A 144179-nucleotide genomic window follows, 5' to 3' on the forward strand; every position below is an offset into this window, starting at 1 on the left:
AAAAGTCTGGGTTTGTGAAAGGGAATGTAATTATCTACGCAGACGGGAGGGACTGACGAATGTGAGCCACCAGAGCTTGCCACCAGGCCGCTCGGTCCGCTCCCTCCGGTGGCGCGAGCCAGTCTTGGAGCCAGTCAGGAGGTGAAAGGGATTTGAGATTAGGTGAGAGTGATGGTTGCGAAGCAGAAAAGTCCCATAGAACATGCGGCGTGCTGGGAAAGCCATAACAGTTAGAGCACCGTGCAGGGCTGCGATGGCCTTCTAATCCACGGAGCATGTGTGGGGTTGGAAGGCTGTCCGTGTGCGCTTGCCGGGTAAGACAAGCATTTGCCCGGGGTAAGAGGTGAGATGGAGACGGTAGAGTCTGCCTATTGCTGACTAACTCGTGCACAGTCTGGCGTCGATGTAGACGGGCTTGTCGCGCCTAGAAATGATCATGTAGAACTCCACATTTTGAGGTTCCAAGACCATGTGTCACCTCGTTACCACCCCTGCGATCCCCGATGTGTCCCGGCGTGCAGATTACCCTAGCGTCCACGTCATTCTTCTGTTTGTGCTTTAGTGTCTGACAGATGCGTTGAGCAGTGGCGTCCTCTGTTTCTGGGTCCTCAATGCTACTTAGTGCCCCAAATGAGTCTGTATACATGAGGGAAGGCCCGTGTTGCCCATTAAAGCTGTCCGGATAGCCAAAAGCTCTGCTTGTGCCAGTGGTGCATGGTTCAAAGTGCAGACATAACGCCTCGCTTCTCTGGTCGATGGTATGTACCAGGCAAAGGCCGGACGATATCCATCGAAACCGGCGTCAGTAAATACTGCATTGGCGTTTCGCTGATTTTGGTTATGAGAGAGGTGCTCCCTGGTGGAAGTGGCACCATTTTCGGTGGGCGTGGAAATCTTGGAGGGGTGCAGGGTAAGGAAACTCAAGGTGGTTGTTTCACCTGGAGTGAACCGGGCTTCTGTACCGACTCGTCGGTTATCCCAAAGCAACTTGTCAAAGGCGCTGTGTTGTGATGTGCAGTCGGTTGTCCAATGATGACTGAGCGCTTCTGAGGGTGTCCTCGATTGGCGTAGGGGTGAAAGGTCCCGACGTTTCTGCAGATCGGTGAACTTGGGAAGGCCCGTGATAGTCCGAAGTATGTGTCGGTGGAGAACGTGCAATATCCTTTCAGTTGTTTTTAACAGGGCTACGATTGCACCCCCGTAGGTGATTTTACCAATTTCATTAATTCTCAAAAGAATAGTGCAGGCTGTCTGTCGTGTTCCGCCGAACTTGTTGGAAGCGCGTTTCATTGTGGGTAGTACCGCGGACCATTTCTTTTTAGCTCTGACGCTACTCAGACGATGTGATGCGCCGTTGTTGAGGGTTCCGACAAAATTATTTACCACCTGGGGATCTTTACCATGTGCTGAAATATTGAACACACGGACGTTTTCGCTTTCCCCTTCCATAAGAAAAGCAGCTACCATGGTCTGAAGCCAACCCACATCCTTCAGCTCAGCAGTCGACACGGTGGAAACTCAACTCGGTAACCGCCTGCGGAAGGGCAGCTGCAAGGCCCTTTCACCTCTAGGAAAAGGAGTGTTGCAGATGGCCGGAGCGCCATGCCAGAGAGACTAGACTCATGGGCCCTCGAAAAATAGGCCGCTTTCACGGCGTGAATCCCTTTAGAAGTTTCTGCATTCAGCCAGAGACACCCGTAATCATTCAGGACAGCTCCCACTGCGACTGCTCTCGCCACGTGACTGCAGTCGTAAAGGCCGGCGCTACTCCCGCTTGTCTTCTTTTTTGTCTTCTCTCTTTCATGCTGTTTTGAGATGTGTCACAGCTCCAGCAATCAACTAGTCCACATTTATACACTGGCCGAGTAAGGAACAACTGGGTGCCCGAAGGTACCCCGATTTTTTTTTTTCTCGCTGGATATCATGAACTCCGTGCATTGATGAAGGGTGCAGTTCATTCTGCCGAACTTCAAAAGTTGCACGCGCAGCACCCTCTGTTTTATTAGAGGATCCGAATGCTACCGGGTACTGTCATAGAACCACAGGATACTAGGGAAGCTATAATAAAGAAGGTGCACCGTACTCATAAATGCCCCTGGGGCACAAACAACATTTCCTCACCAAACAAAGATATCAGGCTAAAAAGTACTTTGTCTTCATGGGTACAACGGCAAACCATGTACGTAGTGCCGAACGCAAACGTATACGGGATGTGGAGTGCGTGGCGGAGCGGCGCAAACCTGCATTCCAGCGCAATCTTCCGCCAGTTGCCAGCGTGTCACGTCTCAAGAAACCTGCTCGCCGGGCGCGCTTTGTTGTCAAGGGCCTTTGGTCACGCCCTTACCTGTAACGTGCTTTTCATAAACTCGGAACCACTGTGGCGCGGCCTAATCATCGTGGTGGGTCTACTTTGAGGTTCTCGTCCAGACAAGTCGTCCTTGATTTATTTTACATGCGACTGCATCTCATTCACTCGCCTTGTCCCTCCATACGGCGTTGTTGTTGTCCGTCCACACCCCTCCCCCATTCTCCTCGTCGCGCGAGCTACGCTCTCCGCCGCTCACCCCCTCTCCTCTCCGATAGCGAACACTCTCTCGCGAGGGGCATTGGATTGGATTCGATTAGATTGACTTGGCTTAGCTTGGCTTGGATTTCGATTGGATTGAATTAAAGTGGATTGTGTTGAATTTTGTTGCGTTATAGCCACGCCACGTTGCGTCATAGCCGCGGCAGGGGGTTCACGGCACGTTTCACGCGATGGGATAATCAACCTAACGGAAACAACAACGGAAACCCCTATGCGTCGCATCTACAAAAGGGTTCCCGCGAGGGGAGGCGGGAGAAATTTTTTTGATTCAGGCTTTGTTAACCCTTTGCACAGTGTCATATGCAAGAACAGGGACGTTATCCTGTCAGGGTAATGAGGTCACGGCCAAAAGTCACCTAAAAAAAACTTTTCATTCCTTCCTTTACGGCACTGCGCGTTTTTGCTGCTTTGGTCGCTTTGCCTTTTTTGGGGGCCCAAGCTTGTTTCTCTCAACATACACGCTAGCCGCAAGATACGTTATCTTGGAAGGTTACTTTGATGAAGTAAGTGCATAGTCGAGTGGTCAACGATAGGCTTCGCGTTGTCTGTTTTCCCGAGCCACCTCAGTGGTGAGGGCGGCGTGCTATGCCCTCGCGGGCGAAACGGTGACAACATGACGGCACCGACTCATGTGTTGATGAATCGAGAACGAAGTTCGCAACCACTAGACCTGCGCTCCCTATCCTATAAGTCACGTTGTCATCAGCTATAACATGCACCAACCCGTTAGAGTTCGTCACAAGAACTGATGCCGTGCTGTGAAATAGCAAATACAGTAAAGGTGAAAATGATTGCGTGCATCGGGGTATCCGGCATTACGAACTACCAGATCCGGCTTGTGATTGCGGTGACATTGTAGTTCATAGTAAATTCGCAAACCATACGTGCTCGAGGTCCCGGTGCTCTGGCATATTTACCGATTTCACGGAACTGTCGCCGTTCATGTCAACTCGCTCGGCAGCCGAGTGCGATGCTTGCATGTTCAGCGGATGTTGCAGAATGCCGTGCGATGTAGACTTCAAAATAAAAGTGCCTCACAATTACATCAGAAAAATCCATGAAAAGATTGAACGTTCAAACATGACTTAGGGAGAGGCTTCAGGCATGTCAGGTTCGAAAACATAGCGCACCGTATCGCCGCAGCAAGTGGAGAGCCAATCAGATTTCCACCTCCTGCAGTCGTCGCGGGTGCTGGAGGTGCCTGGCCTAGCTATTCTGCCTGGCGTAATTACACACATTAACCGTACAAGGACCGCATATTACAGATAACCCACGTGCACTGACGCAGTACTTTTCCAACCTCGATTACACGACACACCACTCAGCATCACCATGGTGTAACGGTCTCTTTTTTTGCGATCTCAGAGCAGCTTTGTCCCATAAAACGCAAATAGCGCTATTGTAAATTTAAAAGTGGATTCAAACTTTTTAGAGATGTCCTAGCCAAGAATTTATTTATGCGAGCCGTCCTGAAGCAGCTGACGCGACGCCTATTGTCGAGTAATTAGGTGCTTCCAAGACCCCAACACTAATTCTTTCAGGACGTTTCAACAACTTGTTGTTGACGTCTATATCACTTCTAGTCACGCAGTTTGAAGAACTGTCGACGAATTTCAAAAACTCCTCGCAAAATCCTTTTATCTCAGTTTACTCACGACCTCCACAGTGGCCCCCGCTACGTCCTTATACCGTTCACACAGGCCTGCCTCAGCTATTGCTACGAGCTTTAGCAACAACTACCACACCAAGCAGCGGCTTCTGGAACACTCACTTCGACTGGCAGCTGTTCTCCAAATTTATGTATTTGCATAAAACGGAAAGCAGTTTAAAAGATACTAAATCCGATATGAGGGGCTGGTCATTCTCGATTGTTCTTGAAGCAACCACGGGGCATGTAAATTATGACAGCTGGCGGCACTATTCACGGCGGGCCTGTTTGAACGGAAAAAATATCAATCAGGGAACAAAACGGAAGATAATGTTAGCACAACGCAGATAATAGGTCTCAACATGCAATCACAGTATTTGAGATATTTGATGCCACCTTTTGTTTTGATCTGAATAAACACATGTTTTGGGTTCTGTGTGCAGAACAATTACTGCAATTTCAATAAGTACAAAAACCTATAATATATTGAAAACGAAGCCTCATTTTTTTTAAAAAAAGAATACACATAAACAAGTTAGAACTACAGAAGGTCTTACAAAGAAAAAAATGTAACCTTCAACAATCTATTCACTCTTGAGCAGGGATGGTCACTACATGTGGTACGCATCAGAAGCATAGCTTATCCCAGGTATCCCAGCCCGTTTATTTCTTACCTCCAGCCGTATTGTCCTATGCCAGCGGAATGCTGGGTGGAACATAATGCACCGTGCCACTTGCAAAGCTAGTAGGTAAAGGGAAAATTGCCAAACAGAAAGACAGGTACGTATCTAACGATATAGCTAGATAGGTTTCATGCATCAATTTCAATATGTGCAATGGATTCAGAGGTATTTATGCCATAAAGCAAATATAAGAATTACCAAACCCGCCATTTCTAGCCTTCATTATTTCTGACATTTCTGACACCCAGTTTGGCTCGTACTCGTTAGAATAAAAACCACTATAGAAGCACACACACAAGCTATTCAATTGGCGCCATGCAAGAAAACAATCCATGCTCTCCCAACAGCAAGCTTTGCAGAACTAGCCGCGGAGATAGTAGTGATCACCCCTCTTTGTTCCTTGTATTTTTTTGGTAGGTTTCGAGAAAAATCTACTATACTTAGTTTTCGGGCATTTATTAATACGTTTTCAAAATGAAAATCAATTAAACAACTTTCAGGTGCCTAGTAAATGGGAAGGGATACACAAAAACAGTTTCTGCGTTATTGTATCAACCGTATTACTCAAATTATAAGCAATGGTGTCTCAATGAGCTATCACATAGCGATATTAGCCATTTCGTTGCCGATATAGGTACGTTAGGGCTACTCCTACAGGACAAATATACAGCGCTCTCTAAGGCAACCTCATCTGCAGGGGCATAACGCAAAAAAAATTAGAGCAACTTACGTTTTTGAGCTTGTTGGTTTATATTATGGGGGCAAGAAACAGCCCGGGTAGTGGAGAAGAGAAAAACGACGAGAGGAGTGACTATTAAATAGGGCAGGTATGTTTCCACAAGAGAATAAAAATTTGCAGCACTTAAGGGTGAAAAGGAGGAGGAATGAAAGAACCACACTAAGGTCCAGTGTCGCGAGAACTGCCGCGTTTAGATGGGCTGAGGTAGAAGGCCTGCATGGGCCAAAAGGTATTTGTTGTTTGGAAGCAGAGAATGCATAGGCTAAAGTTATCAACAGTAAGATTCTTTGGAGTACCCAAGTTTTATTTCTGCGCCTAAACGGGCTTATGATGCACCGCTGATACAACAAGCACTTTTCTTTCGAATGACATAGGCTTCAAATATTTATCTTCCTGTGGTGCCGCTGTAACTCTTCAGAATTGTGAAATCTTGCAGATGGGTGTGAGCAGCGGCATGCCTTGAAATGCATAGCCACGTCGCTGCCCTTGAATGATCACATGTAGTCAGCGTTTTCCCAAAGGTGTTCGTTCAGACATTACCATTTGTAAATGGCCCCTTAAACACAAGAAACATAAGAGCGTCACACCCTTGTTACCTTGTTAAGCTTGCGCGAGACATCTTTGACGTATGGAATGACGGCGCACTTAGACCTTTTTTTCATTGCTTTTTCTTCTTGGGGCTTGTCTCTGCTAGTATGCCCTCTGTGGCATGCTGCCCGAAATAAAATGGAAACCAAAGAAAAGGACCAGCGCAAGGTGTCGCCGTGGATTATCATCATTGTGGATTGTGAAGCAGCGACCGGAACGAGGAAGACGGGGAGGAAGAAGTGGACTCGGAAGATGGGCTGCCTGGCGGGCTCGATGGTTGCGCGAGCCTGTCGTCAGGACGGCGAGGAACCTCGTGTCCTGTGACCATTGGCGTAGAACGTCGAGACACCACGTCGCCATTGGCAACGCCGTCTGTGGTCTTTTCTCCAGTGCACCTATTCTTCCCCAGAACATGCCACGGCATCTTCTGTACCTAGCTTTCACTTCTTCAGCCGCTGCGCCTTGGTCCGGGCTCTTCATTCTGAAGACGCCTGCATCGCTCGCTCCTTCAAGCTCCACAACGACATCTCCGTGCATCGACCACGTGAGACTGTTTTTTGACGGGACAACCTTGAATAATTTTTAAGTGCGAATTATAAGCGACCCCAAACCATCAACCGCCGCCGGCGGCGGCGGCGGCGTCCGCAGTGCTCCTCTATATTTAAAAAAGAAACAGCATCCGGCGCCAGGTTTCGATCCGAGGACTTTGCGGCCGCAGCGCGACGCTCTACCGACTAAGCCACGGACGCCACTTTTTTTTTTCCCAAACACAATTTTTTATTTACAAGGATATACATATATACATAATGCACTGGCACGCTCGATGCGGTGACCAATGCTGGTACGCGTACATACTGTCGCCACAGGGACTCCAATCACCTTTAGGCGTGCCTTCACTTGAGCCGCAGAGTAAGCAACGTAGTGGGACTGCGGTGGCAACAACGAACAAACAAGCAGGAAAATATGACATCCTGAGACAGTGTAATATCAGAGTACATGAACTGGGAATCGTGTGAAGGTAACATGTTCACATATGAGTGTAAACTCTGGGCAAGGATGTACAAAGCCTGTTCAGAGGGGAAAAGCGTCTCTACAAAGTACTAGTGAGGCAACATCACAGCCATTGCCAGCGCTGCATCTCTTTTTCTTTAAAGCGCTGCAGTGCTTGGCATCCTTTTTGCAGTGAGTCGCGGAGCTCCGTGTCAGAATCTGATGCCCCTAACACGCTCACTGTCCATTCAGCCTTTGCCGTGAAGTGCCTCCAGGTAGGCCCGGGGTTCCTGGCGCACTCCACTGCATCCACTCGGGCCCTCCACAGCGAGTGGAGCCTCAGGACAAGCACGCAGTCCCGAAGCGCCTTGTTCTCTGTGGGCGCACTCAGGTGCCGGAGGCCTGACCACGACAGGTCCCATCGCTCGGTGTACGCGGTCTGCAGCTCGTCCCAGAAAACGGCCGCGGCGTTACAATCTGTGAGGACGTGTTCTGCCGTCTCGCGTTTTCCACAGAGGAGACAACCCGCGCCGCCATGGAGAAAGAAACCCTTATCCTCCAGACGTGCCTTTGCGGGCAGCACCCCCATGTGGAGGCAGAAGAAAAAGTCCTTTGAGGCGGTGGGCACAGGGAGTCGTCTTACTCGCTTCAAGACATCGTTAGGTATTAGGGGTTGTCGGTAGAGAGGGGGCGGCAGGACCTTCTCCACGAGGTCCCAGTATAGTTTTCTGGGCTTTGTTTTGAGCAGATAATCCCAAGAGAAATGCTGCTCGAGCCTGGCTAAGGCTAGCGCGATTTCTTTGTAGAACCTCGTTCCGCGCGTGTCAAAGCAGAGTGATGCTGTCGTGGCAAGCCACGGGGCCAAGTGTCTGGTGCCCAGGCACTGCGTGGCTGCCACTAGGAACGGATCGCGTAGACCCAGAAAGCACAAGAATCGTTGGATAGTGAGTTTGAGCTCCGCGTTGACGAGCCCAAATCCACCCTTTTCTAGGCTCCAGAAGAGGTTTGAGCGGCGCATGGGCTCGAATGTGGACCGCCAGAGAAACACCGCCCAGGACCGGTGCAGCCTATTCAGGGTGTCTGCGTCGATGGAAGTTATGCGGGCCCCGTACAGCACTGCGGGGTATGCAATCGCATTGCACACATGAGCCCTCGTGAATAGAGCAATGTTTCTATTTCTCCATGGTTGCAGCTTTCTTTCCGCAGCTGACAGCTTGGGTTTCCACCGATTTTTGACTGCGACGGTTTGGTTGAGGTTGACTCCCAAGTAATTGGACATCTCCTCTTCCCAGGCCATTCCAAATACGTGACTTGGTTTGGAAGCCCAATCACCCAACCAGGCTTCCCTCGACTTAAGTAAATTTATCTCTGCTCCCGAAAAGCGGCAAAACTGGTTTGCTAGTTTAATTACCTCGCCCACTTGTGATCCACGAGTGCAGATGAAGGCCACGTCGTCCGCATAGGCGAGAACACGGAGCTCCTCGTCTCCCATCTTCAGGCCATTGATGACCTCGGATGCAAGGGCCATACGGCAAAGTGGCTCAAGATAGAGGGTGAATAGGATGGGTGACATGGGGCAGCCCTGGCGCACCGACCTGTGGATGTCTATGGGCGTTCCCACAGACCTATTTGTTACTACGCAGGTAGATATGTCCTCGTAGCAAGTTTTGATCCAATCGATCATTGTGTCACCGATTCCGCAGTGTTGGAGGAGATCCAGTAGAAAATTGTGGTCCACCTGATCGAACGCTTTCCTCAGGTCCAGTTGAACGATGGCCAAAGGTAGCAGACCTGATTCAGCGCCTCGATGGCTACCCTCATGCGATGTAGGTTGGAATTGATGGACCGCCCCTTGAAACCGCATGTCTGGTGAGGACCAACTACAGCGCTTAGTGCACTCTCCAGCCGTCTGGCGAGAACTCGGGCCAGGATCTCGTAGTCCGTTGAGAGAAGGCTGATCGGATGGTAATCGGCAACGTCGGGGATAGAATCGGTGGGTACTTTTTTGGGGATTAAGGCCAGGTGGCTTGTCCGCATGGAGGATGGCAGGCGCTTCTGTTTCCTTATTTCTTCGAAGACCATGGCTAGGATGGGGCTCAGTTCCTTTCTAAAGGCTATATAGAACTCTGAGATGATACCATCCGGTCCAGGAGATTTGTTCCGCGGTAGGCTCTTGATGGTACGCTCTATTTCCGCTTCTGTTATGGGGGTGTTGATCAAATCTTTGGTTTCTTCAGGTATTTTGGGAATTTGATTTAGTACTTCAGCTGGGATTGCATCTAGGACGGACCGTCGAGAGAATAGTTCTGCATAATATTCAGCGAAAGCCCTTGCGACTTCCTCATTGCTTCTTGCCACACCTGCGGGATGTTTGACCTCCGTGATGTTTTTTTGTGCCGAGTTCTCCCTTTCGAAGGCTGCAAAAAGCTTCGATGGCCTTGCCTCGAACTCTACCTTTTGCTCCCTGCTCCGCACCAGGGCTCCCCAAAAACTCTTCTCAAGCTCTCCCCGGAGCTCTTCTTTAATTAACCGGATATCGTCTTTAAACTCGCCTGGTCTTTCTTCATCAGCCTCGATGAGCGCGCAGAGAGTCTCCGTGAGGCGGCCCTTTTTTTTCTTTTTTTCGTGCGGCCTCCTAGCGCCCTATGGTGACTGCAAAACTTTTTATGCGTGCTTTAAAAGTTTCCCACTTTTCCACACTAATGGTTCCCGACCGAAGTGCTTCAATTTCTTTTTGAGTGTTTTCGACAAATGTCTCGTTTTTAAGTACTGTGGAGTTCATTAGCCATCGGGTACTTGAGTTCTGCTTAGCCGTGCATGTGTTAAGGGCCACGGTGCACGTTACGAGGCCGTGGTCAGAGAACGAGATGGGAGTGACGGTGTAGTCGGACACTCGTGTAACCCCTTCCCCCAACACGTAGATCCGGTCCAGACGCGCGTGGGACGAGCCCTGCCAGCGCGTGTAGCGTTTGGTTGGCCAGCTGCGCCCCAAGGCTACGTCGGACAGGTCGCTGTCCCGTAGGACTGCGCTCAAAGCACGGGACGATGCGTCGACGCCACCACCTTTCCCTGTTCTGTCGTTAGCCCTCAACACACAGTTGATGTCACCCCCAAAGAAAACTGCCCCAGACACACACAAGTAAGGCCGCAGGGCGTTAAACAGGTCCGAGCGAGCTGCTGTTTCATTGGGGGCGTAGACACACGTGAATCGCACCAGCTCGCTCCCCACGAGGACATCAACGAGGCAAAAACGGCCGTTTTCTGCGAGCTCGCAGTCAACAATTTTGAGGGAAGGGTTTTTCCGTATTAAAATGGCTGTACCGCCTGCGCGGGCTGAAGTTAAGGTGTGGAAGCACCAGAATTTGTGGCCGAATAGGCGTACAAAATTTTGGCTGTCTTCGATTGATGATAACTTGGTTTCTTGCAAAAGGGCAACATCGATATTCTCGTCATTTAAAAGGTCGAGCAGTCAGTTCTTACGTTTGGAAGAAATTAGGCTAACTACGTTAATAGTAGCTATTTTAACCGCGTTGAGGGGGGCTGTCATCGTGGGGTGAGGGCTTACCGATTATCCGCTCAGCCGCAACCGCTGCCATTGTCGCGCGGTGTCGTGTCCGCACAGCCGGTGGGGGAGGCGGTCCTGCCGTCTTGCGCTGGGGCTCTTTTCTGTTCCCCCCTGAGCTGTTCAGGAATTCTCGGTGGTGCGTCTTTTGTGGTGGGCCTCTTCCCCTCCTGACCGTCTGGGGTGGTGGCGGCTTGCTTGGCTCGTGCCTGACGTCGTGTTTCGACTCTTCTCTCTTGAGGTGCTCCCTGGCTGGCTACTGAGGTGGAGGGGCACGGGTCGCTGATGGGCGCCGGCGCCGCGTTCTTTTCTTCTCGGCTGGTTTCCTGCTCGTTTTCCCCCTCCGCTGCCTGTTCTTGCTCGGTTCCGGCGGCGTTTTGAAGAAGGGGGCGGGGGGTTGCGGCTGCGTCATTCTCCAGTGGCAAGTCGGGGACATCTCCCTCCTTCCCCGCCGCTGTATCCAAGGTCTCGCCAGGGGGGGAGACGTTGTCGGCGCCTTCATTCCTTTCATTTTCCTTGGCGGGTTGAACGCCCTTTGCCTGGGAGGAAGGCTGTGGGTTCGTTGTTTCTTGCATTTCTTCGATGTCCATAAACTCATCGAGAGGTTGTTCCGCGCGCTTGCCTCTGGCCTTGGCGGCGTAGCTTTGCACACACGCAGCGCTGTCGTGCCCAAACGTGCGACAGACGCGACACCAGGGCGTTGTACACTGCCGGCGCATGTGGCCGCGCAATTGGCAGCGCAGGCACATGGCAGGCCGGCCGGGTACTTCTATAAGGACCAGGTTTCCGTAGATGGGGACCTGGTCGGGTATCGCATCAAGGGAGTTCGCGTCCCTCGGCACGATCTGCACCACCCTCGTGGTGCTTCCCATGTGGTCCATGTTTGGGCGTCGCCACTTCTCGAACGAAACACTTTTGACGACACCGAAGCGTTCCAGGTGCTGCACCAGAAGTTCGTTTGGCACGGTTGTGGGTACCCAGTGGAGCTTCACTGTATTTTCCTGATTGTTCGGGTCAATGACCAGGCACCTTTTTCCTTTCGCCTCGATGTCCCCCTTCGAGGCCAGTTCTTTCATTTCTTCGGCCGACTGGAACGTAACCATCCATACATGGTTAAACTGAAAAGGTCCTAGGCCGGTGATCTTCTTCAAGTCAGTCACAGCGCTGAGAGCCGCTGCAACGTCGTCGATCTTGTACGGCCGTGCCGACGGGTCGCCATGCAAAAACACCGAGTTTTCACTTAGCTTACCCGTTGGCAGGGCGGGAAGCAGGGTACGGTAGCCCGTCCGAGCGGCGGGCACTTCGGGTGGCGCAGAGGACCGGTTCGGCGCGATCGCGCCTTCCGCTCTCGGGGAGCCGTCTTTGTGTATGACTGCACCCTCTGAGAGCTGGGGAGGTGTGAGTAACGCGCCTTATATCTTTAACGCATTCAAACTACGTCGTCAGCGGCGTGCGTTGGCGACTCAGCGGCGTTATAGCGGCTTGATAACTGCGTGGTGTACACGTGATACTACAAACCCGATGGAAGAGATGGGAGAGAAGGCGGCGAGGCGGTGGGCTGCGGGGGCCGAGCGCAAGCGCCGCAAGCGGGCCGACAACCGTGCATTCGCACTTTCACATTCTCCCCCTCGGGGAAATGCGGGGGAATTTTTGTGTATGGGACTATCAGTCACTCTTCAGGCTAGTTTGGGTTTGTTGAACTCTCGCTTGCATCTTTAAGGTGTACCTTTCCTTGTTAGAGTACCACCTTACCCTTAGCACCCGTCTTGCATAAATGTTGGTCATCCTCGTCTGTCAAACCCGCGTCGCAATGTCTTGCTCTTGTCTTGAACTATCAAGTCATGCGTTCTCCCTCACCTCAACATCATCACACCCTCCGACACGTTGTGCGAGACATCACTGGGGAAACGAGCGCCCACCAGTCGCGGTACTTGAATGCTGAAAATTGACTGGACCTCGTTTCCACAAGGCGGCTTTCGCAATTCTGCGCTTCACACACTGTGCAAGCACTGATGCGTAGGGGAGCAATCCTTCTTGTGAGCATGTAATCTAGGCAAAACACTGATGGCCATTCTGGAGGGATACAACTTCGAGTTCCGCCCACTTTTAGGTTCTACATCATTAGATTTTCAGAATTCTTCCTTGGGAAGACGGGTACAGCTGAATATGTACGCGCTTTTAGGTTCTGCGTAGATTACATTTAGATCTGCCGCAAAGCATGAAAATTGGGCTAGTTGGTTGAACTTCGCCTTGATTACTACCGCTGAAAGGAAGACGAGCGCCGGGAAAGGAACAATGAAGAAATCCAATATTTAGCGAGGGACATATAAGTGCCTGTTTTTTTCGCGTTTTTTCGCGCGTAAATGTTTGGGTGTGCCTGCTGAAAGGTGGTGGATGTTGTAATGAGTTATAAAGGGTTCGGGAATGAAGACTTGCTCGAGGAAAGAAAGGTGAAGCTAAACATCGCAACATTTCTTAGGTCAAATCAGTTCGCAGCGGAGGGAGTGGAAGAAAGTCGAGAAATAACAACAACTACAATGCATGTACAGGGAAAACTCAATCATATAAAAGCATATCATATATTTGACCGTTCATTCTTTATCACTCTTGCAGCTCTTGTGAACCAGATGTGGGGAATATGTGCGACGCTAATGGAATACCAGTCGCCGTTTACGGGCTTTTGGAGCCATTGCTTCGTCGTTCTAACAAACGCGAAACTGGCAGAAAAGTTCAGGGACTATGCGCAATGACCTCACTAAATGTGGAGACGTGATTAGGTAGCCCCCAGAAGTATCCTCACTATAGTTTTACTGTCACGGATACTGACTGTTTCTGTTCTTTGTACATCACTGTTGGCATATTCTGAAAGAAGAATGTAAAATTTGCTCTTTCACACTAGATGGTGTTCTGAGTGTCAGGATCCTCAATGGTTGCTGCCACTACGCCCGTGTAGTTTGTCAGTGCTCGCGAATTAAAAGTGGTAATACTCCGGGACGTTGCAGAGGTCTAGTGTATTCACAATTACCGGCGCTAGGCATGTACACCGGCAGTAGTTCACGGACAACTGAGGGCGCAAACATAGACTAACCCGCCCCATTTGCCGCCTTGTTATGAAGCAGAGGACACGCGAATGGCCCAGCGTACGCAGAATGTTTTGGTAAAATACCATGTGTGGGTGTTGCGCTCGCTAAGCGCAAAACGGTGTTCAGGATGTCGAATGTGCCGCGCGAATAATGCAAAGCAATATAGCCCGCTATTACCGTCTGTCTGCGCGCTCTACATTAAAACAACTATTCTTGTGTAATACACGTCTCATGTAAGCAACGTTTGCGTTATCTACTCGTACACCCCTGGCATCCTAGTGCAAAATAGAGGGCAGCAAGAGTGTAGGACAAGTAGTGCGAGACAAACGAACGTAAATTGACCCTGACTTGTACAAACTGTGGATACAGATGAAGAACAAAAGAAATCACAAGCAGCCAATGCATGTTCCCTAGCAATGAACGGGACTGTTCAAACGGTAAGCACGCAAAGCATGATTGACACGCGAGGGGTGTGAGAGAAAAACCGTGTTGCGGGTATCCAAATATGCTACCTAAATCGCCAATTTTTGCGCAATACACGCCCGATGTCGGCAAACCTTGTGTTATCGATTCGTACTCCCCTGGCATGGTAGTGTAAAATGGAGGTTATTGCGAGTGCAGGAATACTAGGCAGCAAAAACAAAGGTAACCTGATGTTGACGCGTGCCCAATGTGAATACTAATGAACAAAAAAGGAACCGCGGGCATTTAATGCTTGTGCGAGAGCTATAGAACGTGACTGTTGAAGTGGTAAGGAAGAAAGCATGGCTGGCACGGTATGCGAAGGGTGTGCAATAAATACGTTTGCGGGTATCCAAGGCCGGAGGCACACGTGCGCGCAGGGCCGGGCGTCAATTTCACGATCGAGAAATATTACACGCTTAAGTAATATATAGGATGCCTCAGTGGAGCGTTTTTATTGACAATAAACATAGTCTTTTAGGAGCATAATAACGTGAACGAAGCAAACGCCAAGACAAGCTTGATTGCTTTCCCACGGAAATGAAAGGTCACAATCGAGTCAGCTGAAACAAATACTTCCGTATAGATGGTACAGTCACAACCATGCGCGATGTACTTCTTCACCGCTTAGGGTAAGCCAAATTGAAGTGCAAGTGCCCGTGTGCAAAACCATTCCATTGTTTTTTGCAATACCCTAAAGTAGTTGGTACTTCTAAATAAAAATAACTGGCCATTATGCATGGCACACAGGCCAAGTTATGTACGAGTTGCCTGTCAGTAAACGACGTCTGTATTTAAAGCCTACCGCATGTGTCATGGTTCATCACCTCCCGTCAATCCTTGCGCCTTCATTTCAAGCAACGCGTCAGGTATTCATTGTTGTACGCGAAAAGATGTTATTGAGTTCGTGCAGACCCTAAGGGAGAACGGGCGCCTTTCTGGTGTGCACCACAAGCACGTTGTAGGGTTGGCTGATGCCTTCAGCTGTGATCGATGACGTTTCAAGAAGAGCGATTCTGCAGTCTTCCCAGAATTCCTCGCGCTTAGTCCTCGCGATTTTTTCGTCCAACTTGAAAAATGGGATGTAGGAATCTGAAATTGAAAATTGGTACGCACAACATTACTACGCACTTAATGAACAAAATTATTCATTCACCTGTGAGGTAGACGCCTGTTATTATTTTTTAATTTGCCTTACCTAGCTTACAGTTTTAAAACATTACATAATTTATTTATTCACACAATACTGCAGACCAAGTAAATGGTCCAAGCAGGACGGGCAGAACAAAAAGAATGTACGCGCACATACAATGCAATACAATGCAATAAAAACAATGGGGTAACATCAACTCAGAATTCACTTGGAGACTACAAAATAAACCGCCCAGGGTCAAATTAAATTTTCTTACAAACATAACAGGGTTTACAATTCAAATAAAACTAGAAAATCACGTACAACTTTTAGAAGCGTCGCTAGAAACCCGAACGTCAGTAATTAAAATTTGCTAAAATGATCGTGTACGGCTTTCGTGAAATTTCCACTAAAATTTATTTCTGGCAATTTATTCCAGTCACCTACCGTGCGTGGAAAATATGAAAACTTAAAGGTATTTGTTCAGGCAAAGAATTGGGATAAACTATGGCTATTTGTGTGCCGTGTTTTCCTCGTGGCTAACGGACTAATGAAAGGAGTAGTTGATAATCCAGTCTTACACTTAATTAGGGATTCCAGAAAAGCTAAGCGGGCAATTTGCATCTAATGTGTAGTGGTTGGATTTTATTGAGTTCCATGATACCTGACGGAGAATCACTTCTTTTATATTTATTATAAATAAAAAAAACAGCCCTCCTCTGCACCTTCTGCAATTCGTTAATGTTTTTGTTCGTGTACGGGTCCCAGACAACCACTGTATACTCCAGTTTATTCCTAATTATGAAATTGTACGCTAAAAGCGTAATGTTACTAGGTGTACCTCGAAGTTTATGCCGTAAAAGACAACGTTTTTTTAGCGCTAAAAACGTTACATGACAAACGTGGTCGTTCCAATCTAATCTGGAATTCAATACGACCCCTAGGTATTTAAACTTACTAACCTCCTCAATTAAGGTGTGTTTAACTTTGTACCTAAAATTTAGGGGGTTTTGTTTCTTGGTTATACGTAAAAGAACTCTTTTTGTAGTGCTAGCTTTCATGCCACATTTGTCGCACCAAGATGATATGTCAACATAAAGCCCTATCTAGCGGATGTTGTTCGGAAGCCGACTGCACTTCACTATAAATCGTGATATCATCCGGGAACATTTCAATATTCACAGTATCACCAACTACAGACACTAAATCATTAACATACAACCAAAAAAGCAGGGGCCCCAGAACACTTCCCTGGGGGACACCTGATGTCACTGTTAGAGAAGAAGAACAAGTACCATCGATGTCTACAAATTGCGTTCGATTTTTCAAATATGAATTAACCCAATTTACGAATGTAGAAGGGATTCCTGCTTGCTTAAGTTTTAAAAGAAGCCTACCATGAGGAACCCTGTCGAATGCCTTGCTTAAGTCTAAAAACAAAACATCAATTTGCCCGGAGTGATCTAAGATTCAACTAAAACTGTGAACGGCGGTGAGCAACTGCGTAACGGTAGAAAATCCCTTTCTAAAACCATGTGGGAAGGGACTCAATGTTTTATTCTTTTTCCAGTACATTGAGTATATGGGTAGCTACAATATGTTCTATAATCTTGAAACAACAGCACATTAAGGAAATTGGTCGATAATTGTAAACATGCAAGCAGTCATCATTTTTAAAAACTGGAATTACCCTAGCCATAAGCCAATCTTGGGGCAGCACGGACGTCCTAAAAGATTCACGAAAAATGACTGTCAAAAACCGAGCTAAAGATTCTGCATAGCGACACAGAAAGGCGTTCGGGATTTCATCCGCACCAGCAGTGCACTCAGGGTCTAATCGCAGAAGCATATCAAAAACTCCTTCAAAAGAAACAAGCTCGATCTGTTTCGATTGAGCCTTCATACCAAATTCATCAGCTTGATCGTTTGAAAACACAGAATGAAAACAGGTATTGAAAGCATTAGCAATAGAGTGACGAGATGTTTCAATCATGCCACCAACCAATAACTGATCAACCGATTTACGTGCACTATGCATGGGATTCTAGAACTTTCCTGGATCGTTTAAAATGAACTGAGGCAAACTTTTGCAAAAATACCGTTTCCTTGCGGATTTTACGCTGCTCTAAGGTTCGGAGACTAACCTATTTAAGACATCACAATCGGGAGTGCGAGTCTTCTTTATACGTTTAATTCGCCGTTTTAAGTGAATAATATCCCGGTTAACCCATGAATTGACCCTTTTGGTTCGTTTTTTCTTATCAGGTATAAAAGACTTTAGACAAAATACGCAATGTTCTTGAAACATTTCCCATAAATGCCGCACATCATTACCTTGAAAGTTTTTGTAAGCTATGTCAGGGTAATCCAAAACAGACAGGTAATCCAAAATAGCCGCGAAAACAAGCGCTGATAGAGAATAGAAAATAAGCAGGACGGCGCGCTACTAGCAGCTGGCAACATTTTAAGAATCCTAAAAATATGATTATTAACAATATTATGCCCTATTACCCCCATTAACCAAAATGGTTCACCTACACAGACACACACACACACACACACACACACACAAACACACATCATTAGAGGTATAAAAATGTAAAAATAAAACTACAAACTACTAGGCGCAAAGCTTATTATCTTTGCATCTGTCGCCCCATGAACACCAACTCAACATCCAGTAAATTGAGCTATGGGTGGCTAACGTACATCGGCACAACCGGGCTGATTTCCCATAATTCCACAATATCCTTCTGTGTTTTGAACGTGTGGCTCAACATCACGACTGACTTATAAAAATCGGCTTTCAGCTTCGAACATTGCACTTCTGACAGTGTAAGGCCAGGTGAGATTTGAAACAGCGCCCTGTACGAATATCTTTTTGCTAAATCAAGGTGCTTCGCAGTGAAGGACGCTTCCTTAGTCAAGATGATTGAGCTTGTACTGGAGGGCCCTTTGCGGTGGAGGAGAAAGTGTACTGAAGTAGCCCATGCAACGCACGTTAGCCGTCGATACCGTCATCTACCGCAAGGATGTGAAGCCAATGCATTCTGCTCCTCTTCACATTCCAATCAACTATGAAGGATTCGCTCGTATAGACTTTGTCAGGAACGCAACAAACTGTTATCGTTCCTCTTTAAATTCTCACGTAGCCAATAACGATTCAGGGTTATTTCAGCAAACAAGTTTAATGGATCAAGCATGGGCTCCAGAACAACCTGAAGAAAATGCAAGCAGAACAGAAGCCACCAACAAAGCAACACTCAAGTACGATCGTCCGTCGTCAAATGGAATGCCGCAGCGTTTGCGATTCGAGAATTTATTTCTTAGCCCTATTCCTTCGCCAACCATCGAATTAGGGTGAACATTGAACATTGTTGATCAAACAAGAAACGTCTACGCTATTGTCGAGGGTGCAAAACACTCTCCCTATCCAGAAAACTTCCCGGCGTGGCACACGACAAAACTTCCAAACTCGCTGAGCTAGAAAATGTAAAGCAAGCAGGAAGTGGTCAAGCGGTTGTACGGAAGCATAAACAAGACATGTGCGTGGCAATGCCAATCGCACCATCTTAATACACGGCGTCTCAGCGCGACGGGTCCGTCTTGAGCGGGAAGAAGGAGACGGTGGTCCACACTCTTTTACGTAGCGCGGAACGTAGCTATGAGAAATCGGGAAGCAGAGGCAGCGTCCCATAGTGCCACCCGGTCCCACGTCACGTGCTTCAACTCTGCACCTGCGTACCAGTCCGCCTTGCGCGAAACGTGGAGTTTAAATTCGCTGAAAATGTTGAGGCGAGCTTGAGGTGTTTGAGGCTTAGGCTGGTCACTGGTGTGTGTGCTCGCTTTAGTAGGAATCGGAGTGCACATTGAAGCTTACGTCTGGGGAAATTAAGAAATGTAGCCGTAGCAACGGTAAGTTCTTTAGAAACAATATCACTACGCCTCAATGTAGAGCTCTGAGGCGTAGTGACATTGAGGCGTAGTGGAACGGTGAGCTCTCCTTCAGTGTGCACCGAAAGCCAACAAGAACAATCTGCAAAAAGGGAACTATCTGCAAACATAGCTTAAAATTGTACGCCGGGAACTTTCTGGCAACGACTACCATCAGTTATTTGTGTAAAGAATCAAGAAGGAAATACTAAAACCAAAGGCTGCCAATCGTAAGGTCTTCACCGCTACTGCCGGAATTTTGTATGTAACAGAGGTCACAACTGTTAACAAATACGCGCCTACGCGTGGCTTTCGTTACGTGATGCGCAGCCTGCTGATAGCCACCGGCGTGACCAGCGAGATTAGGGGACGGCGCTGCAGCGGCTTGGCATGCGAAAGCTATTGCCGATGCTTCCTTGTTTTGGGGGAAGAGATTCAACAACAAAGTCACTCACCACGACCGCCGCCCAAGTCTATAATAAACGTTATCTTACGCTGATAACCATTGTAGTCTTGTTACCGCCCTTGGTATGTTTCCGTTATAAAAACGGGGACTGTGGGAACCATACCTAAGGCGAAAATGAGACTGCGCTAGTTATCAGCGTCAGATAATGTATAATACAGACGTCGCCTGCGGTCGTGGTCAAGTACTTTTGGTGTCGACTATCTCGTTCGCAAAACGAGGAAGCATCGTTAATAGCTTTCGCATGCCAAGCCGCTTCAGCGCCGTCACCTAATCTCTCTGGTCACGCCTGTGGCTATCAGCAGCCTGCGCGGCACGTATTGAAAGCCACGCTTTTGCGCGTTGTTGTTCACAGTTTTGACCTCTGTGCGTGCTATAAGCGAAGCTTTCGCCCTCATTTTTGCGGAATAAGATCTACGCATTGGGCGCGTGCCAGCCAGCAAGCTTCGGAATAAGCTCGTAAAAGTCAATGACCCACTGCCCGATATTCTATTCCCCAGTGTTGTCTATTGCATCCCCTCTGCCCATTGCAACCAAGTTTACATCGGCGAAACCGCGAACTTCCCCAGAAGGATGAAAGAGCACCAACGCGACGTGAGAAACAAAAAAACTCCCCCCACCTCCCCGAAGGGGTCGTGCGGAAATGCGAATGCATTGGGTGCACCGATGAGTGCGCTGCGGCAAGCAGTCACGGAGAGAGGCGCGCGCTCCACTGAAATTTATATATATTTTTCCGAGCGCAGCGAGCGGATAGAGGGTACGCGGACAGGAGAAAGAGACCCGCGCTACACACCCGCCCCGCGCGCGAGCTCTCTCCGCCGAGTTCCGCGATGCGAGCGCCCTCACACGCCTGAGCGCGCTCCTCCTCTCCACTCACTCTGCGCTACTGCGCCCGAGCTCCGCGATGCGAGTGCCCTCACACGCCCGCGCGCGCTCCTCCTCTCCCCTTGCCTTCCGCTACTCCCGCCCGAGTTACCACCTGCTCCGGTTGCTAGGCGCGCCACAGCTGTTGCTAGGGGCGAGGAGGAGCCGGAGAGATAACACCTGCGTGCGGACGCCGGCCAACGCACGACAACCCCCGACTAAGCAATGCATTCGCATTTATAAGTGACCTCTAATGCGGTTGCCGAGCATGCGCACAAAAAGCAGCCCAATAGTGACTGGGGCAATGCTGCAGTTCTGTCTGATGAAGGAAACTTCACATCACGTATTTTACTGTAATAATCGCTCATAAAAACGCACTCCGAAACGATGAATCGAAGGGAAGGGACGTTGCCATTGATATACATTTGGTCATTGCGCCACAAACTTCATCTTTAAATTCGACAACTTGCCCATTTTGGCCTTATTGTGAACAAGGAAACCGTACGGGTTCCGAAACGTCTTTATACTTTCTTTACTTGGTCAGTAGCTGCATTATTGTTTCTGCATACAATGCCTGACCAGACAAACTTTATTCGAACCCTTGACTATATTAGAATGCCCCGTTGGAGGCACACCTTCATTTTGTACGCGCCTTACAGACCTCCGAAGGCCACGTTTGCACCGATCGAAACAACAAAATTGTGCTAGCAGGTAATTCAACCTATTTCTCTTCACTGGGCGCGTTTTACAACATGGCCATTGTACAAAAAAAGGCGGCGATAGTGCATAACATCATGCTCACCCATTACTTGTTATGATTGAGCGTGATATCAAAGCCCCCGTCTTTTGGGTGCTGCAGAAAGGATGCTCCTGTAGCGACAAAATGAAAGCCACCTGGCGAACCAAAACCTTCACCTACAATGTCGCTCTTGGGGAAACAATATGAAAGCACCCTTACAATCATAAAAATGTATAGTGTGTACCTTCAAAAAATTTTGGTTCATGTAATCGCCGCCTTTAATATTACTTTACAAGCTATAATTTATTCCTGAGGTCACTTCAAGCCTGGAAGTTAATCACCATTAGTAAACAAGCCGTTTTTTTAGGCTAATTTTGGGGCCTAAAACAGATTCCCTGATGCAATCGTCAAATGTGTAGTACAGAGGAATGCTGAAATATTTCGAGCAGGAAATGACGGAGCTGTAGGTGTTACCTGTTTATAGAATCTCTGTGCTGTTGAGAACATTAAGGAAAATCTTGGTACTAGGGTGGCGTGAAGTTCATGCAGTGCCGATGACATAGACTGTAAAAACTTAATTCATTTCACTGTCTCACCACAAAGAGTCGTCTTAAATTTCCCGCATAAGAGCGTAAAAGTCGCCTATATTTCCACTGAGGAGCCATGAATGACACAAACCACGTTAAAAATATCTTTGGCAGTGATTATCCGCGATGGCAGTATTCTTTAGCTGTTTTTTGTGCAAAACCAATAATGTACCTTGGCCCGAAAATCCGGGTGTGGCCGCAGTTTCGGGCCAAGGGACATTAAGGAATATTAAACAGGGCGTCGATTGTAAAAGTACACCTCAGATATAGATACAACGTGATACAAAAATGCGCTCTTCGAGGAAAGCCGCAGGCGCTCGATGAAGCTACAGCCAGCGCCCACTCTCACATCGGCACCGGTTACAACGTGAAGGGGGCCATGCAGACAAATACAAATTAGTTTTATTTCAGAGATTTTGTGTTTATAGTGGCCCCAGCACTTGTCCGACAGCAAAAGGTGCCGTATTCAATGAAAATAATCAATTTGGGTCAAAATTTCGATTCTCCCGCACAATAGTATGTTTTCGCGGCGTGTTCCATGAAGTCAATGCGGCGGGTGTTTGTTCCGACAAACTTCCACTGCGCCATTAAGCTTTGCAGCCTTGCTTACCGTCAGTCCTCCCAGATGCCGCTACCATACTCGACCAGGAACCGTTGTCCTCCAAGCTTTATTTTTTACCGTATCGGCACCTAGCTTGTTTTTGTTGCGGTTGACGTAATCGCTTAGTAAAACATGGGGTATGCTCGACAAACAGGGTCACCTAACACATCGTCGCTTACGCCAGTCGACGAGTGTCGTGTAATACAATTCCAAAGAGGCGGACTGCGGGGTAGCTAAAACAAGCATAGTGCATCTAGTACCAGCAGCATTGCGCACCGGTACGTGTATGTTTTCGTGTATTTTCCGAACCTTCGTTGTTTACCATACCATTCCTACTCCTGTAAAATGAATACGCATCACGTTTAACACAAATAGATGGTTGGGCAAGCTTATAAGCCCTGCCTGATTTCAGTCTGCTTTTGCCGTCGTCAGCCAGTCGCACAGCTGGGCATGCGAAATTATACGTTATGTTGCGGGAAATGAGCTAGTGGGTCGAGTGGCCATTCACTTTTTTTCTAATTATATAGCGTATTTGAGTAAGTGTGTGTTAAAAGTGGTGTCAGTATGATTTAGGAGGCCATTTTTCGAATAAACCAAGTTTTTGTATTGTCTGCATGACCCCTGTCAGGTTACGCGAGTGGTATTTATGCAGCTTCGAAATAAATGGGATGTCTTCGCACTGCCACTTGTCAACAGTCTTTGTGTCGTTATAACTAATGTTTTAAGGTAAAGGGTTACAACACGAGCACAAAAGCTCCTGCGGGACCTCTCATCTCCCGTGACGATTTCGGCAGTCGTCTTTTTCCCGTCCAATTATCTCTGAGCACTAAAAGTATCGGTGACCAGTGAGGCAAGTTTAATTTTCTTCTGAAGCATCACCTGGAAGCAGACAGGGATCTTTGATACTCGAAAAGGCCATCGGCTCCCCAAACTCACCGAGACAAGCTTCCGTACTCGGGAACACCCACTGGCTAGAGTAAATGTGGCAGGCCACCACGTCCAGCCCACCGGCTGTGGCAGCGCTCCTCTCCCGTTGTATCAGCTCCTCCCAAGGCACGGGGGCGTTGTAGCTGAACCGGTCGGACAGCATTGCGCTCAGGTCCTGCACATGCAAACAATGCAATAACAAACATATACAAAGGCTTGATAGTTAGTTCGCCTTGAAGGGAGGTGACAGCCGCGAATGAACAATTGACGCGGATTGTGTAATCTTCCCGGAAAGATAAGGCAGAGCATATGACACATTTATCCGAGTTGAGTACGAGAGAAAGCCTGACAGTCGACCTAAAAAGGATGTAGATGATGATGACGATGGCTAGGCCCATAAATTATGTCGTCTTAGCGTACTTAAAAAGATCTGGGCGACCATGCTCTTAGCGCCAAGTGAGCAGCTGGGAAAACTAAATTGGGACGGGCCGTCGTATGAAATACAGGTCACCCCTTTGAAAACAGGCGCTTTCGTGCCTTTATAGACAGGTCACCGATTCAATGACCCCGCATAAAAAATCTCCTTTACCAAAACCTGGATCTTAAGCTACACAAGAACAGGCATTTGTCAGGATCAAGATCATTTGCAGCCATATTCCATTACCATTATATATTCCACGTAACATATTCCACCATATTACCATATTTCACGTTACAAAGAACCTTAAAGTAGCGAACAGCACTGGCTACCGAAATCGGTCTGCTTCGTTGATATAAATATATGTATCTATTGGCAGTCAAGAAAACCTCGGAAAGCAAAGCGGAGGATGTGGTAGGTCATTGAAACAGATAAAGAATTTGGAAAGAATGAAAGAAAGTGGAGAAAAAATGCCCTCGAGGTGGGATCCGAACCCACGACTTCCAGAATGCCGATCTGGGGCGATAACCACTACGCTACCGGCGGGGCAATTTTCCCGTCCACTTTAAGGGTATTAATGTTTGTGTATTTTTGTTTTATATATATATATAAATATATATTATAAGAAAAGAAAACTTTCAACAAGGTACAAGCACGATTGTTGCCAACGTTTCAGCAAAGAGGCTTGCTTTCGTCAGGGCGCCCTGACGAAAGCTAGTCTCTTTGCTGAAAAGTTGGCAACAATCGTGCTTTTACCTTGTTCAACGTTTTCTTTTCTTGTGTTCTCTACCATCTTCAAAAGTTCAACTGCTCCCTATATTTGTTACATATATATACATACGATAGAGAAGTAAAACTGAAAAACATAACAACATTTATTCTAACGTTTAGACCTCCAGAATACCGGTCTGGTGTGATAACCACTACGCTACCGGAGGGGCGATTCTCCCCTCCACTTTCTAGGGTATTTATGTTAAGGTATTTTTGTTTCCTGTTTTTGGGGGTGGTAGCCAGTGCCACTCGGACTACTCGGCTACCACCCCCAAGAACAGGAAACAAAAATACCTTAACATAAATACCCTAGAAAGTGGACGGGAGAATCGCCCCGCTGGTAGCATAGTGGTTATCGCACCAGACCGGTATTCTGGCGGTCGGGGGTTCGGATACCACCTGACGGGCATTTTGTCTCCACTTTCTTTCTTTCCAATTTTTTTATCTATTTAAATGACTTACCACGTCCTCCCCTTTGCTTTCTGAGGTTTTCTTGACTGCCAACTCTTATTTCTGCGTTATTTTCAACGAGCCCCTCATTTCCCATTCTGATTCGCTACATGCATAGCGAGGGCCTCTGTTCTGGCAGTCTTGGTGCCATAGGAAGCTTAAGAGGGTTCAGCGCTGGTCGACCACTCTTGACATGTCTAGACACTCGAGTCACGTCCTGGGGGTTAAAAAGAAGGTCCCCTTCACCCCGAGTAGTCCGAGTGGCGCTGGCTACCACCCTCAAGAACAGTAAACACAAATGCCTTAACATAAATACCCTACAAAAGGGAGGGGAAAATCACCCCGCCGGTAGCGTAGTGGTTATCGCACCAGACCGGTATTCTGGAGGTCGTGGGTTCGGATCCCACTTGGCGGGCATTTTTTCTCCCCTTTCTTTTTTCCCAATTTCTTTATCTATGTCAATGACCAACCAAATCCTCCCCTTTGCTTTGCGAGTTTGTCTTGACTGCCAACTCTCATGTCTGTGTTATATTCAACGAGCCCCTCATTTCCCATTCTGATTCGCTACACACACACACACACACATATATAAATATATATATATATATATATATATATATATATATATATATATATATATATATATATATATATATATATATATATATATGTAGTGGGGTTTATTTAGACAGCCAAGGAACCGAGGGGCTCAAGCGACGGAGACCGAAGGAGCTCAAGGAGCCGAAGAAGCAGGGCATCCAGAACTGAACTCGATCACGCTGTGCATGCTGCGCGCCTAATGCGTGGGGATGGCCCTGCTTCAGCTTGAATTTCGGCCTGAGCTTTAATCCCTTGACCCGGACCTCTCTTCTTCGTTACAATCACCCCCGGGTGACAAGGAGCCATCCTGGCGACTTCATGGCGAGATGATGGGCTCGTGGTAAGGCTTCAAACGGTTGGCGTGGACAGTCTCGCGGCCACGGCGACGAAGGTCGTCAGATGGTGTGAGCGGCTCGACGACGTAGTTTAAAGGTGATGCGCGCTCTATGATGCGATATGGGCCATGATATTTGGCGAGGAACTTCGAAGACAGACCAGGCGTTGTGAGCCGTATCCATAGCCAAACAAGAGATCCAGGGGGAAAAGAGGGCGGAGATGACCCACCAAGGTCATGTTGGTACTTTTGGCGACTTTGTTCACTGGACGTGAAGGCACGAGCTAACTGGCGACATTCTTCAGCGTGTCGCGCTATCTCGGAGACGGGCTTGCTTTCCGACGCATCGGGACTGTATGGGAGGATGGCTTCCATGGTGCATGACGGCTCGCGTCCGTAAAGAAGGAAAAAGGGAGAGAACCCGGTGGTGGTTTGCGTTGCGGTATTATACGCGAAAGTCACGAATGGAAGCACCACGTCCCAGTTAGAGTGGTCGGAAGCTATGTACATGGCAAGCATGTCACCAAGCGTGCGATTGAATCGTTCCGTCAAACCATTTGTCTGCGGGTGGTAGGCAGTACACGTCCGGTGAACGATCTTGCACTCACTGAGGAGAGCTTCCAGGACTTCGGATAGAAATACTCGTCCTCTGTCTCTGAGAAGCTCCTTGGGGGAACCATGACGTAGGATGAAGTGATGAAGAAGGAAGAGGGCGACGTCGCGTGCCGTAGCGCTGGGAAGCGCGGACGTTTCCGCGTAGCGCGTAAGATGGTCTACGGCGACGATAATCCAACTGTTCCCAGAAGGCGTGAATGGTAAAGGTCCGTAAAGGTCAATTCCAACCCGGTCAAAGGGGCGTGAAGGGCACGGTAGAGGTTGCAAGTCTGCTTCAGGCTTTGGATGGGGTTGCGTGCGTCGTTGGCAGGCCTCACAGCCACGGATGTACTTGCGCACAAAACTATACATTCCCTTCCAGTAATACCGCTGACGAAGCCTTGTGTATGTTTTCAAGACGCCAGCGTGGGCGGATTGGGGGTCAGCGTGGAAAGCTGCACATATTTCGGCTCGTAGATGGCGTGGTATTACGAGCAGCCATTTCCTTCCGTCGGTCATATAGTTGCGACGGTATAGAAGACTCTCCCGCACAGCGAAATGAGCTGCTTGCCGACGTAGTGCTCGAGGTTGGGAGGTGGCCGTCGGGGCGGTAAGGTACTTTATAATAGAAGACACCCAAGGGTCTTGCTGCTGGTGAAGGGTCAGGTCAGTAAGCATGAGCGCAGAGACGATGGACTCCGGTGAATCGGGGCACGTCGTCGAATCTGGCAGAGGCGAGCGAGATAGGGCATCGGCGTCAGAGTGTTTGCGCCCTGATCTGTAAACGACGCGAATGTCGTATTCTTGAATACGTAGGGCCCAACGTGCAAGCCGTCCCGTGGGGTCTTTGAGAGACGACAACCAACATAGGGCGTGGTGGTCGGTAACAACGTCGAATGCGCGGCCGTATAAGTAATGCCGGAATTTTCCCAAGGCCCAAACAATGGCCAAGCACTCTTGTTCCGTTACGGAATAATTGGACTCCGCTTTCGTGAGGGTCCGGCTGGCATATGCAACGACGTATTCCGGGTAGCCAGACTTCCGCTGTGCGAGAACAGCACCGAGGCCGACACCACTGGCGTCCGTGTGCACTTCGGTTGGGGCGCTGGGGTCGTAGTGGCGCAAAATGGGTGGTGATGTCAGCAAGCGCCGTAAAGTAGAAAAAGGCTCGTCACAGTCTGGCGACCACGAAGTTATTCCATTGTCGCTGCCGAGTAGTCTTGTTAGGGGCGCTATGATGGAAGCGAAATTTCGGACAAACCCGCGGAAATAGGAGCAGAGGCCAATGAAGCTGCGGAGGGCCTTGAGTGACGTCGGCTTGGGAAACTCCGCGACTGCCTGCAGCTTGTTCGGGTCAGGTAGAACACCCTCCTTGGACACCACATGGCCTAAGATTGTCAATTTTTGGGCCCCAAAACGACACTTTTTCAAGTTTAGCTGTAGTCCAGCAGCCGTCAGGCAGGTCAGAATTTGTTTGAGCCGGATGAGGTGTGTCTCGAAATCTGGAGAAAACACGACAACATCGTCTAAATAACAGAGACACGTGTTCCACTTGAGACCTCTTAAGATGTTGTCCATCATCCGTTCAAACGTTGCGGGCGCGTTGCAAAGGCGAAATGGCATTACATTAAACTCATATAAGCCGTCGGGAGTAACAAAGGCTGTTTTCGGTCGGTCAGATTCGGCCATCGGAACCTGCCAATAGCCGGATCGCAAATCTAATGAAGAGAAAAATTCCGCACCGTGCAAGCAGTCAAGGGCATCGTCAATGCGGGGCAAAGGGTAGACATCTTTGCGGGTCACCTTGTTAAGCCTCCGATAGTCAACGCAAAAACGTATGGAGCCGTGTTTTTTAGTGACGAGCACTACCGGCGATGACCACAGGCTTTGCGACGGTCGGATGACACCTCGCCGAAGCATGTCTTCCACTTGCTCACCAATGATGCGGCGTTCAGACGGTGATACGCGATACGGACGCTGGCGCAAAGGTGGCTGTGCGCCAGTGTCGATGTGATGGGCGACAGTTGACGTACGGCCCAAGGCAGTTTGGTTCGAGTCAAAGGACGAATGGAAGGCGCTCAGCAGTGCGAGCAATTGTGTGCGCTGCGTTAAGGTCAAGCTGCAGTCTAATGAAGAGGCGAAAGCGTCGGCCGGTAGCGGATGGACATGGCAGGACGGAGTGGTGAGAGCGTTGATGTCCAGGGTAGATGTACTGAATTCGGCATCGTCGAAGTAGAGAATGGAGGCTATGGGTTCAATATTGCCGAGGGATTCGCCGCACAGCAACCTCAAAGGGCAGGGGGTCGGATTCGTAATCCACATTGAAGTGCCACCAGACTGGAGCTCCAAAACGGCGAAAGGAAGGGGTAGGTTTTTCCGGCGGAGGAATACTTCGGAAGGAGTAAACAGAACCGTGTCATCGGAGATAGAGTAGCAAGACAGAGGTACAAGAATAGAGCTGTACGGCGGAATATGAACGTCTTCGGAGATGATGATTTTGTCGCTGGAAGGGGACGAACCGGAAACATCGCACAAAGTCTCATCATATTGAGCAGATAACTCGACCTCGGCACGGGCACAATCGACGGTCGCGTGATGGCGAGACAGGAAATCCCAGCCCAGGATAATGTCGTGGGAACACGAGGCCAGGACGACGAGCTCAATGGGGTAAATGGCGTCCTGAATAATTACACGCGCTGTATACGTCGCGTAAGGTTCGATTTGTTCAGCGCTTGCTGTACGAAGCGAAAGGCCTGTGAGGAGTGTGCTAACTTTTTTCAATAAGCGACAAAGTTTTTCACTTATGACAGAAATAGCGGCTCCTGTATCTACGAGGGCGACTGTGCGTATACCGTCAATTGTTACGTCGATGACATTTCTTGGGGGCGATCGAGGTCTTGTGCATTTCGATGGGTGCGCAGTTCGTGCCTCGTGAACTGCGCACGTTAGTTTCCCTCTTGGACATCTTCGGGGCGGCGACGCATGGGCGACAGTGAGCGGCGGCGTGGTGACTGTGAACGGGGGCTGGCGTCAACGGCACGATTGGGCGGCAACTGATCAGGAGTTGGACCAGGATGTGCGCCACGACAAAGCGGCGGCGGCTCATACATCGACATGGGATGGGGTGAGTATGCAGGTGCACGAAGTGCGTCGGGACGAGATAGTGGCATACGGCGGCAATAACGTGCAACATGGCCCGGTATGCGGCAGGCGAAGCAGATAGGCCGGTTGTCAGGTGTTCGTCAAGGAGTGGTGACTGGCGGCGTCATCTGAGAAGGGGGCGGAGAAAACGTCTGCCCCAGACGACGAATTGCGGGGAACTGGCGTGGAGCTCGGGCCGCTAATTGAGCGTAAGTGAGCGGTGCGGCGTCTTCCGCAGAAAGTTCAGGCGTCGGAAGCGCTTCGGCGATTTGCTCCTTAATAACAGTTTGAAGAGCAGGAGCTAGAGATGATGACGTCTCCTGAACGTGGGGCACGCAAGATATTTGGCGCGCCACCTCTTCTCGTACAAAAGCTTGTATTTTTGCAAAAAGGGACGGGCTTTCCGAAGGGAGAGCGAGGCCCGACATGGTATTTACTGGTCCCAAAGATTGACGGGCCACGACCCGGCGCCTCCGCAGCTCGTCATAGCTCTGGCATAGACTTATAACTTGAGTCACCGTGGTCGGATCTTTCGCAATGAGCATCTGAAAAGCACCGTCGTCGATGCCTTTCAAGATGTGCCGGATCTTCTCGGCGTCAGTCATTGCGGGGTCGACCCGCCTACACAAGTCCACGACGTCTTCGATGTAGCTGGTGAAATTTTCTCCCAGCTGCTGGGCTCGTCCACGAAGGCGCTGTTCGGCGAGAATTTTACGCACGGCGGGCGATCAAAGGCTTCTAAAAAGCGCGTTTTGAAGTCCGTCCAGGTATGAATGTCGGTCTTGTTGTTGTTGTACCACAGCTCTGCGACCTTCTCGAGGGAAAAACTCACGTTGTTGAGTTTCATCGGGTCGTCCCCTCTGTTGTAGTTGCTGACGCGCTCGTATGACGAAAGCCAATAGTCAGCGTCATAGTCGCCAGTGCCGGTGAACTTGGCAGGATCCCGTTCCCGGAGCGCGCCAGAGCAGATCACAGGCGAGGGCGTCGGCTGCGGTTGAGTGGCGTTGTCGTTACCGGGCATGGTTGGGGTTGGAAGCCGCCGATTTGGAAGTTCGGCGAGAGGTACGGGGATCGATACCCCGCACGTCCACCAAAATGTAGTGGGGCTTTTTAGACAGCCAAGGAACCGAGGGGCTCAAGCGACGGAGACCGAAGGAGCTCGAGGAGCCGAAGAAGCAGGGCAGCCAGAACTGAACTCGATCACGCTGTGCATGCTGCGCGCTTGATGCGTGGGGATTGTCCGTGGGGATTGCCCTGCTTCAGCCTGAATTTCGGCCTGAGCTTTAATCCCTTATTTTATTTATTTATTTATTTATAATACCTCAAGGGCCCCAGTCAAGGGGTTTTTCATGAGGGGGTAGACAGTTCACAAACAGATGATTTGTTCGATGGCTTCTTTGAAATGGGCGATGCTGGAGTGGTGCACGATGTCAGCAGGAAGATCGTTCCATTCTGTTGATGTTTGCACAAAAAATGAAGAGTGATGAGCAGTGGTATGCGCACGGGGTGGATAAACGGCTTTCGAATGGCTAATGCGGCATGAAAGACGATGAGCTGGAATGATAACATGGTTTAGGTGCAATGCATGATAAAATTTATGGAACAAACACAGTCTTGAAATTTTTCGGCGTGAAGCTAAGTTAACCATGTTAGCTTGAGATTTTAGTTCGGTGACGCTACTGTGATAGGAGTAGTGTGAATAAATGAATCTGGCTGCGCGATTTTGGATGGATTCAAGTGTTTGAATAAGAGAGATATGATGGGGATCCCAGATGGCACATGCGTATTCTAGCTTCGGGCGAACTAGTGTTAGATAGGTTAAAAGTTTAACAGAAGGTGGGGCAAGACGTAAGTTTCTACGGAGATAGCCAAGAACACGGTTAGCGTCATTAGTGATGTTCATTATGTGGGATGACCAGGTCAGATCTGAAGTTAGAGTGATACCGAGGTATATACATGAATTTGCTGCTGTAATTTCAGAATCAAACAGGAAGTATTTATTGGAGGAATAAGATTGACGGCGATGGAAAGAAATGACACAAGTTTTCTTTATGTTAAGGGACATCAGCCATTCTTCGCACCATGATTGAATCAAAGAAAGGTCAGACTGTAGGATGACAGTGTCGCGTGCATTGTGAATAGGACGATAAATGACGCAGTCGTCTGCGAATAGACGAATGTTAGAAGCCAAGTTATTGGGGAGGTCGTTAATATAGATTAGGAATAGTACAGGACCAAGGACCGTGCCTTGAGGTACGCCGGAGGTTACCGCGGATAAGGAGGAGCGATGGTTGTTAGCACAAACGAACTGCTTACGGTTAGTCAAGAAGTCACATGGCCAATTAAAAACAAGACAATTAAGGTTAAGACGTGAAAGGTTCAAAAATAATCTATTATGGGGAACTTTATCAAAGGCTTTTTCGAAATCAATGAAAATGGCGTCTACAGGTATGTTAATATCCAGGCTAGAAGTGAGGTCGTTAACGAACAGGGCGAGTTGAGTGTCACATGAAAGTCCTTTTTGAAAACCGTGTTGGTTAGGGTGAAAGAAATGTACTGAACGTAAAAAATGTACTATGTGGGAATAAATTATGTGTTCCATTATCTTAGAGCATACACTTGTGATCGAAATGGGACAATAATTACTCGGCGAAGATGAAAGACCTTTTTTCGGGACAGGAACGATCTTACCAAGCTTCCAGTCCTCCGGCACCACTCCGCATGAAATGGACTGCTGAAATATGTATGAAAGAATAATGCTTGTGAAAGAATAATGCTTGAAAGAATAAATGAAAGAATAAATAATAATGCTAAAGAATAACCCGGACCTCTCTTCTTCGTTACAATATATATATAGTGTAAGAAAATGTCTTGGCCGGAACATGAACGCAATCAATATTTTACCAGAGCTGTAATTTATAGCGTGTGCGGCTATATTTTGGCAGCGAAAAAACAGATTTCAGTTTCTAAAACGCGTGTACATGCTGAAGTTATTTTCTCGTAAGTGTTTCGTGATTGTAGTTTCTGCTGACGGCTGTATGGTTAGGGGCTGTTATTTAAAATATATTCTTTGCGCAGCACAGCTACCAAAGCTTGTTTCGCGACCACAAACACGTCAAGCTGCATTTGTGCAGCTTTTTTGCAGTACCGTCATTCTCCACATGTACAGAGTCATACAGATTAATTTGATTTAATTTCATGTCACTGAACATAGACTAAAGGGTATAATTTTGTTGGCTCTAGAGACTTGTAGAGCAACATCGTCTATCGGTGGGCACATGGAAAGCCTTCGCCCTCGATATTACCCGCGTTGGAAAGTGTTGCATTGCACATGAAACGCTGGAAAAACTTCAATGAGCCAAAAAGCTTCAATCAGGCTATTTTGAAAAACCTGACTTAGTGACTACACCCATTCACAATACAGAATAACCAACAACCAGAAAAGTTTCGTCCTTTCCTCTGCTGCAAAACGCAACGCCTAGAAAGGTTTCACTCCATCGTGTAAAGTATGTTTTGGAAATGTGAGCAAATTTATTTACAAAATCATCAATTATTCAAGGGGTTGCCTTTATGTTCATAACAGAGGCTTGCTTTAGTAGCACAGAAAAAAAGTTTCGTCAGTATGTCTGCTCCTGACAGCTTAAATTCTATTTCCATTAGCGTACCCGAAAAAATCTCATTGGGCTTCTGGAAACATCATTGGTTGGGGCAAATTGTAAAGGTTGTATAGCGAATGACAAAGTCAAGATGCCCTCCCAGAATGGCTGTGAAATCATGGCTGGAGTCTTCTCAAGGCTGCTGAGCATTTATCTTAGCGAAGGTTCTTTTATCTTTTATCATATCTTTTACAGCTCAACAGTTTATGACTAGAATCTGTCGTTTCTGTTCTGGAGCTCACAATCTACCCGACAACAATTCTGCGGCCTTCCTCGCGACCACGGAGGCCTTCTTGACAACTTTTATACCACCTGCAACTACCGATGCCTCTTTCAAAGGTTGTGCGATGGGCTGATCACAGCACTTGCGCATTTATCATTCGTTACACTAACTACTGACTATGGGATGGGCGCGTGTCATTTGCTAGGTGGAGAAAGAGCGGGAATTGAAGTATTGTCGGGATGTACAGTGGCGAAAATAGGCGTGGAAACAACGGCAAGCCACCAACGCAGAACGTGCAGCATCCGTTGTTGCCGCCTCAGGTTTTACTTTGCGAGTACTGCGAATTCCACCGGGAAGAAGACCAACTTGCCCGCTTGGAACGTCGGAAAGCGATAGTAACGATAACACAGAAATTCAGAACACCAAAAGCGCCTCATAGCAAAACCCATCATAGCTGCAGCATCGCTAGCAGCTATGGTGGGTTTCTACTCCATCTTCAGAGTGCAAGGGCTCTGAAATGCTTTAGTGAGGTCGACTGTGAGCTGCAGCATAACTTGCAAACGGTTTGTCGTAAACGTGCTTTGTTACGTCGGCATTTTTGTTTCAGCGCAGTGCTGAAACGACGTACTTTAGGCGTGGTGTACTGGATGCCTTTAAGGCGAGAGGCGGAAGATGAAATTTCACTTGCGAGCTCAGAGATGACGACACTCTGAATATATAAGAGATGAATCTGCATTTTTCTCCGATAGGGGGCCGGGTTTACCCACGTCGATAAAGCGACTCGGAAGTCACGCGTTTTCAACTTCGAGAAAGTAAAAAAAAGAATTGCCATACTGTGCTTTAAATCTGCAGAGACAAGGTGGTGGGAACACTTTTTACAGCTATGCTTCATTGAACTAGTATTTCCGTTCAAAAGTGCGGTATTTTCTGTGCCCTTCTTGTAGGCGGTCTGCCAGCCCTTCATATTTTCAAGCTTGAACCCACCACGCGTGAACCAGCGCTTCAAGCATAAACCGATAAAACGGTACACGCTTCCCTCCGAAAAAAGGAACATGGAACAAGGTGAGATTCATTCCCTACATGCCTACGCTCCCAAATCGATTGAAAATCATCTGATCCGTTCGCTCTAAAGGTAATTTTTATAGACTATAGTCCTTTCTTGGGCGGGAGGTTCCCGTTTGAACCCATTCCCATTTCACCCTTCCCGCTTGTTCCGTCCCGTTTCAACCCGGCGCAAAACGACCTTCCTGTTTCGTCCTTTCCCACTTAGCCCGTTTCCTTTTGAACCCCTTCCCATTTCAACCTTCCTGTTTGTTCCTTCCCATTTCAACCCGGGGCGAAAGAACCTTCCCGTTTCGTATTTTCCTATTTAGCCCGTTCTCGGAATAGCGTACCCGGTTTATGAAACGTTATAAAAACATTTTCATTATGTTTTTCATTTATTTCCGTTTGTTCACAGCCGCTGCGATACCAGGCTCAGTACATCCAGAGTCCTTGACTGCTTTTCAAGCCTGGGCTTCACGTTTTGAATTTAGAGACGACGACATTTGGTTACAATTCATCATACCTGTTAACAAATCTTTTAAAATAAGAAATCCTAACAAACAAATTAACAATTAACAAATTAATAAACAAATCTTCTAAATTAACAAACCGAAAAATGATAAAATCAAAACGCCAAGAAAGTCGCTGCGGAAGCACAAATAAAAATCGCAAAAACACCCCCACTTTGAAAGAAATCGTATTTGCCGCAGAGAGAGAGAGAAACCTTTTTGGACTAACACATTTAATTGTTATAATAGCGCAAGGGTATATCAGTGTGAAAAAGAAACACATGAAAAGTATAAAAGTAGGGGTGTGCGAATATGCGAAAATTTTGAATATTACTCGAATAATTAATATGTTATATTCATATTCGCTTCTAAAACTATGTATTCGAAACGTTTAGAATATTTTAAAGGGTTCTAATAATCTTCTATTACCGAATATTTGGATGTTAAGGGGAGGACGCGCGGCTTTCAACTTCGAAAAAATGACCAAAACATCGTTTTTTTGAAAGCACACATATTCGGCTTCAATGTTTTCTATCGTGTGCGTTTGCAAGTTTTTTCCGCCGAAAAACGCAGAAAAGAAAGAAAATTTTATAATTTCTCTGTGCTGAAATCCTGGTCGGAGCTAAGCCTATCCGACTGGGAACAAAATACCGGGCGGAGATAGGCCGCCAGGCCTTACGCTCAGCCTAACACTGGCTGAAACAGAGACCATGCCGAGCGAACTCGCGACGTCAGGGGTTCTCCAACTGACGACACGGGCCGGATGTGCGTAGAGGTCACAGGTGTTGATGAGGAAGTTGCGTCAGGATCTCAAGAACACAAGGAAGGCTGGACGACAGTCAGCCGAATTAAAAAACCGAGGGAAGAGCAAGCACAGGGCCCCTTGCCCGCTAACGGAAGCTAAAAAGTTTCCACAGAGAGCGGCGGCCACTGCTACGATGGCGGCAAGACTGAACACTAACTTACCAAAGGAAGACGTCAAAATCATAGTACGCCCTCGTGGTGGACTTTGCGTGGCGAGGACCCCACTCCCTGCTATCGAGGCAGCCATCACCAGAGCAGCGGGCATACCCATGACCGAAGCGGAGCACGATGCTTTCGTGGCTAACAAAGAGCAAAATATCATCATAGTCAGCACCCCAGACGCAGACCGGGAACGCAAGTACTCGAAGATCAAGGAGATCGAGATCAATGGCAGGAAACACGAAGTGGGAGCTTACGCGACGGTGCCCGAGGGAACAACGAAGGGCATGATCGGCAACGCGCGGCTGGACCACTCGCAGGAAACGATCTTAGCCAAGTTGATAACCGACAGGAACCCAACGGTGATAGGGGCCAGGAGGATCGGCAACACCCCTACCATCATCGTGGCCTTTGAAGGAGACAGAGTCCCCCGGCAGGTGTATTACGGTTCTAGCATCTTGGAGTGCAGCCTGTACGGGAAGCACTTCGATTTCTGCACGACGTGCGGAGAAGTTGGTCACAGGAGAGGTGTCTGCCCTACATCAAACGTACGAGTGTGTGTGGACTGCGGGTTGAAGAATCCGAAGGAAGGACACTCCGAGACCTGTAAGCCAAACTGTAAGCTGTGCAACGGACCTCATCCCACCGGAAGCTACGGTTGCAAAAATAGGTACAGGACCCCTTGCATTGTTACGAAGCGAAGATGGGCCAGAAAAGAAGCAGATGAAGAACGAAGCAGGAAGGAGCAGGAGAGCCTCGCGCCCGGCAGTTTTTTAGAATTAGAAAGGGCATCGTTCAACAGGAGCCAGGGAAGACAACCGCGCTCGGTGAGCAGGAGTAGATCCGATCGTAGCGCGAGTAACGAGAGACCAGAGCAGATGCAGGTGAAAGTCCAAGGATAAGGTGAGCTGGAACCGGATCGTACAAGACGGCGCCGAAAGGAAGGAGTCCACGACGCCTTCCTCCACACCAACTAACATCAAGAAAAATCAAGATGAGGCCATCCAGAACGAAGTGGATGCACTCCGCAAAGAGAACGCACAGTTACGAAGGACAATAGAGAGCATGGCTGAAGAGATGAAGATAATCAGCCAGCAGCTTCATGCGTTACAAGCGCAGCAGACCGAGCAAGCACGGCAGCCAACGGAAGAACGACAAGCGCCGCAGCAACAGTAGCGGCCGCGAGGGAAGCAACAAGCAGAACCTATGGGAGAGGACAGCAGTGCCAGCGAATGTCATCCACAGCAAACGGCAGCCTCTGAGCCGTCACCCAAGAGAAGGGCCATTGAGAACCTCAAGGAACGGAAACTTCTTGATAGAGTCGACAAACTGGAAGACACGGTCACCAGCCTGAAGCAGGAATTGAACAGTCTCAATAGTGAAATCCGAACACGTGGCGGCCATCATACAGCAGAGCATCACTGCGGCTATACAGCAAACTGTCATGCCTGCCATACCACAGAGCTTAAACGCAGCCGTCCAACAATGCATGCAACAGCACATGGCCGTAGCCATACAACAAATCAGAGAAGAGATTAGCCTTAGCATTCCACAATAGACGGGACCACCACAGGCACATTAGATGGCAAATCTCTCGTCATCTGGCAGTGAAACTGCCGCGGTTTCGACAGCAAGAAAGCCATACTCCAAGTCCTTACCACGAAGGCAACCAGAAAGCCAGACCTTATTATAATGCAGGAAACAGTCAGTAAAAATGTGCTGATTACCGGGTTACAAGGCACACGCCTGCCCTCCCAGCCGAGCACCAAATGGCACGGGTAGGGGAATTTGCACCTTAATCAGAAAGGGGATATGCCACGAAGAGAGGGAAGGTCTAAAGAAGTCAATGGCTGAGCACATCATCACGGAAGTAGTAGTAGGCAAGAAAAGGAAACAGAGCATTTACATCGCAAACATCTACAGTAGACCAAGCGACCTCAAACAGCGTTTCAAGACGCTCATGCGGAAGATCAGCAAGACAGCAGGTCTCAATGCTAACCTCGTAGTATGCGGAGATTTTAACGCTCATCACAAGAATTGGAGACACGATGCGAATCTGATCAAGGGTAGAGATCTCCTGGAAGCCACCGAGAAAGAAAACCTCACCCTGATCACGGACCCCGCACACCCAACACGTACGGGCTGCAAAAGAGGTCGAGATACTAAACCAGATCTTACGTTCGTCACGGTAAACAGCAACAGCAAGCTTCGGACGTGGACCAACACGGGTCTCAACCTGGGAAGTGACCATTACATTCTCGAAATACGGGTCCCCGTGAACAAGAAGCCAGTCAAGACACGCATCCACAAGCTAACGGATTGGGATCTGTACTCCACTCCGTTACCGTGGATTAAGAGGACATTCAGGATATTGGGACTTCGACGAACAAGATCATGGATAGTGCCAAGGCAGCTACCAAGGGGATAGAGACCGAAGCCGACCGAAATAGAGAAGATCGACAGCCGCTTGGAACACATGTTGGAAGCGAAGCAATCCATCCACAAGAGGTGGAAGCAACGACACAACAGGAAGCTAAGGCAAAAGGTCGCCGATCTCAACCGGGCCATCCAGAAACACTGCACCGCACTCTCTCGCTGTTTTTATAGCGTGTGTGGCTATATTTTGGCGGTGAAAAAACAGTTTTCTGTTTCTAAAACGCGGGTACATGCTAAAGTTATCTTCTCGTAACTGTTTCGTGATTCTCGTTGCTGCTGACGGCTGTATGTTTAGGGGCTGTTATTTACAATATATTATTTGCGCAGCACTGCTACCAAAGTTCGTTCCGCGACCACGAACACGTCAAGCTGCATTTGTGCAGCTTTTTAAAGCAATGCTTTTTACCTCAACCCCCCAAGGGTTCTTTCGCAACCGTTGGTGTCACCAGAAAACTCCAGCGAAGAAATAAAAGAATTTACTGGCACCCCCGGGAATCGAACCTGGAACTAATAGACTAACAAAGCGAGAGCCCGTAGTTTTACCGATTTAGCTACGAGCCCACGCAAAGACTTAGAAGACAGGTGGTGTACTCACCAAGAACATTTACGGGTTTACCCCCTGCGTTCTCGCTGAATCCCACGTGAAAGCGTCACCGACCACTCACGCCTGTCTAGCGGCCCTGTGCGCACCTTGCTCATGTGCTAAGAGTTAAAAAAAATTAAAGTAAGCTCACACCACTGCATGGCATCTCACTTCTAGTGCGGCAATGGGCTGAAGCCTGTGGCCTCAAGTGTTCCCGTAAACAATCGCAGCTCCGTGTCGTCGGCCCTCACGCCGAACCAAGAAATACATTCAAATACTCCTTGATGGAGAGGCCATCCCTCCAAGCCCCAGCATCAAGATCCTGGGCCTACATCTCGAGGCTAACACCAAGAGTGACGTCTCCTTGCACCGCCTCAAAAACAGCATTAATCAAATCATACACATGATCAGGGATTTGCACCAAGAAGCAAGGCCTAAAGGAATCCGGTACCTTTCGATTAATTGAAGCTTTTGTCCTCTCCATAGTTACTAACGTCAACCCCCTGTCTTCTTCTCGACAAGGACATAGAGATGCTTTATATAATGATTACAAAAGGCGGTCTAGCAGGCCATTGGTCCTCTCATGGGTGCGTCCACACAGAGGCTGCTTAGCACGGGGCTCAACAACACGGTGGAAGAGCTGATAGCAGGCCATCTTTCTAACCAGAAGATTGGACTCAGAACTGCGATGGGTAACCGCATGCTTCACCAGATTGGCTGGACAGCCCAGAATGTCACACCACCTGATGTACTCCCAGACTTTTGGCGACTAAAACTAAAGATGCTCCCTTTGGTTAAAAATATGTACCCCTCACATGAGGAGGGTCACAGAAAAACACGGGCTCAAACGCTAAACACCACCCTCGGTGGGGATCATGCAGTTATCTACACAGACGCCTCCAAACATCGAGGGCAGGAATACGCCATCGTCGTGGCTACTTCCAGAACCAACCTCCTTGCGTGCACCTCGCTTATGACCCAAGAAATGAAGGCAGCAGAAGAGGCAGCCATCACCTTGGCTCTCGCTCAACCACGGGTTCGGAGGGTATCATCCATTCCCAGCAAGCCTACGGGAATTACCAGTAGGGTTGGGTGTCCTTACCTGCAATGCGCGTGCTAAAGAACCACTCCCCAAAGTGTTCCATTCAGCTCATCTGGACACCCCCTCACGCTTCAATGGAGGGCAACAAATACGATCACCCAACAAGCCTGCACTTTTACCTCCCGTGCTATGGAGCTGCACGAGGACAGTCACCCGCTTGTCACGTTCAGGGAGATAACTCAGCATTATCGCCTTCTAAGACAGACTGTATCTTTGCCTTACCCTGACCTTTCCACAGAACAACAAACTACCCTACGGCTCATACAATCTGGGCTCCTTCCAACAGCCTACGCGTCTTCACTTAATGTATCCTAATCGCTACGAGGCTGAACGTAAACTTTGATCAGAGGTAGGAATACTCCGCCCCGTAATCGGGGTGTGCGACTTTAGCCCTGAGCACCCTCCTCTCGTTCCGTCAACTACCCAAGAAGAGCAACGGGAGATGCTGCTGTCCAGGCCCTCTCTACCTTCCCAGCTTCAGCAGGTGGACAGAACACAGACCGCACGGACTGCAAATGGTCCCCACAGAAGAAGGAATCACTCCCCAGGGCTGCACTCTGCGCAGTTCAGAAATCTGAACAGAAGTATTTCTTCCTCCTCCTTCTTCTCTGCCGCAACTCTCGTCGCCTCGGTCCGCGGAGCAGAGACGGAGAAGACAGATAGTCTAACATTGCGTTGGGGCTTACTTTAATTTTAAAAAAAAATTTTCCACTCTTGTGCTACACCAGTACAACTCAACCAAACACCGTTCATGCTTCATGCATTGATTTAACCTTAACAAGTATATCTCCTTGAAGTAATAAATGGTGTGGTTTAGTGCCTTTCACTTCTCTCTGGTTTTGCTATTTTTAGAGCGAATTTAAGTGAATTCAAATGAGTGAATTTACGTGACGTCGCACGGGTAATCTTTATGGGTGCCGTTTACAGCTTTGCTTTCGACGCACCTTCACGGGGTGGATTGGCGAGATTTTTATTGCAGTACCATCATTCTCCAAGTGTACATAATCATACAGATTAATTTGATTTGATTTCATGTCACTGAACATAGACTAAAGGGTATAACTTTGTTGGCTGTAGAGACTTGTAGAGCAACATCGTCTATCGGTGTGCACATGGAAAGCCTTCGCCCTCGATATTACCCGCGTGGGAAAGTGTTGCATTACACATGAAACGCCGGAGTAATGACTTCTGCAAAAACTTCAATGAGCCAAAAAGCTTCAATCAGGCTATTTTGAAAAACCTGACTTAGTTACTACACCCATTCACAATACAGAATAACCAACAACCAGAAAATTTTCGTCCTTTCCTCTGCTGCAACACGCAACGCCTAGAAAGGTTTCACTCCATCGTGTAAAGTATGTTTTGGAGATGCGAGCAAATTTAATTCCAAAATCATCAATTATTCAAGGGGTTGTCTTTAAGTTCACAACAGAGGCTTGCTTTAGTAGCACAGAAAAAAAGTTTCGTCGGTATGTCTGCTCTTGACAGCTTAAATTCCATTTCCATTAGCGTACCCGTAAAAATCTCGTTCGGCTTCTGGAAACATGATTGGTTGATGCGAATTGTAAAGGTTGTATAGCTAATGACAAAGAAAAGATGTCCTGCCTGAATGGCTGTGAAATCATGCCTGGAGTCTTCTCGAAGCTGCTGAGCGTTTATCTTAGCGAAGGTTGCCCCGGAGTTTGCCCCTGTCCATATCATATCTTTTACAGCTCAGCAGTTTATGACTAGAATCGGTCGTTTCTGTTCTGGAGCTCACAATCTACTCGACAACACTTCTGCGGTCTTCCTCGCCACCACGGAGGCTTTCTTCACAACTTTTATACCACCTGCCACTACCGATGCCTCTTTCAAAGGTTGTGCAATGGGCTGATAACAGCGCTTGCGCTGTTATCATTTATTACACTTACCACTCACTATGGGATGGGCGTGTGTCATTTGCTAGGTGGAAAAAGAGCGGGAATTGAAGTATTGTCGGGATGTACAGTGGCGAAAATAGGCGTGGAAACAACGGCAAGCCACCAACGCAGAACGTGCAGCATCCGTTGTTGCACCCTCAGGTTTTTCTTCGCGAGTACTGCGAATTCCACCAGGAAGAAGAGCAACTTGCCCGCTTGGAATGTCGGAAAGCGATAGTAACGGTAACACACAAATTCAAAACACCAAAAGCGCCTCATAGCAAAACCCATCATAGCTGCAGCATCGCTAGCAGCTATGGTGGGTTTCTACTCCATCTTCAGAGTGGAAGGGATCTGAAATACTTTAGTGAGGTCGACTGTGAGCTGCAGCATAACTTGCAAACGGTTTGTCGTAAACGTGTTTTGTTACGTCAACATTTTTGTTTCAGCGCAGTGCTGAAACGAAGTACTTTAGGCGTGGTGTACTGGATGCCTTTAAGGTGAGAGGTGGAAGATGAAATTTTACTTGCGAGCTCAGAGATGACGACACTCTGAATATATAAGAGATGAATCTGCATTTATTTCCGTTAGGGGCACCGGGTTTACTCACCTCGATAGATAAAGCGACTCGGAAATCACGTTTTTTCAACTTCGAGATAGTAGAAAAATGAATTGCCATGCTGTGCTTTAAATCTGCAGAGACAAGGTGGTGGGAACACCTTTTACAGCTATGCTTTATTGAACTAGTAATTCTGTTTAAAAGTGCGGTATTTTCTGTGCCCTTCTTGTAGGCGGTCTGCCAGCCCTTCATATCTTCAAGCTTGAACCCACCGAGCGTGAACCAGCGCTTCAAGCTTAAACCCATAAAACGGTACACGCTTCCCTCCGAAAAAAGAAACATGCAACAAGGTGAGATTAATTCCCTACCTGCCTACGCTCCAAAATTTATTGAAAATGATCTGATCCGTTCGCTCTAAAGGTAATTTTTATAGACTATAGTCCTTTCTTGGGCGGGAGGTTCCCGTTTGAACCCATTCCCATTTCACCCTTCCCGCTTGTTCCGTCCCGTTTCAACCCGGCGCAAAACGACCTTCCTGTTTCGCCCTTTCCCACTTAGCCCGTTCCCTTTTGAACCCTTTCCCATTTAAATCTTCCTGTTTGTTCCTTCCCATTTCAACCCGGGGCGAAAGAACCTTCCCGTTTCGTATTTTCCTATTTAGCCCGTTCGCGGAATAGCGTACCCAGTTTATGAAACGTTATAAAAACATTTTCATTATGTTTTTCACTTATTTCCGTTTGTTCACAGCCGCTGCGATACCAGGCTCAGTACATCCAGAGTCCTTTACTGCTTTTCAAGCCTGGGATTCACGTTTTGAATTTAAAGAAGACAACATTTGGTTACAATTCATCATACCTATTAACAAATCTTTTAAAATAACAAATCCTAACAAACAAATTAACAATTAACAAAAATAATAAACAAATCTTCTAAATTAACAAACCGAAAAATGATAAAATCAAAACGCCCAGAAAATCGCCGCGGAAGCACAAATAAAAATCGCAAAAACACCCCCACTTTGAAAGAAATCGTATTTGCCGCAGAGAGAGAGAGAAACCTTTTTGGACTAACACATTTAATTGTTATAACAGCGCAAGTGTATATCAATGTGAAAAACAAACAGATGAAAACTATAAAAGTAGGGGTGTGCGAATATGCGAAAATTTTGAATATTACTCGAATAATAAATATGTTATATTCATATTCGCTTCTAAAACTATGTATTCGAAACGTTTCGAATATTTGAAAGGGTTCTAATAATCTTCTATTACCGAATATTTGGATTGTTAAGGGGAGGACGCACGGCTTTCAACTTCGAAAAAATGACAAAAACATCGTTTTTTTGAAAGCACACATATTCGGCTTCTATGTTTTCTATCGTGTGCGTTTGCAAGTTTTTTCCGCCGGAAAACGCCGAACAGAAAGAAAATTTTATAATTTCTCTGTGCTGAAATTCTGTTCGGAGCTAAGCCTATCCGACTGGAAACAAAATACCGAGAAGAGATAGGCCGCCAGGCCTTACGCTGAGCCTAACACTGGCTGAAACAGAGACCATGCCGAGTGAACTCGCGACGTCAGGGGTCCTCCAGCTGACGACACGGGCCGGATGTGCGTAGAGGTCACAGGTGTTGATGAGGAAGTTGCGTCAGGATCTCAAGAACAAGGAAGGCTGGACGACAGTCAGCCGAATTAAAAAACCGAGGGAAGAGCAAGCACAGGGCCCCTTGCCCGCTAACGGCAGCTAAAAAGTTTCCACAGAGAGCGGCGGCCACTGCTACGATGGTGGCAAGACTGATCACTAACTTACCAAAGGAAGACGTCAAAATCATAGTACGACCTCGTGGTGGACTTTGCGTGGCGAGGACCCCACTTGCTATCGAGGCAGCCATCACCAAAGCAGCGGGCATACCCATGACCGAAGCGGAGCACGATGCTTTCATGGCTAACAAAGAGCAAAATATCATCATAGTCAGCACCCCAGACGCAGACCGGGAACGCAAGTACTCTAAGATCAAGGACATCGAGATCAATGGCAGGAAACATGAAGTGGGAGCTTATGCGACGGTGCCCGAGGGAACAACGAAGGGCATGATCGGCAACGCGCCACTGGACCACTCGCAGGAAACGATCTTAGCCAAGTTGACAAACCGACAGGAACCCATCGGTGATCGGGGCCAGGAGGATCGGCAACACCCCTACCATCATCGTAACCTTCGAAGGAGACAGAGTCCCCCGCAAGTGTATTATGGCTCTAGCATCTTGGAGTGCAGCCTGTACGGGAAGCACTTCGATTTCTGCACGACATGCGGAGAAGTTGGTCACAGGAAAGGTGTCTGCTCTACACCAAACGTACGAGTGTGTGTGGGCTGCGGGTTGAAGAATCCGAAGGAAGGACACTCCGAGACCTGTAAGCCAAACTGTAAGCTGTGCAACGGACCTCATCCCACCGGAAGCTATGGTTGCAAAAATAGGTACAGGACCTCTTACATTGTTACGAAGCGAAGATGGGCCAGAAAAGAAGAAGATGAAGAACGACGCAGGAAGGAGCAGGAGAGCCTCGCGCCGGGCAGTTTCTCAGAATTAGAAAGGGCATCGTTCAACAGGGGCCAGGGAAGACAACCGCGCTCGGTGAGCAGGAGTAGATCCGATCGTAGCGCGAGTAACAAGAGAGACCAGAGCAAATGCAGGTGAAAGTCCAAGGATAAGGTGAGCTGGAACCGGATCGTACAAGACGGCGCTGAAAGGAAGGAGTCCACGACGCCTTCCTCCACACCAACCAACATCAAGACAAATCAAGATGAGGCCATCCAGAGCGAAGTGGATGCACTCCGCAAGGAGAACGCACAGTTACGAAGGACAATAGAGAGCATGGCTGAAGAGATGAAGATAATCAGCCAGCAGCTTCATGCGTTACAAGCGCAGCAGACCCAGCAAGCACGGCAGCCAACGCAAGAACGACAAGCGCCGCAGCAACAGTTGCAGCCGCGAGGGAAGCAACAAGCAGAACCTATGGGAGAGGACAGCAGTGCCAGCGAATGTCCACCACAGCAAACGGCAGCCTCTGAGTCGTCACCCAAGAGAAGGGCCATTGAGAACCTCAAGGAACGGAAACTTCTTGATAGGGTCGACAAACTGGAAGACACGGTCACCAGCCTGAAGCAGGAATTGAACAGTCTCAACAGTGAAATCCGAACACATGGCGGCCATCATACAGCAGAGCATCACTGCGGCTATACAGCAAACTGTCATGCCTGCCATACCACAGAGCGTAAACGCAGCCTTCCAACAATGCATGCAACAGCACATGTCCGTAGGCATACAACAAATCAGAGAAGAGATTAGCCTTAGCATTCCACAATAGACGGGACCACCACAGGCACAGTAGATGGCAAATCTCTCGTCATCTGGCAGTGGAACTGCCGCGGTTTCGACAGCAAGAAAGCCATACTCCAAGTCCTTACCACGAAGGCAACCAGAAAGCCAGACCTTATTGTAATGCAGGAAACAGTCAGTAAAAATGTGCTGATTACCGGGTTACAAGGCACACGCCTGCCCTCCCAGCCGAGCACCCAACGGCACGGGTAGGGGAATTTGCACTTTAATCAGAAAGGGGATATGCCACGAAGAGAGGGAAGGTCTAAAGAAGTCAATGGCTGAGCACATCATCACGGAAGTAATAGTAGGCAAGAAACGGAAACAGAGCATTTACATCGCAAACATGTACAGTAGACCAAGCGACCTCCAACGGCATTTCAAGACGCTCATGCGGAATATCAGCAAGACGGCAGGTCTCAATGCTAACCTCGTAGTATGCGGAAATTTTAACGCTCATAACAAGAATTGGGGATATGATACGAATCTGATCAAGGGTAGAGATCTCCTGGAAGCCACCGAGAAAGAAAACCTCACCCTGATCACGGACCCGCACACCCAACACGTACCGGCTCCAAAAGAGATCGAGATACTAAACCAGATCTTACGTTCGTCAGGGTAAACACCAACAGCAAGCTCCGGACGTGGACCAACACGGGTCTCAACCTGGGAAGTGACCATTACTTTCTCGAAATACGGGTCCCCGTAAACAAGAAGCCAGACAAGACACGCATCCACAAGCTAACGGATTGGGATCTGTACTGCACTCTGTTACCGTGGAGGAAGAGGACATTCAGGATATTGGGACTTGGACGAACAAGATCATGGACAGTGCCGAGGCAGCTACCAAGGGGATAGAGACCGAAGCCGACCGAAATAGAGAAGATTGCCAGCCGCTTGGAACACATGTTGTAAGCGAAGCAATCTATCCACAAGAGGTGGAAGCAACAACGACACAACAGGACGCTAAGGCAAAAGGTCGCTGATCTCAACCGGGCCATCCAGAAACACTGCACCGCACTCTCCCGCTGTTTTTATAGCGTGTGTGGCTATATTTTGGTGGCGAAAAAACAGTTTTCTGTTTCTAAAACGCGGGTACATGCTAAAGTTATCTTCTCGTAACTGTTTCGTGATTCTAGTTGCAAACAGTTTTCTGTTTCTAAAACGCGGGTACATGCTAAAGTTATCTTCTCGTAACTGTTTCGTGATTCTAGTTGCTGCTGACGGCTGTATGTTTAGGGGCTGTTATTTACAATATATTATTTGCGCAGCACTGCTACCAAAGTTCGTTCCGTGACCACGAACACGTCAAGCTGCATTTGTGCAGCTTTTTAAAGCAAGGCTTTTTACCTCAACCCCCCAAGGGTTCTTTCGTAACGTTGGTGTCACCAGAAAACTCCAGCGAAGAAATAAAAGAATTTACTGGCACCCCCGGGAATCGAGCCTGGAACTAATAGACTAACAAAGCGAGAGCCCGTAGTCTTACCGATTTAGCTACGAGCCCACGCGAAGACTTAGAAGACAGGTGGTGTACTCACCAAGCACATTTACGGGTTTACCCCCTGCGTTCTCGCTGAATCCTACGTGTAATCGTCACCGACCACTCACGCCTGTCTAGCGGCCCTGTGCGCACCTTGCTCATGTGCTAAGAGTTAAAAAAATTAAAGTAAGCTCACACCACTGCATAGCATCTCACTTCTAGTGCGCCATTGTGCTGAAGCCTGTGGCCTCCAGTGTTCCCGTAAACAATCACAGCTCCGTGTCGTCGGCCCTCACGCCGAACCAAGAAATACGTTCAAATACTCCTTGATGGAGAGGCCATCCCCCCAAGCCCCAGCATCAAGATCCTGGCCCTACATCTCGAGGCTAACACCAAAAGTGACGTATCCTTGCACCGCCTCAAAAACAGCATTAATCAAATCATACACATGATCAGGGGATTTGCACCAAGAAGCGAGGCCTAAAGGAATCCGGTACCTTTCGAATAATTGAAGCTTTTGTCCACTCCATAGTTACTAACGTCAACCCCCTGTCTTCTTCTCGACGAGGACATAGAGATGCTTTATATAATGATTACAAAAGGTGGTCTAGCAGGCCATTGGTCCTCTCATGGGTGCGTCCACACAGAGGCTGCTTAGCACGGGACTCAACAACACGGTGGAAGAGCTGATAGCAGGCCATCTTTCTAACCAGAAGATCGGACTCAGAACTGCGATGGGTAACCGCATGCTTCACCAGATTGGCTGGGCAGCCCAGAATGTCACACCGCCTGATGTACTCCCAGACTCTTGGCGACTAAAACTAAAGATGCTCCCTTTGTTTAGAAATATGTACCCCTCACATGAGGAGGGTCACAGAAAAACACGGGCTCAAACGCTAAACACCACCCTTGGTGGAGATCATGCAGTTATCTACACAGACGCCTCCAAACATCGAGGGCAGGAACACGCCATCGTCGTGGCTACTTCCAGAACTAACCTCCTTGCGTGCACCTCGCTTAGGACCCAAGAAATGACGGCAGCAGAAGAGGCAGCCATCACCTTGGCTCTCGCTCAACGAGGGGTTCGGAGGGTAGTCATCCATTCTCAGCAAGCCTACGGGAATTACCAGTAGGGTTGGGTGTCCTTACCTACAATGCGCGTGCTAAAAAACCACTCCCCAAAGTGTTCCATTCAGCTCATCTGGACACCTCCTCACGCTTCAATGGAGGGCAACAAATGCGCTTTTACCTCCCGTGCTATGGAGCTGCACGAGGACAGTCACCCGCTTGTCACGTTCAGGGAGATAACCCAGCATTATCTCCTTCTAAGACAGACTGTACCTTCGCCTTACCCTGACCTTTCCACAGAACAACAAACTACCCTGCGGCTCATACAATCTGGGCTCCTTCCAACAGCCTACGCGTCTTCACTTAATGTATCCTAATCGCTACGAGGCTTAACGTAAACTTTGATCAGAAGTAGGAATACTCCGCCCCGTAATCGGGGTGTGCGACTTTAGCCCTGAGCACCCTCCTGTCTTTCCGTCAACTACCCAAGAAGAGCAACGGGAGATGCTGCTGTCCAGGCCCTCTCTACCTTCCCAGCTTCAGGAGGTGGACAGAATACAGACCGCACGGACTGCAAATGGGCCCCACAGAAGAAGGAATCACTCCCCAGGGCTGCACTGTGCGCAGTTCAGAAATCTGAACAGAAGTATTTCTGCCTCCTCCTTCTTCTCTGCCGCAAATCTCGTCGCCTCGGTCCGCGGAGCAGAGACGGAGAAGACAGATCGTCTAACATTGTGTTGGGGCTTACTTTAATTTAAAAAAAAAAGTTTCCACTCTTGTGCTACACCAGTACAACTCAACCAAACATCGTTCATGCTTCATGCATAGATTTAACCTTAACAAGAATATCTCCTTGAAGTAATAAATGGTGTGGTTTAGTGCATTTCACTTCTCTCTGGTTTTGCTATTTTTAGAGTGAATTTAAGTGACATCGCATGGGTAATCTTTATGGGTGCCGTTTACAGCTTTGCTTTCCACCCACATTCATGGGGTAGATTGCGAGATTTTTTTTTGCAGTTCCATCATTCTCCACGTTTACAGAATCATACAGATTAATTTCATTTGATTTCATGTCACTGAACATAGCCTAATGGTATAACTTTGTTGGCTCTAGAGACTTGTAGAGCAACATCGTCTATCGGTGGGCACATGGAAAGCCTTCGCCCTCGATATTACCCGCGCTGGAAAGTGTTGCATTACACATGAAACGCTGGAGTAATGACTTCTGCAAAAACTTCAATGAGCCAAAAAGCTTCAATCAGGCTATTTTAAAAAACCTGACTTAGTTGCTACACCCATTCACAATACAGAATAACCAACAACCAGAAAAGTTCCGTCCTTTCCTCTGCTGCAAAACGCAACGCTTAGAAAGGTTTAACTCCATCGTGTAAAATATGTTTTGGAAATGTGAGCAAATTTATTTACAAAATCATCAATTATTCAAGGGGGTGCCTTTATGTTCATAACAGAGGCTTGCTTTAGTAGCACAAAAAAAGTTTCGTCAGTATGTCTGCTCCTGACAGCTTAAATTCCATTTCCATTAGCGTACCCATAAAAATCTCATTGGGCTTCTGGAAACATGATTGGGTGAGGCGAATTGTAAAGGTTGTATAGCGAATGACAAAGTCAAGATGCCCTGCCTGAATGGCTGTGAAATCATGGCTGGAGTCTTCTCGAGGCTGCTGAGCGTTTATCTTAGCGAAGGTTGCCCCGGAGTTTGCCCCTGTCCATATCATATCTTTTACAGCTCAACAGTTTATGACTAGAATATGTCGTTTCTGTTCTGGAGCTCACAATCTACCCGACAACAATTCTGCGGCCTTCCTCGCGACCACGGAGGTCTTCCTCACAACTTTTAAACCACCTGCCACTACCGATGCCTCTTTCAAAGGTTGTGCGATGGGCTGATAACAGCGCTTGCGCTGTTACCATCTGTTACACTTACTACTCACTATGGGTTGGGCGCGTGTCATTTGCTAGGTGGAAAAAAGCCGGAATTGAAGTATTGTCGGGATGCACAGCGGCAAAAATAGGCGTGGAAACAACGGCAAGCCACCAACGCAGAACGTGCAGCATCCGTTGTTGCCGCCTCAGGTTTTACTTTGCGAGTACTGCGAATTCCACCGGGAAGAAGACCAACTTGCCCGCTTGGAACGTCGGAAAGCGATAGTAACGATAACACAGAAATTCAGAACACCAAAAGCGCCTCATAGCAAAACCCATCATAGCTGCAGCATCGCTAGCAGCTATGGTGGGTTTCTACTCCATCTTCAGAGTGCAAGGGCTCTGAAATGCTTTAGTGAGGTCGACTGTGAGCTGCAGCATAACTTGCAAACGGTTTGTCGTAAACGTGCTTTGTTACGTAGGCATTTTTGTTTCAGCGCAGTGCTGAAACGACGTACTTTAGGCGTGGTGTACTGGATGCCTTTAAGGCGAGAGGCGGAAGATGAAATTTCACTTGCGAGCTCAGAGATGACGACACTCTGAATATATAAGAGATGAATCTGCATTTTTCTCCGATAGGGGGCCGGGTTTACCCACGTCGATAAAGCGACTCGGAAGTCACGCGTTTTCAACTTCGAGAAAGTAAAAAAAAGAATTGCCATACTGTGCTTTAAATCTGCAGAGACAAGGTGGTGGGAACACTTTTTACAGCTATGCTTCATTGAACTAGTATTTCCGTTCAAAAGTGCGGTATTTTCTGTGCCCTTCTTGTAGGCGGTCTGCCAGCCCTTCATATTTTCAAGCTTGAACCCACCACGCGTGAACCAGCGCTTCAAGCATAAACCGATAAAACGGTACACGCTTCCCTCCGAAAAAAGGAACATGGAACAAGGTGAGATTCATTCCCTACATGCCTACGCTCCCAAATCGATTGAAAATCATCTGATCCGTTCGCTCTAAAGGTAATTTTTATAGACTATAGTCCTTTCTTGGGCGGGAGGTTCCCGTTTGAACCCATTCCCATTTCACCCTTCCCGCTTGTTCCGTCCCGTTTCAACCCGGCGCAAAACGACCTTCCTGTTTCGTCCTTTCCCACTTAGCCCGTTTCCTTTTGAACCCCTTCCCATTTCAACCTTCCTGTTTGTTCCTTCCCATTTCAACCCGGGGCGAAAGAACCTTCCCGTTTCGTATTTTCCTATTTAGCCCGTTCTCGGAATAGCGTACCCGGTTTATGAAACGTTATAAAAACATTTTCATTATGTTTTTCATTTATTTCCGTTTGTTCACAGCCGCTGCGATACCAGGCTCAGTACATCCAGAGTCCTTGACTGCTTTTCAAGCCTGGGCTTCACGTTTTGAATTTAGAGACGACGACATTTGGTTACAATTCATCATACCTGTTAACAAATCTTTTAAAATAAGAAATCCTAACAAACAAATTAACAATTAACAAATTAATAAACAAATCTTCTAAATTAACAAACCGAAAAATGATAAAATCAAAACGCCAAGAAAGTCGCTGCGGAAGCACAAATAAAAATCGCAAAAACACCCCCACTTTGAAAGAAATCGTATTTGCCGCAGAGAGAGAGAGAAACCTTTTTGGACTAACACATTTAATTGTTATAATAGCGCAAGGGTATATCAGTGTGAAAAAGAAACACATGAAAAGTATAAAAGTAGGGGTGTGCGAATATGCGAAAATTTTGAATATTACTCGAATAATTAATATGTTATATTCATATTCGCTTCTAAAACTATGTATTCGAAACGTTTAGAATATTTTAAAGGGTTCTAATAATCTTCTATTACCGAATATCTGGATGTTAAGGGGAGGACGCGCGGCTTTCAACTTCGAAAAAATGACCAAAACATCGTTTTTTTGAAAGCACACATATTCGGCTTCTATGTTTTCTATCGTGTGCGTTTGCAAGTTTTTTCCGCCGAAAAACGCAGAAAAGAAAGAAAATTTTATAATTTCTCTGTGCTGAAATCCTGGTCGGAGCTAAGCCTATCCGACTGGGAACAAAATACCGGGCGGAGATAGGCCGCCAGGCCTTACGCTCAGCCTAACACTGGCTGAAACAGAGACCATGCCGAGCGAACTCGCGACGTCAGGGGTTCTCCAACTGATGACACGGGCCGGATGTGCGTAGAGGTCACAGGTGTTGATGAGGAAGTTGCGTCAGGATCTCAAGAACACAAGGAAGGCTGGACGACAGTCAGCCGAATTAAAAAACCGAGGGAAGAGCAAGCACAGGGCCCCTTGCCCGCTAACGGAAGCTAAAAAGTTTCCACAGAGAGCGGCGGCCACTGCTACGATGGCGGCAAGACTGAACACTAACTTACCAAAGGAAGACGTCAAAATCATAGTACGCCCTCGTGGTGGACTTTGCGTGGCGAGGACCCCACTCCCTGCTATCGAGGCAGCCATCACCAGAGCAGCGGGCATACCCATGACCGAAGCGGAGCACGATGCTTTCGTGGCTAACAAAGAGCAAAATATCATCATAGTCAGCACCCCAGACGCAGACCGGGAACGCAAGTACTCGAAGATCAAGGAGATCGAGATCAATGGCAGGAAACACGAAGTGGGAGCTTACGCGACGGTGCCCGAGGGAACAACGAAGGGCATGATCGGCAACGCGCGGCTGGACCACTCGCAGGAAACGATCTTAGCCAAGTTGATAACCGACAGGAACCCAACGGTGATAGGGGCCAGGAGGATCGGCAACACCCCTACCATCATCGTGGCCTTTGAAGGAGACAGAGTCCCCCGGCAGGTGTATTACGGTTCTAGCATCTTGGAGTGCAGCCTGTACGGGAAGCACTTCGATTTCTGCACGACGTGCGGAGAAGTTGGTCACAGGAGAGGTGTCTGCCCTACACCAAACGTACGAGTGTGTGTGGACTGCGGGTTGAAGAATCCGAAGGAAGGACACTCCGAGACCTGTAAGCCAAACTGTAAGCTGTGCAACGGACCTCATCCCACCGGAAGCTACGGTTGCAAAAATAGGTACAGGACCCCTTGCATTGTTACGAAGCGAAGATGGGCCAGAAAAGAAGCAGATGAAGAACGAAGCAGGAAGGAGCAGGAGAGCCTCGCGCCCGGCAGTTTTTTAGAATTAGAAAGGGCATCGTTCAACAGGAGCCAGGGAAGACAACCGCGCTCGGTGAGCAGGAGTAGATCCGATCGTAGCGCGAGTAACGAGAGACCAGAGCAGATGCAGGTGAAAGTCCAAGGATAAGGTGAGCTGGAACCGGATCGTACAAGACGGCGCCGAAAGGAAGGAGTCCACGACGCCTTCCTCCACACCAACTAACATCAAGAAAAATCAAGATGAGGCCATCCAGAACGAAGTGGATGCACTCCGCAAAGAGAACGCACAGTTACGAAGGACAATAGAGAGCATGGCTGAAGAGATGAAGATAATCAGCCAGCAGCTTCATGCGTTACAAGCGCAGCAGACCGAGCAAGCACGGCAGCCAACGGAAGAACGACAAGCGCCGCAGCAACAGTAGCGGCCGCGAGGGAAGCAACAAGCAGAACCTATGGGAGAGGACAGCAGTGCCAGCGAATGTCATCCACAGCAAACGGCAGCCTCTGAGCCGTCACCCAAGAGAAGGGCCATTGAGAACCTCAAGGAACGGAAACTTCTTGATAGAGTCGACAAACTGGAAGACACGGTCACCAGCCTGAAGCAGGAATTGAACAGTCTCAATAGTGAAATCCGAACACGTGGCGGCCATCATACAGCAGAGCATCACTGCGGCTATACAGCAAACTGTCATGCCTGCCATACCACAGAGCTTAAACGCAGCCGTCCAACAATGCATGCAACAGCACATGGCCGTAGCCATACAACAAATCAGAGAAGAGATTAGCCTTAGCATTCCACAATAGACGGGACCACCACAGGCACATTAGATGGCAAATCTCTCGTCATCTGGCAGTGAAACTGCCGCGGTTTCGACAGCAAGAAAGCCATACTCCAAGTCCTTACCACGAAGGCAACCAGAAAGCCAGACCTTATTATAATGCAGGAAACAGTCAGTAAAAATGTGCTGATTACCGGGTTACAAGGCACACGCCTGCCCTCCCAGCCGAGCACCAAATGGCACGGGTAGGGGAATTTGCACCTTAATCAGAAAGGGGATATGCCACGAAGAGAGGGAAGGTCTAAAGAAGTCAATGGCTGAGCACATCATCACGGAAGTAGTAGTAGGCAAGAAAAGGAAACAGAGCATTTACATCGCAAACATCTACAGTAGACCAAGCGACCTCAAACAGCGTTTCAAGACGCTCATGCGGAAGATCAGCAAGACAGCAGGTCTCAATGCTAACCTCGTAGTATGCGGAGATTTTAACGCTCATCACAAGAATTGGAGACACGATGCGAATCTGATCAAGGGTAGAGATCTCCTGGAAGCCACCGAGAAAGAAAACCTCACCCTGATCACGGACCCCGCACACCCAACACGTACGGGCTGCAAAAGAGGTCGAGATACTAAACCAGATCTTACGTTCGTCACGGTAAACAGCAACAGCAAGCTTCGGACGTGGACCAACACGGGTCTCAACCTGGGAAGTGACCGTTACATTCTCGAAATACGGGTCCCCGTGAACAAGAAGCCAGTCAAGACACGCATCCACAAGCTAACGGATTGGGATCTGTACTCCACTCCGTTACCGTGGATTAAGAGGACATTCAGGATATTGGGACTTCGACGAACAAGATCATGGATAGTGCCAAGGCAGCTACCAAGGGGATAGAGACCGAAGCCGACCGAAATAGAGAAGATCGACAGCCGCTTGGAACACATGTTGGAAGCGAAGCAATCCATCCACAAGAGGTGGAAGCAACGACACAACAGGAAGCTAAGGCAAAAGGTCGCCGATCTCAACCGGGCCATCCAGAAACACTGCACCGCACTCTCTCGCTGTTTTTATAGCGTGTGTGGCTATATTTTGGCGGTGAAAAAACAGTTTTCTGTTTCTAAAACGCGGGTACATGCTAAAGTTATCTTCTCGTAACTGTTTCGTGATTCTCGTTGCTGCTGACGGCTGTATGTTTAGGGGCTGTTATTTACAATATATTATTTGCGCAGCACTGCTACCAAAGTTCGTTCCGCGACCACGAACACGTCAAGCTGCATTTGTGCAGCTTTTTAAAGCAATGCTTTTTACCTCAACCCCCCAAGGGTTCTTTCGCAACCGTTGGTGTCACCAGAAAACTCCAGCGAAGAAATAAAAGAATTTACTGGCACCCCCGGGAATCGAACCTGGAACTAATAGACTAACAAAGCGAGAGCCCGTAGTTTTACCGATTTAGCTACGAGCCCACGCAAAGACTTAGAAGACAGGTGGTGTACTCACCAAGAACATTTACGGGTTTACCCCCTGCGTTCTCGCTGAATCCCACGTGAAAGCGTCACCGACCACTCACGCCTGTCTAGCGGCCCTGTGCGCACCTTGCTCATGTGCTAAGAGTTAAAAAAAATTAAAGTAAGCTCACACCACTGCATGGCATCTCACTTCTAGTGCGGCAATGGGCTGAAGCCTGTGGCCTCAAGTGTTCCCGTAAACAATCGCAGCTCCGTGTCGTCGGCCCTCACGCCGAACCAAGAAATACATTCAAATACTCCTTGATGGAGAGGCCATCCCTCCAAGCCCCAGCATCAAGATCCTGGGCCTACATCTCGAGGCTAACACCAAGAGTGACGTCTCCTTGCACCGCCTCAAAAACAGCATTAATCAAATCATACACATGATCAGGGATTTGCACCAAGAAGCAAGGCCTAAAGGAATCCGGTACCTTTCGATTAATTGAAGCTTTTGTCCTCTCCATAGTTACTAACGTCAACCCCCTGTCTTCTTCTCGACAAGGACATAGAGATGCTTTATATAATGATTACAAAAGGCGGTCTAGCAGGCCATTGGTCCTCTCATGGGTGCGTCCACACAGAGGCTGCTTAGCACGGGGCTCAACAACACGGTGGAAGAGCTGATAGCAGGCCATCTTTCTAACCAGAAGATTGGACTCAGAACTGCGATGGGTAACCGCATGCTTCACCAGATTGGCTGGACAGCCCAGAATGTCACACCACCTGATGTACTCCCAGACTTTTGGCGACTAAAACTAAAGATGCTCCCTTTGGTTAAAAATATGTACCCCTCACATGAGGAGGGTCACAGAAAAACACGGGCTCAAACGCTAAACACCACCCTCGGTGGGGATCATGCAGTTATCTACACAGACGCCTCCAAACATCGAGGGCAGGAATACGCCATCGTCGTGGCTACTTCCAGAACCAACCTCCTTGCGTGCACCTCGCTTATGACCCAAGAAATGAAGGCAGCAGAAGAGGCAGCCATCACCTTGGCTCTCGCTCAACCACGGGTTCGGAGGGTATCATCCATTCCCAGCAAGCCTACGGGAATTACCAGTAGGGTTGGGTGTCCTTACCTGCAATGCGCGTGCTAAAGAACCACTCCCCAAAGTGTTCCATTCAGCTCATCTGGACACCCCCTCACGCTTCAATGGAGGGCAACAAATACGATCACCCAACAAGCCTGCACTTTTACCTCCCGTGCTATGGAGCTGCACGAGGACAGTCACCCGCTTGTCACGTTCAGGGAGATAACTCAGCATTATCGCCTTCTAAGACAGACTGTATCTTTGCCTTACCCTGACCTTTCCAGAGAACAACAAACTACCCTACGGCTCATACAATCTGGGCTCCTTCCAACAGCCTACGCGTCTTCACTTAATGTATCCTAATCGCTACGAGGCTGAACGTAAACTTTGATCAGAGGTAGGAATACTCCGCCCCGTAATCGGGGTGTGCGACTTTAGCCCTGAGCACCCTCCTCTCGTTCCGTCAACTACCCAAGAAGAGCAACGGGAGATGCTGCTGTCCAGGCCCTCTCTACCTTCCCAGCTTCAGCAGGTGGACAGAACACAGACCGCACGGACTGCAAATGGTCCCCACAGAAGAAGGAATCACTCCCCAGGGCTGCACTCTGCGCAGTTCAGAAATCTGAACAGAAGTATTTCTTCCTCCTCCTTCTTCTCTGCCGCAACTCTCGTCGCCTCGGTCCGCGGAGCAGAGACGGAGAAGACAGATAGTCTAACATTGCGTTGGGGCTTACTTTAATTTTAAAAAAAAATTTTCCACTCTTGTGCTACACCAGTACAACTCAACCAAACACCGTTCATGCTTCATGCATTGATTTAACCTTAACAAGTATATCTCCTTGAAGTAATAAATGGTGTGGTTTAGTGCCTTTCACTTCTCTCTGGTTTTGCTATTTTTAGAGCGAATTTAAGTGAATTCAAATGAGTGAATTTACGTGACGTCGCACGGGTAATCTTTATGGGTGCCGTTTACAGCTTTGCTTTCGACGCACCTTCACGGGGTGGATTGGCGAGATTTTTATTGCAGTACCATCATTCTCCAAGTGTACATAATCATACAGATTAATTTGATTTGATTTCATGTCACTGAACATAGACTAAAGGGTATAACTTTGTTGGCTGTAGAGACTTGTAGAGCAACATCGTCTATCGGTGTGCACATGGAAAGCCTTCGCCCTCGATATTACCCGCGTGGGAAAGTGTTGCATTACACATGAAACGCCGGAGTAATGACTTCTGCAAAAACTTCAATGAGCCAAAAAGCTTCAATCAGGCTATTTTGAAAAACCTGACTTAGTTACTACACCCATTCACAATACAGAATAACCAACAACCAGAAAATTTTCGTCCTTTCCTCTGCTGCAACACGCAACGCCTAGAAAGGTTTCACTCCATCGTGTAAAGTATGTTTTGGAGATGCGAGCAAATTTAATTCCAAAATCATCAATTATTCAAGGGGTTGTCTTTAAGTTCACAACAGAGGCTTGCTTTAGTAGCACAGAAAAAAAGTTTCGTCGGTATGTCTGCTCTTGACAGCTTAAATTCCATTTCCATTAGCGTACCCGTAAAAATCTCGTTCGGCTTCTGGAAACATGATTGGTTGATGCGAATTGTAAAGGTTGTATAGCTAATGACAAAGAAAAGATGTCCTGCCTGAATGGCTGTGAAATCATGCCTGGAGTCTTCTCGAAGCTGCTGAGCGTTTATCTTAGCGAAGGTTGCCCCGGAGTTTGCCCCTGTCCATATCATATCTTTTACAGCTCAGCAGTTTATGACTAGAATCGGTCGTTTCTGTTCTGGAGCTCACAATCTACTCGACAACACTTCTGCGGTCTTCCTCGCCACCACGGAGGCTTTCTTCACAACTTTTATACCACCTGCCACTACCGATGCCTCTTTCAAAGGTTGTGCAATGGGCTGATAACAGCGCTTGCGCTGTTATCATTTATTACACTTACCACTCACTATGGGATGGGCGTGTGTCATTTGCTAGGTGGAAAAAGAGCGGGAATTGAAGTATTGTCGGGATGTACAGTGGCGAAAATAGGCGTGGAAACAACGGCAAGCCACCAACGCAGAACGTGCAGCATCCGTTGTTGCACCCTCAGGTTTTTCTTCGCGAGTACTGCGAATTCCACCAGGAAGAAGAGCAACTTGCCCGCTTGGAATGTCGGAAAGCGATAGTAACGGTAACACACAAATTCAAAACACCAAAAGCGCCTCATAGCAAAACCCATCATAGCTGCAGCATCGCTAGCAGCTATGGTGGGTTTCTACTCCATCTTCAGAGTGGAAGGGATCTGAAATACTTTAGTGAGGTCGACTGTGAGCTGCAGCATAACTTGCAAACGGTTTGTCGTAAACGTGTTTTGTTACGTCAACATTTTTGTTTCAGCGCAGTGCTGAAACGAAGTACTTTAGGCGTGGTGTACTGGATGCCTTTAAGGTGAGAGGTGGAAGATGAAATTTTACTTGCGAGCTCAGAGATGACGACACTCTGAATATATAAGAGATGAATCTGCATTTATTTCCGTTAGGGGCACCGGGTTTACTCACCTCGATAGATAAAGCGACTCGGAAGTCACGTTTTTTCAACTTCGAGATAGTAGAAAAATGAATTGCCATGCTGTGCTTTAAATCTGCAGAGACAAGGTGGTGGGAACACCTTTTACAGCTATGCTTTATTGAACTAGTAATTCCGTTTAAAAGTGCGGTATTTTCTGTGCCCGTCTTATAGGCGGTCTGCCAGCCCTTCATATCTTCAAGCTTGAACCCACCACGCGGGAACCAGCGCTTCAAGCTTAAACCCGTAAAACGGTACTCGCTTCCCTCCGAAAAAAGAAACATGCAACAAGGTGAGATTCATTCCCTACCTGCCTACGCTCCCAAATTTATTGAAAATGATCTGATCCGTTCCCTCTAAAGATAATTTTTGTAGACTATAATCATTTCTTGGGCGGGAGGTTCCCGTTTGAACCCATTCCCATTTCACCCTTCCCGCTTGTTCCGTCTTGTTTCAACCCGGCGCAAAACGACCTTCCTGTTTCGCCCTTTCCCACTTAGCCCGTTCTCTTTTGAACCCCTTCCCATTTCAATCTTCCTGTTTGTTCCTTCCCATTTCAACCCGGGGCGAAAGAACCTTCCCGTTTCGTATTTTCCTATTTAGCCCGTTCGCGGAATAGCGTACCCAGTTTATGAAACGTTATAAAAACATTTTCATTATGTTTTTCATTTATTTCCGTTTGTTCACAGCCGCTGCGATACCAGGCTCAGTACATCCAGAGTCCTTGACTGCTTTTCAAGCCTGGGCTTCACGTTTTGAATTTAAAGACGACGACATTTGGTTACAATTCATCATACCTATTAACAAATCTTTTAAAATAACAAATCCTAACAAACAAATTAACAATTAACAAATTAATAAACAAACCTTCTAAACTAACAAACCGAAAAATGATAAAATCAAAACGCCCAGAAAATCGCCGTGGAAGCACAAATAAAAATCGCAAAAACACCCCCACTTTGAAAGAAGTCGTATTTGCCGCAGATGGAGAGAGAAACCTTTTTGGACTAACACATTTAATTGTTATAATAGCGCAAGTGTATATCAATGTGAAAAATTAACAGATGAAAACTTTAAAAGTAGGGGTGTGCGAATATGGAAACATTTTCAATATTACTCGAATAATAAATATGTTATATTCATATTCGCTTCTAAAACTATGTATTCGAAACGTTTCGAATATTTGAAAGGGTTCTAATAATCTTCTATTACCGAATATTTGGATTGTTAAGGTGAGGACGCGCGGCTTTCAACTTCGAAAAAATGACCAAATCATCGTTTTTTTGAAAGCACACATATTCGGCTTCTATGTTTTCTATCGTGTGCGTTTGCATTTTTTTTCGCCGAAAAACGCCGAACAGAAGGAAAATTTTATAATTTCTCTGTGCTGAAATCCTGTTCGGAGCTAAGCCTATCCGACTGGGAACAAAATACCCGGCGGAGATAGGCCGCCAGGCCTTACGCTGAGCCTAACACTGGCTGAAAGAGAGACCATGCCGAGCGAACTCGCGACGTCAGGGGTCCTCCAACTGACGACACGGGCCGGATGAGCGTAGAGGTCACAGGTGTTGATGAGGAAGTTGCGTCAGGATCTCAAGAACACAAGGAAGGCTGGACGACAGTCAGCCGAATTAAAAAAATTCACCCGCATTTCCCCGAAGGGGAGCATGGGGAAGTGCGAATGCACGGGTGATGCGAAGGAACTCTTCTTGGCCAATCGCCCTAAGTTGGTGTGTGGTGCGGACGGACGGACGGACGGCGGTGGACGCGTGATTCAGGGTCGCTTAAGATAATACTGATTGTGGAATTAAAAGCTATTTAATTCCACACTAGCCTGGTCAAAGTTTCAATGACTTGTGGGCTTGGCGCCTCGTGATCCCGATGTATGCAATAGGATTCAACCAGGGCTTCAATCCCAGCTCGGTGAGGTATATTTGTGTACAGAGAAGTTATATCTATAGTTACAAGGAAGGCGCCATCAGGGATTTTTATGTTGTTAATTTCCCGTAGGAAGTGGTTAGTATCACGAAGATATGCCGAATGGGTAGCGAAGGAACTCTTCTTGGCCAATCGCCCTAAGTGGGTATGTGGTGGGGTCGCTTTCGCACTTAAAAACTCTTCTTGGCCAATCGCCCTATGTGGGTATGTGGTGCGGATGGACGGACGGCGGTGGACGCGTGATTCAGGGTCGCTTAAGAAGTGCATTCACACTTAAAAACCGAGGAAAGAGCAAGCACAGGGCCCCTTGCCCGCTAACGGCAGCTAAAAAGTTTCCACAGAGAGCGGCGGCCACTGCTACGATGGCGGCAAGACTGAACACTAACTTACCAAAGGAAGACGTCAAAATCATAGTACGACCTCGTGGTGGACTTTGTATGGCGAGGACCCAACTCCCTGCTATCGAGGCAGCCATATCCAGAGCAGCGGGCATACCCATGACCGAAGCGGAGCACGATGCTTTCGTGGCTAACAAAGAGCAAAATATCATCATAGTCAGCACCTCAGACGCAGACCGGGAACGCAAGTACTCGAAGATCAAAGAGATCGAGATCAATGGCAGGAAACACGAAGTGGGAGCTTTCGCGACGGTGCCCGAGGGAACAACGAAGGGCATGATCGGCAATGCGCCACTGGACCACTCGCCGGAAACGATCTTAGCCAAGTTGACAAACCGACAGGAACCCAACGGCGATCGGGGCCAGGAGGATCGGCAACACCCCTGCCATCATCGTGGCCTTCGAAGGAGACAGAGTCCCCCGGCGGGTGTATTACGGTTCTAGCAGGCCAATGCTACTTTTTCTAGTTTCGGTTCTATTATTGCGCGCCTAGAGGCAGTGGCGCTGGAGAAACACTCCTCCTCTCATTTTTTTTTTCTTTCCGCTTCTCTCCGGCGCGCTGGGGGCGCGCATGCGCGATAACGGTCACCGCAGTTGGTGCTTCCGCACGGCGAGCAGCGAGGCCGATGCGCGTCTCATGTAGTGGGCAATTTCTCGTATGTGCTCCCTCGGACATTACGGTGCTACAAAAGGGACGCCAAGAATACCTGGATGAATCGTAACGCGAAGACTCTGAGTGCTCTTAGCAAAAGGTGAGAACGTCGTTTGTATGCCGTACGTGAAGCTGAGCTGAAGGATAGGACTTGTGTTGTGCGTGTGCTGTGCTTGAAGACAGACAACCTTGTCTGTGTTGTATTGGTCATCGGTGTTTCTCGCCGCACGTCGCGTTCGCGCACGTAACGCGAATAAAGTGTTCAAGTTCTATTCGAGCTGGCGTCGTTACTGCTCAAGCGGCGTGGCTTCGTGCCGGCGGAGCGAGGCCGGCGAGGCTTGCGGGGTGGCGGCGGTGGTTGCCGGGTGGGAATGGGGGGGACACGGGGAGGGGGGAAGGAATCCAACCGGCATGAGAGGGAAGAGCGATACCTCTCCCCCACGCAAGCTGCGTGCCCTCGCATTGTTCCCATGGCAATTATAACGCATTCAAGGCCAACATGGCGGTGGTGTTGCTAGGGCAACAACAACGCAGTAATGTTTCCCCAGGCTCACCAGGGGAGAATATGCCGCATGAGTCACAATTAGCCCGGACGCTGGGTTGAAGGCTAAGATTCCGCCTCCTGGTTCTAGCATCTTGGAGTGCAGCCTGTACGGGAAGCACTTCGATTTCTGCACGACGTGCGGAGAAGTTGGTCACAGGAAAGGTGTCTGCTCTACACCAAACGTACGAGTGTGTGTGGACTGCGGGTTGAAGAATCCGAAGGAAGGACACTCCGAGACCTGTAAGCCAAACTGTAAGCTGTGCAACGGACCTCATCCCACCGGAAGCTACGGTTGCAATAATAGGTACAGGACCCCTTACATTGTTACGAAGCGAAGATGGGCCAGAAAAGAAGCAGATGAAGAACGACGCAAGAAGGAACAGGAGAGCCTCGCGCCCGGCAGTTTCTCAGAATTAGAAAGGACATCGTTCAACAGGGGCCAGGGAAGACAACCGCGCTCGGTGAGCAGGAGTAGATCCGATCGTAGCGCGAGTAACAAGAGAGACCAGAGCAGATGCAGGTGAAAGTCCAAGGAAAGGGTGAGCTGGAACCGGATCGTACAAGACGGCGCTGAAAGGAAGGAGTCCACGACGCCTTCCTCCTCACCAACTAACATCAAGACAAATCAAGATGAGGCCATCCAGAACGAAGTGGATGCACTCCGCAAGGAGAACGCACAGTTACGAAGGACAATAGAGAGCATGGCTGAAGAGATGAAGGTAATCAGCCAGCAGCTTCATGCATTACAAGCGCAGCAGACCGAGCAAGCACGGCAGCCAACGCAAGAACGACAAGCGCCGCAGAAACAGTAGCAGCCGCGAGGGAAGCAACAAGCAGAACCTATGGGAGAGGACAGCAGTGCCAGCGAATGTCAACCACAGCAAACGGCAGCCTCTGAGTAGTCACCCAAGAGAAGGGCCATTGAGAACCTCAAGGAACGGAAACTTCTTGATAGAGTCGACAAACTGGAAGACACGGTCACCAGCCTGAAGCAGGAATTGAACAGTCTCAATAGTGGAATCCGAACACATGGCGTCCATCATACAGCAGAGCATCACTGCGGCTATACAGCAAACTGTCATGCCTGCCATACCACAGAGCGTAAACACAGCCGTCCAACAATGCATGCAACAGCACATGTCCGTAGCCATACAACAAATCAGAGAAGAGATTAGCCTTAGCATTCCACAATAGACGGGACCACCACAGGCACAGTAGATGGCAAATCTCTCGTCATCTGGCAGTGGAACTGCCGCGGCTTCGACAGCAAGAAAGCCATACTCCAAGTCCTTACCACGAAGGCAACCAGAAAGCCAGACCTTATTGTAATGCAGGAAACAGTCAGTAAAAATGTGCTGATTACCGGGTTACAAGGCACACGCCTGCCCTCCCAGCCGAGCACCCAACGGCACGGGTAGGGGAATTTGCACCTTAATCAGAAAGGGGATAAGCCACGAAGAGAGCGAAGGTCTAAAGAAGTCAATGGCTGCGCACATCATCACGGAAGTAGTAGTAGGCAAGAAAAGAAAACAGAGCATTTACATCGCAAACATCTACAGTAGACCAAGCGACCTCCAACAGCGTTTCAAGACGCTCATGCGGAAGATCAGCAAGACGGCAGGTCTCAATGCTAACCTCGTAGTATGCGGAGATTTTAACGCTCATAACAAGAATTGGGGATACGATGCGAATCTGATCAAGGGTAGAGATCTCCTGGAAGCCACCGAAAAAGAAAACCTCACCCTGATCACGGACCCCGCACACCCAACACGTACCGGCTCCAAAAGAGATCGAGATACTAAACCAGATCTTACGTTCGTCAGGGTAAACAGCAACAGCAAGCTCCGGACGTGGACCAACACGGGTCTCAACCTGGGAAGTGACCATTACATTCTCGAAATACGGGTCCCCGTGAACAAGAAGCCAGTCAAGACACGCATCCACAAGCTAACGGATTGGGATCTGTACTGCACTCTGTTACCGTGGATGAAGAGGACATTCAGGATATTGGGACTTGGACGAACAAGATCATGGATAGTGCCAAGGCAGCTACCAAGGGGATAGAGACCGAAGCCGACCGAAATAGAGAAGATCGACAGCCGCTTGGAACACATGTTGGAAGCGAAGCAATCCACCCACAAGAGGTGGAAGCAACAACGACACAACAGGAAGCTAAGAAAAAACGTCGCCGATCTCAACCGGGTATCCACAAACACTGCACCGCACTCTCCCGCTGTTTTTATAGCGTGTGTGGCTATATTTTGGTGGCGAAAAAACAGTTTTCTGTTTCTAAAACGCGGGTACATGCTAAAGTTATCTTCTCGTAACTGTTTCGTGATTCTCGTTGCTGCTGACGGCTGTATGTTTAGGGGCTGTTATTTACAATATATTATTTGCGCAGCACTGCTAAAGTTTGTTCCGCGACCACGAACACGTCAAGCTGCATTTGTGCAGCTTTTTAAAGCAATGCTTTTTACCTCAACCCCCCAAGGGTTCTTTCGCAACGTTGGTGTCACTAGAAAACTCCAGCGAAGAAATAAAAGAATCTACTGGCACCCCGGGAATCGAACCTGGAACTAATAGACTAACAAAGCGAGAGCCCGTAGTCTTACCAATTTAGCTACGAGCCCACGCGAAGACTGAGAAGACGGGTGGTGTACTCACCAAGCACATTTACGGGTTTACCCCCTGCGTTCTCGCTGAATCCCACGTGAAAGCGTCACCGACCACTCACGCCTGTCTAGCGGCCCTGTGCGCACCTTGCTCATGTGCTAAGAGTTAAAACAATTAAAGTAAGCTCACACCAATGCATCGCATTTCACTTATAGTACACCAATGTGCTGAAGCCTGTGGCCTCCAGTGTTCCCGTAAACAATCACAGCTCCGTGTCGTCGGCCCTCACGCCGAACCAAGAAATACATTCAAATACTCCTTGATGGAGAGGCCATCCCTCCAAGCCCCAGCATCAAGATCCTGGGCCTGCATCTCGAGGCTAACATCAAGAGTGACGTCTCCTTGCACCGCCTCAAAAACAGCATTAATCAAATCATACACATGATCAGGGGATTTGCACCAAGAAGCGAGGCCTAAAGGAATCCGGTACCTTTCGATTAATTGAAGCTTCTGTCCTCTCCATAGTTACTAACGTCAACCCCCTGTCTTCTTCTTGACGAGGACATAGAGATGCTTTATATAATGATTACAAAAGGCGGTCTAGCAGGCCATTGGTCCTCTCATGGGTGCGTCCACACAGAGGCTGCTTAGCAGGGGGCTCAACAACACGGTGGAAGAGCTGATAGCAGGCCATCTTTCTAACCAGAAGGTCGGACTCAGAACTGCGATGGGTAACCGCATGCTTCACCAGATTGGCTGGGCAGCCCAGAATGTCACACCGCCTGACGTACTCCCAGACTCTTGGCGACTAAAACTAAAGATGCTCCCTTTACTTAGCATTTGGTCATTTTTTCGAAGTTGAAAGCCGCGCGTCCTCCCCTTACCAATCCAAATATTCGGTAATAGAAGATTATTAGAACCCTTTCAAATATTCGAAACATTTCGAATACATAGTTTTAGAAGCGAATATGGATATAACATATTTATTATTCGAGTAATATTGAAAATGTCCGCATATTCGCACACCCCTACTTTTAAAGTTTTCATCTGTTAATTTTTCACATTGATATACACTTGCGCTATTATAACAATTAAATGTGTTAGTCCAAAAAGGTTTCTCTCTCTCTCTGCGGCAAATACGACTTCTTTCAAAGTGGGGGTGTTTTTGCGATTTTTATTTGTGCTTCCGCGGCGATTTTCTGGGCGTTTTGATTTTATCATTTTTCGGTTTGTTAATTTAGAAGATTTGTTTATTAATTTGTTAATTGTTAATTTGTTTGTTAGGATTTGTTATTTTAAAACATTTTTTAATAGGTATGATGAATTGTAACCAAATGTCGTCGTCTTTAAATTCAAAACGTGAAGCCCAGGCTTGAAAAGCAGTCAAGGACTCTGGATGTACTGAGCCTGGTATCGCAGCGGCTGTGAACAAACGGAAATAAATGAAAAACATAATGAAAATGTTTTTATAACGTTTCATAAACTGGGTACGCTATTCCGCGAACGGGCTAAATAGGAAAATACGAAACGGGAAGGTTCTTTCGCCCCGGGTTGAAATGGGAAGGAACAAACAGGAAGATTGAAATGGGAAGGGGTTCAAAAGAGAACGGGCTAAGTGGGAAAGTGCGAAACAGGAAGGTCGTTTTGCGCCGGGTTGAAACGGGACGGAACAAGCGGGAAGGGTGAAATGGGAATGGGTTCAAATGGGAACCTCCCGCCCAAGAAATGACTATAGTCTACAAAAATTATCTTTAGAGCGAACGGATCAGATCATTTTCAATGCCCTCCAAACATCGAGGGCAGGAATGCGCCATCATCGTGGCTACCTCTAGAACCAACCTCCTTGCGTGTACCTCGCTTAGGACCCAAGAAATGACGGCAGCAGAAGAGGCAGCCATCACCTTGGCTCTCGCTCAACCAGGGGTTCGGAGGGTAGTCATCCATTCCCAGCAAGCCTACGGGAATTACCAGTAGGGTTGGGTGTCCTTACCTGCAATGCGCGTGATAAAAAACCACTCCCCAAAGTGTTCCATTCAGCTCATCTGGACACCCCCTCACGCTTCAATGGAGGGCAACAAATACGATCACCCAACAAGCCTGCGCTTTTACCTCCCGTGCTATGGAGCTGCACGAGGACAGTCACCCGCTTGTCACGTTCAGGGAGATAACCCAGCATTATCGCCTTCTAAGACAGAGTGTACCTTCGCCTTACCCTGACCTTTCCAGAGAACAACAAACTACCCTACGGCTCATACAATCCGGGCTCCTTCCAACAGCCTACGCGTCTTCACTTAATGTATCCTAATCGCTACGAGGCTGAACGTAAACTTTGATCAGAAGTAGGAATACTCCGCCCCGTAATCGGGGTGTGCGACTTTAGCCCTGAGCACCCTCCTCTCTTTCCATCAACTACCCAAGAAAAGCAACGGGAGATGCTGCTGTCCAGGCGTTCTCTACCTTCCCAGCTTCAGCAGTTGGACAGAACACAGACCGCACGGACTGCAAATGGGCCCCACAGAAGAAGGAATCACTCCCCAGGGCTGCACTCTGCGCAGTTCAGAAATCTGAACAGAAGTATTTCTCCCTCCTCCTTCTTCTCTGCCGCAAATCTCGTCGCCTCGGTCCGCGGAGCAGAGACGGAGAAGACAGATCGTCTCACATTGCGTTGGGGCTTACTTTAATTTTTTAAAAAAAGTTTCCACTCTCGTGCTACACCAGTACAACTCAACCAAACACCGTTCATGCTTCATGCATTGATTTAACCTTAACAAGAATATCTCCTTGAAGTAATAAATGGTGTGGTTTAGTGCATTTCACTTCTCTCTGGTTTTGCTATTTTTAGAGTGAATTTAAGTGACGTCGCATGGGCAATCTTCATGGGTGCCGTTTACAGCTTTGCTTTCCACCCACATTCACGAGGTAGATTGGCGAGATTTTTTTTGCAGTTCCATCATTCTCCACGTGTACAGAATCATAGAGATTAATTTCATTTGATTTCATTTCAGTGAACATAGACTAAAGGGTATAACTTTGTTGGCTCTAGAGACTTGTAGAGCAACATCGTCTATCGGTGGGCACATAAAAAGCCTTCGCCCTCGATATTACCCGCGTTGGAAAGTGTTGTATTACACATGAAATGCTAGATTAATAACTTCTGCAAAAACTTCAATGAGCCAAAAAGCTTCAATCAGGCTATTTTGAAAAACCTGACTTAGTTGCTACACCCATTCACAATACAGAATAACCAACAACCAGAAAAGTTTTGTCCTTTCCTCTGCTGCAAAACGCAGTGCCAAGAACGGTTTCACTCCGTCGTGTAAAGTATGTTTTGGAGATGCGAGCAAATTTATTTACAAAATCATCAATTATTCAAGGGGTTGCCTTTATGTTCATAACAGAGGCTTGCTTTAGTAGCACAGAAAAAAAGTTTCGTCAGTATGTCTGCTCTTGACAGCCTAAATTCCATTTCCATTAGCGTACCCGTAAAAATCTCATTGGGCTTCTGGAAACATCATTGGTTGAGGCGAATTGTAAAGGTTGTATAGCGAATGACAAAGTGAAGATGTCCTGCCTGAATGGCTGTGAAATCATGGCTGGAGTCTTCTCGAGGCTGCTGAGCGTTTATCTTAGCGAAGGTTGCCCCGGAGTTTGCCCCAGCCCATATCATATCTTTTACAGCTCAACAGTTTATGACTAGAATCTGTCGTTTCTGTTCTGGAGCTCACAATCTACCCGACAACAATTCTGCGGCCTTCCTCGCGACCACGGAGGCCTTCTTGACAACTTTTATACCACCTGCAACTACCGATGCCTCTTTCAAAGGTTGTGCGATGGGCTGATAACAGCACTTGCGCATTTATCATTCGTTACACTTACTACTTACTATGGGATGGGCGCGTGTCATTTGCTAGGTGGAGAAAGAGCGGGAATTGAAGTATTGTCGGGATGTATAGTGGCGAAAATAGGCGTGGAAACAACGGAAAGCCACCAACGCAGAACGTGCAGCATCCGTTGTTGCCGCCTCAGGTTTTACTTTGCGAGTACTGCGAATTCCACCAGAAAGAAGAGCAACTTGCCCGCTTGGAACGTCGGAAAGCGATAGTAACGATAACACACAAATTCAGAACACCGAAATCGCCTCATAGCAAAACCCATCATAGCTGCAGCTTCGCTAGCAGCTATGGTGGGTTTCAACTCAGCAGCTATAGTGGGTTTCCACTCCATCGTCAGAGTGGAAGGGCTCTGAAATGCTTTAGTGAGGTCGACTGTGAGCTGCAGCATAACTTGCAAACGGTTTGTCGTAAACGTGTTTTGTTACGTCGGCATTTTTGTTTCAGCGCAGTGCTGAAACGACGTACTTTAGGCGTGGTGTACTGGATGCCTTTAAGGCGAGAGGCGGAAGATGGAATTTCACTTGCGAGCTCAGAGATGACGACACTCTGAATATATAAGAGATGAATCTGCATTTTTCTCCGATAGGGGGGCCCGGTTTACCCACGTCGATAGATAAAGCGACTATTAAGTCACGCTTTTTCAACTTCGAGAAAGTAAAAAAAAGAATTGCCATACTGTGCTTTAAATCTGCAGAGACAAGGCGGTGGGAACACTTTTTACAGCTATGCTTTATTGAACTAGTAATTCCGTTCAAAAGTGCGGTAATTTCTGTGCCCTTCTTATAGGCGGTCTGCCAGCCCTTCATATCTTCAAGCTTGAATTCACCACGCGTGAACCAGCGCTTCAAGCATAAACCGATAAACCGGTACACGCTTCCCTCCGAAAAAAGATTCATGCAACAAGGTGAGATTCATTCCCTACCTGCCTACGCTCCCAAATCGATTGAAAATCATCTGATCCGTTCGCTCTAAAGGCAATTTTTATAGACTATAGTCCTTTCTTGAGCTACTGGAGTGCGAACATTTGGTCTGTCTGCCCGTCCCTCAATTCAGCCACCCGTCCAAAGTTGAAGGAAATCTTGAGTGATACCTTTACACAAGCAAAGCGTTTTCTATTTAAAAAGTATACAGCTATGATGCATGTTCCTCAGGCGTTTTTCAGCAAAATTACGCTTATTTGAAGACAAACGTACGTATATAACCGGTGTTTGCTGCGTTCGTTTAAATAAAGGTAGATCTGCTCTCAATTTTTGCGAGTGCAAGCTAAAAGTACACGTTGAAAACAGGGGTTGAACCGCAAAATGCAAACAAGGCAGTGAAGCCTCGCGCTGCTGGCTCGATGGCTAAATCTAAACAGACCCAACAGATGGCTCCCCAGCTTTGTAAACTTGGCTGAATTGGTCTCCCGGAAACCGGCTTGGGTGAAGCAAGAGAGGAGGGGAACAGAGTGAACGAGAAACTGGACGCTGATGGCCACATGGCCGCACAGGCTGTACTTTTCGTCGAAAATATTATTTCATTGCGTGCAAGACATTGTTGTGTATTGTATTCCCGTATCTTGTGATCGGTTGTCCATGGACCAGAACGACAAATGTGTTAATGTGCGCTCAAAACAGCATTTGACATTTTTTTAAATTGACATATTTTGCGCTAATAGATCGGAATTGCGCATATTAGGTTTTTGAATGGTGTTTTTCAGATAAGGTCACGCCATCACCGCGCTGCAGGATAGTTGGTCGACGCGTTTCATAAAGAAATGGAGGTGCCCGCATTGCATCAGTCATTGTTCATTTGGTATAACTGGTGTACATGTGTCGCTAATTAAAGAAGCAGGTTAGTGCAGAACAAAATGAGGAAAATTAAGTAGTGTGAGGTGTTGTACCCTGTGGCACCAGCATTGGCGTTCCTGGGGCACCTGCAGAGCTTACAAGCGATTAGAACAAGTGTCTGCTAGCCATGCAAGTGAGGGTATTAATGAATTTTAAATAAAAAATTGGCCGCGTATCTGCTCCTTTTGTTGCAAATGTCAAAAGACGACAGTCTTTGTACACATTTGCCAAGCAAAGGCCCCTCTTTGCTTTCCCGCTCACCCCTTATGTTGTTTCTGTTCCGTCGTACTCATCTCAAGGTAAACACACCTAAGAATTGCTCAAGGCGATTTGTATTTACCGTGTTCCACTGCGACAGGCGGGGTTCGTCTACGCCAGCGCTGCAGTACGGTGGAGATGCGCGTGAATCGAGGCGGCCGACTTTAGAGTTTATAGAACCGCGTTGCCATGTTCCACGTGCGTTTTAAGCAGAATGTGAAACCTAGCTAGTGGAACTTTCATTTGCTGTTGCCGCGTGATTGCACATATGCCACCAGGAGGTGGCGCGGGAAACTGAACAGCAGGCGGCGGTTTTCTACAGTAGATGTAGAATATTATTTGCGGTCGAAAAACACAGCATCCTTGAATTTTTAATAAAGGAACACTGTATATATCCCTTGTGTACTAATTTCCTGTCTTATATTTGCGTAATGTCCTGTTCTTGTTCAACAAAGTTGACAAGTATGGACATGTAAACTGGTCTTAGACGTTTACATTTGGCTGTGAGTATATAATACTATTGCGCAATAGGCATTTTACTTCGGCCGGGTGACTGAATCGAGAGACAGACAGACAGACCAAAATTTCTGGGTTTAAGTAGCCCAAGGAAGACTATCGTCTTTAAAAGTATGCTGATGTTAAACCCTGTTGCTATTCTCTTTCTCTGTCTTTAACCAACTACGCCTCCTCCAGATTGGCAAGAAAGCTCCCGTACTCCTGGCTGACTGCACGCGGCAGAGGAAGCATCTAGCGTTTGTACTTCCGGGCACAAAAAGTTCTTTTCTTTGTTCCTATCTCTCGTACTTTTGGATGCACGCACACCACGCGATATCAGTCTGAAACGATGCATAATGTGGCCGACCAGTCTGCGGACTAAAATCCTCGGCCAAAACAGTTTTCACTAGTGACAGCGGTAACCTACTCGTTTCTATAGTAGTAACTTAAACCTCTCTAGAAAGGTACACCTCTCAACTCTGATCTCTTTGAAGCCACCACCTGGCCGCATCCTACCTAATGGCACCAACAGCCGGAACCACAGGCGGAGTGCCTTGATTGACGGGAAGCATACGATGCGCCATTTTGTGCACGCGACCTCATATCACCAGTTACACTGCCAAAGCCCTCATCAGACCAGAAAGGTGCTTTTCTCGCAAGGTAGCTTCATTGTCCGGTATTCTGCTCGTTCAAAGAGTACATTAGACTGGACCACGCTACACCAAGTGTTCACACCTCAAACTTGCTCAATGTCCATACCAAAAACTTATATCAATGGTCCTTTGTTTATATCAATGGTCTTTTGCACATGAACAAACGGAATATTTCGCAAAAACACATCTAGGGAACACAACAAGCACAACGCCAATTTTGCCATTAAAAGCAATGCATTGAGAAAATACGAATAGCTGAGTAAACAGCAAGAAACAACCAAGGCGGAGTTAAAGGAGACCCAATACAAGCGCCCAACTCTACCAATTCTCTTTTCTACTGCGACACATTTCTTATTAACCACGATTTGGTCCCCGTAGTCTACTTGCCAATTTCCTTGCGGAAAGAACGAGTCCACTTTTGAGGTCTGCACCGCTCATTATATTGAAAACTAGAACATCTGATACTGCTATAGCCGACATCTACTTACCAAGGGCTCTGAGGAAGTACTCACGAATAATTGCAACCAACCTTTTAAATTTTACTGTGAAAACACGGCCAAACTCGATACTCACTGGCATGTATGGCTTCCATTGTTGCTTGCTGAAGACTTTGTGCCACATGTCCGTGATGCCTGTTCTGACGAAGCAAACAGCCAGGCACTCTCCGCCGGCTTTGAGTAGTCTATTAACATTGCGGTACACCCTCTCCAGATCCCACACGTAGTGAAACGTGAGGAAGGAGTAAATGCGGTCAAACTGACCGTACTTGTCAATTATTGCTTGTGGTTCTCCGCGCTCGATGTCCAAATGCTCGAAGGCAACCTCGGGCTCTCGGCAGTGGCGCCTCGCATACTCCAGCATTTCCCAAGAACTGTCCACACCAACAAAGCGCCTGCACGGGCGCATGTGCGGAAGTAGGTGGTCCTGGAGGAAGTTGCCCGGCCCGCAACCGATGTCAAGGTGCTGGTCGTCTTCGCAGCAGGGTCGCAGGAAGCGTACGCTCTGCATGGCCGTCAGGTTCTCCCGGTAGCTGTACTCCTTTAACTCGACGAAAGCCACGGGACCGAGTTTGGACGGGCTTCCTTCCATTTGTTGCCCCTCGGGTTTGGTTCCACACTGGAATACAGATTTAATTCGCTGTTTGTAATGCAGCTTGGTTTGCTAAGTTATACCAGCATAAGTGCAGCGACAATGTATTGTGGAGTCTTGAAGCTTCGAAGATGCACTCTTGCAGGAGGAACTGCCTAAAAACACCCAGAAGTAATACAAAACGGAGCTCTGTAAAATCTCTGTTAGTGTAAATATCGACAACTAAACGCAAAAACACACACCCAGTAAAGCACTCTGAAATGGTACATATAAATAAAGAACAGACAGTTTTTAGCTGCAATCGTACGCCAAACGGAAACAGCTGGGACGTGTTCTTGTTAAAAGCAGGCCACATGGAGGACCCCGTAAACGCGGTCATGGTGCCTTCCTGCGTATTGCAGGTGTTTTCGTCGGCTACTATTGGATGTGAAGGCGCATAAATGGAGTTGTGCGGCTAGCAGAGGCAGTGCAAAAACAAGAATAATTGTTTCCTGTCTCTAGCGAGAAAGCTTCAGCCTTCGCCCATGCTTTGCGTATGGCAGATATTGTCACTGTTTACGAAAGGCACTTTTAAAAGCTTTAGCGATACATTGACTTGTAAATAAAAATCTGGAAACCATATAACAACCGTAAATGTTTCTCACCGTCATAATCACAAAAATGATGCCAAAAGGTAACGTTTTTTATTCCAAATATTCTATGTGACATGGTCTGCACGAACACTCGGTTGATCAGAAATGTCTGGTGAAATCGCATATGGCTTCTTTTGAGACCACTGTTTTTTGCCGCCCGCATGTTTTAACAGGCGGTTACTCTCAATCGGACTAGCACTTACTTGGCGTCGCACTCATTCACTTGCCCTAACGTTCAGACTAGCTTCAACATCACACATTAAATCCCTCACCAACACCTCACTCTCAGGATCCTTCTTGTGCTTTCTACCATTATAGTAAGAATGTAGCTGTACGGGCAGTCATAATTCTTGTGACCCTCAGTCAAATACATAATTAAATAACCGGGGTTGTTTTGAATAAGTGCTGGAGAACCTCTGGCTCACCACTTAGAGCCAGCATTTGTAGTTCACTTTGCCGTTGTCAGGCAACAATAGAGAGTTTTAGCTGACCGTTTTTGACGCTCCCCACGTCCCGCTCAGCACAACTGGAGCGTCAGCAGCCGAAAGGCTTTTAGCTAAGCGATAACCGTATCTCCCTCGACGGGGAATGATTCGCGTGACTGGTCGTTTCGCGTGCGCCTGTAAACGAAAACTTCGTCCTAAAGGAAACATAAGAATTTGTATTTGGTCGCCCAAACAAAGAAGATTACCGTGCTTCTTGGCCTCATTTAACCCTTTTTAGTATAATGTAGTGGCTGACATGAGATAATTTTTCTAAATAACAATAAACAAGCCTATAAACTTTCGAATAGCCAAGCCAAGGCTGTCTTTCTCGGCACTGCATAGTAGCAGCCCCGCTCTTCGGCCGAAGTTTTTCGCTTACATTCTAAAGATCTTTGAGGTGTGTGGCACCATTGCCTATTCGAAAGCGCTTTTGCGGCTTCGTCGGTCATGTTTCAACTGAAGAAACGAAGTTCGCCGTAGCGCGCTCGCATCGCGGGGGCACCAATGTTAGCGTAAGCTGCCGCGACGGTCCGCTGAGAGGCCTCGGTTAGCCCCGCTCTGGTATCGCCGGTAGCGCGCCAGCGTGCCACGCATGCGCAATGGCGCTCGCGCTTCCTATCGGAGCGGAGTGGACCTTCAGAAACGGTCAGCTAAAACTCTCTAATATCGTTTGAAGCATATCGTTTTATGTGTTATCCCGGTGTATTTCATGCAACCTTTACTAGTGTAGCTAAGTCTTCGCTAAGCATCTTTCCCGTTCAGGGCAGCGCTTAGAGTTACCAACATATTCAAAGCAGGTGAAATGCCTGGAGTCACACTCCGTAGTATTCTGGGTATTCTACAGTCGACTGTGTTTGTGTTCGGAAACGCGAAGCCAGTGTAGCGGCTATGTCATGTAATATAATTTTTGTTTCAAACTTCTCTGCATCGGACCGTATAACTCAGCGAAAGAGTTTGTACGGCAAAGCTGTATACCTCTACCTCCAAGGGTTTCACCGCTGTGTACAAAAACCGATCTCCGCGGGCAAACAACCCAAAGACCCCAAGGATTAAGCCGCCGAGTACAGGCGTCAGATTAATCATGCATACAGCATAGAACTCAGAATTCGTTTAAAAACCATAAAATAAGCATACAAATCGCTTTATGGTGATAATGATTTGTGCGGACGTGAAATCTAACCCCGGTCCGATGTCCTAAACGGAGGCGGAAGGGTTTGCGGCAGCTCTTGAGACGATACAGAAACTTCTGGCAGGAGAAGCAGAACTGCTGGCAGATTTACAAAGCATGAGGGATAAAGAAGCTTTTACTGACAACGAAATCGTTGTACTAAATTCTAGGTTGCAGTTCTTGGGCTAGCCTAGGGTTAAAAAAACAGCTGCTTGGGATAAGAAAAACTGATTTCGCGGGATGTCTCAGCTAAGCTCACAATAATTACATCAAGCTTCGACGACGCTGAAAATAAGCCGACATGAAGTAATTTACTGTTTTAAGGGATAAAACATGAGCCTAAAGAAGAATGGACTGCGCCTGGAAAAAAGTTCTTAGGTCGTACTCCCAGAAACTGGAATTTTAAATTAACAGTTCGCAGTATGAGCGAGAACATAGGCTTGGGAATATCAAAAATGTAAAAACAAACCTGTAACAGCTAAACTGACTTTTTTAAAAGACAAGCAACGCATCTAGACATCTGCGCACAATATAAAGGCTTAGAATACTGAATTGGGGAAAACCTCTCGCTGGCCACGCGACAACCTAGAAAGAATTTGCCTAAATTTGCAAAACCCTCAAAACCGTCTTTTAAACTGCCAATTGATCGCCTGCGGAATAACAAAAAGACTTGCACATACGAGAAAGTCACGGATTCAGTTGTGATGTTAGATAGCGAAATATGTCAAACCGCCCAGGAGCAAGTTCTAATATAAAAGCAACCCATATCTGGGACATTGTTGGCAGTATCTTCTGCTAACATTCGTAGCATTCTGTCTAAACGTGACAGTCCGTTCTAAACTTTACGATCGCAAATCTGATATTCTTGTTTTCAGTGCAGCATGGTTTAATCGTGACATAATCGATAATGACATGCTACCGCATACCCAGCCTTATATTATCGGTTTCATAGATCGTAGGGGAAAGAGAGGCGGTGGCATGCTTCTGGGCATTGGATACCCTTAATATCTGTGCACTCAAACTCATCTTTTTAAATTGTGCGGGTGGAAGTGATAATAAGTACAACAAAACTTCTAATAGGTGTTTCCTGCCATTCCCCTCACGCTAGTACAAAATTCGCTTCCGAACATCGTAATAGTTAAGCCACAGCTGTCAAGATTTGTCCAACGCATTCCATTTATTTTTTAGGAGATTTCAACTTCCCGCTTATAAAGTTGTGCAACCTGTCATCCACTTGTCGAACGTCAGTTCAATTTATAAACCACACTTTAGATTTTAACTTCTGTCGAGTTATTCACGAACCTACCCCACGTAATAACATTCTTTACCTTTTACTTACCAGCACTTCCGAAACAATCGCACCCGTAGCGCAGCTACATAGCTTTAGTTATCACGATTTACTTCAACTAGACATAATTGTTCCAGTACCCTTTACAAACGTCTGAAAGAAAGTAATGCACGATTTTATTAAAGCTACTTGAGAAAAACGAATTTGTAGTATGTGTGAATGATACGCTGCTAACTTCTTTTAATATTCGGTCGGGGCAGGATACCTTTATTTTCTTTCAAGAATAAATATTCTGCTCCAATTATCGGGGTTATTCCGTTGATCTTAGTAACTAACGACAAATCCAATACTTAGTTCACTAAAGCTCTTCGTAAACTCAAGAAACAAACATACGTCTTTACACAACAACTAAACGTATCAACAGAACTCCTGCCCTAGAAAGGTACACGCTATGTTTAAAAACATGCTGTTCTGCCCTTACTTAAACTAAAAATAAATATTTTTCTAAAGATTTACCCTCACTGCTTCAAACAAGCCAAAAAGGTCTCGCAAGTTATGTCCCACAACTCAGACCAGATATCTTTAGCTAGTCAATCCAACCTCCCCTTTCCGACAACGACTGTACCCCTGCATTTAACGCATTTTTTCATCGGTTTTCACCCGAGAGGATCATACCGACTTAGCTAACGTCGATAATTATGACTGCCATTACATGGAAAGTATTGAAGCCTCTTTGAACGGCATAGAGTGCCTCATCGACAATCCAAAGATAGCTACTTCCGCTCGTATTGATAATATCGGGTCCAAAATTATAAAAAAACACCATATCTGTGTGTGTATAATTTTGTGTATAATATTCCCGCAGTCGTTATCCTCTGGGCAGTGGTCCAGTGACTGCAAAATTGGTAAAGTGGTCCCCGCATTTAAACCTGGAAATCTGGTAAAGTGCCCCCGCCATTTAAATCTGGAAATAGATGATCCAACATGTATAGCTTGGCATATTTTCAGTCACCTAAAGTGTAATCATTTCTTTCTTCATAATTAACCTTGCTTTTAGGAAGAGCTTGCCATGCGAAACAGAGTTGCTTGAATTCACAACTGACCTGCCCTTTAACATCAACCATAACCTAAAGACTGAACGCATTTTCTTGGCTTCTCGAAAGCTTTTCATCGTGTTGGCGATTGTCGCGTTATTACCAAATTACTCACTCTTCGCATTGACTCCTTCACACTATCATTGCTTCAAAATTTCCTTTCCAATCGACAACCGTTCACAAAAGCTAACAATATTGCTTCATCTCCCACTTACGTTACGTCAGGTGGGCCGCAGGGCAGTGTTCTGGGGCGTTTGCTCTTCCTTATTTACGTCAACGATTTGCCACTGAATATTTCCTCTCGTGTTCGCATCTTTGCTGACGATTGCATTAATTACAGATCAATTACAGTACTTATGGCCACAGAGCGCTTTAAAACATTCTCAGCCTAATTTGAAATTGGTGTAACACTTGGTTAGTGGCTCTCAATGTATGAAAACCTTAGGTAATTTCTTTTAGCCGTGAGCGCGACAACTCAAATATTTCCTACCATGCCAATCACAAAAAATTGTTGCGTACCGTATCATAAAAATGTTTGGGCTTTCACCTAACCAAAAATATCGCTGATCCTTCTTTCATAGCCATCTGTAAAACCTGAAAGTTAAATCTGCCTTCACATGAGCATTCGAATGTTTATATTGCATCCATATAAACTTGCACATCGCTATTTATAATTCGTCGGCACGGCACCGTTAGACATATCAACATTAGACACTCGATTGCACGCCCCGGAGCATTCCAGAAATTCTATTGAAAACCCAGGCGCTCGCTAACCGTGCGAACGAAACCAAACTGGCTGTCAGCGAAATGTTTGTTGAAGTCACAGTACGCAACTGCGAACGAAGCATAATTTGCAGGTCGACCGCAGTCTTGTGGGTGTGCTTGGGGAGCGACGTTCTGCTGGCGGGTCGCTTAGGCAAAGGAGCGACCACATTGGTCCTGCTCCGTGGCGTGTACGCGAGGCACTTGCGTTTCGACGAGCTCAGCTTCTAGAACGCGGCGGCTGCGTTGCACAAGCTGAGCGGAGTTCCACATAGGCGGCGAATGGGTGAACAGTGCTCCACGCTACTAGGGTGCCTCGATTCAGGCGCGTCCGCCGTACAGGCTGGAGACACGTATACGCTGGCACCGAAAGTTTGGATCACTCGGTCGTCGCGCAGCAAGTCATTGCAGAAACCGTCCTAAAATTGTCGCCGTAACGCTGTTCACTCACGACGTTTGAATTATCTTATGTGTTTCGCGTTGCTGGGTCCTGGCGGAAACGAAAAGAACAACTCGTTGGGAATTTTGACCCAATAGCGGCGGCATAGGACCGTCCAAACGGTGCCTCTACTCTGTACGGCGGCGCTGGCGTCGGGGCACCCTGCATGCGGCCCTATCGAGGCGCCAACTATCGGCGCTCATGAGCGTCGCGATGCACAACTTCGCTTCACCTCTTACAGACTGCGGGACCATCTGAATTGACAAGTTTAAGGCAAGGACATAAGGCGCGTTCGTGCTGATACCCAGCCGGTAGAGCCTTTCCCACCTCCTGTTGCTGCTAAAGTCATCATGCACTCGAAACCTAGCGCCTCCGCGCCAATGGAACTGTTTCTAGTGATGTCATTAGCGCGACGGATATGACGTCGGTTAGGTTTGCGTACACCGGTATAAAACCCCTTCGTGTTAAAGTCTCTCATGGTCATCCCATGTAAGATACATATGTACAAAAGCGTCAAAGACATTATGGCATTTAACTCGTTATCTCAGTAATTCCCCTTCGAGTATTCCTAACTTGGCCTATCAGACATTTGTTCCCCCGCCGCTCTAGTAAGCATCCTCTGTTTGGTCCCCGCATCATAACTATCTAATCGACATTATCGAATTGCTCCAATATTGAGCTGCCCATTTCATCTCACCCGATTGTAACCCCCATTCCAAAGTGCCGAAATTACATGCGTTTAACTTCTCTGCGCTTCCTGTGGTCACTCGCTTGTGAAATAGCCTTCCGGATAGAATTAGTGCAGAAAAAATTCAGCAACACTTTCGTCATCTACTACACGAACACTTAAAGAGTAGTACACATAATTTAAGCGTCGTCTTGTTTCTTTCACTAGGCAAGGGACTTGAAGTGTTTGCGATATTTTGAATCTACTTCCTATTTTTTGCCTTGCATTCAGTTTTCTTTATGAGCGTCATGTGCAAGCTGTTTATCCCAAATACGCTGATTCTTTTGCATTTCCCGTCGTCAAATAATACTGCGAGAACTATAGCTCTTCATTTCATGTCGTTTGTGTGTTCCGAAGACAGTAGTACTTTTACGTTGTTTCCCTGCAATGTACGTACGAGTATTTTTCTTTGATGTTCCTTGTGTGTATCAAAGGTTTTAGTTCTTTACATAGCTTTTCTTGCGTGGGATGGCTGCTTGCTGTTTTTATGATTTTGATCTCAACCCCTCACTCAATGCCCTTTAGCCTGGAAGGTCTTCTACATAAATTAATAAATAAATAGGGCGCCGGTGAACAATGGGACCCCCCAACTTATGTTCCTGATAAAGAATGTGTTTGCAGATTATCCTTGCGAGCTAGACAAGGCTCGTGTCATTAAATAGGGCTGTTCTTGCGCAAGACGCCGAGTTCATGTACCCGGCTGGACAGCCCCCATCATTTGTCGAATCTTCGAACACACTTCTGCTGGAGAAGTGCTATTACACGCGTTATTTCTCATATGCATTCGGAACGGCGTCAGTAGCGCGCCGTTGTTTAGCAGGGAAAACGAGCTAAGCCTACCACTGTTGACCGACTAAAATGCATACGCCACAAAATGGCGGCGACCATGAACCATCGCAGTGTTAACAAATGTCACGTTATTCGAACTGACCAATGATTGCAGTTGCGGCATGGAACAATAAAAGAAAAGAGTGTCCCTACTCAGAACTCTTATCTAGTGCCACTAGCAGAACAACTGACAAGGCCGCCGAGACGACGAGAAACATTCCATGCCTTCCTTATCACCATTTGTAATGATTTAAAAAAGCTTTGTTGGGCATCCGCTCTAGCGGGGCGAGATGACGACCAATTTTTTAACTTGCCACTTCACTTTAAATTATTTCAGTGAGTAATTTTTCACATATCTTCTTGCAACAGTTAAGGTGCTGTTGGAAAATTTCTAGCTATCACTGAACTTCGGGCAAAAAAACGGCCGTTAAACCAACGGCTGGTATCTTTGAAACGAGAGTGTGCGTCTTATTTTATAACAATTGGTGGCAAAACCCAGAATTGAGAGCTTCAATTTAGTCACGGGAACATCCCCATAAAACATCACTAAGTACATGCGTATCATTGTTCTAAAATAAAGCATATTTCTTGAAGTGCATTCCTGGTTGCGCTGTTCTGGTGAGTAAAAAAAGCGAAAACATCAGGCAGTGAAATGAGTGCATGATTCATTACACTAGAACAGTGGACAAAGTAATCAAGAAATATTCACTTATAAATTACGTTTAAGCCCTAAAAAAAAGAGTCATTGAAATCGCATGAATATATGTACCGTAATGTTAAAAAAAGCACATGACGAAATACACGGTTTCAGAAAGAATGGTATGTTTCAAAAGATGACCCTTTATAGAAACATTCTCGTTTTTTGGAGATCAACACCAAGTCTTCGTTTACGAATGGAAAGTTTTTTTTAGTATTAATTTTTATGTCTTTGCAAAACCAAGGGGAGGCTGAGACTAAACGCGGACATGGCCTGACAGGGGCCTCAGCCACCCGATTTAAAGCGTACGTAATAACACGTCTGTTCACAAATTTAAGCATGATAGCGCAATCGTAATAGAGAAATAGCACAAAGCAAAGTCATTACTACATTTTCTAAGTAATATACGAAGTATAGGTCTAAAATTCACCGAAGGTTCACAGTGTACACATAAACGCAGTAATTCATACTCATGAAGTTTCATCACTTCCACTATGTCACAATTACGTATGAATGTATTTTTGTTCGTAATTGTTTTTAATTTCTATATTTAGGGCAACATGTAGACATATATTTCATACCCATATTTATATATCAGCATTGCAAGCGTTTTGCTTCAGTAGCACTTCTTTGACCTGTTTTTTAAACGTAAGTTCACTGGCGCTGAAGTTTATTTTTCTCCCAACCTATTTATATTTCATTTGACTGGTTCAGGAAAGATTGCTCACCATAGTTCTTTCTTACTTTTGGAGTGTGTCATATTGTATGCCTGAGATGGTAGCCAGAAGATTTATTGTTAACTTGATTGTGGGTTTTTTGCTTGTAGATGGTGTGCAAAACTTTCATGTAATAGATTCGGTCAGCTCGAAGCATTGAATATTCAGTTAATAAAGGACTTGTCCTCAAATTTACGTAACAGCCATGATAATATAAATATCTGCGCAAAATTCTTTTTTGCAATGCAATGAGCTTCATATAATTAGTTTTAGTTGTGATCCCCCACACCAAAATCGCCGTAACGCTGTTCACTCACGACGTTTGAATTATCTTATGTGTTTCGCGTTGCTGGTCCTGGCGGAAACGAAAAGAACAACTCGTTGGGAATTTTGACCCAATAGCGGCGGCATAGGACCGTCCAAACGGTGCCTCTACTCTGTACGGCGGCGCTGGCGTCGGGGCACCCTGCATGCGTCCCTATCGAGGCGCCAACTATCGGCGCTCATGAGCGTCGCGATGCACAACTTCGCTTCACCTCTTACAGACTGCGGGACCATCTGAATTGACAAGTTTGAGGCAAGGACATAAGGCGCGTTCGTGCTGATACCCAGCCGGTAGAGCCTTTCCCACCTCCTGTTGCTGCTAAAGTCATAATGCACTCGAAACCTAGCGCCTCCGCGCCAATGGAACTGTTTCTAGTGATGTCATTAGCGCGACGGATATGACGTCGGTTAGGTTTGCGTACACCGGTATAAAACACCTTCGTGTTAAAGTCTCTCATGGTCATCCCATGTAAGATACATATGTACAAAAGCGTCAAAGACATTATGGCATTTAACTCGTAATCTCAGTAATTCCCCTTCGAGTATTCCTAACTTGGCCTATCAGACATTTGTTCCCCCGCCGCTCTAGTAAGCATCCTCTGTTTGGTCCCCGCATCATAACTATCTAATCGACATTATCGAATTGCTCCAATATTGAGCTGCCCATTTCATCTCACCCGATTGTAACCCCCATTCCAAAGTGCCGAAATTACATGCATTTAACTTCTCTGCGCTTCTTATGGTCACTCGCTTGTGAAATAGCCTTCCGGATGGAATTATTGCAGAAAAAATTCAGCAACACTTTCGTCATCTACTACACGAACACTTAAAGAATAGTACACATAATTTAAGCGTCGTCTTGTTTCTTTCACTAGGCAAGGGACTTGAAGTGTTTGCGATATTTTGAATCTACTTCCTATTTTTTGCCTTGCATTCAGTTTTCTTTATGAGCGTCATGTGCAAGCTGTTTATCCAAAATACGCTGATTCTTTTGCATTTCCCGTCGTCAAATAATACTGCGAGAACTGTAGCTCTTCATTTCATGTCGTTTGTGTGTTCCGAAGACAGTAGTACATTTACGTTGTTTCCCTGCAATGTACGTACGAGTATTTTTCTTTGATGTTCCTTGTGTGTATCAAAGGTTTTAGTTCTTTACATAGCTTTTCTTGCGTGGGATGGCTGCTTGCTGTTTTTATGATTTTGATCTCAACCCCTCACTCAATGCCCTTTAGCCTGGAAGGTCTTCTACATAAATTAATAAATAAATAAGGCGCCGGTGAACAATGGGACCCCCCAACTTATGTTCCTGATAAAGAATGTGTTTGCAGATTATCCTTGCGAGCTAGACAAGGCTCGTGTCATTAAATAGGGCTGTTCTTGCGCAAGACGCCGAGTTCATGTACCCGGCTGGACAGCCCCCATCATTTGTCGAATCTTCGAACACACTTCTGCTGGAGAAGTGCTATTACACGCGTTATTTCTGGTATGCATTCGGAACGGCGTCAGTAGCGCGCCGTTGTTTAGCAGGGAAAACGAGCTAAGCCTACCACTGTTGACCGACTAAAATGCATACGCCACAAAATGGCGGCGACCATGAACCATCGCAGTGTTAACAAATGTCACGTTATTCGAACTGACCAATGATTGCAGTTGCGGCATGGAACAATAAAAGAAAAGAGTGTCCCTACTCAGAACTCTTATCTAGTGCCACTAGCAGAACAACTGACAAGGCCGCCGAGACGACGAGAAACATTCCATGCCCTCCTTATCACCATTTGTAATGATTTAAAAAAGCTTGGTTGGGCATCCGCTCTAGCGGGGCGAGATGACGACCAATTTTTTAACTTGTCACTTCACTTTAAATTATTTCAGTGAGTAATTTTTCACATATCTTCTTGCAAGAGTTAAGGTGCTGTTGGAAAATTTCTAGCTATCACTGAACTTCGGGCAAAAAAACGCCCGTTAAACCAACCGCTGGTATCTTTGAAACGAGAGTGTGCGTCTTATTTTATAACAATTGGTGGCAAAACCCAGAATTGAGAGCTTCAATTTAGTCACGGGAACATCCCCATAAAACATCACTAAGTACATGCGTATCATTGTTCAAAAATAAAGCATATTTCTTGAAGTGCATTCCTGGTTGCGCTGTTCTGGTGAGTAAAAAAAGCGAAAACATCAGGCAGTGAAATGAGTGCATGATTCATTACACTAGAACAATGGACAAAGTAATCAAGAAATATTCACTTATAAATTACGTTTAAGCCCTAAAAAAAAGAGTCATTGAAATCGCATGAATATATGTACAGTAATGTTAAAAAAAGCACAGGACGAAATACACGGTTTCAGAAAGAATGGTATGTTTCAAAAGATGACCCTTTATAGAAACATTCTCGTTTTTTGGAGATCAACACCAAGTCTTCGTTTACGAATGGAAAGTTTTTTTTAGTATTAATTTTTATGTCTTTGCAAAACCAAGGGGAGGCTGAGACTAAACGCGGACATGGCCTGACAGGGGCCTCAGCCACCCGATTTAAAGCGTACGTAATAACACGTCTGTTCACAAATTTAAGCATGATAGCGCAATCGTAATAGAGAAATAGCACAAAGCAAAGTCATTACTACATTTTCTAAGTAATATACAAAGTATAGGTCTAAAATTTACCGAAGGTTCACAGTGTACACATAAACGCAGTAATTCATACTCATGAAGTTTCATCACTTCCACTATGTCACAATTACGTATGAATGTATTTTTGTTCGTAATTGTTTTTAATTTCTATATTTAGGGCAACATGTAGACATATATTTCATACCCATATTTATATATCAGCATTGCAAGCGTTTTGCTTCAGTAGCTCTTCTTTGACCTGTTTTTTAAACGTAAGTTCACTGGCGCTGAAGTTTATTTTTCTCCCAACCTATTTATATTTCATTTGACTGGTTCAGGAAAGATTGCTCACCATAGTTCTTTCTTACTTTTGGAGTGTGTCATATTGTATGCCTGAGATGGTAGCCCGAAGGTTTATTGTTAACTTGATTGTGGGTCTTTTGCTTGTAGATGGTGTGCAAAACTTTCATGTAATAGATTCGGTCAGCTCGAAGCATTGAATATTCAGTTAATAAAGGACTTGTCCTCAAATTTACGTAACAGCCATGATAATATAAATATCTGCGCAAAATTCTTTTTTGCAATGCAATGAGCTTCTTATAATTAGTTTTAGTTGTGATCCCCCACACCAAAATCCCGTAGCATAGTTTCGAATAAACGAGAGCATTATATAAGTTTTGTTTCAACCATAGTACTAGCAAATCGCCAGTTCTATATAGGAGACCTATACATTTAGAGAGTTCGGTGGACAGGTGAGCAATATGTTTATTCCACGAAAGGTGTTGTTGAAACCACACACCTAAGAACTTAAGTTCTTTCACTCGGTTTAACTTGGTTCCGTTGAATATAATCGGGATTTCTTTCTCGACAATTTGATTGTACGGCCTAAATATCATGCAAGTTGTCTTTGTAGCGTTAGGTTGCAATTTATTATCTAATAACCAATTTGATAATTGTTCCAAGTTAACATTTACCATTGAGTGATGTTTAATTATATTATCGGATGTGAAGAATGCGTTAGTGTCATCCGCATACATTACAAATTCTTGCAGACCTTCTATAGTTATGATGTCATTTACATATACTATAAACAGTAACAGACCTAACTGGGAGCCTTCCGGGACACCTTGTTTTAGCTCTAATATTTCTGATGCAATGCAGTTTAGTTGAACAAACTGCTTTCTTTGAGTCAAATAGCTTTTTAAAAGGTTACCTGCCACGACACCTATTCCATATCTCTGCCATTTATTTAGCAAAATATTATAATCTATCGAATCAAATGATTTTAAGGTCTAAAAAGAGTCCAATTGTTAACTGCCTGTTTTCAAAGTTTTTAATTATTTAACTTTACTGTACAGTAATGCCTGCTCGGTTGATTTAGATTTTGGAAACCATATTGATACTTCAAAATTAGATTGTGTTTAAGAAAGAAAGTCGATAGTCTATTATAGATTACTCCCTCAAATACCTTGGAAAAAACTCTCAGGACAGATATTGGCCTGTAATTTGATACTTTGTCGTGTGCTCCCCCTTTATGAATCGGCGTCACTCTAGCAACTTTAGGTTCCTCAGAAAAAACACCGGTGGACAGACATAGATTAATAATGCACGATAACACGGCACTTACTTCCAGTGCCACGTGCTTAATCACACTCGATAAAAACCCGTCAACTCCTGCCGCTGCATAATTAATTATTTTTCCGATAAGGTCCCGTGCTTCGGTACCATTCGTAGGCTCGAGAAAGATAGATCTGGACAATCGTGGAATGCCAGTCGCGGCGCGGCCGCCGTAATCCGTGTGTGTTGGGTGCGCACCAGCATCAATGAAATGAGTATTCAGACAGTTGGCTAGCTGAAGACTCTGTACCGGTTCTTCATCTAAATGCGTGAATCTAGGCTGTCCTATTGTTGTCCTATTCGTTACTTTATTAACAGTATCCCATACATTTTTAGGCTTGCCTCGTATGTGAAAAAATAGCCGTTCGTAATATTTTCTTTTTGGTCTCGCTAAATGACTCTGTAGCTTGTTTCTAAACTTTTTGTGAGCCTTGGGAAATTAGGGAGCCTCCGTTTTTATAAAATTGTGTAACATAGAATTTGTAACATTGTCTAAAATTGTAGAATTGTGTAAAATTCTGTTACAGAATTGTGTAACATAGAAGTTGCCTCTTGACACCTGTCAATATTACGTTGGTTGGCTACTATGTAAGGTTTTAAGCCTCACGTGTTCCGGGTAACCACATTTTGGTAGTACCAATGCTAGCTTTTATTGAAGTGAGTATATCTTGCACTTATTGGAGTCCAACTCTGTCTCTTCTACCAATTCTTTCACTCCGAACTAGGTGAAAATCAATACGTCTGACTAGCTCACCCCATTTTCACCACTACTCGCCCCAGCGCAGTCTATCCCAAACGGGCCTTTAGTAAAACGTTCCCACATTCGTTTTTCTTGCGCCCCTACCCTGTCGAAAAACACAGCGAAAAATTCGGCCGCACAACAGAAATTTCTGTTGTACAACAGGATCATCTGTCATAGTGCAGGGACCACTGTTGGGACTACAGGATGGTCTCTTGTACGACAGGAATCTCTGTTGTATAACTCCAAAATGTCTGTCGCACGACATAGATTTCTGCTGTACAAACAACAGAATGTCCTATTCCCTTACAGGATAATCCTGTCGTAGAATCTGTTGTGTTTTTTGACTGGGATATATCGAGCCTGGAATTAGCTATCTGCTGCCGTTCTGCTATCACCAAACAATCCCGCTTAAACCACGCCATCGAAGAAGTGTCATCATGTTTACTTTATTTCATCTCTAGCTGTTGCCATATTGCTGTAACCATAGGTTCAAGTGCCATGTCATGTCACCCCTCGTGTAACGTCCAGGTGGTACTTTTGAGAAATAACTATATAAACTTGCGTTAATCGTACGTTTCTGAAAAAACGCCTACAAAGATTTTCAACGTTTTTTATCCAGCCGGTATGTTCATATTCCCAGATTACTTCCTAACACTATTTTTACAGGAGTGTTGCTACCAGGGCGAGTTCGAGAGACATTTTATTGATAAAACCAGCGCAAATGAAAGTAAGGCAGAGGAAGGAACTCAATGGCGACTGCTGGTTTACAACTAGAATGTATTATATTGTGTAACTCTCGTTGTGTAATTCTCCTTCTTTATATTAAACTTGTGTTGTTCGACCAGAAGCCGTCCTGGTATTCCTTCCTCTGTGTTCGTATCATAAAACAATTTCTCAGCGCATCGCCTGCTATAATATTCGCTGTTTCATCTATCGGTAGTTGCAGCATGAGGAACACAAATTTATGTGGGAAAAATGCTGTTAGTTTACACCTATTAATTCGGAGAGTAGAAAATCCCAAAGAAATGTATCTCTTTGGGGTATCAATAAAAGTCGATATTTTTTATAGTCATTTCTGGAGCAGTGATACTGCTGTCCCACTGTGGTGAAATATTTGTTTCCGTTTTTACAGCACAATATGTGTACTTTTAACACAACTCAGAATTTAAAAAGAAGATAGTTTTTCTCTTTGTGTTAAAACAAACACAAGGGCAATAAAAAGTGTTAAAGTTCCTGTGTATTTTCTTAAAATTAGGTTCTATTTTTTTCTCCTATACTGTAGACTAAGCACACGGCCAGCAACACGCAGCAGCTGTAGAACACCTGACCGAGGCGGTGCGCACGTGAGTAACGCCAATAAGTCCTGATGATGACCTACTGTCACAAGTCTTGGAGACAGTAAGGAAGGTAAAGGCACGCACAATCCGCATGGAATCGCAGCATAATGAAATTTCTGCTGCTATCGAAGAATTAAAGCAAAAGCAGCTAAATGATTCGAAGGCAATATCGGAAATGAAAGAAAGAATAGCAAAAGTCGAAAATCAAACCTCAGTACTGGACAGGTGGAAAGAAGAGATAGACGAACTACGTGAACAAGTGTCCCGAATCGACACTGACGCATGCGCACTTCGTTCAAGGCTTGATGAAGCAGAAGATCTTGCGCGCTGTGATAACCTGCTCTTTATAATATCCCACATACTAAAACTGAAACCGCGACCGAGTCGGAAGAAAAAATTTTACATGTTCTTAACAATACGCTTAAGCTTAAAGTATCCGGTGAGGACATATCCCGTGCGCATAAATTTGGTCACTTTAATCCAGCCAAGCAACGTCCATTGATCGTCAAATTCGCTAACTATAAAACTAGAGAACTGGTCTTTTCTAAGAAATGTGAACTTAATAATAGCGAAATTAACTTGAACCAGGACTTCTGTCCTGCGACGCGCCAAGCCGGAAAAAATTAGTCGAATATGTGAAGCAGCTGAACGTATCATTCAAACTTCCACGCAACAAGCTGGTTGTCAACGGCAAGCATTATGTGTGCAATGCGGATGACGATGCCTGTTACGAAGTCCCCGTCGGCAATGCACACCAAACATCCCCTTCAACCCTCCGTTCTGGACGTGTGAGGCACAAAGACAGTAGCTAGGACCACGTGAGGGGTACTAGTCAAAATGCAAACGCGTCGAAATTTTCTGTTCTCTTAACAAATATACGCAGCCTCATTCCCGAAAGAGATAATTTTTCTCCACTAATCAATGATACTAACTGCGATATTATTGCACTAACACAAACTTGGCTCTCGAGAAAAGGGAAAAATTCGCAGTTGTTCGACAGCGACAAACAGTATGTTGTGTTTCGTAAAGACCACGTTGAAAGATGTGGAGGTGGTGTTCTACTTGCTAATAATCAATGTATCGAGTGTTCTTTTTTGCCAGTTGTGTCTGATTTGGAATCGGTATGGTCTTGTTTAAATGTGAACTTCGAAAAAATAGTTGTTGGCGTGTGTTATCGATCACCATCAAGCCCAGTATCTTTTTGTGAGCAGTTGCATGATTGTTTGAATCAGGTAACTGTACGGTATCCTGGAGCAAGTATTATTCTTTTAGAGGATTTCAATTTTCCTAGCATAAACTGGTTGCACGTATCTTCGCTTACTTGCTCCTCACCCACTGAATCTACGGTAAAATCCCGAGAGATGCCCCACCCCCGAAAGATAACCCACCCCTGTTTTTGGCACAATTTTCCAATTTTTTCAAAAAACACCGAAAGATAACCCACCCAACCCATCATCCCAGCCGGGGATGACGCCCAGGGAAACGAGGTTAGCTAGCATGGGTAGGGTGAGATAACAGGTCACAGGTCACAGGAACCTGAAAAGGTGCGGTATAACAACAGCCCTCGATGGATAAGAAGATTCAGAGCTTCATGAGCGGCTCGTTTCGGCGATCCCTCCTTCTGCTGCCTGCCAACCGCGTCCAACTCCGTGCGTGTGGAGGTGGTCGACCTTTTGTTTGACAGTGAGAGCGACTGTTCGTTCGACGGTTTTGACAACAAATGAATACAGTGCTAATAAACGCGTGTTCGCTCTTTGGCTGCGATACATTTCTCATCTTTTTTTACTGCACACCGAAAGTTAGCCCACGTCATATTTGCACTCGATTTGCTCTCGATCTTAGGTGGGCTATCTCTCGGGATTTTACGGAAGTCATTTCGTTACACTTTGTTCAGACTTTGGTTTGTCACAAGTTGTAACTTCGCCGACGCGGGTCACACAGCAATCATCATGTATTTTAAATTTAGTTCTTACGTCATCGCCAGATACTATGTCGAGAATTTTTCACTTGCCCGGTCTTAGCGATCATGACGTAATACATTTTGAGCTGACCGTACCGAAAACATCGTTGCGCAAACGTTTTAAAAAAATTAGGGACTACAGTAAAGGTAATTATGAAGCAATAAATAACGAACTTTCCTTGTTTATTGACACTTTTCTGCCTCATTACCTTGAAAGAACGGTTGAGGATAACTGGCTGCTGTTCAAAAATAAGGGACTGGATCTTGTGAACAAATTTATTCCTTTACGTCGAGTTTCCTTTAAATGCAACGCCCCCTGGTATAACTGCTATCTCAAACGCCTTGCTAACAGAAAGAAAAGACTCTTTAAAAAGCAGAACGATCCCTCGATCCTCAACACTGGTCAAAATATAAAACCGCGAACTCTAGATATTCGTCCGCCCTTCAATCCAGTAAGTTAACGTTTTTAATGCCACTCTGCCCACATTACTAAAAAGTAAACCAAAGCAATTTTGGAATATTGTTAGGACACAGAATACGAGCACCATTGCATTAACTACCCCTAAAGGTGACCCCGTGCCCAGCCGTCTGTGCGCGTCGGTGTTAAACGACACGTTTGTCACAGCATTTTTATCTGCACGAACCTTACCTGAGTCTCCCGAGCTTCGGTCCAAGAATTACTTTCCGATGGATCCTATTATTTTCAACGCAACTGGGATTTCAGCCATCATAAAAAAATTGAAATCAAAAGCTTCTTGCGGTGTGGACGAAATTAATTCAAAAATTCTAAAAAACGCTCATGAATATTGTTCGATGATACTAGAATGCATGCTTTCAGAATCTTACCATCTCCACGCATTGCCACGAGATTGGACAACAAACAAAGTAACACCAGTATTTAAATCAGGAGATTCTCAAACACCTTCGAATTACAGGCCAATATTCTCACTTCTGCATGCTGCAAAATTATGGAGCATATTATTTTCACACACCTCCCAAAATTTCTAGAAGATAACAGATTTTTCACTCCCGCGCAGCAAGGGTTCAGAAAATGCTTCTCCTGTGAAACACAACTTTTTTCAATTACTAGCAATCTGCACAATAACCTCGATACTGGCTGTCTAACTGATTGCATATTCCTTGATTTTGCTAAAGCGTTTGACAGAGTTGACCATCCCTTACTTCTACATAAAATGAGTGTTCTTAACATAGCTCCGGTAAAACTGGACTGGATACACGTTTTTTTAACCTCACGTGTTCAATTTTTCTGCGCTAATGACTCAAACTTTCCTACATCTGCCGTTAGTTCCGGTGGATCAGTTTTAAGACCTCTCTTATTTCTAATATGTATAAATGATTTCCCAACTAATATCACATCTGAAATATGCTTATTTGCAGACGACTGCGTAATTTATCGAAAAATAACAAACGACACTTACGTTATGCAGCTTCAAACTGACTTGGATAATCTCTCCGCTTGGTGTTAAACATGGCAGATGCAGTTAAATGTCTCAAAATGCAGGTCAATGCGAATTTCCCGTAATAACCAGACACCACCAGATTACACTCTAACGATTCCCCTTTACAGACCACGCTCTCTTACAAGTATTTTGGCATTATTATTACTAACAACCTTTGCTGGAACCTACATATAGACAACATAACATCACAGGCTATCCAAAGTCTAGGCTACCTCTGTAGAAATTTTTCTCTCGCACCTTTTTCGTAAAGTTACTTTTATACACTACCTACGTTCGCCCTAAATTAGAGTATGCTTCTTCTATTTGGAATCCGGTTCATATGACATTATTACATTCAGTCGAGATGGTACAAAATCGAGCATCCCGTTCTATTTTATCTCATTTTCACAGAACAGCCAGCGTTACCCAAATAAAAAATTCTTATGCCCTCCAAACCTCTCGACTCGCCGAAAACACTCACAAATTTGCCTTTTTCATAAAAGTTACCACCAGAACTTCACGTTGCACAATTAATGGATTCGTCCTGCGCCTTACGTGTCAGCTCGCTGAGATCACTCTCATAGTCGATGTACCTCATTCAAATACTGTCACACATTCCGCATCTTCCTTTCCGAAAACGTGCAAGGATTGGAACAATCTACCGAGGTCTGTAACAAGTAATAAAAATCCTGATCTATTTAAGCATGGTTTAATAAACTCCGAATAAATTCCCACTCAGTGTCTCAATTGTATACCTTAGAGTGTTTTGCATGATGGTTATGTTATTGATTACGACCATTTTTATTTTATATATGCTTGAAATATTGCCGAATGAATTCACCACTGTGCACCTGGATTGTATTTTCCTTACTCCTTTGTGAGACTGTTCTATTGTTGCTGTTTAGTTGCGAACAGTGCATCTGTCATTAATTTGTTATTGTTGTAATCCCTCCCCTCTAAAATGTATCCGTACCCTGAGGGTAAAACAAATAAAATGAAATGAAATGACTGGAGCTTTACCCCTGGCTGCGAAAAACTGCCTCTGAAATTCAAATCGAGCAGCCTTAAGCACTAGAACTTCGTCAAGCGGGGTAAGATTGGCTGCACTGCTGAAGAAAATTTGATGCTTAAAATCAAATCCCGACAGAATAAGCGAGGTTGGAAAAACAGCTGAGGGCTTTGCAGAGGTATTATGGGTGCATAATTTGCGGTACTGTGAAAAAGAAGGACAGAAAACTCTAGGGGTTCGTTTGTTTATCCGTAAAGAGGTAAAAGAGAATGTGGAAAAAATCTACGAAAATGATGGTAGTGTCGCGGATGTTGTGATAACGAAAATAAGAAAAAATGTTAAAGGATGCACATCATTTTTTACCAACGTTCAGCTAGAAAGATGACGGTGTTGATAATTTGTACGAGAATTCCTAATCAGCAATGCGTAAACTTGGATTGATAGGCGACTCACTAAAAACTGAAGAAAAAGGTACGTGAACATGCTATGATATTCATAGGCATAGTCTTTATGCCCGATCAGGCCCACTGGTGAGGTTTGGAGAAGAATACCTCCTCAATCGGCAATGCGTACAGTCAGAAAACAAGAATTAGGAAATAGACATGTAAAAGTTAAAAAAAGAAAACAATTCATGACATCCAAACTACGTTCTAGGTAACGAGAACCGCAGAAATGGCAGGTTAGCTCCAACAGCACTCGGCACGAGCTTAGAATAAATACGATGAAGCTAGAGAGAACATGGGCATCAACGTATCTATTCAGAACAGACAGAGCGAAGAAGTTTTAAATACTCTTCAGGACAAACTAAGAGTCTTTTAAAAACATCAAAGTATTGTAGGCGTACTGATAGACAAGCAAGGCCGCCACAATTTCAGCAGTCGCTGTAGGATGCCGATTACGTGGAAAATGAAGCACGTGAACTATGTCGGAAAAAGATTTACATACTCAGGAACAAGAACAATAAAATTCTGCACACCGAATATATTAATAAATAATCTGAACATTCAAATTGGGCTAACAGAAACAGGAATAGTCATATCTGAGCATACAACACACGTAAGAATAAAGAAGAATGACTAGACTAGAGGCGGTAGCTTACTCAGAGACCACACTGTTACTATAACAAACCACAAAAATATGCTAGTCAATATAGTTGAACGGTACCGTGAAGATTTCTACTCTGGAAACGTTAGACCAGGAAACATTTTCTTGCTTCGACACGTAGTGAATTATAGTTCACCGTTGCTCTTTGGCACATAGTTCATCTGGAGATTCGCGTTTACAAGGGCTCCTGTCATTCCGCTCCAAAGAGTACTGCCAAGAGCCGCATACCAGGTTTCAATGGTCTCTTTTCTGGACCTTCCCACTGCACCTGCAGTTATCCTTTCTTGTAACTGTCTTCCTTTGCGTTTGATTGCAAGTACCGAGCCTCTTCTACAAATCAGTATTTTCCCCTCAGTTATACGCAGTGAACTTAGCACGATCTTGCATTTTCCGCAATTGTCAGACTACACGCATTCACTCTGTTTGAGCATTTATGTAATATATTTACATATTCGGTTACCTTTCTCTGCATTGCAGGATGTCTGCTTTCATTCCTTCAGGTATCTCAGCCGAAAATGTGGGCAATGGTTACGCAAAAACCTAGATTCTAACCCTCGCCATCACCATAGCGAGTGCAAACAGTGGAATATAGTGGTAACTCAAGAAAAAGCCACTAACCTGCGGCAAAACCGGCAGAAGGCGCTCAGTCGTACATGAGGCTTTCGCCACCCCTTTCAAGCGGGCAGACGCCGTCCCTATCAGCTTGTCGTTTGCTGGAATAACGGCAATTACGCGCCCCGAAGCCAGATACGCCTTCATGCCAAACCAGATTCTTTTCACCACGCCCATCGCGTCGAGCAACGACCCGGGCAAAAGAAAGCAGCGGCGCCCGCTTTTCTGATAGAGGCGAAAAACAGTAACGCCAGTGTGTTAGAGATATCAGCGCACTTAAAACATCACAGGTGGTCAAAATTATAGCGGAGCCCCCCACTACGGCGCGCCTCATTGCCTGAGCAGCGTCCCCGTATTGAACCCCGTAATAAATCAGTCAACCCATGCCGCAGCGGACAGTGAACTGTCGCACGCGCCTTCACCGGAGCGCACCTGCCATGTGGCGTGATGCGCTGCACATAGGAATGCGCGCGGACAAGGTGCACCTTGGAATGACAGCTGCGGTCGAGAAGAGATATTGAGGGAAATCGCAAGCAGCAGTGTTTTGTACGACGACACCGACGGCGGAAGCCATTGTGGCGGTACCTGCATGCCACTTCTGTGCACGCACCACCAGCGAATGAGTAGCGACAGTTGCCGGAAAAGAGAAAAAGAGAGGGGGTTGTAGGAAAATTCCGGTGACGGCCCAATTCAGTCAGTAAAATCTCTGCTCGAGACACTACCACCCCTAATATTTTAGCCGTCGTCTGCCGAAACAACTTGGTTGCCCGAATGGGCAAGGCATATATTTTTTGTTATTTTGCAAGGGGGGATTTCTTTCAAAATAAATATCTGCTGTGTTGGATAAGGGAAGACTCCATATGAGCATGTTGAAGGGACGCTAAACAATCTTGCGAACGTTGTTTTTTTACAGACGATAGTCTTTCTTGGGCTACTTAAACCCAGAAATTTTGGTCTCTCTGTCTGTATGTCTGTCTGTCTGTCCGTCCTTCTGTAAGTCAATTCAGCCTCCCGGCCAACGTAAAATGCTTACTACACAATAGTATTATATACTCACAGCCCAATGTAAACGTGTAAGCCCGGTTTATAAGTTCATACTTGTCAACTTCGTTCAATAAGAAGAAGACATTACGCGAATACAAGACAGGAAATTAGTACACAAGGGATAGTTACAGTGTTCCTTTATTTAAAAAATTCTGGATGCTTGTTTTTTCGCTAGAAAATGATATTCTACATCTACTGCATAAAACCGCCGCCTCCTGGCGGTAAATGAAAAATCACGCGGCAACAGCAAACGAACGTTCCACTAGCTGGGTTCCACGTTCTGTTTGGAACGCACACGAAGCACGGCCACGCCGTTCTCTAAACCGTGTAGTCGGCCGCCTCCATTCACGCGCGTCTCCGCCGTACTGCAGCTCCGGCATCGAGGAACCCGGCCTGTAGCAGTATAATGCGGGAAATTTAAATCGCCTTGCGCAAACCTTTAGTATGGTTACCTTGGGATGAGCGCGACGGTACAGGAACACCATGAGAGGCGAGCTGGAAAGCAAAGGGGGCATTTCCTTGGCAAGTGTCTACAAAGAATATCGTCTAATGAGCAGATACGCGGCCAATTTTTTTTAATTACGATAATAAAACATAGAACGCAGAGGTAATGTTGTCAGATTCCGCAGGTTTACCACATCAGTAAAGAGAAAAGCGGGGTTGGTGCTGTGGTCGCTTTCCCGCCCATCCCTTTGCCGATGCGCTCCTGTTTGCTATGACCGCTGACCAGCAGTCCAAAGGTTTAAATTTAGCGAAGTACTAGCATTTTTACCTTTCACAAGTGTTGGAAGCTAAAATGCCATAAAACACATTGCTACATTGCAGACCAAGGTAACATCACTACGTTAGTTACGTAGGCGGCCGAATGCGGAACTTGGTGTTTTTAAGCGAAACTTGTATGCCTACGACTCACGAATATGGGGCCCCCGTATGCGCGCACCAAAACAGAATGTGAGACAGGCAGCTAAAGAAGACAAACATTATCGCCGACGCAAACTCAGTTTGCCGCTCGCGTCAGAGCGGAAACGCTCCTTTAAAACAATTCGGCGACCTTTGCAATTGAGATGGTAAGATTGAGGAAACAGCAGTGCTTAGGGTCTTCTCTAGCTTTACCTTGGTTTGTCTCAGGTCTTCCCCTTGTTAAGAGAACGATGGCCAAAAAGCGAAGCCTCCTGTACGCAAAATAAGTTACATTCAAGTCCACAACCAACCTTCTAAGTTCAAAATACAAACAGCCATGGTTCCAAGTCAAAGGCAACTTCAACTCAGCCAAAGTAGGAAGCCAATGCCCGCGCATCGAACCAGGGGAAAACGCTTGCAATGATAGCGCAATTAGATAGGCGCTGAAAAATAATGTGAGTGACCCTCCATCGATTGCAACGACTGGAAGCGTTTCTTCATAAGATCTGCCATCCCAACACCTGCTCGTGGGCTCCCTACCTCGTAATCGTTTCCCTCACGCTTCTTGACCTACCATTCTCCCCTCCTTCGCATCGACGAGAGTAATTTCTTGTTAATGATCAGCACGGACATGGCTCCAAATAAAACACGTCCGCTGCTGAAATCGAGAATGAAGGAACGAACGCCAAAAAGAAACGTCTTTCCCCAAGCAAATGCTTCTCTCCGCTATCGACGGAGCTCTGTGTCACTGTGAATACATGGCGTAGTGCATCAAGTATTGCGTGATTTTAAGACGCCCAAGCGCACGCGGTTAGAAGAGAAACTTCGCGGTGTATGGTCGACTGGAACCCGGTCGAAGACAGTCGCAGGCCTTTCCGAACATCATTTGGACCTCAACTTCATACGTTTTATTATTTGGTACATTTCTTGGAGGGCATTAATCATCACTGGCGGGCACCATTTTCAAAATCAACGGCCCTGTTCTCGACTGCACAAGTTCGCAGTGAATTCGCCGTGTATTTTGGGTAAGAACAACGTAAGTAATCAGTGACGTAATGCACGTATAGTTTTGACGACATGCAGTGTAATTTCACAGATAAAGATCACAACCAAGGTATCAAATAGTGCTCATAAAAGACATAAAAAACTGTTGGCATGTATTATAAAAATTAAGACGGTGGCTGAGGCTCGCAAGAAAAAGACCTTGCTGCAGGTCAAAATTTGCGGCAACGCCACAAGACTATCGAGTAACGTTGATCCAAAAGTGAGCGAAAGGGGGATGTTGAGCGAAAGAACATTGCACAATCTTTTTAACCGTACCTATTTATTTCCTTGAATCACTTTTAGTGACATAGCTGCGCCCTCTGCTTTGATGCGAGCGTAGCCTTGCCACCTTCCCGGTCGCTACCGCCACCGCAGTATCGTCTGTTGCTATGTTACAAGTTCATTGCGTGATCAGAGAAAAAGACGGTCGTGACTATCAATTGCATGGCGCACAAGGGCCGCGAAGGGCTACGCCTGATAATCGCAGAGCGTACCGATGTTACCGATTCAGTAATTCATCAAGCTCGACTTCAATCAATGCAGTAAAGATTAAAACAGTCTCTTTTCTTTGTTATTTTTCTTGATGTGACCCAGAAGCTTACTAGGAGTAGTGTGAACAAATGCCATGCACCGGGTTCTTTTTGGCATGGCGAGGCTTGCACTGCCATTTTATGTTCCTGTTACGCCAAAGAAATAATCTTTATGTTATTCCCAGATATAAAAGCAAACTACGGCATGTTATAAGTATGGTCTGTGATCGCTGACTTGGAAACGTTTAAAACTATTATTTTTGTCGGTAGAAAACACGCTTTAAACCACGCGTGATGCGAAACAGCGCCTCCTGCAAATTCACATGCTTTTCACAGCGCCGACTGTGAGTGAAATTTCTTGCTCTTTTTCTAAAAAGATTCAGACCAATATCTACTAGAGGGAAATCGGTCGCTGCAGTAGCGGACCGCCGTGGGCGGTGGCATTGCGGCTAGCGACGACCCTCGCCTCGTTGGCATAGCTACCCATACGGCTTCTTTTTTGTCTCAAAGCCAAAATCAAGAAAACATGGCAACATTTTTATCTTCTCCTCATCGTACATGACGTTTGTAAATATTTACTGACAAATTATTCTTTTTGGAGGTTCAATTTTATAATAACAAAACAAATTTCATCTACCTTCCATACTGAAACGTTCCGTATATGCGGAATTACGGGAATACGGAGTTAATACCGGGTCTTACGCCCACAAGTGTAATGAAAGTAGATATTAGTTCTACATAGAACGGAATCATATGCGTTCGCACAATACAAACGTTTGGCACAGTTTTCGTGTTTTTATCTTCAATAATAAGCAAAATCACGCTCCATACGATTTCCGTATATACGGAATTCGTACGGAAAATGAGTTCGCTGTTCTAGAGATCATACAGAACTAAAACAGGTGTCCAATTTTTCAGCAGGTATGCAGTGTTTTATTTTCATGTGCTTCTCAAAAACGTTCTTGTTTTGTGGCGGCTTTGTGTCATGCTAAGAATGTACTTCGCATTCCCATAATTCTGTACATACGGAACGTTTCAGGAGGGCTCTCCAGTAATATTCTTGCTTTTTTGCAGCCAGAGCCAACTTTTCAGCCTGTTCATGAGCCATGCCAAGGACAAGTGGAACGCGCCTGCACGGTTCATGAAGGAACGCTCGCTGAATCGCGGCTCCCCTAGACAGTGGCGCCAGCTTTCCCTATAGAGCAGCCGCCATTTTCAAGCTGTTCCTTAACATTACGTCACTTTTACGCAGGCTAATATTCCTAATGCGTGACGAAATCATTCCCGCCAGTTGTTTAAATCACGTCACGCCTTCTTAGAGAATCACAGAGAGTGAGTGACATACAAGCCGTATTGTTGTTGAATGTCAAAGACAACGTAAGTTGTCATGTCCGCTGCATTTATTCTAGTTCTTCATTTTCGGCCGAGAATTATGCGCTTACAGTAAACGAAACTTTAGACCTGGTACCCGTAAACATTAGGTAACGTCAAAATAGCAACCGCACACCCAACCGCGTTGTCAACCGGAAACATGTGACCAAAATTGAAACCCAATCAGAAAAGACTTCCGGCAGTTTTACATTTCGCTGTGAACTTGTGTAGTCGATAATAGGGCCACAGTAAGGTCAGGATAAAAATGTGTGCGTATATGTTTCCTTCTTACGTTCGTGTTTTGTTCTTACGTTCGGCAAATACATTCACAATTTCTTTCTTTTATTAAGTAAAAATAGTACAATAATTCAAGGTTTGAAATTGCTCTAATGGTCATTTTTGTGAACATCGAAACCATGCTCGTTTCACGTTGCATTACTTCACAAAAAAGCTTACGTGTACAAATCCTATGATACAGTATTCATATTTCGCCGATCCACCTTGTAAAGTCTGGGTAATTTCAGAGTAAGCTTTTAAAATGAATAAAACGTTTATCTGTGGTAGATTTATTTGCGACATGTACTTTTTAATGCAGAGCACTATTAAATCACTAAGGCCCGTTTTTAGCAAACTCCGTTCACTCCGCGGAGCCTCATTCGCAAAGCCCTTTTTGGATTTTGTTGTCACGAAGCCGAAGACGACGCAGTTGTCCTCAAAGAAAACAAGTTTATTGCCGCGAACTTGTGCTCCCCTAAAACTTCAAAGAATAGACAGGTGGCGAAGCAGCACACAACAAAAGTGACGTGCTTAGGCGAGTGTCGGTGAATCCAATGCCGCGGCATCTGCTCTGCAGAAACTTACATCCCGGTGCAAGGGCTTCTTTAACAGTCAAATTGCATCCAGAACACTATAGATCACAATAGGCTGGTGACGGTAGTTCGCGACACTCTCTCTATCAAAGGAGATAACACATGTGGCATAAAGAATTGAACATGCGCTCCACTTCACCCACGGAGAACACAGAAAACATAGCCCGGTGCAGCCGGTCCGCAAAACAAAACATAAACAAACAAACCCAAAACTTGGTTCGTGGCATTACCCCCTCTAAGAGGGCATCAACCCGATGCTAAAATAAAGACAGTCTGGACAATCAACAACAATCCAAAGTTCGTCATCCTGCGTAGTAATGTTTCAGGCGAATATGGATGACTTCGGGCAGCACGCGTCGTCGTGATGTTCCGGAATCACCATCGGGGCTCGCCTCGTAGTTAAGTTATCCAACACGTTGTAACATCCGATGGGGTCCGAAACACCGTCGCAGAAGCTTTTCACTGAGACCACGTCGTCGGATGGGAGTCCAAACCCACACACGATCCCCAGGGCTGTACTCGGTGTCTCGGTGTCGGAGGTTGTAGCGTCCGGCATCCACCAGCTGCTGGTCCGTTGTGAGAACTCGAGCGAGCTGGCGGGCCTCCTCCGCAAGCTGAAGCTCTCCTCGGACGTCGGTGTTGAGGTCGTCGTCTTCTACGTGCGGAAGCATGGCATCAAGCATAGTAGTCGGCCGCCTTCCGTAGACAAGCTCGAGCGGTGTCTTCTGCGTAATTTCCTGGATAGTCGTCTCGTACGCAAACATGTCATACGGAAGGACGTCGTCCCAAGTATTATCTTCAACGTCGAAGTTGTGCGATTGTGGCACTGGTAAAAGTATGTTTGTTACTTTCCCCCATGCAGTACCCAAACCGGCGACGAGAGACACTAATCAGTCTTTGTCTTTTCGTTTCGCCCATCTAGCAAGCTATCTCCCAACTCGCGGCTGCACGCTGTGCCGCGCCAGCCGTGGTGGGCCGTTGCTCGACGGAACAAAGAAAGCGAGAAAGAAAGCGACGGAAAAAAGGACGCGACAAGCATGCACGGGTTGACGGCGAGGATCCAGTTCCTCGCCCTGGCAATTAAAGGCAATCGAGAGGTTCGGCTCACCGCGACAACCCTCATCTTCGGGGTGCCTCAGCGCGGTCGCGTTTGCCTCGCGGAAACGCCGATGCAGCCATTGTCGCCCTCCTTTTTGCCCAATCCTCGAAGGAAGAAGGTCACCAGGCGCGTCCTGTCGCCTCACTTCCCGAGCTTCAACCTCCCACTGCTTGTATCCCGCGCGCTCTCGCCTGCCATAAGACACTCCTTCGGCGACGAAGTAGATCCCCCTCGCTGACGTCTCGGCAAGCAAGTTCCCGCGAGGAGCAAGCAGTGCGGCGAAACCGAATGAAAGGGAACGTGCTAAGGTCGTGTTCCCATATCCCTCTAACCTTAAAGTTTTCGGTACGGTGGCAAGTATACAACCCGGGGACACCTAGACGCAAGGTTCGTAACACTAACAAAACATGAAGGTTCGCCCCGTGCAGTAGCTGTCCTCGCACTCGCCGTTATCCAACACGTATCGCCAGCCACATGCACACTCTAACGGCCATGAACGATCTAACAATGTAACGCTCAGGTGTCGCAGGTAACACCGAGGTGAACACAGCTGCCCTGGACGTTGATGTGACGGTGAACAAGTTGTTTCGAACAGGCATGCCAATCACAGATGCAGTCTTGTCGTAGACAGCTGCGTCCCGGGGTGCTTGCATCAAGACCCGCTAAGAAGGCATCAGCAGGCCCAATGCACCGCAGGCTGCAGAGTTCTCAACCAAAGGGTCGACGTAGCACAGCGCAGGCCAACACGAGCAATCGTCACTCGCCCTGGCGCCCTTCTCAGTCGATGGTGGGGATGAGCAGGTCTCGTCCCGGCCCGGCCAAAGACAGCAAGCCTGGGTCTCGACGCCTAGGGCTGGAGCCAGCCCGAGCAAGTGTAGCGACTGCGCTGACAGATGACGTCCATACAGCTGCTGCTATCAGCCCGAACGCTCCGACGACGTATCAATAGATCCAGGAGCCTCCCGACCGCAAATATCGGCTCAGGAACCGCAGTGACGTCATGCGATTCAGCACAGGACGACGCTGCCCGCACCAACACGGCGTCAATCATGCAGGGGGACAGCAGCCGTAGGGAGATACCACGGAGCCGCACCTAGGGCGCGTCTAAGTAGCTGACCCGCCAGGACTGCCGCCAGTGGTCCCCAGCTCTCGAACGCTCGCCGACCCGGAGTAGCCGGTGGCAGCACAGACAAGTAAGCCTGGGTGACTCAACTTGCATTGCGTATCACATCAAGCATTCCCGCAGGCCCTGAACTCAAGCAAAGAAGCAATGCTATTCCTGAGCATCGGCTGCGTGGCACGGCATTAAACAATGCAGAACCACTTAAAACAAGTATTCTGACGACACGCACCCCGCCTTTCAGTGGAGAAGAGGGGCCGTTTCCCGTCCGTCGGCTCCCGTGCTACGTCCCCTCGGTCGTGCCCGGTCCCACACGGTGCCGGCTCTGAAAAGCCTCCTGGCTGCACGCATTTTAGGCAGCGACCGGCAACCCAGAAGCTTGCTCTACGGCCCCATTTGCAGAGCCGCGAAGGAGACATCGGCTTTGTCGTTGACCCTACCCGCTCGCTGCAACACAAACAGCTTCAATAGCGGTGGCGCCAATCGCGTCTTGCGATGTCGGAACGCCCGGTGCCGAGCCGCAGTACCAGACAGCCCTGAGGGCACCTGTGGCCCCCGGTCACACGGCTCCCAGAGCCCCGACTCCTGGAGTCGATAAAAAAGACAGCAGAGAAATAGAAAATCGGGCCACACAACGCAGCTTCCGTACCTGTTCACTTCGGGCTTGCAATTACAGCACAGGCCTTATGCCGTAGCGCTTCAAGGGTGCGGGACTTCATAATTTCAGAGCCTAAGCTTGCCCTGGCAGAAACGACCTGCCTAAACGGCGCACTGCAAAAATGTAGCGCTCACATCTTCTAGAACGATGTAGCAACGTTCACTCCGCTCTGAAGAAAGTACGCCTGCCTCCCCTAGCGATATGATTCACGCTAGCAGTAACACTTGTCAGGTTCGGGCAAAGAACTTCTCTTACACCGAACAAAGACATGTGTTATTTTCCGAGAGCCAGCCCCACGTTGTTGCGCCAGATGTGGGTGTTGCAGTGGTAGAGTAGCTTGGTTGCTTTCCCCCATGAAGTACCGAAACCGGCGACGAGAGACGCTAATGAATCTTTGTCTTCTCGTTTCGCCCAGATGGCAAGCTATCTCCCACCCGGCGGCTGCGCCCTGTGCCGCGCCAGCCGTGGCAGGCCGTGGCTCGACGGAACAAAGGAAGCGACAAGTGTTTTCGCTCATTGACATTTATTAATGAATAATAAACATACAAAGAGCATGCACGTTAGCTAGTTGTCGGCGAGGATCCAGTTCCTCGCCAGGCAATTTAAGGGAATCGAGAGGGTCGACTCACCTGGACAGCAGTCATCTCCGGGGCGCCTCAGCGCACTCCCGTGAGCCTCGCTGGAACGCCGATGGCAGCCATTGTCGCCCTCCTTTTTGCCCAATCCTCGAAGGAAGGAGGTCACCAGGCGCGTCTTTTCGCCTCGCTTCCCGAACTCCAACCTCCTACCGCTTGCATTACGCGTTCTCTCGCCGGCCACAAGACACTCCCTCGGCGAGGAGGTAGATCCCCTTCACCGACATCTCGCCAAGAATGTTCCCGTGAGGACCAAACAGTGCGGTGAAGCCGAACGAAAGGAAACGTGCTAAGGTCGCGTTCCAACAACGTACATAGACAGCCTATCCGCGATCGTCTTGTTCAGACGTTCCGTTAGTCCGTTCGTTTGGGGATGGTACGCCGTCATTCTTCGGTGAACCGTGTTGCTGTACCGTAAGATCAACATCATGAGCTCCGCAGTGAAGGCCATTCCGCGGTCCGTGATTGCGACTTCGGGGGCTCCATGTCGCAGCACAGTTTGGTTGACAAAGAACTTGGGGACTCCTCGTGCAGTCCCCCTCGGAAGAATGACGGCTTCTGCGTAGCGCGTCATGTGGTCTGTTGTTACGACAATCTATTTGTTCTCGGGTCGTGACGTAGGGAACGGTCCCGAAAGGTCCATTCCGATATGTTGGAAAGGGACTCGATTCGACGGCACGGTGCTCGACTGCAGAAGTCCGGCGGGTCTGGTCGGCGGCGTTTTTTGTCGCTGGCAGTCACGGCAGCTCCGGGCAAAGTGGGTGACGTCGAATGCAAGGCGGGGCCGGTAGTACTTTGTCTTGATTTTTCCAATAGTGCGAGCTGTGCCGAGATGTGCGAAAGACGGGTAGTCATGGCATGCTTCCAAAATTTTGTCACGAAGGCCCTCCGGGATTACAAGAAGGTTTTTCGTTCTCGTTTCGGGGCAGAAATTTTTCTTCACCAAGACGGAGTTTTTCAGGCTGAATACTGGTAAGTTCCGCTTGAAGCCGGCAGGCACGGCGACGTTGCGTCCTTCGAGGTAGTCGATCATGACGCGTAACTCGGGGTCGGCACGCTGCTGGTCTGCTAGATCTCTCTCCGTCACAAATCCGAATAACGCGTTGTCTGCACTGGAGTCTTGAGGTGGTGAGTCGACTGGGGCGTGGGACAGACTCTCTCGGTCAGAGTGTTTCCTGCCGGATTTATAGGCGAATGTAACGTCCAATTCCTGTAGGTGCAAGCTCTATCGCCAAAGGTGGCCAGAGGGGTTCTTCAAATTGGCGAGCCAACACCGCGCATGGTGGTCTGTCACAACCTTGAACGGTCTTCCATACACGTGTGGGCGAAATTTCGAAATTGCCCGTATAATCGCAAGGCACACTTTCTCAGAGGCTGAGCAGTTTTTATCTTCCTTGGACAGACCATGGCTGGCATACCCGATTACGTTTTCGCAAGCGCTTTGCTTTTGGACGAGGACGGCCCCCAAGCCTATATCACTGGCGTCCGTATGCATTTCCGTTTCGGCGTTTTCGTCGAAATGAGCGAGCACCGGACGGCTTTACAGACGTTGTTGCAATTCTCATACTGCTTCCTCTTGGGCGCTTTGTTGCTGAAAAGGGTGCTATCTTTCGTCAAGTGAGTGAGTGGCTCTACTATGCGTGCGAATTTTGTGACGAAGCCCCGATAGTATGCGCATAGTCCGAGAAATCTTCGCATGCCCGTCTTTTCTCTGGGTCTCGGAAATTTTGTAATGGCTGAGGTTTTCGCCGGGTCAGGAAAGACTCCCGCAGCGTTGATGACGTGGGCCAAAAAATTGAGCTCCTTGTACACGAATCGGCACTTTTCAGGCTTCAGCGTAAACCCCGACGCACAGATGGCCTCGAGTACATTCCCCAACGTTGCGAGGTGTTCGTCGAAAGTCCAGGCGAATACCACAACATCGTCGACGTATACAAGGCAGGTGTGCCATTTCAAGTCAGCTAGCACAGTGTGCATGACTCTTTGAAACGTTGCTGGTGCCATGCATAGCCCAAATGGCATCACCTTGAACTCGTATAGGCCGTCCTGGGCCATGGATACAGTCTTCTGTCGGTCTCTCTCATCCACTTTAATTTGTAGTAGCCAGTCTTCACATCCATCGAAGAAAAGTACTTTGCCCCGGCAGAGGTGCTCGAGGGCGTCGTCGATTCGTGACAGTGGGTACGAGTCCTTTTTAGTGATCTTGTACGGTCGTCGGTAGTCAACACAGAACCTTGATGTGCCATCTTTTTTATTCGCGAGTACGACCGCCGCAGCCCACGTTTTTTTATGACTGTATAATGTCGTCGCTCCGCATGTCGTCGACTTTTCTCCGGATAGCTTCCCGTACGTGTGAGGACACGCGGTACGGTGACTGCCGGGTAGGTCTGGCTCCATCTGATATCATTCTGTGCTTCAATAGGGGTTTTCGGACATAATTTTGAGGTCGACGAAACACACTCGCTGTAGCGACGGAGCAAATTCAATACTTTGTCCCGGTTTTCTTGTGGCAGCGCCGGGTTCACGTCGAAAGAATGCGGCAGCTTCAAAGCGTCTGCGCGTGAGCGTTCAAAGTTGGTGACCGCGATCACTTGACTTGTTTCTTGTGTTTCTTTGAGGAACGCAATTGCAGCGCCATTGTTAAGATGATATAACTCTTCGGTGAAATTGGCACCACAACGTGGGATTAGCTCTGCCTAAAGCGCGCAATGCCTCTCGCGACGGACACACCGCGGTCGAGAAGCAAACTTTGGTCACTGTCTACGACAGCGTCGATGTCAGGAGCAGTATCCTCACAGTAGACGGGGATCATGAAACTTTCGCGGGGTGGTAGGATCACGTGATCGTCGGCGATCCTTACAGCAGCATGGTGTTCGGGGTTCGGCTGCGGCGTCGGGGAGTGATCGGAGGAAAACGTTATCGACTTGGTCTGCAGTTCAATTATTGCGCCGTTTCCTGTCAAAAGTGCATTCCCAGAATAACGTCGCGGGAGAAGTTAGGCAAAATGATCAACGCAGCAGGGTAGGTTATACCATCTATGGTGACGCGTGATGTGCACGTTCCACTTGGCGTTACTAGACGTCCTCCTGCTGTGCGTTTGTGCGGACCGTCCCATCTGGGTCGTAATTTTCCTCAGCTTAGAAGCGAAATCACCGCTCATTACTAAGTAGTCTGCTGTAGTGCCTACGAGGGCGACTACATCAATGCCGTCGATGGACACCTTGACGTCGGACGCTGCCTTCCTTGAGTTCCGGGTTCGTCGAGGCGTCGCATCTCGGCTGGGGCGTGTTGATGGTCGGGCACTGTCCTTTGTCATTGTCGTCGCCTTATCCGCGGCAGGATCGGTCATGTCGGGTACGTGTCATGCATTGTGACTGTCCTCGTATTCGGGAGTCACGTCAGGGTTAGGCTGGGTCGTCGGGATGAGAGCATGCCGTGAATCACGGTAATCGGCGCGTCCTTGCGTCATTTGGGGGTTTCCGGTTTTTCGCAATAGAGCAACTTCACTTCCAGACGTTGCTGCCTTTAGTTTCCCCCGAGTTGGGTGGGGGACCTTCCACGTGCGAAATGAGCATTGCTACAGTGGTTCGGCGATTGGTATTGGTAGGGCGACGGCGAACGGTTCAAAGGGGCTGGTCTACGGCTGATGTTGGGCAAGTATTCTTCGATCACAGAGGGCGCTGGCCGGGTTTGGGGCCTGGTGCGTCGACAGAGAACCCTCACAAACCGAGCCTCTTGTAGGGGCAGCGACGGTAATTGTGGTGGGGTTCTCCGCAGTGGTAGCACAGCGGACGATTATCGGGGATTCCCCCGATGTCCGTCTTCCTCGGCGTCTGCTTTTGGGCAGCATGGGTCTTCTTGCTGTAGGAAACGCGTTCATGCTGTAGGAAACGCGTTTTGCGAGCGTTTCCCCAAAATAATGGAGCCATTGGATTCGTATTCCACAGTAATGTTGATCAATGCTTCTGATGCTGTAGGAAACGGGTTTTGCGAGCGTTTCCAGAAGAGGAATGGAGCCATTGGATTCGTATTCCACAGTAAAGTTATCGAAGCTTCTGATGCTGTAGGAAACGCGTTTTGTGAGCGTTTCCACAAAAGGAATGAAGCCATTGGATTCGTATTCCACAGTAAAGTTGATCGAAGCTTCTGATGCTGTAGAAAGCGCAATTTGCGAGCGTTTCTAGAAATGGAATGGGGCCATTAGATTCGTATTCCACAGTAACGTTGATCAAAGCTTCTGATGCTGTAGCAAACGCGTTTTGCGAGCGTTTCCAGAAAAGGAATTGGGCCATTGGATTCGCATTCCTCTGTAAAGTTGATCGAAGCTTCTAATGCTGTAGGAAACGCGTTTTGCGAGCGTTTCCAGAAGCGGAATGGAGCCATTGGATTCGTATTCCACAGAAACGTTCATCAAAGCTTCTGATGCTGTAGGAAACGCGTTTTACGAGCGTTTCCAGAAAGGGAATGGAACCATTGGATTAGTATTCCACAGTAAACTTGATCGAAGCTTCTGATGCTGTGCGAAACACGTTTTACGAGCGTTTCCAGAAGAGGAATGGAGCCATTGGATTCGTATTCCACAGTAAAGTTGATCGAAGCTTCTGATGCTGTAGGAACCGCGTTTTGCGAGCGTTTCAACAAAAGGAATGGAGCCATTGGATTCGTATTCCACAGTAAAGTTGATCGAAGCTTCTGATGCTGTAGAAAACGCGTTTTGCAAGCGTTTCCGGAAAAGGAATGAAGCGATTGGAATCGTATTCCACAGTAACGTTGATCGAAGGTTCTGATGCTGTAGAAAACGCGTTTTGTGAGCGTTTCCAGAAAAGGAATGGAGCCATTGGATTCGTATTCCACAGTAACGTTGATCGAAGCTTCCGATGCCGTAGGACACGCGTTTTGCGAGCGTTTCCAGAAGAGGAATAGGGCCTTTGGATGCGTATTCCACTGTAAAGTTGATCGAAGCTTCTGATCCTGTAGGAAACACGTTTTGTGAGCATTTCCAGAAAAGGAATGGAGCCATTGGATTCGTTCTCCACAGTAACGTTGATCAAAGCTTCTGATGCTGTAGGAAACGCGTTTTGCGAGCGTTTCCAGAAGAGGAATGGAGCCATTGGATTCGTATTCCACAGTAACGTTGATCAAAGCTTCTGATGCTGTAGAAACGGGTTTTGCGAGCGTTTCCACAAAAGGAATGGAGTCATTGGATTCGTATTCCACAGTAAAGTTGATCGAAGCTCCTGATGCCGTAGAAAACGCGTTTTGCGAGCGTTTCCAGAAAAGGAATGGGGCCATTGGATTCGTATTCCACTGTAGAGTTGACCGAAGCTTCTGATGCTGTAGGAAACGCGTTTTGTGAGCATTTCCAGAAAACGAATGGAGCCATTGGATTCGTATTCCACTGTAACGTTGATCAAAGCTTCTGATGCTGTAGGAAACGCTTTTAGTGAGCGTTTCCCCAAAATAATGGAGCCATTCGATTCGTATTCCACAGTAACGTTGATCAAAGCTTCTGATGCTGTAGGAAACGGGTTTTGCGAGCGTTTCCAGAAGAGGAATGGAGCCATTGGATTCGTATTCCACAGTAAAGTTATCGAAGCTTCTGATGCTGTAGGAAACGCGTTTTGTGAGCGTTTCCACAAAAGGAATGAAGCCATTGGATTCGTATTCCACAGTAAAGTTGATCGAAGCTTCTGATGCTGTAGAAAGCGCAATTTGCGAGCGTTTCTAGAAAAGGAATGGGGCCATTAGATTCGTATTCCACAGTAACGTTGATCAAAGCTTCTGATGCTGTAGGAAACGCGTTTTGCCAGCGTTTCCAGAAGAGAAATGGAGCCATTGGATTCGTATTCCACAGTAACGTTGATTAAAGCTTCTGATGCTGTAGGAAACGCGTTTTACGAGCGTTTCCAGTAAGGGAATGGAACCATTGGATTAGTATTCCACAGTAAACTTGATCGAAGCTTCTGATGCTGTAGGAAACACGTTTTACGAGCGTTTCCAGAAGAGGAATGGAGACATTGAATTCGTTCTCCACAGTAACGTTGATCAAAGCTTCTGATGCTGTAGGAAACGCGGTTTGCGAGTGTTTCCAGAAGAGGAATGGAGCCATTGGATTTGAATTCCACAGTAAAGTTGATCGAAGCTTCTGATGCTGTAGGAAACGCGTTTTGTGAGCGTTTCCAGAAAAGGAATGGAGCCATTGGATTCGTATACCACAGTAACGTTGATCAAAGCTTCTGATGCTGTAGGAAACGCGTTTTGCGAGCGTTTCCAGAAAATGAATGGGGCCATTGGATTCGTATTCCACTGTAAAGTTGATCGAAGCTTCTGATGCTGTAGGAAACGCGTTTTGTGAGCGTTTCTAGAAAAGGAATGGAGCCATTATATTCGTATTTCACAGTAACGTTGATCAAAGCTGCTGATGCTGTAGGAAACGCGTTTTGCGAGCATTTCCAGAAGAGAAATGGAGCCATTGGATTCGTATTCCACAGTAACGTTGATCAAAGCTTCTGATGCTGTAGAAAACGCGTTTTACGAGCGTTTCCAGAAAGGGAATGGAGCCGTTGGATTAGTATTCCACAGTAAACCTGATCGAAGCTTCTGATGCTGTAGGAAACACGTTTTACGAGCGTTTCCAGAAAAGAAATGGAGCCATTGGAATCGTATTCCATAGTAACGTTGATCGAAGGTTCTGATGCTGTAGAAAACGCGTTTATTGAGCGTTTCCAGAAAAGGAATGGAGCCATTGGATTCGTATTCCACAGTAACGTTGATCGAAGCTTCTGATGCTGTAGAAAACGCGTTTTGCGAGCGTTTCCAGAAAAGGAATGGGGCCATTGGATTCGCATTCCTCTGTAAAGTTGATCGAAGCTTCTGATGCTGTAGGAAACGCGTTTTGCGAGCGTTTCGAGAAGCGGAATGGAGCCATTGGATTCGTATTCCACAGTAACGTTCATCAAAGCTTCTGAACCTGTAGGAAAGGCGTTTTGCGAGCGTTTCCACAAAAGGAATGGAGCCATTGGATTCGTATTCCACAGTAAAGTTGATCGAAGCTTCTGATGCTGTGGGAAGCGCGTTTTGTGAGCGTTTCCAGAAAAGGAATGGAGCCATTGGATTCGTATTTCACAGTAACGTTGATCAAAGCTTCTGATGCTGTAGGAAACGCGTTTTGCGAGCGTTTCCAGAAGAGGAATGGAGCCATTGGATTTGTATTCCACAGAAAAGTTGATCGAAGCATCTGATGCTGTAGGAAACGCGTTTTGCGAGCTTTTCCAGAAGAGGAATGGAGCCATTGGATTCGTATTCCACAGTAACGTTGATCAAAGCTTCTAATGCTGTAGGAAACGCGTTTTGTGAGCGTTTACAGAAAAGGAATGGAGCCATTGGATTCGTATTCCACAGTAACGTTGATCAAAGCTTCTGATGCTGTAGGAAACGCGTTTTGCGAGCGTTTCCAGAAAAGGAATGGGGCCATTGGATTCGTATTCCACTGTAAAGTTGATCGAAGCTTCTGATGCTGTAGGAAACGCGTTTTGTGAGCGTTTTCAGAAGTGGAATGGAGCCATTGGATTCGTATTCCACAGTAACGTTGATCAAAGCTTCTGATGCTGTAGGAAACGCGTTTTGCGAGCGTTTCCAGAAGAGGAATGGAGCCATTGTATTTGTATTCCACAGTAAAGTTGATCGAAGCTTCTGTTGCTGTAGGAAACAAGTTTTTCGAGCGTTTCCAGAAGTGGAATGGAGCCATTGGATTCGTATTCCACAGTAAACGAAGCCAAAACAGACGACTGGGCGAGTTGGTACATTGTCTTGCTTGGTAACAGCGCAAGTAAAACAGGACACAAAGGGAAGAAAGATCGGACACAGCGCTGTGTCCTTTCCTTCTTCCTTTTGTGTCCTGTTTTATTTGCGCTGTTACCAAGCAAGACAAGTAAACCTGCGCGTCGTTTAGATTGCACTGCCAGGAATAGCTGAGCCAAATATTACACGTGCACGTGAAGCGGTGAGCGCGCAAATCGATGTGAAAGACGCGGAAAAACCAACCGTTCTCTCTTCGGTTGTCCTCATTATGCAACCCCTGGCATGGCCTAAGGGACATCACATAGGCCACGGCTGCCCGATCGGCTGTCACTGGTCAACTTCGCGGCTAGATTCTCCCATTTTCGTCGTCGTCATCGCTGTGTACGAACCTCTTCTATACCTGAACCTGTAGGCACAGTTTTGCCGTTTCTTTTGTGTTTTGAGTGCGCGCGGAGTTTGAGTGATGAGCTCAATACTTCCCTTTGAACGGGACCGCTCGACTACAAACGTTTATTGCTTCAAAAACGCCCCACCAGCCCGAGCGCGCACTTGCGAGCAGGCACTGATGCCTTCTTTTTTGTGGCACCACACCGGAAATAGGCACCTCCGCGTTGCGGAGAAAAGGAGAAAACTACCCGGCATGTGATATATTGAAGGCCGCCGAAGAAAACGCCGCGAGCCGCTCCCTCTCCGGGTGAGAGCGCGCAGCTTTCGCCTGGTTGTCCGCGGTCGAGTTGAGAGGGAACGATTATGCGCGATTTCTCATCGCGCGTAGTTTTGTTAATTTTGAACGGATTTTCATAATTCTTGCGGGAGGAGATTTCTGTGACAATAGACTTTATCCCAAAATACATTACTAGTAGTCGATGGCAGGTATTGCAGGGTCCCTTTAGGTCATTAGTAGACTTTGATTTTTCTGTGTAGCTTTTCTTCGGCTTTCTTGATCTGTGCAAAAGAGCCAACCTATCATTGCTTTTAAAAATGGGCCAAAGCTTGGATATGCGTAGATTCAGCGTTTTATCGTACATATACATTCTCTTTCGTCTAACACCGACATTACACAATTATCCAAGTTTCTCGACATACCTTGTGAAAGGCTACACTGCTGTTTATATGCTGCTAACCATGCACCAGTCAAGGGCCGTAATAAAGGCAACATACTCATTCCGGTCTTACTCGCATTCCTTTACTTCTTCACAGTTCACGATTACCATCTTCAGTTGCACCCAAACGGCAATCTTTTCCACAAATTCGAATAACTTTTAACCTACTAGTTATACACTAAAACAAAATTTACATCTACCGTTATAATTAGGAACTACACATGCTGTGAATTATTTCTCATTGCAATAATAAAGTAGTTTAAGTGAAGACCATCTTCGTATTAGGCGGCTTTTTACATTGCTACCAGTCTTAGCTGAGTGCTTGTTAAACCGTATCCGCGTAATACGTAATTTGTTTTTATAGGTAGTTAAACCAAATCGCCGACTGGATTTCACTTTGACCTAATGAATTCGGATAAACCGTAGTGCCGGCTATAACGTGGTTTTTTTGCGTCCCTCTCAGGTATGGTTTAACGAGGTTGAAATGTAGTCGACAGTTTTTGCTATGACCAGTCTTTCAACAGTCACCATAAATTTTTTTATGATGTCGCCGTGTATTCCTGGAACTGTATTCCCAATTCCCTTTTGTTGTAGCCAGTATTTCTCAGATAAAATATGGATTTTTAACGACTATAGTATGTTTCTGTGTGCCTAAAGGTTTGTCTCATTGCGTGTTGGGCCTATGTAGCATGGAAAGCGGCTATTTTGCTTTAAAGCGTAATGTCAGGCTAGTATCTTAATCGTTCGGTTTCTACTCACTCTCATTCCTGCCATTATTTCTCACATTATGTATAAAAATTACGAGCCAACCAATTTGTTGTCGTCTTAATTTTGTCACGTGGTTCAATTTTCGTTAGGGATTGACTGTCCATATTTTTTGAGTTTCTTGAACAGCGATTAGCTTTAAGTGCTCAAGCAATTTTTGGCTCCGAAAGTTTCCCTGTAGCATTTATATAAGGCCTCTCCGCTCTTTTTTTAAGCGAGGTAAGGCACCATTACCAGCTTTATTGAGGTCGTCTTGTAGACATAAAGTTTGAATAAATATTTGCTGTCATTGGTTAAATATTTTGAAAGAATTGCTAACTCAATTTTCTCAACCCTATTTCAGTATCCTGTTTAGGGCACTTTTCTCTCAAGTATTTTTTTCAAAACATGGAAGGCTGCTCATCGTCGGGTATTATTAAAGCAGCAGCATTTGAACTTCTAACGTTAGCTGTGAACTCACAGTAATTATGGTAGGAAGCATTCTACCAGTATAAGCGTGCTTTGTAGAGGCCATTGTAGATGTCAAAGCTTTTCACAAATTTTTCTTCGAAAACTGCGCTTGAGGTTACTAAGGGCACACTTTTAGGGAATACAAATGGACGACGTGGACAGAATACAAACAGACGACGTGCACAGCACGCGCTGTCCACGGGCTGTCCACGTCATCCGTTTGTATTCCTTAAAAGTGTGTCCTTAGTAACCTCAAGCGCAGTTTTCGAAAATGCGAAACCAATTAGCCGAATACATCACCTCACTGACCTCTTGACAATGAAGCACATTCCTGGTGTAGTGCACAATGTCTCTACAAAAGTACCCGGTGGTTCCTGTTTGTAGAGACTATTTTTTTGGATGTGGTGTTTACAGTATTTTAAAATGAACGTCAATGCTATTAAGAAGAGTTGTCAAAATTGGTGGCCATTTTTATGGTGGAGGCACAAAGTAAAAAGGTTCATGTGTAGAGATTTCCCTGCATATTGAATGTCCCTAAGTTGCACGGATGTGGATGCCGTGTGTTTGTGCCCCTGCTCTAGCCTGGGCAACAGCGTCCAGCGCAATACCACGCCGGATCTGAGTATTGTAAAGAACGTGAACAGCGCACAATGGAGAAACACGCTTATCGACCTAGGCAGCGATCATTATATCGTGGAAACACTCCTCGTAGCCGGGCCGACGAAATCAGTGGGGCGCAAGCACACAGTAATTGACTGGGACCTCTTCCGGAAAATTCGACAAACGCAAGACTGCCCTAATATCGAAGATGTCGAGGAGTGGGTGAAAATCGTACATGAGCACATCGACTTGGCCACTAAAATCGTTCCTGAAGAAGCAAATCTCGAACAAGTAGACTCACGGCTGGTTCATATGTGGGAGGCGAAGGAAAGCATACAGAAACGCCTTCACAGAAACAGACACAACCGCCCCCTGCGGCGAAGGTTGGCTCGTCTAAACAAGGATATAGAAAAGCATGCCGCCTATTTAAGCAATCAGCACTGGAATGCCGTGTGTGATCTCATGGAGAGACAAATAAGCACACCACGCACGTGGCACACGATCCGAAGCCTGCTAAATCCCGAAGGAAAGCGCATCGTTCAACGCAACAATATGCTAACCTTGCTGCATTCCGAAAAATCTGATTCGCAAACGCTGCTGGAAAAACTACAGCACCTGTACATACCCCAAAGTTCAGAAGAACCGCCACGACCCTACACGGGGGAACCAAACTCAGCGCTGGACAGTCCCATAAGTAGAGCTGAGGTGTATGCGGCCATCACCAAACTAAACACACGATCCGCGCCCGGGCCCGATGGCATCACTAAGGTCATCGCAAACCTCGATGACTCATCCCTAGCCGCGCTCACCGACTACATGAATAGGGTGTGGGATAGAGGTAAGCTCCCTTCTGTATGGAAACATGCCTTGGTCACCCTCATCCCGAAGACGGGCAAGGAGCTGAAATTGGAAAATCTCAGGCCCATCTCACTAACATCATGCCTTGGTAAGCTACTGGAGCATGTAGTTCTCAGTCGACTGCACCAGCACATGGAAGAACGACAGTTATTTCCTCACACCATGGTAGGATTTAGGCCCGGCTTATCTACTCAGGATGTGATGCTGCAGCTGCAACATGAGATAATTGACAACCCTGAAGCATCCCGCCTCGACGCGCGGGTAATCATGGGGTTGGATCTTACGAAGGCTTTTGATTGCGTGAGCCATGCGGCCATACTTAATAATCTCAACAACCTCAACGTTGGTGTCAAGACATATACCTACATTGCGGACTTCCTTTCGCAACGAACCACTCAACTCAACATCCAGGGTCTCAAATCGGACTCCATAAGCCTGGGCAGCAGGGGGACACCACAAGGCTCCGTGCTTTCCCCCTTCCTTTTCAATGTGGCCATGCTTGGGCTGCCTCCTTTGCTCGACCAGATCCCCAACATTCGCCATAGCTTGTACGCCGATGACATTACGGTGTGGACAGTAGGTGGTAGTGATGCGGAGATACAGGAACGCCTGCAAGCAGCCGCTGATGTTGTACATACATACGTACACGATAGAGGTTTGGCCTGTTCCCCAAAGAAATCAGAGATCCTTCTGTACAACCCCACAAGGCCAGGCAGGCGCCCATCATCTGCTCCAGATATTCAAGTATTCCTCCAAGGGAACGCCATCCCCAAAACTGACTGCATTCGCATTCTGGGTCTGCGGATTCACGAGAAAGGCACCAACACAGCAACCATTCAAGCATTGCACAATGCAGCTGCCCAGATTAGCAGATTAATAACAAGGATCGCAAACAAACAGCATGGCCTCAAGGAGCCCAACCTCCTCCGCCTTGTACAGACCTTTATAATCAGTAGAATTACGTACGTCGCCCCATATCTCAAGCTCAGGAAAGCAGAAATAGAAAAAATTAATCGAATTATTCGAAAAGCCACCAAGGCAGCAGTCGGCGTCCCTATCAGCGCCGCCACAGACCGGCTGCTAGAGATGGGCATCCATAACACCTTGGACGAGCTCATTGAAGCCCAACGTACGGCCCAATACAATCGTTTAGCAGCTACCACCACCGGAAGAACCATCCTAGAATCCTTGCGCATTCCTTACGCCCATCAACATGGACACAAGACCACCTTACATCGGGAAATCCGGGAGCACATCAGTGTGGCACCGATCCCCCGCAACATGCATCCATCACACCACCAGGAGCGCCGACAAGCTAGGGCCATGGCACTGCACAAGCAGTACCACTCTAACCCAGAGGTCTGCTACGTCGACACGGCAAGCTACCCTGGCCGAAGCGCGGTAACGGCAGTGGTGGTTGACCACCAAGGTAATGCAGTATCCGCGTGCTCAGTCAACACGTCCCGCACAGATACGGGAGAAGAAGTGGCCATCGCCCTCGCCATCACGGGTACACGGGCCAGCGTAATCATATCCGATTCCAAAACCGCCATGCGCAATTACGCAAGAGGGATAGTTTCTACGGAAGCGGCGCATATACTACGGACCCGCTCTGAGAACACATCAAGACAAGTCCGTCTGGTTTGGACACCAGCGCACTCGTCCCTCTCGGGGAACGAGATGGCACACGAGGCAGCCCGAGGATTCTGCAACCAGGCTGACTCCGAGTCCGAAGAGGTGCCGTCCGACACGTGGGGGAGGGATCGGCTCTGGACATATCAGGAAATTACCCAGCACTATAGGCTGAGTCGCCTGAAACTTCCGGCAGCTCACAGATCCCTCACAAGAGGACAATCAGTAGCGTGGCGTAGGCTGCAGACATTCACTTTCCCCCACCCCGCCCTATGCCATCGACAGTACCCAGAAAGGTACCAGGGCACATGCAAATGGTGTGGACTGCCAGCTGCTTCACTGACCCACATGGTTTGGGCCTGCCATCTCAAACCCCAGTCCGCCAACACCGGATTCCTCATCAGCAATTCCGAGCAGTGGGAGGCCGCGCTGCTCAGCTGCATTCCCGAAGTACAAGCTGCGCTCATCCAGCTGGCGGAAGACGCCGCCAGGGTCCATGGGCTCCTGGCCGCCGTCTGACGAAGCGCCCACCCGGAACCTCCCTCTCGGGTGGTTACGCTCAGCAAAGATGACAAATAAAGTTTTATCTCTCTCTCTCTCTCTCCCTAAGTTGCCAAAGCTAATTCAGATCCCTACTGAGGCGCACTTCCTATCCTATGCGTTGCTTTGCGTCAAAACAGCTAAACATTAAAGAGCAGTTCAAGTTTATTGTAATGTTTCTCAATGCAAATATTATAAGTTTAAGCTACCGTATTCATAGTAAAGTGTCCCCTAACAATTGTGTAGCTAACCAAGGTTTAGAAAAAAGCTTTTCGTTTTTGTTCGGCACCTGTTAGCAAAAGAAATATGTCCTTCAGAAGAGCAGAAGAAATCCAAATATGAAAAGTAGCAAACACTAAAGCTGATAATAAAATAACTTGAATGTTTTATAGAGAATCTTTAAGTCATTTCAGTGCTAGTCGGCTGTGAAAAACGCTATAGTTGGAAAAGGCTTTCAAGGAAGCACCTCGTAATACCAGCCGTAGCTAAGAGAAACTTGCGTTTTACTTTCCCTTGCAACATTGAAGAAAAATGACCCCACGTCGACTGGAATGGGCATAATGGGAGCCACCATGTACAGGCCAGCGTCATTATATAACAATGCTTTAAAAACAATAGCATCACATTTCACCTGTGGGCTCCACCAAGGAACAGGAATGCATTGTTCTGTGATGTTTACAATTCTTCATGTTGCTAACTATGGTAATCTGGTTTAAATATTTCTCCATAAAACTCGATATACCACCAAACCTTGGAAGTGCTCTACCTTATGAATATGTTTTTCATGAAGCAAAAAAGACTAATGCAAAAGAACCTATATGGCAGTGGGGACCCACATTTTATGACCAGAATAAAGCCGCAGTATCGAGGTAAGTCTATAACTTCCTCGTATTGAGCTTTCTTACTCATCCCAAGAATAGGCACGGAACATTAAGGGCAATTACCCTGAGTGTTTTGTACAATACTGAAAATCCAAGGGTTATAAGGCTAAAAGATAGTTCGTGTGGCCTATGTGTTGCACACCTACATGCTTTCACTGCATAACACGTTTATGCTGTGTAGTGAAGCTCAAAAGTTGCGTGCTGCAGTTCGGAAAAATGAACATATTCATTTTTTTTACAAAGTTTTGAATTATCAACTACTTCTAATGTTATGAATTCTGTACTGAGATGCGTCTCTATTATTAAACGTTTTTAATCGAAGTTTTAAATATCTTTTGTACAAAACCGTTCAAGCAAAATATAAGCTTACGTTCAGCTTCAATGGAACGGCTTGTAGAACCTAGCTTGAAAAGCACGAATGTTTCGTACCTTAATCATGTGCCATAATGCGCAAGGAAAAAAGAAATAAAAGTGAAAACGAAAAGATGTCGTCTTATTTGCCTAAGATTTTCAGTCACAAAACCCTGTCCAGTACTGCGCTCCAAAGAAACTCCAAGAGAGCTTCGATTGCACGTGTAGCCAGATTGGTCAATATATATAGATATACTGACGTGTGTATTATACTGCATATTTAGGGTGGAAGAACCACATAGAACATGTAACTACTAAAGCAATTTAAAAACTTGGCTTTCTCAAAAGAGGTCTACATTTCACCACCAAGGAAACAGATTCCGTTTTTAATACTTTTTCACAGCATGTCCACTAGAATTCATTGTTTCAATTTAATGGTAAATTTCCGCTCCCAGCAGCGCGAAACCTGCATATATTTCTACAACTCAGAAATTCATATGACCTAAAATTTCAAGGAATAAAGCTATGGATAGATTTTGGTATTGTAGTACTTAGTGTAAATTACATTGAATGCTTGACCACAATGTTAAAGATATTCCCTTGAACGTGTACCACGGGATTGCCATTTTCGCTTATCAAACACAAAGCCTTCAACCCAAACAATTTTATTATTGATAAAATCAACACAAATTGTTATTTGAGCCTTTGTATTTTTAAAACGCTAAGCCTACAGAAACCGGGACAGCGATAAGACACCGGACATACCTTACTATGCCAAGCACGCAAAATAAGAGTGCCTGTTTCAAAAGAGGCTGTATTTTCTTCGCGCAACTTTGCACGCGGTGCATCGTAATCTTGGATGATTTAAAGAAAACTCTTTACAGAAAGATATCTGAAAACTGAAGCCACTCTTCCGCGTTTTGCGTATTTGCAGCCTTCCTGTCCACCCTGTCTGCCATTACAAAACAGATTCGGTGCATGTTTGATCGATGTATTTTTTCGTCTTACCCGTAACATTTTTGCAGTCCGTACGCCTGCTTTCTAGCTTTTTACTAAGGATAATCCAGGAACCATAATACGTCCTGAAACCTGCCGCGAATGTTCATCCCTACTGAGCAAGAAGACACAGCTAACCACGCCTACTCACCAGACATTTATTACAGGCGCAAAAATCAGCAATATTAAACTTATTGAAATTTAGGCAATGCTACAAGACGTTTTAAATGTACGTTCTAGTCACGAGAAGTGTCCGTGGTCAAAGAACTGCAGATAATTGTAGAATTTTCTTGGTGGTTTGTCAAGGCCCATGTGTCGCCAAACTTGATTGGTGACTGCTCTTGAACTGCCTGTGCCAGCGTTTGCTAGCGCTGTACATTAATAGGTGGTGGTTTAAATACTGGTCGTGAGTAAGGCATTGACACAGTGCCAAGGCCAGGTGCTGTCGCCTGTTGCTGTGGTGGGGCGTAGGCTGTTGATCCCGGTAGCCCCCCGTGCAAATTACTCGTCGGTAGGAAGCGGATTGAACCAAAAGCCGGGGCCACACTTTGAGTTCGGCGATATCCTCCTAGCAGATTGTTTTGCTGTTGTGAAACGTACAGGCTCGATATAACCCCAACTCCATCCAATCCAGGATTTGAAGCATTGTCGGCGTGGGCGAATAACTGCTTTGGGTACAAATCCGATCCAAACTGAATACGACTATTTTCTTCTTGCACGAGTCTCTCCCAGTGGTGATAGAACCGGTGAATACGACACAAAGTTTGGGCCTGCGAATAAATGTACATGATGTTATCTCGTAAGTTGAGGTTTCTTGAATACGCATAGAGAAGAGTGGGTGTCAGCTCATACTACGACTACTTGTTCTACATAGTATAACCGGCAGATTTCTCAAGAGGATTTTTAAATGCCTAAGTCAATACCACTAAAAATACAATAAATGTAAAAGGCAAAAATCAAAAGTACTAATAAACAATACCTTTCCGACAAAAATGCCCGAAATATGCGGTACACAAAATTTCGTCCTAGCTGAAACAAAAGCTTTTCTAAGGAACGTTCTACATTGTTTTAAAGAAGATGTTCGTACAAAACTGCATTACCCTTAAGGGGAGTCATTAGTTTTTTGTGCCATAAAAATATCAGTCATGTCGGGGAGAGATATACAAAAAACATGCTGAAGTTTTATGTATTGTCAAGTACAGTAAGTCGGTGGTGATGTGCACTTGTGCTAAGAAATGTGTTGGCAAAAAGACGCCGACAAACCTTTTGCCTACACTGAAGAAAAAAAGATCACCTATTCCATCAAACGCAACTGAACACTCAAAAAATTTTGAGGGCGCCCTTCAATTCCTACTTTCCAGTTTACACTCTGTTACCTTTACGGGCAAAAATGGCAACCAATCAGAGACGTTTTATTAATGAGCGTGTGTATTGATTTTCATTCGGAAGGAGAACCTCCGAAGGCATTAAGTAACTACCCAATATTTCAATGTATTGTTCAACCTTTAGTACCAATCTGTTCCAAAGCGAAACCGACACAACAAAAGCGCCACAATGAAACCGCCACTACGACACGTTGCTGACCTACGTGATGGCGCGCCTTGGCTCGGGACTTTCCCGCCACAAGGACGCTGCATCGCCCTCTTCCACAGTTTCCTCGCACGCTGTAACCCACGACGGAAAGGGAACATCGCTATCCAGCGTGCAGCATCCATCATGCCCTAACGAATTTCCGACGCGAGGGCGAAGCAACGTTGCAGTACCAGCCGTTTTCGCTGAACGTCACCCATCAACCTTCGGCCACTCCATCTCAGCTGCGCCCAGCCTCACCAATTGCTATTGACGTGGTATGTTATTGACGTATGTATTGACGTATAGGTGGTATGCTATTGACGTCTTGTGGTAGAATTGGCTACAAATAAAATAAATACAATAGGCCGGGAATTTTTCACCAGTGACTGAAGATTTTTGTTTGCTGTAGTTCTGAGGAAATCCTAGAAAGCAGTCCCCGTCAAAGGTGAGAACACGACCCTCGGCGGTGGTTCCACAGCTATGCCATTGTGCTGTTAAGATGAATAACGTGGTTTGCATCCGCGCCGCAGTGACTGCATTTATTGCGGTGGCGAAAGGCTATCACGCCCGTGTGTCGAAAGTTTGGCGGAAATTTTATGTGGTCAAAATTATTCACAATACGTCCACTAGGGCACGCGTCGTACGCCGGGTGTGTACACTGTGTGTTAAATTGCACAATCAATCGAGGGCTGAGGACACACCAATGATACAGTTAACACATTTTTTTCGTTTGCACCTTCGCCACTGAAACAGTATTGATTATTTGCGAATAACTACGTAATAATGAATGATACAAACAAGGAGAAACCCTTTGTTACATCAAATTTACTTATGAGAGATCCAATGATACACCGTACTTGGGTCAGGGTGATCTGTAAAGCATGGTGGACTGGTCCCTACACCAAACAGAAACGTCCTTCAGGTTGCCCAAAGATGTGACACGCACATGTCACCGATAGGTCGGTACGTAGTCCATGGCCATGCGGCAGGCTACATACCGGTAAGTGTGTTTCACAGCACAAAAGCTTTAGCGTATTACGCTATTTTTATTTCCGTGGCAGTATTACGTCCGCTATTAGCTGTGATCATCAAGCACCCGCCGAAATAATTTGTCGCTGCCAACCAGAAGCTATAACTATGGCCGACAGATGCGAAAGCTCGCCTCTATCGGGAATACGTGCACCAACCACCTAAATACGAAAACAAGGACAACAATATTACGGCCGAGGGACAGAAAAGATACGCGACAAAGGCAGGCGCCGCGCTAGCGCAGTAAAGTGTATTACACTGTTTGTAGAATGCTCAGCAGAAAATCCCCATTTACGCTCACAACTAAAGCTATCACACCAAAGTGGCTTTCTCAGCGTAACTAATGCGGGCACAAAAAACAGCAGGCGGCTATTCAGAAACCTCGCACGGCATAGGATATGCGCAGAAATTAACCGAAAGGACTTGTATCAAATGAAGTCCACTGTATCGCGCGTAATTGCATATTCTTTTTATGTCATTCCCGAACTTCTGGAGTCTCTATCACGAAGGTCTCGGGCTCGAAGGTGTTCGACGAAAACGAGTGATGGAACCAAGCAGATAAGATAAAAACCTATAATATGTAACGCGTCACTCCTTAGAACACGCCCAAAAGAGTCGTACACATGGCATTACTACGAAGTAAGTGATAGAGTAACTCTTACGACACCTAAGTTAGAGAAAATTCCTAAAGAATAACGCCACATTTAAAACCCCTAACCAGGACAACAGCAAGATTGATAGGGAAAACGAAAAGAGTTATTCAAGCAATAAATATGGACCTTATATTGCAACCCCAGCCGCACAAGACACTCACTCAAGAAAATCAAATAATTTTTTTTCACCCGGATTGCATATAAGGAGGACTCGCCTTGACAGTTTTGGTTGAATAATTGATTATGGGATTTCACGCGTTGACGCCTCATAGGCCATGACCTGCGCCGTATTCGAGAGCCCCATATTAAGTTGAACCACCTGGGGATCTTTACCATGCGCCGAAATCTCGACCAAACGGCCGTTTTGGCTTTTCGCATTTATCAGAAAAGCGGCAGCCGGGGTCCGGAATCGAACCCGCGTCCTTGGGCTCAGCAGCACAACACCTTAGCCACTGTGCCCCTGCGGCGGACGCCTTCACAGTTTTCACCTTCAAAGAAAAGGTGCTCAACTTAGGTCTTTAGCGAGGCCATTCTGTTCGTGCTAAGAAACCGGGTGGGAACAACAAATTCGACGCATACGTATGCGTATGAGAAAATGGACGTCCACCGCGTGAGTAAATGGGAGCATTGATAACAACCAACCTCAGGACTCCGCCTAAACATCCGTGCAATACGGAATCATTGGTTCCAAGCCAACACAAGAATAGCTGGCCGAGGAGCCAGGATCGAACTTCTGAAAAAGGCGTAAAAAACTGCGGGAACACAGCATACATCGCCACCACAAACGTTGGAATATAGTGAGGCAGAAATCGTCACACTTGGCTATGATGACAAACTTTATGACTTAGTCCGCCTGTCTCCTGCATATAAAGAAAAAAAAAGCGGGAATTCGAGGCAACGCTTTCGGAATTGAACTCGCGAAAATTTTAAATAAAAACCCAAACATCAACAGTGTCATGGTAGGACACATCGAGCGTTAACATACAACTGCTGCGAAAAAGCTATTCCTTCCTCAATGCAATGTAACCGTGTACAAGATACATTTAGGGGAGAACAACTGCAAAATTGCATAGTCCACTGCCATAAATAAACGCCCGGCCCTTTTAATTACCTCGTCCACTCAAAATCCACATGAGCTCTGAAAAAGTAGGAAACCAGCTGCAGCATCCGAGTCTGTCGACTTCTAATTCACCTCTGCCCAAAATTTCTACACCACTATTGTTAACTGAACAAAGCGATTCTTTTTAATGTGTTAATAAGGAAAGCCAAAACGTTCAGACTCGCAATTTGAAACGATGATGGTGTCCCCGCCTCACTAACGCTGACACACACCAAGAAGGCGTAATCATTCTTTTCAAATTGTAAGGCACACAAAGATAGATGGCGTGTCTATGCAGTGCCACTGCGATTTAAAATACTTCAGGCAGATATTGCGTTCTAGAAAGTATACATCGTGAAGGTAGTAACTTCATTCCAAATCCCTCTTTCGGCGTACAAGTAATATAATTTCGTCCTATATATAACTTCCTAAACATAGATGCAACTGTATCTTTTGTGTGGGTTGGATTATCTATGGCACCCACTATCTTGTCACTGGTTCTTCACTGGTAGCCATTTTACGTAATTATTAGTAATACGCATGGGTAATGGGAATGACCCATTGAAATGCCAAGATCCTGCAAACACTTGCAGCGACACACACTCATTTTTCTTCGGTGCTAACCTATCCCACTCGACGCAGTTGAAAACAAGATGATGGTTCTTGTAACACTCCAACGAGAAAGAACTTGCGGGGACATCTATTGCCCCGTTGTTTCCACCGTAACATTTACAAAATGTAAAGAAATAAAGGGCTTATGCGCGCACGACGACTCTACAGAATCTTTAAGAATCCAACGTGCAGTTTCAGGTGAATATCGGAAGCACTTGTTTTCGTTGTCGCTCATTCCAGCGCACATCACAAGTATAAGGCCTGTGTGGCGTTCAAACTGCGCGGCTTCGCTGGCGTTCAAACTGCGCGTTCAAACTAAGATTACACACGCTGCTCGTGGGCAAGAAATGCTACATCTACAACCCTGCAACCGATAGCATTAGTGAATGCACAAAGTTCTAGATTAGCTCTGCGGGTCATGACGAACCACCTCTTGGCACTAACAATGGCGTCAAATGACGTAAACTAAATTGTTCCCCCAGCCTCGCATCTCAAAGGCGACAGTTATCATTCCTGCAGCATAACGTCATGTTCACCAACATACGAAGCGTAATCCCAAAACGCATTAAACTTGAGAGTTTCATTGATGACACTGAAGTCGATCTCGTAGTACTAACCGAAACCTGTCTGCACCGCAACATTAGTGACAACGAGGTCCTCCCTTCTAACCAAAACTTTAATCTGTTTTGCCGGGATCGTGTCGGTCGCAGAGGAGGTGGCATCCTCATCGCTGTCAAAAACACACTGTCATCATCGCTCGTATTACAGGACGATTACCTTGAATTATTGTGCATCCTCATACAAAGGTGCCCGGTCAAAGCGATTTTCAGCGTCTGCTACCGGCCACCTGACAGACACAGATCCTTTTGTGATTCACTTACACGTGCCCTAACTGACATAAACACCAAACATCCTGACACTCCCGTTTTCTTATTTGGCGATTTCAATTTCCCTGAGATAAGCTGGACTCGGTTTTCGACACCGAACAGAAGCACTAATAATGAAGCCAACCAATTTATTAATCTTGCTTTAGACTTTAACCTTCGCCGAGTTATATCATGCCCAACACGGAGCAACAACACACCCGATCTGTTACTAACCACCTTCCCTGATGACATTAAAAGTGTATACGTTTTGCCCGGTATTAGAGACCACAGTCTCGACATCTCCATAGCCCTTCCGTTTGCAAGAAGATCCCCTAGCACCAAAGGATTACTGACTACAAGCGTGGTAATTACGACGCCATTAACAATGAACTTATGCGATTTTATTCTACCTTCTGTAAAACCTACCAACCACGCACTCCTAACGCATACTGGGAATTGTACAAAAATGAACTATTAAACTTAAAAAATGAATATATTCCTTGCCTACTTGTGAAATCTGATTCTAATAACCCATGGTTTATAACTGCCTAAAACGCCTTCGGAATAGAAAAAAACGCCTCTACCAATCAGCAAAAGCAAAAAATGAACCACTAGCGTGGTTAACTTCAGGCAATCGCTCTTCACCAGCTAATTACCGCCCTATTTCTCTTATGTGCATATCGTCCAAGCTTCTCAAACACATAATAGCATCTCATGTCATGAATCATCTGGAAAGCATGAATTTCTTTTTCTCATACCAACATGGATTTCGGAAATTTTACTCGCGCGAAACACAGCTCGTTGAGTTTTGGCACGACATTCTAGTTTACATGGATAACAACCTTCAAGCTGACGCCATTTTCCTAGACTTTGCAAAGGCATTTCATCGCGTCCCACGTAACCAACTACTCTCCAAATAATTTGCCTCGGTTTACCTATAAACATAAAAAACTGGAGTCAGGACTTCCTTACAGGACGCATACAATTCACTTTCGCCAATAACAACCAATCACCGCTTACAGCTCTTATATCGGAGATACCACAGGGCGCCAGTCTCTCTCTACTTTAATTTCTAATTTATAAAAATGATCTGCCACGTAACATAAAAAGTAAACTAAGACTTTTTGCCTATGATTGTGTCCTCTACTCTGCAATTAAAAGCCCCGACGATAACAGCACCCTACAAGATGAGCTTAACACTATCGCATTATGGTGCAATAATTGGCTCATGCCCCGTAACCTATCGAAATGCAAACTAATCTCATTCTCTCGTAAACGCTCCACCACCCACCACGCCTACAATAGTAATGCTGTTCCCATATGCTCTGTAACATCGCATAAACACTTAGGCGTTATCATGACACCATCATTATCATGGGAATTACACATCGACACAATCTGTTCCGAAGCATCAAGGCCACTTGGTTACCTCCGACGAAACCTAAAATCCGCGGCCATAGAAATAAAAAAACTTGCTGATCTAACATTCGTGAGACCAAAACTTGAATACGCGTCATCAGTCTGGCATCCTTCCTAAGCACCACCACCATCATCATCGTCATCAGCCTGTCTACGCCCACTGCAGGGCAAAGGCCTCTCCCATTATTCTCCAATTACCTCGGTCCTGTGCCAACTGTGACCAATTTATCCCCGCAAACTTCGTAATCTCATCTGCCCATCTAACTTCTGCCGCCCCCTGCAACGGTTGCCTTCTCTAGGGATCCACTCTGTTACCCTTAATGACCAGCGGTTATCTTGCCTTCGCATTACATGCCCAGCGCAAGTCCATTTCTTCTTAATCTCTACTAATATGTCCTTAACACGTGTTTGTTCCCTGACCCACTCCGCTCTCTTCGTGTCCCTTAATGTTACACCTATCATTTTACGCTCCATTTCCCGCTGAGTCGTTCTCAATTTATGTTTAACCGTCTTAGTGAGCCTCTAAGTTTCTGCCCCGTAGGTGAGTACCGGTAAGATGCAGCTGTCATACACTTTCTTCTTCAGCGACAACGGTAGGCTGCTATTCATTATCTGAGAATGCCTGCCATATGCACCCCACCCCATTATGACCCTTCTAATTATCTCTGCCTCATGGTTGGAATCTGGGGTCACAACCTGGCCTAATTAGATATATTCGCTTACCACTTCCACTGCCTCGCTACCTATCTCAAACCGCTGTGCTGTCCCGATGCTATTTATCATTACCTTAGTTTTCTGCATAATATTTTCAGGCCCACGGTTCTACTCTGTTCGTCCAGTGCGGAAAGCATGCTTGGCAATTCGTCCCCCGAGTTACTTAGCAAGGCAATGTAATCAGCAAATCTGAGGTTACTGAGGTATTCTTCCTTAACCTTACTCCCACCTGTTCCCAATCCTACGTTCTGAGTACTTCTTGTAAACATGCTGTGAATAACATTGGAGAGATTGTGTCTCCTTGACTGACACCCTTCCTTATAGGTATTTTACTGCTTTCCTTATGGAGGATGATGGTAGCTGTGGACCCATTGCAGATATTCTCTAGTATTTTTACATAATGCTCACTACCCCCTGGTTTCGTAATGTCTGAATGACTGCTAGGGTTTGGACCGAGTCAAATGCTTTCTCATAATCTATTAAGGCTATATATAGGGGTTCAGTATACTCAGCGCACTTCTTTATCACCTGATTGATCGTGTGAATATGGTCCATTGTTGAATAACCTTTACGGAACCCTGCTTGTTCTCTAGGTTGACTGAAATCTAATGTTGCAGAAATTCTGTTAGCGATTACCTTGGTAAGTACCTTGTAGACGACTCACCGTAAGCTGATCGGCCTGTAATTTTTGAAGTTCTTCATGTCGCCTTTCTTATGGATTAGGATGATGTTCGCGTTCTTCCAATCTTCCGTCTGATTTTTCCCCGCACCAAGACGCCTCTTCACAGCTTTCAAGCTACCTCCGTTCTTTACAGCGTTTTCGATCCTCTCCATATTATACTCCCGTATGTCAGCTGTCTTACGCTTATTAACTTCGAAAGCTCTGCTAGTTCTATTTTGTCAGCTGCGGTAGAGAGTCTCATTTTTTGCCGTTTCCTAATTAAATACTTCGTCTCCTGTGAAATTTTACCAGTATCCTGTGTAACCATAGTGCGCCCGACTACTACTGCACACTCCGTGATAATACGTGTAAGATTGTCGCTGGCTTCCTGTGTCGTAAGCTCGGCTTCTTCGTTAAGAGCTGAAAATCAATTCTGCAGCGCTATCCTGAATTCTTTTAGTTTACGTCTTACTGTTAGCTCATTTATCGGCTTCTTTCGTACTAGCTTGTTGCGGTCCCTCCTCAAATCTAGCCTAATTCGAGATCTTACCATACGGTGGTCACTACACCTTACCCTTCCGAGTACTTCCACATACTGCACGACACCAGGGTTATCGCATAATATGAAGTCTATTTCATTTTTATATTCCCCATTCGGGCTCCTCCAGGTCCACTTCCCACTCTCCCGTTTACAGAAGGTATTCATTATGCGTAGGTTATTCCGTTCTGTAAACTCAAATAGTAGTTCCCGCCGGCTATTTCTACAGCCCAGACCATAGTTCCCAACTGCCTTGTCTCCAGCTTGGTTCTTGCCTACTTTGGCATTGAAGTCCCCATAACTACGGCATACTGTGTTTTTACTTTAGCCATTGCCGATTCCACATCTTCATAGAAGCGTTCCACTACTTGGTCGTCGTGGCTGGATGTGGGCGCGTTACCCTGCACCACTTTGAGCTTGTACCTCTTATTGAGCCAAATTACAAGACCTGCTGCCCTTTCGTAATGCTATAGTATTCTCCTATGTTGCCAGCTATGCTTTTATTGACTAGAAATCCCGCTCCCAGCTCTCTTCTGTCCTCTAGACCCCGGTAACATAAGACGTGTCCATTTTTCAGCACCGTAAAGGCTTCGCGTGCTTTCCTAACCTCGCTAAGCACTATTACATCCCATTTAATTCCCTCTAATTCCTCGAGCAACACCTTGAGACTCGCTTCGCTAGATTAGGTTCGCGTGTTAAACGTTGCCAGGTTCAGATTTCATTCATATCTGACAACTTGGGATATCTGTCAGATATCCCAAGCATATCTGACAACTAACGTAGAATCCATACAAAATCGTGCAGCTCGCTTTATCCCCTCCCAACACTCCTCCGGTACTAGCGTCACAGCTTTAAATCACAGCTTTAAAACAGTCCATTTCCCTTCCGTCACTTCTATCGCGCCCTCATATCTTACGTTTATGCCTCCTTCATGGGGCCTACTATCAGCCAAAATCATGGCATGAATTATTAAAACCATCCTACCGCAAGTAAGCGTGCCTAAATCACACCCAGCCGATAGCACCCTTACCAGGCCGAACATCGGCATTCACAAGTTCATTCTTTCCCAATGCAATAACCCTTTTGAATTCTCTACCCGACAATATAGCATCCTGCACTGACCGCACATCTTTTCGAAAAAAATTGGACGACCATTATCACCACTCCGTACATCAATTCTGATTCATAATATAGATCCCTACTAGTTGGAACCTGCACAATTGTTCTTGCTTGTCTTTTCTTTTTCTGTGCTTTTTTTCTTATATCTGAACATGTATATTTAGTATTTTGGTATTATTTTTCTCTGGTCTGCTTTTTTTAGTTTTGCTGTTGTTGTTAGTTGTGCTCACTGATGCATGTCAGTCACTATTTCTCTTTTCTTTCCTTTTTTGTTGTCTTCCCTATATGTATTTGCCCCCCTTCTGTAATACCTTCGGGCCTTAAGGAACAAATACATGAAATAAATTAAATAGGGCGTCTCCAGGACCTACGTCCAAACGCACATTCTGGAGCACCCTGACTGCAGTATTAGTGATACCTTTAAAGTCACACGTCCTCTCCAAACTGCAAACCATGCAATGTGCCCAGAGAACTGTGTACATGTACTGAAGAAATAAACTATCACTCAAGTTTTGACGGTAAAACACCGAACTACAACCAACAACTTTTCCTTTGGCATCGCAACAACGTGCGAGCCACCAGTCGTGAGCTGGTGAAACATCCTTTGAATGGTCTCAGTGCTCAAGTCCTTCCTACCTTCTAAATTACCGACTGGCCTGCCCACCTGAGAATCCCTGGAAAATGTCCGTTCCACTGTACAGAAGTTGCCCCACCAAATCCGATATTAAGCACGGCAGGCTTGTCTGCGTCGGATCACTCTGAGCGACGAGTCGTATACCCCGACCGTCTTCCACCCTAGTCCCAACAAATTTCAATACCCCCAGAGCTGCCCTCACGGTGACTTTGGCAACACCCACTTTCCAAGAAACATACGGCTTCGGAGGTCGGGCTAAGCATAAAACGGCAATGGCTTGCGCACTGGTGATAATCAAAGCAATCTAAGCCACCTTGCACAACGGTGTATCTTGACGTGACAGCAAAACGACTCTTGCTGAAAGTAGCCCTTCCCGATGCCCAGGAATGGAGGGAGCTGACGCTGAATGTTCATCACTCGGTAAGCGGATGATTTTGTCGGTGGCGCTATTTTCTCAACAGCACACTTTCCCACAGCGGTTGTGGGTCCTCAGCTCGTCGTGGCCGAATTCATTCTCAGCTCCTAGCGCGGCACGCTCCCTGATGAGCAGCCTTTTCATCAGGCTTCCAGATGTCGTATCGTCTTACCTACCCCCATGTGTGCAGCACAGCGGTTGAGAGAGTTCTGCAGCAGCCGTATGTCATCAATGAGGCTTTTTTGTGCTGTAGACTTTTTTTTGAAAGCGAAACTACGCGTAGAAGAACCAGAAAAGAGAAGGCCACGCTTGTAAGCGGGCGCGTCACTCGCATTTCAAATCAGAGATCCGCTTGGCTGCAGTGGCAACTACGGAAGTCTTAGCAATATAAATGTGGTATGGGACGCCAGGAGTAGTTGATAGGTCTCTGTTTATTGACGACGAAGCCTTGTTTCGCTCCTGATAATATGCACTTTCATCTATTCAAATGCTTAAGTTTCCGAAGTTAGAGCATTGTGTAGCGGGCGCCGTATACCTTGTTAGGTTCGAGTCCTGCCCAATCACCCAGGTCGGTACGTTCTATGTTACAAGGAAGATGGCGAGATACACACTCAGATACGCTTGTCATTTTTTTCTATTCTGCCCGTTCGCTGCCAAACCAACCAAGAGCTTAAACAGCTCTGTTGTTAAAAACAGTCAATGCTGTCATTGATAGCGTTTTCTGACTGAGAACCCTATTACAAACCATGCCCCTGCTCTTCAACAAGCAGACCAAAATTGGCTAGACGCATTGGCAAGGGAATCCGAAATCGGGCCTCTAGATGTATCCACCAAGAAGATAAGAATGCCCTTAGGCCGGATGACGACTAGCTATTATGTAGTTACCTTCCGCAAATAGGCCTGCCTGCATCTGTGCTCTGAAAGCGTGAACTAATACACTGTGTCTTCGCTGGTCTTCCAAGTATTCCGCCACTACACAACTATATGTATCCCCGAAATTCTTTCTCCTGAGGCATAACACTATACCTACGATCGCTGGGGCCGCATGGCTAGGCCAATCACGCCCACAATAGGTGCGAAGAACTCATCGCGTCCTTATCCACTGCCATTTGTTTCCAAAATTACTACCCACACATCTTGGTAAAAGTATTTTATACTTAACGCCTATCTTCCTTCATTACCCTCACGACGGCATATCGCCTCTATGATCTGAAAAAAAAAACAAAGCAGTTCCATAAAACGTGACCGAACATAGATTTGCCAGCGCTTGTAGAATCGCAGTTGTACGAGAATTTTATGTTTATATTGTTTTCGAATATATACGGTACGTTTAGTAACGAACGACGCCTGTGCATTCCTTTCCTACTCAAACATCCCTTTCCTATTCAAGAACTACACTTTCAACGCCTCCGCGTTTCCTAAAACAAGAGTTTAGGAAAAAACTACCTCACAAACTGCTTCGGAATTTCTATGACGAAATCCTAACGTCTATTTCCGTCAGTTTTAGCAAAATTCATGAAGGAGCCACCATCTCTCCCGGTCGCGCCATGCCGACATGAAGCTAATCCCAAATCATACCAAATCCTTTACATCAACAGGCTTGATCTCCCTCCCCGAATTTTAGACGAAGCTGTTAAAACATATTGAGCACTCGCGAAATGATGCTAATCTCCGAGTTAGGAACTAACACCACGCCAACATATGATTCCAAACATTTCAGCCAGCCAACACCTTCCTCCATACATAAACCAACAGGTAATCGGTAGCCTTGCAAACCCGAACGCGGCAAAATTCTTACCCTAGGCGTCAAAAAGCTAAGAAAATGTACCATGCGATCCCATGCTCCAAGGCCTTACAGCAGTTAGGTGCAGAAACTCTAGCTACAAACCTGTTCGCGTTTCACATCATATTGCGTCCCCAACCTGTCAAGGGTGAAAAAAACTTCTCAATCATATTCCCTTGAATATTATGCGCCCCTGTTCCTTTCTCGAACGTTTGAGGGCGGTAGAGAACATTTAGAGTATCATTTCTTCTAACGACCGGTCTCTATCCCATTTATGCCGATCATACGAACGCCCCACCCTATCAAGAACCACACCGGAGATAACTAGGCCTCGGCAAAGTACCAGAACACTGGAAAAAAAAGCCGCGTATGCCACAGATAAGCTCTTCTCGAAATGTAACACAGCACCTCTGGTATGTCGGCGAACCTAGGACCAGACTTATCAGCCTGTATCGCTACCACCTCTGTTGCACAACTCATCCCACCGAGGCTTCTTGGTATCATGTGTAAAGCAGACGTCTCAAGGCAGAACTATTCTATCGGCAGTACCTTAGAAACACCGCTAACTAGCTTACGCACCTTCCTATTTGTTAAGTCGATATTTCCTTGTATATTTGACTACTTGCGCTTAATCAGAAAACTTGTAGAAATTATTCATCATGGACATGATATATGGTAAGTCACTGATTGATTACTCACTCCTCCAATATCTCTCAAGTATTGCGCACTTAAGGAAAAGGGCAAAGTTTCTCTCCGTTTACCATTGACAATAAAGGTTACGCCTGTGATGTGGGTCATTAGGCTAATTTTACATACATTGAAGTTTCTATGATAGTTTTCGGAATTTATGCGGACGGTGGAGTGCTGTTAAAAATAAATCAAGAAGAAATGTTACTGCACTTTGAACAAAAGATTTCAAACTATTTGGGCTGGCGCAGCCTTGAATAAAATTAATGGGAACTCCATATTTGAATACAATGAACATTTTCAGTTCGTCACAACTGCAGCTATAGTACAGGTTAACATATTATGTTTGACATTAGGAAGGCTGAATTATGCGTTGGGATTTCCTTTTTAATATTGATCTGTCGTAAGAAAACGCTAAAATAATATTGTATGCTAACAGTTTTCGTAAATTCCCTTTGGCACTTTCAATTCCAATGGCAAAATTATAAAATGTCTGCTATTGTTCATTACACACATCACTTTTCAATTTTTGTACATTTAATCTAATTTAAACTTACCCACACGAGCACTCACCTTAGAGATAAGGACAGCCGTGTATAAAACAATAAGCACCAACATTATGGCCGGCTGAAAAATAGGATGGAAAATTTTCGGCTGTGATTAGGTCCAGCCTAAACAGGCATATAAAAAACACCTAGAAGTCTAACTCCTCATTCTTCGCATCGCACTGTCACTGCTTTGTTAATGACTAGGAATTCTGATTGCAGTGAGCCTACTATTAGATTAAAAATGAGTCGTTCTAATATGTTCACCGTAATTCAATGTTTTTGGAGTGAGAGGGTTTCTGCAAGCTGGAATAACCAAATAGGGCCACACATTTTGACTTCGGTGTGAGCATGTACTCACGAAAGGTTTAGAGAATACTTTAGATATCTTACCTCCATGGTAATCAACACCATGAACAAAACTTAGAAAAATGTTTATGATACCGGTATCACAATAGAATTAATATTTCACGAATTACTACATTTTACTATTTACACCAGACGTCTATCCATCACAAGAAAGCGCTAGCTTGTGATTAATCCAGAAACACTCTCTACACTTGAAAAGCAACCCTTGTTTTCTGGTCGAACTTGTGACAGTGTTTTCAAAATTAAAACAAGAAAATTATAGTGTGTAAACAATATGCTTCATACGCTGTAATACTTTCACAGACCTAGGTACCTTATCTCCTATCTCATCGACACCATAAAAATTGTGATACGGTTCAGAAATGGTAGCCAGTTTTTTATGACCATGTAACTCGTGTCAACGAAGCGTATCTTTGTTTCGTCCATTATAAAAAATTCTAAGTTCTCCATATTTTTGTAAAAATTTAAGGGGGATGTTATTTTAGTACCAACATTTTTTAGCCGAAGCTGTTATAAATTCTGATAACGCGAACTCGACAATGTGGAGAAGCACAGCATGGCCAGGAGGAGAGGAATCACCAAGGTCACACGCAGAAAATCGAAGAGCTACTTGAAAGGGACACTTGAACAGGCATAGCTTTTCTCAATTGCTAAATCTGGGGGAAATGTTTATACTTGTCTATATTTTTCCGCAAACAGAAAACCATACGTTCATGCGAGGCAAAACATCAATATATAAGTCAAATTACATTCTTTCTTTTATGGCAAATTTCGGCTGTTTCAGTAGTGCTACAGGTTATAAAAATACCCCGTGAACACAACACGTGGTTCCGGCACCCCTCGTGACACTGCTCGGAATTCTATAGCAACGAAAGATTCCCGGAGATGGTGCATGCACTGGAAAACCGCAAAGGTGATTCGGCGCGAAGAGGAATTAATGAGCTGGATCAAGAATGTAGTTCACGAGGATGGCTTGGTGGGCTAGTTGGTGTAGCATCATAAAGGGTTGACAGCGCATAAACACGACGACACAAGGAAGAGAAGACAGGACAAGCGCTGAACTACAACTGATTTTTTATTTCGCCATGAAAGACATATAAACAAAGACACACCCAATCACGAGGCCCAAAAAATATAACAAACAATTATGACGCGCCCCGCCTTCTACGCTCGTTGCACCAGATACTGTTTTTCTTTTTCTGATACTGCAACAGATGGTCTGCTGACGCGATTTTTATGAAGACGTTCAATCTCGAGGGCCTCGATAACCTCCCGTGTATGTATGTCCTTCCCTCTAGCAATGACTGAGCAGTCCCCAAATAGCGGCACGCAGGCGCAATCTTTGCAGTGCGCAGCTAGGTGGCCCGAAACAATCGTCTTTTCTACGAGGTTTTTATGTTCTCTCATCCTATCATTAAGGCATCTGCCCGTCTGGCCGAAATAGGTTTTTCCACAATCCAACGGGAGAGAATTGATAACGCCTTCATCGCATTCAACAAATTGTTCCCGGTGTTTCTTCGAGCACCCCCCTTTTTCTCTGCCACCGCCATCCACCATCGGACACAGCTTCGAAAGCTTGTTGGGAGCAGAGAAAATTACATCAACACCTGCGCGCATGCCAATCTTCTTGAGGTTATGCACAACCCTGTGCATATAAGGAACCACCACAAATTTTTCTTTCGTTCGCCTTATCTCTGGGCAGTACTGGTCACCACGTTTTAACTCCCTTAGTAAGTCACGAGCCACTGCGGTCAGCAAATGTTGTGGGTACCCAGCAGAGATCAGGCGTTTGATTTGAGCCATGAAGCTTTTTTCTGCTGAATGTGCACATGACTTCAAAAACGAATTTTTTTAGACAAGACTTAACAATGCCCCGTTTTACCAGTTTTGTGTGATTGGAGGAATAAGGAAGTAGCGGCTTTGACGCAAGGGGCTCGTACATCCAACAAACATGTTCTTGAGTAAAATTAAACAGCATATCTAGAAACTTGAGAGAACCATCCAGTGGAACCTCATGCGTCAATTCCAAAGGCGCAAGACAGTCATAGAAAATCGCCAAAACACGGGATACCGAATCGTCAAAGTTAACACTTTTACAGTTTAAAACTACGAGGTAGTCATCGACATAACTAAAAGGTCGTTTCACATTCGACCCAGATAAATGCTCACTTAAAACACGATCGTGATAGGATGAAAACAAATCACTCAAAATAGGTGCGATGCATGACCCGATGCAGATCCCGTGTTTTTAAATGCACGTGCCCCCTTCCCATGAAATGAACGTTGAAGTAAGGTAAAAGTTTAAAGGCTCTAAAAAGGCAGCATCCATCATACCAGCTGAGTTCTGGTAGCCCACAACACCGTGGTTGTCAATTGCGCTTTGAACGCAGTTTAAAAGCTCTTTCAGGGGGAGTGAATAAAAAAGGTCCTTAATATCGATTGAAAACGCTAAAAGCCCTTCGTCGTTGGCTTTTAAAAACTCTAATACTTCGTCAGAGTTTTTGATCATAAAGGGATCGTCAATAACTAAAAGCTTGAGCTTTTGCTGCAAGAATAACGCAAGGGGCTTTTGCCATGCACCGTTCTCCGAGACATCACAGTTTTTGATCATAAAGGGATCGTCAATAACTAAAAGCTTGAGCTTTGGCTGCAAGAATCACGCAAGGGGCTTTTGCCATGCACCGTTCTCCGAGACAATGGCACGAAACGGAAATTCTGGTTTGCGGGTTTTTGCCGAGAAAAATACCTTCAAGCTTAATAGAAAATCAGTTGTAGTTCAGCGCTTGTCCTGTCTTCTCTTCCTTGTGTCGTCGTGTTTATGCGCTGTCAATCCTTTATGAAGTTTGGATCAAGAAGTTGTTTGAAGCTTAGCCTTGCTATTAACCAACGCCATGCAGCTTGGCGGTTAACATCAGCGCTCTCGGCTTCATGCAGGTGAGCCTGCGCAGATTTTTTTTTGTGCGAAGGAAAGGTAAACGAGCAAGTACAACGATCGCTAAAAGCATTACAGATAAAGTTTTCAAATGATAAAGGCGCTGTTGTGGGAGCACAGTAGTATGATTCAACATATAAAAACGCAAACACTCGTCTTGAGCAAAGGCGGCAGCGCTCGCAGCACAATTAGGGACACTCTGGCACTATTACCGAAAAAACGCCTAAAATATTTCCATTCTCTGCCAAAGGCACGGGAAACACCGGGAACATACCCGCCGTTGATGAAGGCATTATCTGCCGAAAAGTGCAACAGAACTATTAGAATATAAAATGCCTCCGAAAACCACAACCCATTAGAGGTATTCAATTTTCACCCTTATTGAAACTTAAACAATTGTTTTATCATGCCGATTTCTACAGAGAAGCCATCATATATATTTGTTTCTTCATGGTCACAACTGAATATATATGAATGGTCACCAGACGCACTAAATTAAGAGTCTTTACTCTGGTCCTGAACTCGAACTAGTAACCAGGTTTGCACTTTGACAGGGAAGATAATGGGAAGATGAAGGTTCGAAAGGAAAGTAAAGTGTGATGATCTCAGGGTTCGGTAGTGGAAACCAGGAGACGTGCACACGGGGTCAATGACGACAGAAGCCACAACACGAAGGTGAAGCTTAGATGCAGTATATTGCACATAGCGGGAAAGCAGGGATGCGAAACGCGATGGAAAAACAAGAACAAAATTGAGAAGTTAACTGAATGCAACACCAAGGGAGAGGTCGCGTCGCGAAGTCCTCCCCTGTCGCAGTTCGGTGCCAATTCGCAAGCGTAGAGAACACCAGAACAGCCTCACTCATGTAGTCCGTTGTGACTCGGCGGCGAGTGGCTCGATGGTCCCACGCGACCGGAACGGAGGGTGGAGCAACCATTCGCAGCAAGAATGGCAGGAGAGCTATCCCGGCGCTGGTGCCCGGTGCTGTAGCGGATCCGGTTGGTGGCCAAGAGGTACCTGGCGATGTTCCGGCGCGGTCGCACGGGCGCCTTCGATAGGTGTGTGCGCAGCTCTACGCAGGCGCACCATGAACGTTCGTGCGCCCAAGATCCCCCGTCTCGTTCCTCCTCGTCTTCCTCTTCCCTGGAGACGCATACCCATTGGCGAGTGATTGGCCTCGTCTCCTTCCGCTGTTTTCTTTTCCTGTTTCCTTCACGGAGCCCATTACATTACCCCCGGGTTTAGAAAGAGTTTTGGGGTGACGCCACACACACACTTTCAGAAGACACCAGTGAGCGAAGGTTGGTGCAGGAAAATAAAACAAAAACACTGTTCGCACAGTCAACAGATTTCGCGAACCGGCGGTAAGCACCATCTGGACACCACAACACCTCGTGGCCGGGATGCCAAAACAAGGTTAACAATGTGGACCTCAGAGCCCAGATGCTTCTGTTCGTCATGGCATGTGTGTGCGCTACGGGTTTGTCGTTTTGCCTGAAAACAGACTTTCTGTTACGCACAGGCCAACAGTAGGCATCCTTCTCAAAAGAGCAATGCCGACCTCGATTTTCGGATTTGCCGTCTTGCATGGCTGACAGGTCCTAAGAAATCTTCGGGGGTCAGCGTAAATGTTTCGCCAGGAAAACTCCCGGAAGATTCTTTAAGTTGTTTTTAAAAACCGATTATGATCTGAGACTCATTCATGAGCCTTCGTCAGGGCCGCTTCTCTGAAACCATGCGGAATAAGTTGCTGAATGGGGCGGCCACACGGCAAGGAGTACCGACGCTACAATAGTCCCTTTTGGCAAACAAACCTGCGGGAGTTCTCTTTATCGGAAGAGGACTTTGTCGCTGCCATCTTGATGCAGTTTTCTAGCAACTTGTCAAGCTGCTGCTGTTGGCGCATCTCTCTTCTTGTAACACGGGCGAGCATGATGGGACTTGCTTGTCGGTTTAGCTGTACCTTGTCATGGATGTGGCTGGTGTTCTCGTCGGCCGAAGGAAACGTGCTTCGCCAACGAGCACCGCTGGATTCAGTGGATGCTTTGGTTGCTGTGGCTTTCATGAAGGGTTAGGACTGTTCGAATCACTAACGCCTGGTACGTTTCCAAGTGTCAGGTAGTACAGAGGATCAGCAATGCATTGGGCCAGGAATTTTCCAGTGGTGTATGGTGTATCCACGTGGATGGAAGCCTCTTCAAGTCTCCTTGTGGTGTTGTCCACAAAACGGACGGTTGATGCACGGCCTGTACGGCAACTATCAGGGACGAGGTCTCGTCGCGCAATGACGCCGTTGCTGCCGGTGTCTCTCAGAACGGAAACTTGTTGTCCGTAGATGTCACCGGTTACAACTGGAATACGCCCTGCAGCACGTTTCCTTTGGAGCTGGCGTTGATTTTTACGCTGGGAATCTGTTACTGTCAATGTGTCTTTATTCCCGTGGTGCTCTTGCGGTTTGTCGTGACGAGGAGGCGTAGACTGACAGCTGTCTGCGTGATGCCCTTGTTTTCCGCAACTTCCGCAGCGGATGTTCACGCCTAATACTCTGCAGTTGTGCGCGCTGTGCCCAGTTTTTCTACATAAAAAGCATGTGGGAGCTGTCTTGAAAGGAAGGTCTGCGTGTGGCTCTTTCTTTTTGTCCCTGACCTTTCCCAAGTTTGTCAGAGCTTGGGCTTCAAGAAAACGATCACAAGCTTCGGCGAAGCTATGGAAGCGGAACATCATTGTTCGATTCGTACGAAGAAGCAAGCGCAATGCTGTTCTAGCAAAATGGAGGAAAAAGAAGGCAAACAGCACCGCTCTCGGCTTTCAGCCTGGCAAAACAGTGTTCGTGAACGAGCATCTCAGACAGCAGAACAAGAGACTGTTTGGCTTGCAGTACAGAAAAAGAAAAAGGCACAATGGAAGTTTGTCTGGATGGCTGATTGCAAAATATTTGCTCGCAAACTGGAAAAATCGCCGGCTATCCGCATTGCTGTCCCTGCTTACTTCGGAAAAAATCAGTAAGATATGGCCGAGAGCTCTTCCTAATCGCCTATGAACCACCATGTAAAACGCGGACTGAGTAGCAAGATGACGTACTGTCAAGACGAGGTCCCATATTAAAGTGCTCGACCTTCAACAAAACATTTCCATCAGAAAACAGCCTATCGCCTCTTCCCATAAACTGCGGAAACATAAGAAACAAGCAAGAAGAAATGACCACAATACTTCAAATGCTAAGTGTAGAATTTGACCATATCCTACTCACAGCAAGATGGCTAACCGTAAATGACCTACCCCACTTATTGCCTGGGTATCCGTTTGAGCACCTGTGTCGCGAAAATAAACAACGCGGAGGTGTGGCAGTTTAGATTAAAAATTCTATCAATCACGCCACTGTTGAAGAATTTTCCACAACAACCCTGTTGAAAATTGCATCAACCAACCATCAAGATTCATTGCTGGCAAGGTTGATTGCGTTTGATGGTGGTCTCGAAAAGCTTTATGTACGTAAGAAACTGTAATGGAAGCTGCTGTAAGGTGACGCTGGAAGGTGCTGGCAGGTTTGCGGCGCAATGGCGGCAGATGTTGGCGTAACGGCGAGCTTGACTTCTGAATTGATGATGGAAAGGCATTTTCTGAATGAATGACCGCGGACAGCGAAAATTCATACGACAGCGAAGCGCTTGTAATAGCAGAAACATAGCGGTGGCATTGACCGTTCCGAGAAAATTACAAAAGCTGCCTTTTTGAAAAGGTGTTGCCGAAAACTTGGCAGGCACCCCGCAATGACGGCAGATGTTGGCGTGACGGCAAATTTGACGGCTGTATTCATAATGGAAAAGCATTTTCTGAACGAATGCTGGCAGCAAGCCAAAATTTATTAGATAGCGAAGGACTGATATATTAACAGAAACATAGCGGTGGCATTGGGAATTAAAAAAAATAATAACTGCCTTTTTGACAAGTTGCTGCTGAAAACTTGTCATATTAGAGAAAAGCTACTTTGATTAGCGCTTCTTGTTTCTAAGCCAGAACTTGGAGTGCTGGTATCGAAGTGTATTCCCATTATTCACCGTTTTTGGTGTAAGGGGGCAGTGCCGACCCTTACGTTGAAAACATGGGCAGCTTTGTTTCGCTGCGACAGGGTCAAACCATACGTGTTCATTTTCGCCGAGCTTTCATATAACGCGGGCTGAGCCCGCGGAAGGAACCGTCCGTGGCATGGCTTAAATTGTACGCGGCAGACTACGGGTATAGTGCTTCGCCGATCCTCCTTAGTTGTAATCAGCTGCCTTGAGACAGATCCAACCCCAGTATTATTACACAACACAATTTTCATTCCGGGCGCGCATGCCATTTCACTCATAGCTACGTTGGCTTTCGTCGGGGAGAACGGGGATCTGCGATATCTCTTTTAGGTTGAGATAGCTGGCTACACGGCTCAAGTTGAGCCTCGTTTTGGAGACCGGTGCGTGCCCTAGAAGCGGTATGACTGCCGGAATGGGTTATATACGAGAAGCAGTAAACATAACTGAGAATATTTGTGTATTCATTGGCGATTCAGCTAGAGAAGCCAAGTAAATGCCGCTTGTACGGGGGCCCTTTCCGTTTGTGGCGGTGGTGCAGTGGGGCGTGCTCCCAGTAAAAACGCGGCAGAAAGAGAAGGGTTTGTACCTTCAATGGGAGGTTGACTGCTACCTGTGTAAAGAAACCCGAGACAGTAGAACTTGTGTTCCTCCAGTGCTGGGACGGAGTTTGTTTCTGGGACGTGCTTCAGCGGACCTTAAAAAATGACTTCCCTCTGGACGCACATGGGATCAGGTTCCTACCCATTGAAAGTGACAACGAGGTACCATAAGACATCGTCATAGTCCTGGCCCTGCACGGCATTTGAAAGTCGCGTATAGCGATTCGTCATCGTGACGTTGATTCTATGCGAATTATGATCGCAGTCTGGAGGACTCAACCTTACCCTCCGGAGTGGCTGTCCATGAAGGAGAATCCAACGGACCTCAAGCAATTTTAGCCGTTTTCTGCCAGCAGGGTTTTGGCTAGCAGTTTTTATCATTGTTGTGTTTTCTTTCTTTGGTTCAAGTGCTGTGTAAAAGTATGGCAATAAAAAAGGTGGCGTTGGTGCATTGGTAACGCGCTCGCTTTTTGTTGCAAAGGTTGGTGGTTCGATCCTCAGTGGATCAGTTTCTTTTTAACTTTTTTTGCGCCGACAGCACATGATTGTTCTTTAAACGGGAAGTGTGCCTGTTCTTGGTAGTTTTTAACCAAAAGTGATTTCCCCAAATGATGTCAGAGGTTTATTGCACAACATGCTCATAGATAGGATAGCCCAACGAACTCAACGTTTTGCTGGGTATGGCAATCTGATCTTTCTACTTACATTGCTTTATGTGTCTATGTTCAGCCAGAATTTGTTTCGACGCATTTTGTTCACTTCGCGACTTGAATGAACTGCGTTACAAAAAAACAAAAGCACAGCCGAAACCGAAACCCCGGCCCCCGTACTCCACTGCTCAATCCAGCCCCATGTTGTACACGCTTGTCGCGTGGCTTTGTTGTGGCCGTGTTGGAGACATTGAATTATTGTTTCGACGAAGATATGC

The 144179-nt window shown here is 46.4% G+C and overlaps 1 protein-coding gene across 1 annotated transcript; it reads right to left on the reverse strand.

The window, feature by feature from the left end:
* Window positions 1-14779: 14779 nt before the first annotated feature.
* LOC144167073 (juvenile hormone acid O-methyltransferase-like) lies at window positions 14780-95837 on the reverse strand. The gene is made up of 4 exons (XM_077696464.1): window positions 95693-95837; window positions 73562-74104; window positions 23598-23763; window positions 14780-15434 (listed from the first exon to the last, which is right to left on the reverse strand). Exons 1-4 carry the CDS (start codon window positions 95831-95833, stop codon window positions 15259-15261), a joined length of 1026 nt encoding a protein of 341 aa, XP_077552590.1. The 5' UTR covers window positions 95834-95837; the 3' UTR covers window positions 14780-15258.
* Between the last annotated feature and the right edge of the window lie 48342 nt (window positions 95838-144179).

This window comes from Haemaphysalis longicornis, unplaced genomic scaffold (genome assembly GCF_048455015.1).
Source record: "Haemaphysalis longicornis isolate Haplotype H1 unplaced genomic scaffold, Haemaphysalis longicornis Haplotype H1 scaffold_2, whole genome shotgun sequence".
Classification (NCBI taxonomy): Eukaryota; Metazoa; Arthropoda; class Arachnida; order Ixodida; family Ixodidae; genus Haemaphysalis; species Haemaphysalis longicornis.

Bases quoted from the DNA above. Each gene is read 5' to 3' on its own strand.
- LOC144167073 (XM_077696464.1), bottom strand. From the start codon at position 95,833: ATGAAGGCGTATCTGGCTTCGGGGCGCGTAATTGCCGTTATTCCAGCA. The intron at 74,105-95,692 runs GTTAGTGGCTTT...TCTGTATTCCAG, and splicing joins TTCTGCCGGTTTTGCCGCAG to TGTGGAACCAAACCCGAGGG. The intron at 23,764-73,561 runs GTGAGTATCGAG...TTGCATGTGCAG, and splicing joins AATGGAAGCCATACATGCCA to GACCTGAGCGCAATGCTGTC.